Raw genomic sequence first — 144,179 nt, 5'->3', positions numbered from 1 at the left:
AAAGGAAAGGAAAGGAAAGGAAAGGAAAGGAACAAAAAAGTAGAATAGAATGGAATAAAATTTAACAAGATAAAACATTGAAATAAAATAAAATAAAATAAAATAAAATAAAATAAAATAAAATAAAATAAAATAAAATAAAATAAAATAAAATAAAATAAAATAAAATAAAATAAAATAAAATAAAATAAAATAAAATAAAATAAAATAAAATAAAATAAAATAAAATAAAATAAAATAAAATAAAATAGCCGATCCAAGCCGTTCCTGCCGTGCCGCTGCCCGGTGCGGCGGGCGCACGAAGCGGCGCGGGTGACACCGTGTGGCCGCCGCCGGGACTGTCCCCGCCGCTGCCGGCCCTGCCCGCGCCCGCCCGCGGGGCCGTGAGGCGGCGGCCGGGGAGCACGGCCTGGGCCGCCCCTGGGCCGCCCCTCTCGGCACAGCCACAGCCGGGCTCCCTCCGGCAGAGGAGCCCGCTCCTTCCTCTCGGGAGCTGAATGAGTGTGGAGACAGAACTTGCCTTGAACTAACTCTGTTGCCGCCGGGGAAGACATCCGCCTTTTCGTTCCATTTTGGGCGGCTGCGGGCAGGGCAGCCCGGGTGGAGATTTGCAGGAGTGCAGCTCTTCCCGGTGTCCGCAGGCCGGGGAGACGGGGGGTTCTCCTTCCTCAGGCCTGGCTCCTCACAGCAGCCTCTCTTGGACCCCGGTGCCAGAGGAAAGAGGCGAGCACAGCGCGCCCCAGCCCGTGCCCGCGCATTTCTGGGGCAGACATCCTCGCCGGGAAATGGCTTTATTTAGACAGAGTAGGTGGTGATGAGATATCGTGTGCTGGGCCAGCAGAATTACAATGCATGCGGTTTGGGCCTTTGTGAGTCTGTCCTCAATTATTTGTGTTTGTTTTGGTGCTTCCCCAAGTCTTTCAGATAGAGTGTCTTCACTCATGTTTTTGTTCTTCCAGGAACAGGCAGGAGAATCCAAACTCCAGGCCTCATCCGACAGCACATCCCGGTGCCAAAAAGGCCAAAGGAGTTGTAATTGCTGTCAGAACTGAGCTTTCAGCAGGCCCCTGAGAGGAGAGACAGTGAAGAAAAAAAACAATCCTCCGTTTCCTTGGCCCCCAAAATGCCTGTAAACTTTGACCTGCTGACAGAGAAAGGCCAGCGGTGGAAAGGGCGTGCTGTGGAGTCATGACCTCTGCTAATGGACCTCCTGCTTGGGAAGCTGTTCAGTACTGCCACCTGCTCTCCCCAGAGGCATTAAATAAAGTATTAAAAAGTTTTGTAATGTACCAGTTCTCACAGGTAGAAAAAGGGGACAAAATGCTTCATGCTCCTCAGGATGCTGAGGATATGAAATATAAGGTATATAAATGTTTCATGCATAATGGCAAATCTCCCATTAGCCTTTCCCCCTGTTAAACATCATGAGAAAGTCTGAGGTTACTGAACATAAATTTCTATTACTATTTTACATGCTGTGGGATTTCCAAAACATCTTCATGATCTGAAAGAGATTACATACGAGTTGCAGAAGATCCATATTTTTCCAGAGAAGTGGCTGACTGCCAGGTAGGTGGTCAAGAGCATAGGATCACTGGATGGTTTGGAATGTACCTTACAGATCATCTAGTTCCACCGCCAGTGCCATGGGCAGGGACATCTTCCATTAGACCAGGTTCCTCAGAGCCCCATCCAACCTGGCCTTGAATGCTTCCAGGGATGGAGTATTCACAGCTTCCCTGGGCAACCTGTTCCAGTGTCTCACCAGACTCAAAGAATTTCTTCCTAAACATCCCCTCTTTCAGTTTAAAGCCATGTCTGCTTGTCCTGTCACTACATGCCCCAGAGCCTAACATGACACTAGAAATGGATGTTTAGGCAACTTTATCACACCCACATACCTTTTTTCTCTTAGGTGTGGACAGTCAAGAAATCTGGGGTCTTTTAAACATCTCCACACACAACAGAAAAGAACACATGCAGAAGGTCGCCAAGAATCAGGTAGTATTTGAATTAGGACAAGTGAGGCCTCTTTGCTCATGCTCCAAGAGTTCAGCATAGATTTTTGTCTGCAATGGACAAGTCTTCTCCACTTGTTTATGTACTGTTGCCATAATCCCTAAACTGACTGGTTTGGTGTAAGGAGCATACACATTTCCTGGCCATCAAAACCCCATCTCAAGCTGTGGACACCAGATGACTGTCCACCTCCAGCTGTAACCAGGTCAAACAGAGCACTCACTGTCCATTCAAATCCTCTCTGTTGCCAGACTAACTTTAAAGAGAGAAAGGAAATTACTTGCACTCCAGCAAAATGTATTTTCTCTCCATCGAAATGGATGTTGAGATGATCACAAAATTGGAAACAAGCTCGCAAAATAGAAAAATAATGAAGAGTATTTATAGGTACGGCTTTTCAGAGCAGAGCTCTTCTCTTAGCATCCAGTGTCTAGGTGTATAATGGATAAACCAGTGATCTTGGGATGAATGTAGAGAAACTATCAAGGTATGTTCTTAAGAAACACTGAAGAATACTATATAATACAATATTATAATAAAAGAAGACTAATATTGATGCCTAGATTATTATAGTTTAGTTTAAACTGCCTTCCCTGACTGGTGATTGCTCTACTGACTGGCACAATAGCAAATTCCTTCAGTTTATGCCCTGTTATGAAAGAGAAGCAAGTATCAGCACCTCAAAGTACCACAGAGCCATTGTTTTTTCTTTGGTTCATGTGGATCCATCAGGAGCACATCTGCCTGTTCTGTGTGGTGTTTGGCAGCACTCTGGTAACTCAGGTGTTAGAATTCTTGCAGGAGGACTCTAATTCTGATGTTCAAGTACCTGGAGCTTTTCCTGGTGGCCTGGGTAACTGGTGATACCCCTGCCATGGGACTTCTTCACTCCCTTTCTTGACCCTACTGATGCTGACTCCATGCCAGACTGGTCTGCTTTGCTGAGCTCCTGGGTAGAGGGATGAGTGTGGCCAACTGGAGGAAAACAATAATACTGTCCATTCATCTTTATTCTCTCTGTCAAAGCAGAAATGTCACAGAGATATGATTGCCCTAGCTCTTTGGAGAGAGATTGATGAAGGCCAGGACAAAAAAAAAGCCCCAGAACTGCAAATACTGATATAATATCAGCACTCAACAGCCTTTGATACTGCAGACAGAATCATGATATCATGATGAATCGTGATATCAGTACCTCACCTCCTCCATGTTACTCTCCATTCCAATGGCTAAAGTGGGGCAAAAGGCCACTGATGCCTCAAGAGGCTACCTGGATCAGAGGCTATTTTGCTATCGGCCTATTAAAAAGGCCTTTAAAGGATTTACCTTGGGCAGTACAAGAGCCTGGCTGTTGCTCCTATCCAAAATGGATGATGGATCACACGTTTTCACACTTTTATAAGTTTTGGTTCATTTACATGTTGGGGTTAATTGTCCAATTACAGCTTCAGGTTATGAAGTTCCATCCTCCTAGACTGCTCTCATCAGGCTGGAAAAGGATTGTTTTGTCTAACTACCCTGTGAAGAGAACTTGCTAACACTTTATATGAAGTTCAGAGTTATATGCTAATGCAGTACAGACTCTAGAAAATATGAAAGCTAAAACTTAAGGCATCACACTCAAGTGGATTTTTTGGCTCACCTGCAAGGTCTCAAAGGAATCAGTTGAGAGCCTAGAGGTCAGTGCCTTCAGAGGGCTGGAGCAACCCTTTCACCTCAGTAAATAGTCTTCTCCTAACTCTTATCCTGCCTGAATTTATGTTCTGGGCTTGAAATAATGTCATTGCGCATGAGAGCTTTCAGGCAGTCTGAACTATGAAATCAGCCCCCTGTTGATAGATGTGTGGTGAAGGAACTTCTTGATATTTGCTCTTTCCTTCTGTGTCTCAAAGCAGACAGTTCATAATGTCCAGAGTTAAATGTAACTAGATAACTAAATGGCTTACACTGCTCTTCCAATCCCATTGCTAAGAAACATCTAGAAACCCATCAAAGGAGGTGGCTGCCTATCTAAGCATTGGAAGAGAGTTTCAGATTAGTAAAATCAGAACCTAGAAAGCCAAAGTGGAAAATCCATTACAGAAGAAGGACCCTTCCAGAAACCTTCCAAGTCTGGACTCGTGTCCCCTTCCCAAAGAGCTGTGGCACCTCCACTGCCAATCCCAAATGTACAGCATGGCTATCTTCACATAAGGAAAATGTTACTCCTTATTAAGGAGCTTACTTAGCTAAATGAGCCCCTCAGGTACTGAGATCTGCATCAGTAAAAACCAGAATAGTGACCCTAGCTGAAGACTGACTGGATCCCTGCTAAGGCAACAGGACTGTGAACACGTGGTTTAAGACCCCTAGCACTCTGCACTGATTTGAACTTTCTTTGCAAATTCAAATACCATGCATTCCAGAAGTGTCAAAAACATGAACAATTGTGCCATGTCAGGAAGGAAAAGTTATATGCACTGTATTTGCCAGATACAAATGAAACCATTATTCTTGATCACAGCCACCACCTTGTGAGTTAGATGCAGCCTGGAATTTAGCAGGGTGTTAAGGCAGCCCTAGATCTGAAGCTGAAAAAAGTTTTACCATTTCTTCTTCCTCATCTGAGCATTTGGTTTTATGTAATTAAATATGCCAACAGAAAAAATAGTCCTTTGTCAGATTGACAGCTAAGCACTAACTTAAAGCCATAACCTCAAGTGTGTTCAAAGCAGAAAATCCAATCTGGCTGACATTTTGTCCTTTAACACATGTTATCATAATCCCAAATTAAAGGCTGCCCTTATATTGTACCAAACTAAATCACACACATTTCAGAAACTTTGGCATGTAAAGGAAGCACAGTGCTACATAAAGATGGTGTCAGACCAAATTTTCAGCCTCCTTTGTTGGTGTTTTGGATTTTTCTCAGACCTTCAAGGTTATATACATTTCATGGTTTAATTTCTGTTACTCCCTAAGGCACTGGTGCATATTTACCCAGTAACAAAAATAATTCCTTTGAAACATAATAATTTATAATAGGCATATTATGATTCTTTCAGCTTTATTGTGATCTAATCACTAGGCACGTATTTAGGAAATATAAAATCCTTTCTAGACTTTTACCTTGAGACAGGCTAAGAATGCACAATGCACAAACACACATTTATAACCGTTCCCAGTTTGGTAAGATGATCTGTTCTCAAAAGTCATATATATAAAAAAAAAGTTAACCGAACATTAGCCATCTTTCAAACCTAAATTGCCCAACTTGCTTAAAATAGAATATTTTGCAGAAATGTTTTTGTAAATTAAAGTCATGTTCAAGCTGCAGACATAGAGAGAAATGGAAAAAGTCAATTTTGGCCAGACTGTCACTTTGGTATGATTTTGTCTTTACGGATTAATGTCAGAATCTAAATACAACTCAAATAATGGTGTTTTCTATCCACCGATGGCCAGACTTCAAGAGTTTTACCTCGAATTAAGAAGAATGCCCTATCACCATATCCTGTATCAAAACCTGTTTTTAGTGGTTTGGTTGTTTTTCCTGCAAGCGCAGTGAACTCTCAAGCAGCTCCCAACCCCTGTGCAGTGGAGCTGTATCAGCAGAACAAAGTCCTGGCACACCACACCATTTTTGCTGGCAGGAGACTTTCTATAGTTGTGTTACACCAGCCTGAATGTTCCCTGTTCCTGCTAAGGGATTGATGATGATAAATAACTAACTACAGTAGGGCAAGTAGGTGACAAGAGTTGGAAAATTTGGTAAAATGATAATATTCAGTTTGATATGATGGATGGCTTTATTTCACGTCATGGGATACAAACTTGATTCTTCAGTGGATGAATTTGAGCTGTGACTAGTGTGAGGCAGAGAAACTTTGTGACTGCAAAGAGCATGCTTATTACTGCTAATAAAATATGTGTTCCCAACATTTCCTTAGTGAAAGAACCTCTTCCACAAATATCTTATAATTAAGCAATACTCATATTGTGTCACTACCTTTTTTAAACTTCCAATTGCAAATATCTACCGGGATGTCTGGCAGACACGTTACTTTTTGAACATAAATTTCTAATTGTAATGTCTACAAGCTAAAGCTTGAAAGCATGAACACTTAAGATTATGATACCTGCAGATAAGTAAAATAAATCCAAATCTTTGCAATTTAAAAACCAGTTCTGTAATCTCTTCCTTATCATCCTAATTCAAATCCTTCTTTTAAAGATATTCTTCTCTGTAGACACACTTACACCGTCCATTATTTTTGGTACTTACCAGATACTTACCAGAGAAAAAACCCCTAACCTGACAGGCTACAAAGTAGGTATTTCTTATGAAACAAGACAATTCTTTTGCCCTTATGTAGTGAAGGTTAAACAAGAGGGATGGGTAAAGGTGGTTCTTTGACCAAAAAAATATATCCTATCCCACAGTTTGTTTTTCCAGGTATTTATACTTTTTTCCTATTTAATCCATTTAGAATAAAAATCCTGAAGCAAAATTCCATTCTGAAAATATCCCATCAATCTCACCATCTCATACTTCCTTATGGTTTGAGCTGTCCTTGGTGGGTTTATCCCATGCTCAGCAAGGGGAGTAAGGCAGTTTAGGGAGGGACTTAATAAGTTTTTGTGCAAACGGAAAGTTTCAGAGTTCTCCAGTGCTCTTTAGGGCTCTACTAACACTAAGTGTTGGGGGGTAGGAGAGCTGTGAACAAAACAGGGGAAGAAGAAAAGGCAGAGAACAACAAGCCACTGGATTAGGTGGGAAGAAAATTAGAGAGAGGACTGCTCTTCAACCCATAGCCATGGCTCCAGCTCAGGTTACCTAGATATCAGATGTAGATATGGTTGTGGATACCTCAGCTGTGTGCCTCCCTTTTGAGCTACCTCTTAGTGTCCTTATAAATATACTGTGGGTAAAAGCTCTTTCTGTAGTGGTATCATATTGTCAGCCTAAAGAAAATAATTACTCTTGGTGCCAGTGAGAGTTTTTCCTATTGTTTTGTTTGTTTGTTTGTTTGTTTGTTTGTTTGTTTGTTTGTTTTTTCTGTGGGCAGTAATAGGAACCTCATTAAACTTTAATCAAAATCCATGGAAACTTAGATGAACTTCAGATAAAAGCTTCGGTGACAAAAATAAAGATGGATAGATAGATAGATAGATAGATAGATAGATAGATAGATAGATAGATAGATAGATAGATAGATTAGATAGATAGACAGACAGCCGGACAGTTATAGACAAAACGGGGGTTTTATCTGTGTTTTGAACTTCCATTGTAGATGGGTACTTCCAGGTTAAACAAATGTCCTCCCCTCCTCCTTCTTCTGTGCAGCCCTGCGGGATAGGGCATAGCCTAACCTTACTCCAGTTTCTCTGTTTTCATCTGCTGAGGGACAGTGAACAGCTCAGGAAGACTGTTGTTCCAAATCTGAAATTCCAAGTGCATTACTTGTTCAAATTAAGCCATGTGATACTGTTTTAGTTCATTGATTTGACAACTGTGACATTTAAAACAATGTTTCTGATACAGAAACTGCTTGAAAAGCAAATGAAAAATGTCCCAGAAGCAAACTGTTGTGGAAAGTAAGCACAGCTGGACCCTAATTCTTTAATAAATTGGAATGAATATTCTCAGAACAAATTTTCAGTATTTTGCTGTGTTTTTAAATTGGAAGACTTCTGAACTTGCATGACGCCTGGAAAACATACCATCCTCCCTCTCTCCACAAACTGAGTATTACAGAAAATTTTCTTGTCTGTACAAGGAAAAGCCTCTAAGTTCAAGCATGATAATTTTTAGGCATAAAGTTTAAAGCTACAATACACTGAAGTTTGAAATAATTTAAGCATCTAATGGTACAAATACTTGTTTACTGAGATGTTCAAAACAACCAAAGCTGCTTAAAACACCCCAAAAGTATATGGATGTGTCACTTGGGGACATAGTTTAGCAGTGAACATGGTGATGATGGGTTAGATTTATCACACTGATCTTAGAGGTCTTTTCCAACTGCAGCAATTCCACTATTGTATGAAAGTGACTTTAAAAATGTTGTTATCTGCTTGTACCCCTGCTTTCTGCCTTTCCATCTCCTGTCTCCACTTGTGCCATTGTCTCCATGGCCAGCCTTTTTTCCCTTACTTTCCTCCAAATGCCAGACTAAAAATACTTCCCTTCTGCTTTCTCCAGCCAGGTCTCAGCATGCTGACCATACCTTTGCCTTGATTCCCAAGACCATTAAAAACAGTCTGTGAGGGATATTGCTGCACAGCTTGATCATGTAAGCAACAATGCTCTAGTGTACCTGTGAGATGCAAAGACACTGTAAAAATAGAGAGGGGATGAAAAAAAAAAAGGTGCTGTTCTCATTCTTCCCAAATGAAGTAAGAGGTTGTCATGGAAGCTGTTTCCACACTCTCTCCCTACCCAATTTTTTGGCCAGTCTGCTCTTCCTTCCCCACTCATCCATGAGGAGTTGAAAAGGGCAGAACCAAAAGCAGCATGAAATGGGAGTGAGACTTGTAAAGACAATGAAACAAAATGAATAGACATAAGTAAAATAATCCTAAAACAATGACAGGTCTCTTTATTGTAAAAACCGAGATGATAAAATGGATAGTAAAACTTTTAATCGCCTCTTTACCGCAGTGCAAGACTGCCGCTGTCAGAGTCCTGCAGTCAAGCCATGGTGAGACAGAGCAGGTTTTTTAGAGTTTCATTCTTCATCTGCAGATTTCAGGAATGAAAGGATTGTTCCTAAGAGAGGAAGTTAAAATTTAAATTGCCCAATTTCTTCCTCAGGCTGGCATATATCAAAGGTATCAATTGAGTTACGCTGGTTGGGGAGAGATGAAAATCTGGTCTGCAATCTTTAAAAGAAAATACATTTCTATTGCACATTATTAGAAAATTAATTTTTGTTGCCTCTATAAGACAGCAATAAGAAAGGGAGGGAAAATAAAATGTTTTAAGTACTGTACTATGTCCCATGGTCACTTTTTGGAGTATCAGTCAATCATCAGTCCCAAAATAAGGTTCTCCAAGGCTGCAAGGGATTCCAGGTATGCAGGAATCCAAAACTCATGGCCAGAAGCCCAGGGTCCCGACAACTGACCAGGAAAAAAAGGCAGACTTCCACCACAAATCTGTCAAACTTGAAACGTTTCCAGGAAGCATTTCAAGTTATACTAATCACACCTTTTTGAGTTTTGTCCTGGCTCTCCTCAGGGGGCCTATAGTTGTGCCAGATTTCTGTAAGAGAAGAACAGTAAAGCCTGAATCAAACCCATTCAATTTTAGATAACGGTGATCTGCAAAGCCCCGTTCTGAGTCTGGCCTGGGGGGTGTTCCAGCTCTTCCTTTACAGTTTATAATTTTCCCTCTGCATTTATTTCAAAACCACAATCTTCTGTTTTAGTCTTGGACTCATTTAATGAACTGAAGGCCATCTGCCACTCCTGATGACTGACTGATGAAGTCTGCTTCTATTTCTAAAATAAAGCCAGGAGCAGACTAAAGCATGCCTGAGCCAGGCTAGGATGAGAGGGATGCTTGAATGAGTGGATGGTTGGAGTAGAAAAGGGACAAGTCAAACATTTATGCTCTGTGTGTCTTCTTGGGCAGCTGATTTAGGACAGACAACTTTGCCCTTCACCAATAAAATAGGAACAAAACTACCACTCTCCCTGCTGTTCTGCTGCTTTATGGCACAGGAAGGGAGGAAAGAGAAGAATGTATTTGTTTGGAGCATCCATCCACCATTCAGATCCTGGAACCCACACCCCAGTGTTATGACCTGGCCGCACTGCTACATCCCAGGAACAGCCCTCTTGGGAGGACAGGGTGCTCCTGGTTGCTGCTGTATGTCTGACAGAGTTGGTAGGCAAACTAAGATGGATTTGAAGCTTCTCCTCCTAGCACAGGAGGGAAAAAATTTAAACAAATGGGCAACAGGATGTCTAATGGTGCTAGTACAATCAGTGGCAATAGCAGCTGTAATAGAGTCAGCCTTGAAGCGAGCTATTCTTTGTAATGATCGTTGTTAACTAATATTTGTCTGCTGAATGCCCACAGGTCTTTGTCAAGGATCAGGCCCCCACTATGGCTGGCCCTGAATACAACCTAATAAAAAGCTGCCGTCCTCCAGAGCCTGAAATTGAAGCACAAGTCAAAAGACAATAAGTGAATTCTGCAAAGAAACAGGTGGACCCCAGGGTAACAATGAGACAAATGTGTCATGACATGGCCTGAAAGTGGCCAAACAGTTACATGCAAGAGAATGAGAAATGCTGCTATTTCTGTTAATTTGAAGAGTCTCTCGGACAGTCTATCTAAGTTAAAGTTGCCAGGTCTTTTGATGCCTTTTCAGAGTTGAAGTCCCCCTCCTGGTAAGCAGCTGTCAGCAAGGCAGGGAAGAGGTAGCCTCTCTCTCAAGGTGACATGAAGTGAACGTGGGAGCAGCAATGTTGATACCTAAGGCTAATTCTCTGCACACAGTCCATTTGAACTGCATCTTCCAGAAGCCAAACTGGACTTCCCAGGCAGCTAATAAAAGGGATTTGTCTTCTGTACAAACTGCTGCTTCCAAACGGCCACTGCAGAGTGAGCAGCCAGTCCTTCCCCAGGCTCGCACTCTTCAGAAAATAATGATGGCTTTGCTGTCTCTGCTGACCAGCTCTGCACCAAAATGGGAAAGGTTCCATACGTGTAATAGGAGCTCAGAGACCATAGTAATGAGTATGGTGTAAAAAATGATAGATAGGTGGATGGACAGATACCTCTTTATCATTTTTCTGAGCCATCCAATTTCCCCAGGCACAGAGTACACCCCGGAGATTTGGGTTTAAGGCAGAGAAAGCTTTACACGATGGATTGAGTGTTGTGTAAATATGTAAATAAAGAATAGCTCTTTAATTTTTTATGAGGAGTGCATTTTAAAGCCCTGCTTTGGTCTTCTTACTCGGGAAAAATTGCCACCTAACAAAATGGCAGTCATACCTGAACAAACATAACTATGTTCTGCACATAAAACACCTCTATTAAAAATTAACTAATGAAAAAATATTTGGATAATATTAAGAAAAGCAAAAAGCTTGTGAATCAGACAAAAGCTTCCTGGGGTATGAAGTGCATTTGGCTATCAAGATGCTCTTTGTAGGCCACATGCTGCTTGCTGACATGCTTGAATCCTAAATAAACAGACTCTATACAGGGAAGCTAACAGGGTTCAGGGGCAAGTGGAATGTCACAGCCACCCTACTGCCGTGTGTGACGTGTCTGGAGGCAGTGTGTGCACAGCAGCGTGTAGTGGTGGCGCCGTGCAGGACTGAGCTGTTCAGCAGCAAGACTGGCACCTGAGCACCCAGAAGATGCCAGGCCCTCAATATGACTCCTGCAGGACTGTCAAGAAAGACTGCAATGGGGTTTAAGCGCACCAGCTCCCAGCCTGGAAGCTGGCAGAGGGAAGTGGAGGGCTAATCAGTGCCCTCTGCACCGTCTGAGCTGGCTGTAGGGTGCTGGGTCGCAGGCAGGCACGCCTGTGCCCCGTGTCTCAAACACAGAGCCTGTGCCTCAGCATGTCAGCTCAGGGGCCCCTGATGTGAGCCCAGTTTTGGGGGTTTTGTGGGTTCCTTTATCCCCACACAATCCCTCTGTTGGTGCTGCAGTAAGGAGACCTACATGGCTCAGTTCCATGTAGTTCCCAGCTGCACAGAGGAACTGGCCTGCTCCTGCCTGCCTTGCCCTGTCATGGTCTGCCCTTACACACTGAAACCAGCAAAAGGAGGGGAAGCAAACCCCCAAAGCAGGGCATTGCTAGTGGTTTACATGGAGAATGGCTAAGGCAAAGCAATGTGTGCATCTGGGAACAATCCTGAGCTGGTAACAGCACAGACAGCACAGTCCAGTCATAATTGCTCTGTTCCCCCTCCAGGATCTCCATCAAGATGAGTACGGTTTCAGCAATTGATCAACATCATTCAAAGGGAAAAATAATTTTCTGGTTCTGCTTGCACCTAAGAAAAAAATCTTAGAACTGTTTTACTGCTAGAAGTCCAAGTGTAAATATCATCTATGAGAACAGACTCTGCCATTAAAACCATCCTTGCTTTGTTCATACCACCAAAGACACAGTGTTCTGCCTAACTAAAGGTCACAAAACAGCAGAAATTTGAATGCTTCTATCAATGCTTCTAGCAATCCAGGAGATTTCACATAAAGCCTGTAATCCATCCAGTAAGCATATCTACATACATGCATACATACAGATATTTATATACACACACATACACACAATGAAGGAGGAAATACTCCCTTGAATAGCGTGACCTTGTTGTTTTGTACCACTGTTTAAGAAAGGGATTATTAATGAAGCCAGCAGAAGTGCAGCAGTGTTTGTTAAGGCATCAAAAACACCCATTCCTCCTTTTTTCAGCAGAACTGAAACCCTCACATACATCCAGACTCTTGCAGTGTTTAGGTGTAAATAACACCCGGTGTGTACAAAGCTCCCCCTTTCATATTCATTACTGTCATAGCTTTGAAAGGAAAAAAGCAGAGGTCATTTATTAGAGGTTACTTTTCATGCAAAACACCCTGTGGTTGCTGTCATTCAGAACTACTTAGTCTACGCCCTCAGTCATCTATTAGCAGGGCTTCAGGTCATAACCTTTAGTGGCATTTGGAATCCCAGAACCTCTGATTAGTGCAGGATTTACATATCCTTCAGTAAAAAATGCTCAGCTATAGAAATGCATGAAGTGTTGTAAATTTGTTTGGCCTTTTGTCTGGAATACATATGAACTCTGCATTCAAAGTAGGGTGCATTAAACTATATTTGTTTATCGTGTTGTAACTCCTCTGTTAATGTGGCGTCCATTAACCCATTAAAGACAAACTGTCCTTTCAAAATGGGCTCATAATTGAGCACAAAGAGGAGGTAGGTGCCAGTGCAATTAATAGGTTCAGATCCCACAAGCCAAATGTTGGTGCTTCTTTAGGCCTGCTCTGTTTTTCTCAGAGAAGTAGCCATGCCTGTACGAAGTTTGATTTAATGGTCTCTGCTGGGATCCGTATCATGAAATTTTACTGGAAGGTGTGAGAGTACTACCGAGTTGCTGCCTTGGCAGGTGGTAGCAAGGTGGAACCAATCACACATTTTTGAGTTTCAGTAGCATAGAAACATCGTTCATTTGCAATATAGGATCAATACATGTTGGGGCTTCGTGTTGCTAGAATTTAGAAATAGAGCCAAATTACACTGTTCTTCTAACAGAAATGCCATTAAAAAGCATTAGCATGACTAATTGACTGATTTAGCTCAGCAGAGAGGATTCGTCAAACAATACTAAAGCCAGTTTCCCAGATATTTTGGGTATATATAGAAGAGTACTTGGAGTGCTCTTCTACATTCTGATGTATTTCAAAGACCTTTTCAAAGGGTACAACATTCGCAGCACACAGCTGGAATCAGTCATCTGTGCATTTGAGAGGACCTCACCTGAAATGAAGTTCTCTAAGTCATACACAGTGAGAGACCATCTATGTTTTATTTAGGTTGGTTATGACTCTCTTTACCTGGATGTGAGTCCTAATGATGATAACAAAAGTGGTACCCTATGCAGTGGGGGCTTCTCTGTACCACCACAAAGGTTCACCTGGACATTCCAGCCTTTGAGTCAAATGAAATTCCTGCCAGAAGTTCGTTTAGCCTATGGTCTTCCTCCTTGGAAAGTTAATTCAGATGTCAGTGAGCTCCAGTGAGAGCACAGCAAACAGAATACTTGCCAGGAGTATTTTCAATATATGCATTAGGACTTTGTGTGGCTATATGTCCCCTCTAGGTAAACTTGGAGATATTTTCACCACAAATTTAACAAAATAAATATTATTTATAATTATTATTAATACTTCCTCACACCAAATTAATATATGATCTTGCATACAGGGTGGTGGACATCTCTGGCCCCCAGTTTCTTTCCATTTACAATCCAACTGAGAGGTGACACTCACAGTCTCAAAATTCTTTGTTGAAAGAGCAACCCCAGCTGCTTCTGCCAGATCCATCCTTATTTCTGCATGTCTTGGTGTTTTATACACTCAAATGTGAGAGGAACTGCTTCATGCCCTGCAACCAATATCAATGGGAGATACAGTCTGAGAGGATGCTCCCTGCATGGACGGAGTTTTGGCAAACGGATCTATGGTCAGCAAAGAGGATATCACCTTTGCATATCTATCTCATGTCAGCATCCAAATGACTGTCCCGTTCTGTAGCTACTCTTTGGTTTGCCTGCAAGTTGAGAATGTCAGAATGGCCTGGCCTCTGAGTATGAAACTTGACTTTTGAGGTCACATCTGTGCATTGCTTCATTCAAAGGCTGTGTCTCTGCAGGAGTGAGGTCAAGTATTTCAATGTATCTCCTGGTTTAGATTAAACTCAGTGATAAGAGGCAGAGGGACCCCACATTTGGGTGATTTGCTGCACTGGCTTGGAAGCAGCCCACTCCCCAGGGGAGCAGAAGGACACAAGCTCACCTTTAAATTGGCAGCAATGGGGAAAGACTGAACCTGTGAGCTGCATCTCAGGTGATTATAGCAAACTTGACTTTTTCAATTCAGGAAAGAATTTCAAGGCATACAGGCTGAAACCGAGAGCACAGATCTAGACACAGCCCAAGAAGAAAACCTGGCCCTTTGTCTCTTTTTTACCACAGAGAAGCAATACCTTTTCAATTATAAGAGACATCAAAAGGTCTATCTGTGACAGACAGAAGGCTAAAATACTTACCTAGAAAATGTCATTTTCCTGCAACATCAGGTTCTGGCATGGGTATCTTCACTGATCAGGCTTTCTAACTCAAGGTTACCAAACCCTTCAGGGTGGAATCATGCGTGCCCATCTTACTTTACCTTTCATATTTCCAGGCAGAACCAGATGAAAGGCAGAGTGCCATTTTCCATTCTGCAGGATCAGAAAAGAGAATGACACAGAGCCCAAAATTACGTGAACTTATGAGCAAAGCTGAGGACATTTCCTGTGGGAATGTGCAGTGGAGAATGATCAACCCCAAGACACACTGAAAATAATATCAGGAGTCCAGCCATGTCTTCCATTAATTTTTTTGAAAGCCTGAAATGCTACTGATTCTCCAGCAGTCAGAAGTTGTAAGAGGCAAGATACTGCAGGTGAACATGCCATCTGATACACCTTATCCACACAGAGAGAGCCTGAAATGCACAGGAAAACTCTCTGCCACTCTTACCTAGATGTGTGTTACTGCCCCAGTGCACATCAATACCTAGAGTAAACAGCACATCTAAAAAGTTCATTTGGTAGGTGTCAAGGTTGTTCTACAGGGACACATGTGAGGGATGGTTTTCTGAGCTTTCATGGGATTTCAGAAAAAACCTCATCAGTCAGCCCCTGATGACAAAAGGAGCTTCATGCATGGGACAGTGCTCACCACCCACAGAATAAGAGCCCTGGGGGACATATCAAGGGTAAGGAAGGATTAATAATGGGAAACAATGAAAAGTAACAGAGAATGGAAAGTAAGAAGCAGTAAAAGAGATGGAGGAATGGGATCAAAGCAGTAAAATCACTTTGAAAGCAAACTTTCTCACATGGTTGGTTGAAAAGAACAGATGGCACATGGACTTATTACAGCTGCTTGTCAGCACAAGTAAGAAGGCAAGTCTACAGATATCTCTAAGCCCAATGACTTCAGCCTGCCTGTGGCTTGCACATCTATTCAAAGTTAAAATGGTTACAGTAGCACTCTAAACCAGAGATTCTTCTGCTAATATGAAGAAAGAAAACTGGAAACCTGTGTTCCACGGTGATTAAAAAAGTGACCAGCTCCAGCAATTTGTAAGAGAATTTGCTTTCTTCTAATATTTAAGCAGTTAATTTTCATTCATCAAAGCTTTTACACCAACTTTTAGGCTGTTGAACAACAACAGGACTCTAGCACACCTTTAGTTAAGATGGAACACAAATATTTTGCTAAAATGACATGCAAGGAAAATGTTTACGTAGAAGTCAGGGAATGCTTTGTGCCTACCTTTAGTGAAAGATGACTTAATTCCATGTTGCATGGTTACAAATCGTTTTAAAATATGAGCTTAATTTAGAAATCATTTCATTAAGATAAATACCATCTTTCCTCAAATAAATCCTCTATCCTTTGCTTTCCTCAAAACCTGGTTATATGAAAGTACAGTATTCAGGAAAGTATTTGAAATACTGCTATTGTTTAAACTGAAGATGATAAATTCAAGCATTGATCTGTCCCTGCTACTGAATGGGAGGAGCTGCTCTTGAGGTCAGCACTGAGAAGACTTGTCAGCAGATCCCTGCCATGTCCCATCAGTTACTCATGCACTTTTGATGTACCAAAAGGTTTAGTTAAATTAGATGGGTTCCATTCTGTTGGACCTTGAATGTGAATCACATATTCTCAACTAAATAAGGCAATGAAATTAAATACAATTTTGGTCAACCCTCTACCACAAGTGAAAGTTTTGTGTTTGTATATACAAATGCTTAAATCTCCATACATGCAGACAATTTTTAGTGGATTATTCCAACTGTCTGCCTTACAGATGCATCACATTGGCTGTGTTTAAGAGCAATGTGACCTTCCCCTGCTCGGGAGGCTGTGACTGCAAGAGAAGACACATCCATATGTTCTCCCCTCTGCTTCTCTCTCCTCTGCTTCCGTGCTCCCCCACATCCTGACACTTGCTCAGACAGGAAGGTCTGATAATTTTCCCACTCTGCAGGTTAACTCATTTCATTACTCCACCATTCTTCCAAATTGTCCACCACTGACCATGTTCTCAGTGCCTGTGCACAGCAGCACCCCCAGACAAAACTCTCCTCTGTCTTAGGGGCTTGTGCACTGACCTTATCAACTCCTCTTGGAACAATAGCCATAACCAGCACTTTAAACACCAGATTTATTTAAAAGCAAAATGATCAGGAGAGCACAGCACAATCAGAGCTCAGGGAATGTGTTTTTTCCCTCTGGCTCTCCCACTGACTGGCTGTTAAGGCTTCATGCAAGTTACTGAGTTCCTCTGTGCTTAAGTTCAGTGCTCAGACATGTTTCTCTCAAAACTTCATGGTCTCAGAGACAAGGCCTGTCTTTTGCTCCAGATTTGTAAAATGACTGGCACAGTAAGGCCTTGTTAGTAGCTGGGATCTGTGGTTATCATGGCAATACCACAGGTGCTGTTAACATTTCATAAGCAAGTACTGCGCTGCAAGTGCATTTAGCACCCAACAGTCAAATAATGTAATAGGTCCCTGCCAACATCAAGGTTGAGTTTCACTTAAAACAATAACACTAAAGAAGTCATCTGAGTGTGGAAACTGCAGCAGACTTGAGATACAGCCTCTGTGACATTTCCCTGGCTTACACAAGCATTTTCTGCCCTCCATCTGAGCTGCCAAGGCCTGACTTGTTTGCTCTTATAAGAGAAGGAGCGGTGGGCTTAGGGTCACAGTGGCTACGGGGCTTTTTCTCAGCCAAGCATGTGGATGGGCAGTGTGGGTGCTTCTGCCTGAAAAAGGTGTTGTGTAGAAATGTCCTTACTCAGCAGACGGCTGAGTGAAGCTGCTCAGCAGAACACAAGGTGAACAAATGGAAATGGATGGGGGGAGAAAATCATCATCTCCTAAACGACCCTGCAACACCCTGAGCCCAGCCAGGACTCTGCTGTCCCCTCCTGCAAAGAGAAGGTTGCAGTAGCCATGCAAACATCTACTGACCTCACTGGAACACGTGGCAGAGATGAAGTAGGTGACAAACAGCAAAGGCATCATTTCCTAGACAGCCATATTTATAATTTGTAGGCATACACACACACACTGTAGAGCAAAACTGGGACCTAAACAATTTGTGTGCATTGATTTTTGTGCTAGACTCAAGCTGTTCAGTTCACCTCTGACATCTCTTAGCGGATTTTTTTTTAAACTAGCATGTGACACAAAGTGAAAAATCCCTGTTGAGCTGTCTCCATCACAAGTGTCTTCACCTCACTGAACTTTGCCAGTAAAGCATCCAGAAAACAGAATGATGCCACTTTTAGTCATTGTCTCATTTTCCAGCTGTTGGTAATGGACACACTGTGCCTTAGCCTGTAATGATAAAACTGAAACCACAACTCTGTGTTTTATAGGCCTCTGCTCTTTTGAATTTGTGACATCTATGCTAAAATACATCTTTTTTTGACTAAAACTGGAAAAAAGCACCAATAAGCTGAAACACATTTTATTGCAAAAAGGTGAGAAGGATTATTTTTAACAAATTTCATAAACAGAATGGTGTATTTTTTTGATTTTTAAATACTAAAGATTTAAAAAGAAAAACAAAATAACAGTTACCTATGGGTTTTGTCTTTCTGTACCATAGGGAAAAATCCTTTGAAATGTTTTAGACATAGATGCTGCTCAATGAAATGTCTCCTAAAGCGGTCAGGTTGAGGATTTTTTTTGGAGAGGAGAGGTGCAAAGCCAGCAAATCCAGCCAGAACAATGTATTTATGTACTGTGTGTGAGCAAACCACAGTGAGCTGAGACTGAGACTGTCTGGTGAAAAGTAAGGAAAAAGCTGTAGCCTGGAATAGGAAGGTTCCCTCTCTCTGTTCCTGGGAGTCTTGTGCATTGCCAAAAATGACCATCTGAAGGCTTTTCCAGAAAGACAAACAGACAGCCAAGGTAGTGGGTGGCATTTGAAAATCAGGCTGTGGCACAGTCCCAGCTTGAGGGACTCCAGAGAACCCCCTGGTGAGTGGGCCACACTTGTGACTACATTAAATTACAGCAGCAATGAACCCTCACAATGGGCTAAGAGGTGGGGAACGTCAAAAATACAACAAAGTGACCAGTGCTGTGCAGCCCCCTGCCCCAGGCTGCCGAATGGCCCTTGGGATGGAATTCCCCAGCCAGCCAGAATCGTTTTCAAGGTGTGCTCTGCACCAGAATTACCCCCCATAAACATGGTCCTACATTTATCCCTCCTTCTCCCACTACCCACAAGAGCAAGTGCAATGCATGCAAAGGAAAACTTCCAGCATCTATTCAACAGCTACCAGTGGTAATATCTAGGAATTACTCCTCTTGTTTTCCCATTATTATATGCGTCACGGGGGATAACCAGGAGGCGGGGAAGGGAGAAGAGAGACCACCAGCTGTTCCCAAAACTCCCAGCTGATCCATCTGGAAGATGTTTCACACCTGGGAGGGAAATTGCTGGTGTGTGAATGGTGGTGGTTACTTAATCCCTCGCAGAGAACTGGAGGAGGGCACAAAGGCTGAGGCAGTTCTGCTTGTTCCTATGGCCAGGCCCTGTTTTAGGAGCCCACACCATTTCCTCCTGACCTTGCCCCTCTCTCCCCTCTCTCACCCCCAGTTTAAACTGGAAACGAGTCAAATGTTTTCCTTAGGCCTGTAAGTCTAGTTCTTCATAGGTTTGAGTTGTTGGTTTGTCTTGGAGTTTTTTTTTAAATGAAAACGCCTTGTTATGTGTAACATATGGATTTTATAAAGGTGGCTATGTATTAAAGGTAAAACAGAAAAAGAAAGAACAAAGTTTATTATTTTACACAGTGGAGTAGACACCTCGTATGGCTAATTCTTGAGTTAAATGAGTTTTCCAAGAAAGTGTTTAGTCTTTCATTGAACAATTATTTTAAATACTCTGCCACCAAGAAGTAAAGCAGTGTAAGTTTTATGAACATATATTTTTTTTTTCCTTTCACGGAAACATTTGCTTGACTGATCCCTTATAGTTCCAGAAACAAATACGAGTGCATTTGCTTAAAATAACAAAACCACACACAATACTTAACTCATTAGGATGATTTAGCAGCGGTTCAGTATTTCTTTTGGCTGAGTGCTCTGGATGAAATCCCATGTACACAGCCTTGTATTTTACGCTAATACTTTTACTTCAGGTTACACAGTAATCTCTGTCAGGCGCTGTGCCCCAAGTACAGTATTAAAAGCTATCTGCTGGTGGAATGTCTCTGTCAAAAGGGCATGTGCAAAATAGATTCTAAAAATTAAACTTGTTTAATGCATTACACTTCATGGGTGTTAGAGCAGAGAATTAACTGAGATAGTAACCCATACTCCCCACCACTTAAAAGATAAACACAGTCACTGAGCAAGGGATATATTTGTAACTATAAGGAAAAAAATTGCCTCAGTTCTAGAAAAACTGTCTCAAACTGTCCTCTTTCCTTTTCATGCCTGACACAAGTAGAAATTAAACCTGTTAAGTTGTAAATTTAATTAAAAGAAACCTCATAAAATATATTAATACAATCTCTAGGAGCACTCCTCTGTACAAAACTTTTATTGGCTTCTCTTTTTATATGCCAGAATAATCCTTTGTGAAATTTCTCCTTAAATGTATTTAATTTATATCTCTCTGGCTGGTGACACTCACACTTAACATCCCTGCAGTATGGATGTACTCTACACACTGTTTTGAGTGTGTGGCACAAGCTTTTCCAGCTGAAACTTGCCAGATGCTGTCCTGTGACCCCACAATCCTCTGCCTGCTCCTCATGACCATTTTGGTACTAAAAAGTTACTTTGAGGAAGGGTGACAGAATCTTGACCTAAAGAAGGCCATGTATTTACAGGCACCATTCTGCCATCCTTCCACAGGGTTTTAATGTTTCTAGTTTCCTACTGCAGGGGAGTTTCTAATTTTTCTGGTCACACTTTATTATCTTCTGATTACTAATCATTAGCCTTCAACTTTCTCTAGGGCTTGGGTTTTTTGGATTTTTTTTTTGGGGGGGGTGGGAGGGTGGTGCTTTAGGGGTTCTTTGCTTTTTTAATTTATTTTTTTTTTAACGGCCAGGGATAAGATATATATTGAAAATCAATTTCCTCTTGTCAAAGTAATTGCAAGCTGGGCATGATAATTTCTTTGTTCAGAGCAGATACAGGACTATTGTCTTGGCCTCCTAAATTGGTACGCCGTACCCCATGCTGTCTGCAAGCCTGAGTGTGGAGCCATGCACAGGAGATGCTGAATATCCAATATAACGGTGGTGTCCCTGTCTAACAAAAACTAACTCCTTCTCCTTTTTTTTTTCCATTTTTTTTTTTAATGGAAGAGAAATAATGAGACAACTGCACAGCATTTTAGTCCACATTTCTCTATTTCCTTCTCATAAAAGGTCTCAAAGAAATGCAAAGCACCATTGAAGAGTTCAAAGACATACCTCAGAATGTGACTGCACATTCAAGGCACACTGACATATTCAAGACTGGATAGCTCTATTGGAGGGGAAAAAAAAAAAAGGAAAGAAAGAGAGAGGGAGAAAAGAAAGAAAAAGGCTCAGCCTACAAAACACAATACACAATATCTACTTCTACTGTGTGAAACTCACTGCATTCATTTTGCTCACTGAGCAAACTAGGTCCCAGAGTATAACACGCACAATAAATCGAGCCCTTTTTTTTTCCATAGGACCTGATTTCAAGAGAAGCTAAAAATTACCCAGTGTAAATGATGCAGAGGCTGATGCAGCTGAATTTATAAATTGGGTTGAAAAGTTTGACATGCTGAATTAGATTATACTATATAATGCATCACTAAGTAATTGATATGTACATTACGTGCAAAGAAAGCCCCGCTAACTCATGTGTAACTTTCTTTTTTTTTTCCCACATTATTGTGTAACTTGGCCGTTGGCTCATTGTCAGTTGAACAAATTTTAAAAAGGTGATTTAGTCCCTTATGAGCTGGATAAAAATTTTATTACATTCTGGTATTCTAAAAGTAGAATATAGGACAAAGATACATTTTTTAAAAGTAGAAAATAGATAGGAAAGCATCAGAGCATTTAAAGCCTCTTTTGTGGCCTGTTTTCCATTTTTAGGGAAGTTTTCCTTACGTTTGCTCAAGAAATGTAAAAGTCCAGATGAAAGATGTGCTGTACCAGCACCAACTGAAGAGGTCATCAGAAATTTAAGGGACTGGGGAATATACCATTTCCTCAGCTAAAACCAAACAATGTAACACAGATTTCTGTCTTCTGGGAGTACACTAGAAATCTTTTTTCAAATTATACCAGAAAAAAACTTTCAGTTTGATACTGGCTGTTCAGTATATTTACAGTCTTCTACTGATGATCTGCATTTATTTCAAGAAGATGAGAGCATTTCCCTCTGCAATTACTGGCATATCTGCTCTGATCCAATGCTGATTGCAGCACAGGGCCTTAAATCTCTGTAATCTGCCTGAAATGTTATTAAATATTAGATTTCACTGTGATTTGTTTTCTTATCATTTTACTTGTAACTTTACTGCCATTCACCGCCAAGAGACCTTGAACTGGAGGCTACGGCTTTAATCTCAATTTGTTATACTAAAATGCAAAATTAAAGAAGAATGAAAAAAGTTGAATATTACCAAGGAATATAATTGATAACACTGTGTCAGTTTTGAGTTTTAATATTATAAACTGAATTTTATTATACTGTACCCTAATAGCGACATATTTAACATTTTAAGACTGGATATAATAATTTTATGGGACAAAATGGGTATTGTTAGAAGGCTATATAGTAGTACTTTATCAAGTCCTTGTATATTAAATACCAAAACACTATGATAAAATAATAGCAAGTCTCACTTCTCCTTGGAGAAGAAAATCTGGTTTTAATGTCTCATCTCTGGTTCAAGACCTTCTGGAGGTCTCTGGTCAGGAAGCAGTGCGGTGCAGTACGTGCCACCAAAGCTCTGTGCACAGGGGCATGGACAGACAGCATTTACAGAGTTCTGGCACATTTCTTTTGCAAATACAAAGCAGGGACATTTTTATATCCTGACAAATCCTGCTTTGCTTCCAGGAACTCTTAGTTTGGTAGGTGCCCAAAGGACATGTACCAAAGGGAACAGGCATGAACATGCTTCCAAACAGTACAGGAGCAGCCAGAAATGGATGATTTTGTTTTTCCTCCCCTGTTAGACCACTTCCTGAAACAGAGGTTCTCTCTTCCATATCACCAGCTAGACTCAAACTTCCTTACATCCAAATCCTTCTAATGCACCTCTGGCATGCTGCTGATTATGATGGTTGTTGGTTTGCATTGCATTTTCCTTCCAGACATCTCTTCCCTTGACCTCCATCTACCTCCCTCCCAGCCCATCCTTAAATTGTGGAGAACTTGGGATATATTAAAAAAAAAAAAAGAACCATGCAGAAATCCAAATCCCCGTTTCAAGTGAACTACTTTGCCAGAATGTGGCAGGATGTAACACTGGTACACATCTGTCATGGTAAAGAAAGGAAATTTTCTGGACTGGGAAAAGGAAATAATTACCTGTTGCCAAGAGTCTGAAATTGTCTGAAATTCAGACAACGTCCAAATGCAAAATAAAACTAAAATAAAAAAATATTGGTAGAAATATTAGATGTAAAGGCTGCAGTATGGCAGCAGCTCTGGAGAGGAGTATAATATGTGAGGGTACAGATGTACAAAGAGGGAGGATAGCACAGGACTTTCAACCATGGAAATATCTGGATCAGGGTACTAGCCCTGCAGTTCCATCCTGCTTTGTCTGTCTGAATCACCCAAGCAATGTTCCTCCCTAACAGTCTATCCTTAAAGTGCATATAATAAAATGAGGCCACTGAGACTCATACAGGGCTGGCTCTCTCCACTGATTTTAATTCACTAACTAGAAATGCTGCACAAGGTCAGTGTATGTGCAAAAATCTGTATCAGCAGAGGCTCACATTGACCCTTCTTTCAGAGGAAAAGGATAGGACTTGAAATTTGGATTTTGTATAGATTGAGAAAAGTGTCCCCAGAAAAGAATGGTGACTGCAATTTTATACAGATACATATAAAAGTTTTGAAGAGCTTTTGTTAGTTATATAGGACTCTTTCATGATGCACAAAGATCAAAACAACTGAAAACTGTCAAATAAAAGAGGTTTGGGGGAAGGAAGGAAGGAAGTGTCGGAAGGAAGTGTCGGAAGGAAGTGTCGGAAGGAAGTGTCGGAAGGAAGTGTCGGAAGGAAGGAAGGAAGGAAGGAAGGAAGGAAGGAAGGAAGGAAGGAAGGAAGGAAGGAAGGAAGGAAGGAAGGAAGGAAGGAAGGAAGGAAGGAAGGAAGGAAGGAAGGAAGGAAGGAAGGAAGGAAGGAAGGAAGGAAGGAAGGAAGGAAGGAAGGAAGGAAGGAAGGAAGGAAGGAAGGAAGGAAGGAAGGAAGGAAGGAAGGAAGGAAGGAAGGAAGGAAGGAAGCTTATACTTTGGATATCACAAAATATGAAGACAGTCTAACCACATTTGATGTTCATGAATGGGTTAATATTAGAGTTGGCTGCTCTAGAAAGTTCTGTCCAACAAGCTTGGGTGTCCCTGATCTAGAGCACCAAGCATAATACTTTATTGCTTATATTTGTCACCTCTTACTGGGACTGTGATTTAGGGACAGATTTAGGTTGACATTTAGGGACAGAGTTCTTTTCCCAATTCATCCCCACAAAATACGGGTCACCAAAGGTCTTCTTAGCTGCCGTATTTTCATGGTTTTCTTTCAATTTCACATCACAGATGAATACCCTAACACTTGCACTGTCTTTGTCTCTCTCCTTCTTTGTGTGCATTTACACACAACATGAAACATTCTTCATTTTAGTCCATCAGAGATATATACTATTTTCAGTTTTACTTTTTAATTCTAGCATATCACAGGATTGGAAAATATTTAGAGTAAAATAGGGATGGCTATCTATAGCAAGAGAAAGCCTACTAAAACTTTCAAAACACAAAGGACAACATTCACCCAAAACAGGATCCAGCTAGATTCTGTCTCCAGCCATGGACAGTCCTGGAAGGAAAGGTCATGATCATCTTCCTCTTGGAAGAGGATCACAAAATAATTTCTGAGATGTTAGTTTCAAACAGACATCAATCACTCTGCCTGCAACATTATCCCAGGGCTCAGTGCAGAAGAGAAACATTTATTTAAACATGCCAGCTGTGTTCAAAGTGAAAGAAAATTCCCCTAAAAATACTTTCAAAACAGAAACGAACATCAATTTTAAAAAAAGATTAAAATCAGCCCATAATTATAAAACAAGAAGAGCACAAGAAGAGAAATAAAACCTTGTCTGATCACACTGCAGAAGTATGTGCACATTTTGTAGTACAAAGAAAGGAAGTGAAGCTATAGCTGATTTTCTCTGAGTTTTGTTTCTTTTTTTTTCTCAGAAAAGAAAGACACAAAAAAAGTAAATAAAAAGTGAGTTCAAAAATGCACAGGGAAAAGGAAACCCTCGTTCTCTCTAATTCCATCTTTGGAGATGTCAGCAAAAATAAAATGTCCCGCTGTGCCGGCAGCGGGACAAGTCATTAAAAATATGAGGAGCCTCATTTTGCACCAGGCTGAAGTGCCAGGGGAACTGTGGCACCCAGGCAGGAGCAGCTGGCAGCTCCCCCAAGGCTTTTGTGCCCGGAGCCAGGAGGGCAGAGCTGGCCCTGGAGGGGGCTGGATTGACTGCCCCAGCATCAGGGCACTGCAGCACAAGGAAGGGCACTCTGTGTGCTTGCACACTGCGGGGTGCTGGTCTAAAAGTGACTCTTCCTGACACATGATTGCTGCGATTTGGCTCACTGCTCTATCCGAGTAAAAAAACCAAAATAACCCTCCAAAACCCAATAAACAAGCAGACAAAACAAAAATTTTTAAAAAAAGTTTTATATCAATCTTCTAGAAAAATTCTGTTAATGTTCAACCTGGAGACAAAAGCCAAAACACCCAAGAGGCCAATCCCAGAGCCGCAGCGCCCCAGAAATAATTAAAGGGAACATTTTTGTTTTATGGCACAATATAGTCATGGTGTTTGGACTTGTCAAAACAAACAAACCATATTCAGGGAAATCTGTGGTACAAAAGAGCTAAACAAATTATGGGGTAGAGGCAAACATGGCCACACCATCAGCATTCAAGACCTGAAGAAAAGAGTGGAAACTTTCAGGGTCTGAAAGCGGGAGTGGAAAAGCTAATTGAGCACAAATGAAAGGATCTATTACGGCTGAAAGAATAAGTGAGAGTACAGGCAGGACAATACTCTCATTTATGATTCAAATATCCATGGATAGTGCAGTACAGCTTTAAATACAATTTACAGCCTTGATTACAAATGACTATGTGCATCAACTTGGAAGCAATGCAAAGACTGTGAGCGGGAGAAAGAGCCTGCCTTGTCAGAAAGGAAGGAGAAGGGGATAAGTGACGGCAGAGCGGGGCTGGACACTCAGAAGCAATTGGAATGTGCAGAATTATGAAATAGGGCTTTTAAAAACCTGAAGATGAACTGATTAGTGGGCAAGAAGGCTCACATTTAGAATAACCGAATTGCCCAGTGATAAGATTATAAAGGGAGATTTATGTTAGATAATCACAGTGAGATCAGGGGCAAAGGAGTATCATTCTGTCCTTGTGTCTTCCAAAAGCAAAATATAAATATATGAATGTGGTAAAAATAATAAGTACTGGAAATGAAGAGCAAGGACAGGCTCTTATTTTTATGGAAAGCAGCAGCAGCTTTTTTTTCTCAGCCTGCATGAGACCCAAAACTGACCTGAAACCACCCAAGTTGTGAACTGCTTTCTACCCAGAAACTGCCTGTATCCTCATTGTCTTTTTTTTTTAAGCTGTGTTATGTTTTATGAATCAAACATTACTCCTGTTAAATTTCCAAGAGTTGGAAAATTCTAAAAATTTTACAAAAAGCATAAAATTATTTGGGCTGTGTAGCAACAAAATTAGCACTTGATGGACATTAGCACCAAAGACAGTGCACCCTGAGGTTCCACAGGCTGTTAAGTTTTCTGTATATTTCTTCTATTCCTCATCCATTCTGAGTTCCAGTCATTGAGTACCACAGCAGCTAACAAAAGTCAGGATAATGCCATCAACCCTCCACAGATCCCACTTTCCCAATTCTCTCAGAGCCTCTCTGAAACCAGAAGGTCACTAAAAAGCCAGTGGTGGCAGCAGACCCCAGTGACAAGGAGACAAGCACAGAGGCAAAGAGCTGGATGAAGGTGTGGCCTTCACATCTGCAGGAGGACATCAGTACCTGAGATCTCAGCCCTGCCACGCTTTTCACTGGGATTGGCTAAACAACACAGGTAATTCCTTTGCATTTACCTCTTCCCAGAGACCTTGTTTTCTTCCAAGTGGAAATCACTCACTCGAAGTGATCTGTGCATCCAGGACTGTCAGTCTTAATCATAGGCAGTGCACCACGTTCTCAGGATTGAAACCCAAATTTAAAAATCCTCCAAGCCTTGTGCAATATGTAGCAGTCCCTTGACTAAAGCGAATCAAGGGGTGGCTAAATGAAATTAAGGAGAGTTGTACATATATCCCTGCAACATCCCAACCTGTTCCGACTGAACACTTGTCAGATTCAGTGTTCAAAATTTACAAGTAGTGAGAACAACCAAACATCAGGAATTACCCCTCCTCTCAGAACCAGAAGCGACAAACTCCGTAATTATGTGCACGGGAGACTGGAACTATGTAATGAGGAGGAAGAAAATGAGAGGCTTCTGGTGGTTGATTCAAGACAATGGAGCCCTCATCTCTGAGCCCAAAGAGTAACCACACAAAGGACAAACCCAAAGTCTCTTCTGTTTCCCCTGTCATAACCATTCACTGCAGAGCACAATAATGCTGGGGCAACTGTGTGTTATTTTGCTTCTTTTGTAAGAGGTTGGGTGGCACCTTTCTTTAGCAAGGCAGTTAGCAGGGGTAGCCCAACACAACACCCCTTCTCCACAGTTATTCCTTTTTTAAGGAAACTTTTTGAAAGAAAAAGAGAATGAAACTACATGGCATGCACTCCCAGTCTCAGATCAGGAGTGGAAGAAAATAGTGGCCACACACTGCTATACAATTAGGTCTGTCTTGGAAAGAAATTATACTGATGCTTTTCTAAGCAATGCCAGGTGGTTTATTCACCAAATAATGAGATCCACTAAATGGATCTAAAGATTCTTGGTGTCTGGTAAATGCTTACCTTGGACTCCCTATTCCTCTCTTCAAGAAATGGTTTGCTTTTCCCAATAGTTTTCTTAAGTAGCTCCTCAGCTGTGATTAAAAGTAATAACAGTGGTCTGAAGGTTGGTTAACTTACACTTGTTTAATGATACAGCTCAAGGAACTGCAAGTGCACCTCAAAAGCCTCATTGATTTAGTAAACAGCTTCAGCCACCAGAAGACCTTGTTTTTAAAGTCCATAATTCGCTTCCAGAAACTAAAAAAATCCCGAACTGTTGTAGTTTATTTTTCTCTACTTGATCACTGCTCAAAATCCTACTAGAAAAAAAAAAAAATTAAATCTTCTGAGCTTCATTGTTTGTAAGAGCAACAAAAACATGGAATCTTTTCCCTGACACTGCAGAAGGAGGGAGCACACGATCTGGGAGCAGGAGATGGCCATGTGTGGGCAGCAGCACAGCAAGGACTGGTGGTGCCCACAGCCCAGCACAGAGGACCAAAGGAGCCAGGCTGCCTCAGAGCTGAGCAAAAAAGGGGGACTGTATGTCAACAGGCTTGTGCAGCCTCTGGGCTCTGCATCTGCTGTGCAGCAAATCTGTGGACAAAGAAGGACCTGAGTGCACCCGGGTCCAACACTTGCCCAAGTAAAAGTGGGTGGGATGGCCAAGAACCTCAGAGCCAACACTGCAGTAACTCCCAGGGTCATCCCGTGCCCCTAGGGCCAGCTGAATGATCCCACTGGTCACTGGGAAACTCGGTGTTCCAGCAGAGCTCTGTCCTGTGATACAATCCCTGCCCTGTGCTGCTCCATCTTTGAGAACTAGACAGGGCTCCATCTCCAGACAAAACTGACCTGGGGACAGAACCCCTCCTGTACAGGTACAGAGCAATTTAAATGAAACTGGGGCTGCTAAGGGCAGGCTTAGATAAGGGCTGCTTGCTTTTCCCCCTGCTGCACTGGCAGGGGTGGACACAGCCTGGTGGGCTGGGGTGGACACCAAGGTGGGCAGAAGCACCAGCACCCAGCAGGTGACAGCCCTGGGATGTCACTCAGGAAAAAGGCTCTAAGGGAACAAGCCATTTCAGAACTATCAGCAGACAGCAAACAGAGCAGCCGATGGATTTTGCTTCCCTCTCTTTTTGTCAATTTAGGGAGAGAAGCACATTTTAAAAATATTAATAATGAAAAAAAAATGCTGTGAATAATTCTTCGCTTATGGTTTCTCCTCCAAATATTCAGAATTACTATTGCTTTGACCATCTTTGTCCGAAGATCGCTCCCATTTCAAAAGATGACTGTTCACAGCCAGAGATTCAGAATTTCGTTTATGTGAATACAAATTGATATTTATGAAAAATCCTACATCTAAAGTACATCTGCTAGAGTAATTTTCTAGAATATTCCACAAAACTCTAAGCATACCGAACATTGCAAGGCTTCCCAAGAAGAACTAATTACAATGCCAAAATTAATATTTGAAGAAAATCTTGAAGCAATGGCTCTGTTCTCATTTAAATATGTGACTACTCTCTTTATAATGTGCAAAGCATTATAATCATTTATATATGTTCCAAGTGATATATTACTGAGTTGAACCTAGATTTCCCTTCTTTTGTTCTGGGTTCATAACCTTGCTGTATTATCTTCCATAACTCTATAGCTTGCTAATGCATAATTCAAGCCTCTCTTATTGACAAAAGGCGGCAGAAAGAAAGAATATTTCAATGCCACTTTCCCACGTAGATAGTATTGCTTTCACTTCAGCTGGTATCATTTCCATACTAAAGCCAAATCTTTTAAAGTACATTAAGTATCATTTTCATAGTTTATTCGCAATTGATTCACTGGGACAACTACATCTGTTTACCTCCATCTTCTGAGACTACTTTATTGCAAGTTTTTTATTGGGTTGGGGTTTTTTTTTAAGTGGGTTTCTTGCCAAAAGAAGAAACTTCAGTTAAAATATTATGCACTAATGCATGACATCAGCTTCACATTAATCTCTTGATTTAACTAGAGCTTTGATTTAGGACTAGTGTCACAGCTTCCCCAAATACAAGTGTGGAGCAGAACCATTTTGCCATCATCCTGAAAACTCTGTTCTAATCCCTTCCCTGTGTAAAGTAACTGTAAACAGGCAAGTATCACGTTCCCATGCATCTCTGAGTGGAGATCAAATTTGCCTTACAGTCAGCCATCATGCATCTATGCAAAAATCCCATTGATGTTAGTGCAGTTTCTTCAAATACACACAGGTGGGAAGGAGAAGATAGTCCCTTTTTTTTTTTTTTCCCCATTTTCCATGTAGGTGATGGATACAGAGAACTCCAGTGGTTTTCAGTCTCCTCTGAGAAACAGACTGCCTTCCAATGGTACAAAAGGAATACAGGCCCACAGATAGACAGAATAATTGAAAACAATTAAAGGCTCCAAGAAACATCCAAGTATCAACCTTTCCCCATCACTACCTGGGCTGGTTAGGACTGTCAAGTTCTTGTGTTTCCACACTCAATGTCCTCTCATTAGAGCATTCTTTGGAAGCCTAAAAAAGGACACATCTTCCTTTACAGAGGGCTGTAGGGCAACGAGCAGGACTCTCCCAGCAAAGAGAGATTGTCACCACACCCTTCCCACAGTCCCTGCTCTCCCCTAACTTGCCCTGGGCTCAGTCTGCAGCTATACATGCAGCTACACACGCAGCATCCACCGCGATTTGTGCCATCTCTCGGCTGCAGTGAGAGCAGTTTCAGGCAGGTCGGAGAATCCGGGAGTGCCAGGGCTGTGCACTGCACCTCCCTTCTCCAAGCTGCGACTGGTTTGCCCCACAGGCAGCTTAAAGGCATTCAAGCAGGTAAGTGCCGTGGTCAGAGGGGGAATTTGCCCCCGGGGCTGGTGCAGCATCAATTCTGCGTGGCTGCCCATGGCAGCTTCAGCATCAGGAAATGTCTCTTACCATACAGCACCCAGCAGAGATGGACACCTACCTAACAGGCACTTTATATAATGAAGGAAGCTGTAATCTTACAAATTATTCTGCCAAAAGTGGCATGAACAATTATCAGAGGAGGCCCTGCAAGGCACCTGGACTCCCTGGAATCGTATTTACCAAACCAGTCTCAGGAATAACACCATCCAGCTAGGTCTGCAGCTCTGGTGCTTCTCTCTGTGCCATCTCAGCCCGTTTCTTGCAAGTTCAGCTTCCTGAAGCATTCTGGCTACAGTCAAGATGATTTCTCTAAATTTAGGAGCTTGTTTATTTTTTTCTAAAAACTCTCAAAGACTCATTTTCTGCAGAATACTCAGAAAACACAGCTTGAGAAGCAAAATTCAGGTGGGTTTAATGGTGCCTCCAGCTGTGCCTCATTTTAAAGTCACTGTTTATTCAACAGAATCAATGCAAAGCAGAATTAACTCTAGTTACCAAATACTTTAAATGTCATGGTCTGAAAAAGTTGCAGCTTAGGAGAGTAACACTGCTGCCACTTGGACTATTCCCCTTCTACTTGCCTCACCTTAAAAGCCATGGGATTTCTCATATCATATGCTGTCAGAGAAGACAAAATGAAAATAACTTATGTAACTTTGTAGGGAATTCTGTATGTTTCTAACCCTGAAAGCACTAGTACATTAGGGGGTAGTGTTGGAAATGGTGCTGTGACATAAATCAGCAGCCTTGCCAGCAGCAAGAAAAAGGCCCATATCATTTTGACACTTGCTCACCGCCTGTCCTTCCCCCTGGAATTTCGCTTGGGTTTGCCCGGATTTAACTCCAGCACTTGCACTCAGCCTAGCTCAGCAAGTTCCTGCAGTTCTCACTGAGATGTGAGAGAGCAGAGCAGAACAGAGCTTCCCCTTTTGTGGCTGTGAGCTGGGAGGCAGGCAGGTCAGGGGAGGGAGCCCAGGAAGAGCCGTGCACGTGTGTCACTGCTGGCACAAGTGACAGCAAGCACAGGTCCCCTTCAGCAACCCAGGGCCAGCCCAGGGCCAGTGGCTGCAGGCAGCCTTGTCCTCTCAGGGCACAGGGATGGCAGGCAACCAGAGACTGAGGACCTGAGCAAATATCCACATAATTCCGTAACTCTTGTTAGCAAATTTCCAAATATCTGTCTTTGTAAAGAGCCCCTAGAACGTACCACTAGACCTACAGTTCCTACAGATAAAAAATGTGCTTCATGTCACACCTGCACTAAGCTTTCTCCTGTACCTCTAACAAAGCAGTCCAACACTCCCTAACAATGACACTCTCTACTCTTGCCAATATTAAAAAAAAAAAAAAACATATTTGGAAAAGCCAATCGTTCCTATATCCATAGCAGGCTTTTGCCCATTATCAGAAGCATGGATGCACAACTGATTTGCCATTTGTCAGGACAAGCAGGTAGGAAACCCCAGCAGAGGGGACAGGACAAGGCAAGCTCCTGATGTGGATTTCTTGTAAACAGAAAACTCTTCCCAGCTTTGCAGCTTTGGAGATGTCAGCTCCTGTGTGGTGCAAAAAACCATCCACCCACATCTATGTTCTCTGAAGCAGGAGAGGAACACAAGGGAGGAAAATTTGGGAAAGCAGTAGCCAGTGACCTGGTTACCACTTTACATCCGTGGTCTTCTGTGGCTGAGGTGACTGCAGTGACCTCCCACTGCTGGCTCCCATGGGGAAGAACAGACCCAGTGTCCCTGCAGCAGCATGACTGTCATCAAAACTCATGGCAAAAACAAGAAATGGTTTGGTTTGTGACCTACCTTCACCAAGGAATGTCCCTCACAGAAGAACATGTTTATTGGAGCACTGCTCCAGCACTCTGTAACAACCTGCAGGCCTCAGAAACCACCACTGGCTTGTGAATTGTCCCAGGCAAAGCACAACACTGCCCTGTCCCAGAAAAATAAGCTGAATTCTGGGAGTAAGATGAACCAGAGGGTCAGTGTCCCTTTTATTTTATGTCATATCATAACAATGAATATTTAGAAGATAAATAAATCATTTTTTCTCTGCTTAGAAAAGCCTTCTGATGTTCCTGTGGTACTTTGGGTTGATGATGATGAGAGATGACATGCACAGCTTTTCACTTACAGAACGGGAACATGGGCAATTCACATTTTCTAAATTCCTCACAAGTAACTCACCTGATGACACAGGAACAAACAAATCAAGCCATCTGTACCAATCTCACCTGAACAACTTGAGTTTGAGATACAAAGGATTTCACAAAGGAAAGAGCCAAGTGTCTGAAGCCATTTTAGTGTTGGACATTTTAACAGCTTTAAGCATCTCCAGCTCTTTCATCCGACATACTACAAGGCATCTTTAAACATTCTGTATTTCAGAATGCTATCTGAACGTACCCTCTAGCATCCTCAAAGGATTGCTCCAGTTCAGCATCTGCTTAGAACACTGAGCCTTCTTGCCTGCCTTTTTTCCCCCCATTCCTGCTTGGGGCTAATCAGTCTACTTGTTTCTCTGGAAGAGCAATATGCTTCTCAGAATGCCTTAGGTACTGGAGGGACCCTTCAGTCCACCCTCAACTACTCATAATTATTCACCTCTGATTCATTCATCACTCAAGAAAGCAGAGATCAGAAAAGGCATTCCCTTATTTTCTCTCAGAACATCATTCAGCCTAAGAACATTTTTGCAGAATAAGATGATTCACTGAGATTAAATTATGTGCTTATTTTCAGAAGTTTCCAATCCATCTTCCCAGAAGCTGTCTGCACACTCCTCCTCTCTCATTTCAACAGAAGCCCTCTACAATAGGCACACAACTCTTCTGGTTAGGTTTCAGAGTTCCTGCTCCATCTCCAAATTCTTTTCATCTCTCAAACTGTTGATTTTGCCCTTTTTGGCAATATTTTCACTCAATGGTGATTCCCCTCTGAACTTCTCGCTCCACTTCTGGCCTCTCCTTGGTCCTGTTCTCAGCTTCAGCCTTCCTCAGAGACTGCTTTCCATCTACTTCAATTTCAGGTGGTCAAAACTTAGCTCCTTAGTGATCTTTCATGGGCTTTCTTTGTCTTTCTTATGGCCCTGTGAGCAACATCCACTGCAGTATTCCAGCCTACAGAGCTGGGAACCAAACAAACCCCTGCTCTGTGCCTGCTTCTCACTCACAACACACCCCTTCCTCTCTCGCTGGCAAAAGCATCCCTTACTCTGACCAGTGGCTGGTGGTCACTTTGGAAACACTTGCTTATACCCAACATACATAGATTTATTTTTTCCATGTACTATTTACTCTGTGACTAGCAGCCTCAAACAAAAGAGCATTATTTTCTAGTGTTTTAGGGTGGTTATGGTTTTCCTCCTCCCAAATGCAGTATTAATAAACCCATGAGGGAAAGTAAAAAAAACCAAACAAGCAACAGCTACTCTATACTTGGAGATAGCTAATGATGTCCTCACATGGGTACAGTCCCTCTTGAAAGTGAGAGCATTCCCAGAGTCCCATTGAAAACAGCTAATAGGGGACCATGTCTATGCTTTCAATTATCTTCAACTGCTTTACACCACTTGCTGCTATCCAGAAACAACAATTTCATAATAATTTGTAATAAAAAACTAAATTAGAAGTTTTTTTCATGTATCAACACACTCCATTTCATTTGTGTTACCCTCTAAGCACTGGGAGGGGCTGGTGTTCCTTACCTGTGAGCTCTCAGTGAATCCACCTGTGCTCTGTCTCTGAACACTGGACTGCCCTGAAGTGTGGGGTCCTCAAACACAGCAGAAGAGAAAGGAGAGAGCACACGTGGAGAAGACTCTGCAATTTGGTGCTTTGCACAGAACTGTTGGCTTAAAAATAGTGGCTTGCAGGGAGGCAGGGGAAATTTGACTTGTCATAAAATGCAACCTATCCCCCAGTAATACAACATATTTAAAGTATTAAGAATCTAATGAAGAAGTTACTTCTTGCTTTGTTCCAGGCCTTGTGACAGATCAGTTTTTCAAGGACAAATCCCCACCTACGTCAATGAATTCCAGCACTCCTGATGGAGCTGCTGAGATACACTTGAGGTAGCCCGGCATGGGAATATGGCAAGGAGGAACAAAACCAAGCACAGGCCTGGTCAGGAACTCCATAGGTGTGAGGAGGAGTGAACAGGAGGGATGCACTCCCACTAGAGTAACAGGATTTTGTTATTTTGCTGGCTCCAAACATCACGCATGCTCTGATGCCTCCAGCAGGGTAAACAACACCACAAAGTTTCCCAAAGCAACACATTTACAGGGATTACCACGAAACCTGCAGGATATCAGTGCCTGGAAATCCCCCAGTGAGAAATCTGTATCCTACAGTCAATAGCAAACCACTTTTTGCACCTGCCAGTATGTGCTGTTTTCTAAAGGCTCAGTCTTTGGTAGGAGAGAGGCAGCAATTTATGCTAAGGTTTATCACTAAGGGCTTTTAAGAGGTTTTAAAAAACAAACTTAAAAACTGTCTTGGCTTTCCAACTGGCTTAACTTTTTGTAGAATGCACCCATTTATACAGCGTTTCTGACAGGAAGGAATTTCAAGAATGCAGCATGGTGGCAATGTAGCTGATTAGCACTGTGGATAAAGTTTCTCCAAGCTGGACTTTTGGTCAGTGTACAACATTCAGGATACAAAAATACTCTGCTGGTCTTTCACTTCAGCCACAATAAAAGAGTCTCCTACACTTTAGCTAAAATAAACCACACACAAACCAGAGAGAGAGGGAGAGAGAGAAAGAGAGAGAGAGATGGCAGATACACTGAGAATCTGCAGTGTAGATAATCAAACCCTTTATTGTCTAAGTTACATTAGACTTGCAACACCATAAAAACCTGTTAAGAAGAAGAAACAGTAGATTGGTAGAGGTAGTAGAAAGTCCCTGTAACAGTCATAAAAGGGCTTTACAGGAGTGTGTCATGCCAAAAAAACTTATCACGTTGCTTAAAAGAGCTGATCAAAGCCCATTTGACTAAATAAATAAGAACACAACTCATTTTAAATACTATGGTCTAACTAAAATAACAAATCAATACAATACAATGATAAAGAAAAAAAACCCAGAAATCGTGGGATTCACTTTCAAAAACAGATGGTCCTTAAGGTTGGTTTTCCCCCACCCACTCTTATTTCTTGTTTAATTAAGTGAAAATCTCACTTCTGTGCCATACACAGCATATAATTATTTAAACTGATTTCCCCTACTGTTGTTCTTCATGAAGCTAAATTATGATTGTAAACTTTGCTGATTAGTACCCTGGCAATGGCAGTGACAGCACTAGCTTCTCTGGCAAGAATTCGGGAAGAAAATTCCAGAAAGAAGATTTTGGCTCTAAATATTAACTCAGATTTTCTAGTTCAGCTTGCCAAAAAAAAATACAATTTAAAAAAAGAGAGAATTTACAAATGTACACTACACTTTTGTGCCATTTTGGGTATAGAAGAGTTTTTAATAACTAAACCACAAACAAACAGGTTAAGCAACTAGCTTTTTTGCATTCCTGAACTGTCACCATTACTTTCTCTCATGGAAAATATGACTCAGAAAAGCAACAAAACAAAAGAAAAAAAAGTAATTAAAAAAAATCAAAACCAAAGAGAAAGCTAGTGCAAACCCAAAATGATAATCATTAAGTAACACAGCAAAATATTTAACTTTTTCTTTTCTTTTTTTTCTTTTTTTTTTGGTGTACAATGGAATGTGTCTATGCGAACTCCCTCAAAATAACCTCACAGAACAGTTAATTACAATCACTTTTAAGTACTTGCACAGACATTCCTAACTACACCGAGACTTACAGAGAACTCTGGTTCACATCTCGTGTAATAGCATAAGGAAAATCCAGTTTGAAAAAAATAAGTAAGAAAGTTAATTTGCATTGTTGCAAATGTTGCAAAGTGACAAAACCTGTCAAGTAATTCAAAACAAGTAACAAGTAGTATCCAGCCCAAATTGCTGACTAGATTTTCTTTAAAAAGCACCCTCCCACCCACCTGTTAGAACAGAACTGCTAGAACAGAAAGATCACGTTTTAAGGTTTTTTTCTGCCTTTTTTTTTTTAACAAATCTGTTGTCAGAAGCCCATTTCTACAAAAACAGCACTATCCCATTACTGTATTAAGTAAACTGTGGTCTCACCTGTATTAAAGGTTAGCATCATTTCTGTACATGTAAAATTATTGCTTTTTTGAAAAATATATTTAGCATGCTAGTAGTTTAATTCCATTTCCTGCCTTTACAAAATGTTACAATTTAAAAAAAACAAACAAACTAGTAAAGCTTTTGCAAAAATTTTCACAGAACATTTTCTTTCAAGGCAGCAGTAACTTTTGATAATGCATAAAATTATATGTGCAAAATCTGAAACTTTCAGAAATATTACCATCACACATAGTGTCACAGCAATAAGAAAAGAAAATATTTATATCTGTGGAATACATTTTTAATTGCTTACACTGCATGGTTTAACAACCTGTTATGTGCCACAACCCCACCTTGAAAACTTGCAGTTAAAGAGTTACTGTAGAAGAGGTATATAAAGCTTTTTTTTTCTTTTTTTTTTTTTCCTAACACCACCAGTGATCACCAAGTACAAGACATGACACATTTATATGAACATTAACCTGCCACCACAAAAGAAGTTCCTCCTCTTTCCAGAACATCAGTGGGCCCAAGGAGGAGGAGCAGCAGCTGGTCTGCTGAACCAAAGGCAGGAGCAGAGAGCACCTTATGACCCCAGGGCTGCCTGAATCCATTCAGTGACACCTTTTCTCTTCCAAACAGACAGATCAGCGGTGTTAGACAGCTGAATGTTTTATTTTCTCCTTTTTATTTTTTCATTAAGTGAAGACTTCCTTTGTGACCAGGTTGAAGAAAGTAGCCCTGTTACAACAAAAAAGGTCCTGAGAGTAAAACACAGAAGCCTGGTTTTTTCCTTAGTGTTCAACTAGCTTTTCTTTTCCAAAGCAGAATAGAAGCTTTTCTCGGGAAGTGTTTCAATTTCCATATTCACATACTATTAATGGTGCGCAGTCAAGAGCGAGAGCACTAGAAATGCAAGTGGTCCCCAAACTGTAATGAAACAAACCATTGCAGAATGACGGTCTTTCTCTTTAGTCCCTTTAATCCTTCATCAAGCATTGCTTTCTCAGCACCGAATGCCACCTTTTCCCTGCACCCCCCATTCTTCCTCTCACTGTTGTTGTGGTTTTTTTTTAATTTGCTTTTCAGCATGACAGGCAGTGGCAGTTTCATTAATTAATACTTCTCCAGCCCTCGAATCCACTGCTGTTTTTCAAATGTATCAAACAGTCATTGTGAGCATCAGGGAGGTTTTTGTTACAGTGCTTAACTTCTTCATGCTGTCCAAATCACATAAAGTTTAATTTTTCCAGTGTCTCAAACTTCTCTTGATTAATATAGACGCCTTGTGCCGCCACGGTGCTTGCCAACTCCACTGTTTATTATCAAGGAAATAAGGAACCATGGGACTGATTAGTATGTCAATTTATATATATCTTGTGTAGCATCTTCATTTGTTTTAGGATGATTAACAGCACAGGGGCACCCCGCTGCTGGCAGAGCCTGCTCCCAGCCCGGCGCAGCCGCTCCGGGTGTGGGCCTGGCTGGCAGGGGATGGATGCTCTGGAGCGCGGCGGCTGCCGGGGCTCCTCCGCCCGGGATCTAGGTTCCCTTCCGGAGGTGCAGCATGTGGCTGAGCTCCGCGCTGCCGTGGTCTCTGCCCTGCAAGAAGGACAACACGGGGAAAAGCTCATTCTCAGCCCTGCTCCCAGGCACGACCCTCCGGCAAGTTCTGCCGGCATTCGTTACCCTTTATTAGCATCATGCACATTCATCTCCACCCACCACGTGAGAACACTTTAGGGGTTTTGTTTTTTAATGCATCTCCACCAAGAGCAAAGCGTGTCAGGCCCATATGAAGTCCCACATAAAGATGGACTAGAAGAAGAAGTAACAGGACCTGGCAGAGCAGCTCAGAAAAGGCTGAGAACAAGAAGGGAAAAAAGTGGCCTCCAAAAAGTGGAAATTATGAGCTAGCCAAAAGGGATTCACAACTAGACCAGTGTTTTAAAAAGGCTGAAGTTTGAGGTCACAGAGGCAGCTGAATGAAGAAAAACTGAATTCTTGTGCAGGTCTGTCAAATGGTAAGGCGGCTTTTTTCCCCCCTTGTCATCTTCCTTTTATTTTCTTAGACAATTTTCATGAATAATTACCACTTTGAAAAAAAATAGCAGGGATATTCTAAAATCAAGTGAAATTAAAGATAACATCATGAATAAGTGGGAGCCTGCAGCTCCCAAGAAAAGCTTTAAAATGACATTTAGAACATCACTATCGGAACAATGCAGTTTACAATCCTGATCCTAAAACAACATGGCAAGATTAATCTTACATAAATGCATTATCCTTAAGCTAAAGTCTTGATGAAGTGAAACAGACCATTTTAAATTAATGCAACATAAAATACAGCACCCATGTAAAATCCAAGCAAGTTTCAAGCTGTGCCTATGGCAGCCCTCGAAATAGCTAAAGAAAGCCCAGCTCTGGTTGACATAATGTATTAAGTGCATCTCTTTTGTTAATAGATTTAGAAAATTCCTAATTAAACCTGGCCCGAGATTCATGACATTTACCAGTCAAAGTTTGGTTTTAAGTCGGAAAGATTTGCAACAAAATTAAAGAAAAAAAAAGCTGCTGTACAGACTGCAGTATATTTGAAATGTAGGAAACAGTAACTGAATGAGAGATGTGATAAAACTTCCTTAGTTGGATGCTGAATTTCCCGCAGTAAACTAAGAAAGATGCTTTACATTTTTGCGCGGCTGCATCATGCCTGAGAGACACAGCCACAATTCCAGGAGGAGGCATTCATCACTGGAACGCCTCGCATCGAACCGGCTCCACGTACACGGGGGAGCACGGCAGAGCTTCGCAGGGCTGGGGAGCAGGGAGGGAAGGGGAAGGGAGGGATGGCAGGCTCCTTGCCCCACTCTCCCTGGGCAGAAGCTGGAAAAGAGGTGAAACTGGAGGCCCTCTTCTGGGATGGATGGCCTGCGAGGTGGTGAAGGTGTGCCCTGCATGTCATGGACCACACAGCACAAGGGATCCAGGGGAAGGACAATCCATCCGCCCCACACGTGCAAGGACAGCGCAGAGGGGCTGGAGATGCTGTGTGGCTGGGCCCCTCTCAGGCACAGCTGTGCTCCCAGTTTCACTGGTGAACAGAACCTGAGCTTCATGTGTGCTAAAACCCACCCAGGGGCTCACCCGCCTGTACTCACACCACCCCAAGGTATGGACACATTTTGAACCAGCTGATACAGAGTTGGATTGACTTCTTCCTGAAATATTGTTTTTTCCCTTTTAAAAACTAGGTTTTCTTCACTTTCAGTGAAAAGCAGCAGATCTTTATGTGAAACCTACAGCTTCCATGCCAAAAGCTGCTCTCATAGCAACTTCCAGGGCTTTTCCCCAGTCAACAGGAAAAACCCAGTTTGTGTGCATGTTAATATGCTGGAGACAGATCACTGCATGACATTGGAGTAAACTGCAAGGAGCACAGACAGCACTGCAGTTTGCTAGCAAGGGACAATTGTTGGGACAAGAACCAGAGCTCCAAATCCTGTCTCTAAAGCTCATAAAGTAACAGACGTACAGCACATGCATATTACTCAGATGCCAGTACAGCAGCCTCCATGGTTCCTTGATTGTTTGCATTATAATCTCCATATGTATGAACGAGACAAATTAGGTTGCCATTTATTTGTTCATTATCTATTATTTTGATTAATGGAATTCTTGTTCTCAGAATAACTATTTAAAAATAACATTTGCAATAATGAGGACTGAACTATTAATCATGATCTTTGGAAGAAACTCTGCAAGGAACTGGAGCAAGACATTTCATATGAACAAATGTCATAAATAGGACTTCTAACAGACAGTACGAGAATTGCGAGTGCAAGAAAACCCAAATCAGCCAAACTCAGAAACCAATAGTTTAAATAACTTTTTAATCTGGGTTATGGTTTTTTGCCTCCTCCCTTTCTCTGTAAAGTTGCTTTAGGACAAGCAGAGCCATAGTGTTGCTGGACTATAAAAACATTACAGGTAACAGATGTCCCCAGCTTTTCCCCCAAGCTCCTTTACAACACACATACAGACATGTATATAGTGTTTTCTTGATGGCTCTTTCCAATCTTTCTATCCCCCTCAGGCTACTCCTAATTACGTGATTTCAAGTACTGAACGCTGCAAGAAATATTTTTAAATACTTATAGTGGAGAAAATAAAGGTTTATGGACCCCTTAATGAAGGGTCACAGAGTAGGTACAGGACCTACTGCACACCTGTCTTTTCAGTGAATGAGGCCCAAAAACTGGGGTGTCCAGAGCTGTTTCACAAAAAAGGCTGATCGGTTTTCTGGCATGGGGAAAGCTTCACCCAGAGAATTCAGGATATGAATAGTTTGGGTTTTTTCCCCTGAGCTGCAGCTTCTAATTGATTTTCTGTAAATAAAAACTGTTTTTCTGGAGAGGACAAAGGCTGGAGTTTTGGGGATTTTCCTAGTTTCACTCACACAGAAGAGGGAGAACTTGGTGTCTCTGCCTCCAGTGCTGCAAATATGGTTCACATACATATACACTCAATTAGAGAGAGCTCTCCCTAACTGCTAACCAGGAAATCAGGCCTTTAGAAAACCCGATTTCTTGTCCCTTAAAATTTTTAGAGAGTATTGATTGACACTCATGGAGCATAAACTGCATTCCTAAAGCGGGCCAGGTTTTTATAGGGCTTTAAAACAGCAGAAGGAGTCAAAACTCACGGCGTACGCGTTAGAAACTGCCACCACTGCTGTCACCACAGTGAAAAAGCAGGCTGCAGACTGACTCCTGAACCTCTGGGAATTGGGCTTCTGGCTGCAGCATCAGGCAGTGCCTCTGAAATGACCCCACGCTTTAGGAGAGCCTTGCTCTGAGACACACACACACACACACACGTGGTTGCAGGGCCCCTTCTGAAGGGGAGCCAGCTTTTGTCTTGCCATGTACGTGCAATTGGAGTGTACTCCCTGAATCCATGCCTGCTAAATCATGTCTCTGAATGTTGCTTAAGAGTATTCCAAATTAAGATACATATTCATTGTGGATAAGCAAGTTTAATTATGTATATACTGAGATATTAAGCATTTGTAAAAATATTCAGAATATTCAATATGTTTAATATGGCAGCTTTTCAAGAGAATCCGTGACTTAGCACAGATTGTATTGACTTGGGGTAGGTAATGAGCATTTTTTGTCCTTTAGAAAAAGAAGAGTAGGAAATATTCCAAAGTTCATGGGAAATTAATTTTATGTAAAAATGTCATTTGGTTGGGTTTTTTGTTTAAAGCATTCAGGTAGAAATAAGAAACCACAATAAATAATGTTATGAATGAACATCTTATTTCCTACATTTCATTTATATTTCATTGGTGCTGGTAACAAAGCATGAAACACAGCCCAGTGCTAATAGTAGCAAAACTTGTGTGTTGTTTGATCTTTTTTTACACACTCCTAGAGGTAACCTCCTTTTCACAGATGCTGAACACCTGCACCTCCTGTTGGTGGTTCACTACCCTAAAACAGGGTTCTTATTTAGACATCTAAATATAGATTTAGCTGGTTCATTTTTGAAAAAGCCTGGCAGTAGAAGCTATTTTTAACACACAGAATTAGAATTATTCTGTGATAAAACTACTATTCAACGTGGCAGTGCTGTAAGCTACCATGCTGGGGGATTTTAAAAGCCCTCCCTAACATTGTTTCCTGAAGGAAACCTTTAGAGATGATCAGGCTGCCTAGAGAAGGGAATGGTGAAACCGTGAAATACTAATGTTAATATTTTTACTTTTTAGCAGACTACTCAGAGGAAGCTATTTTACCTGTGAGGTGGAAACATTATGTAAAGTGAATCATTTCCACTTGACATCAAAAAACCCCCTCTTCCCTTCTCAAACTACCATATAGGTAACTATTGTTTCTTGCTCGAAGCATGTGCATGGCACTTTTGTAACTTGAACTGACTTTACACCCTAAACTCTCATGAATAGATCTGTCCCCAATTAAGAAATGAAATGAAGACATGGAGTGACAACGTCTAAAGTGGGAAATGGTAATGTTAAGGGAATGCTGCAGGCGCTGTTCTCACTGAGAGCTCATTTCTGTGCTTCTAAAGGCCCCCACAGCTGCCTGTGGAAATGAGAGCATTCCCTCCGTAGCGCCCAGGGACTGTGCAGGTGGAGGCTGCTGGGGCAGCATAATGCCTGCCTGCCACGAGAGCCAGCGAAACAGCAGACAACTGAACAATCCCCCGACACAGACACTGACAAACTGAGACAAAGGTTGGTATCGAGGAGCAAACACCACAAAAGAAAGGGAATGATATCCTGCAGGGGTGATCACACCGCATCTTCTGTGGAAGAAATACCAACTGGCACGAGATGAAGCCATTGAAGAAGGCAACCCCTACTCAGTGCTCTGCCGTACTGAGAGATGATGTGATTTCATCAAATGCTTCGAAGGCAGACTGGCAGATAGAGAGAGCAAGCTACCTTTGCCATGGAAGAAGCTAGTCAATAAATTCTGGCATGACAATAGTTTACAAAGGCAAGATTACAAGTCAATTGATTGTGTGGCAATATAACCCAAATTACAAAGAGAGCCCAGATGTGGTCTGAGTTGACACATTTCTATTTGGATATATATATGGCCATTCCAGAATATTTTAGAAATGTAGTTCCAAATTTGACCTTATATTGTCCTCTAGAAGAAAGCTCAGATGCCTTCAGAATGTGATCTCAACTACACATGAGGAGAGAAAACCATGAGCATGAAAAGATGAAAGAGCATCTTGCAAGATGCTTAGGTTTACTAAATCTGTTACTAAACTGATGAGAACCAAAGACTATCTGAGTGAGGTGGCAGAGTTGCAGTGTTTCACTCTGTTACATTGACTGTGTCTGTGTCCCTGTTACTCAGAGATGTGTCCCTGCACAGTTTTATCCAATAAGCATCATAAGGTGGACACTGCAATGTAACTTTGCAGCTACTGTCCCACAAAAGCATAGCAAATATTGCCCATAACAACAACTGAAGTGCTATGCCGTCTTGGAGACTTTATGAGAATTGCTGGCCACTTCCATGGCTTGGTGTCCATCCAGACACTCCTATGACAGTGGCTCACTTCTCCATGCAGCCTTTGGGCCAGAAAGATGCAAGGGCACAGAGGAGGTGCCAAGAGTCTTCATGAAGGGTGCAGCACATGAACTAGGCAGTGCAGTGGTGCCCAGTGAGAATGCTTACTGAGCAAGGAGAAACCAATTCCTGAACTTCATCAGGGTGGGAGTAGCATGGAGATGCATTTTCTAAGCATGGCTAAAAACATCTGCAACAGTTTAGTAACAGACAGGAGGACAGGGGCTACTATAGTGAAAATTCAACTAAGAATGAGGATGAAAGGAAAAGTGAGTTATGCTGGAAGTAGTTTCACAATGGAAGGGCGGTGCCCATGAGAAGGTGTGCTCTGAAACAAACCTGCCAAGCTGGAAACTGAATGGGAAGGTCCAGGTTTTGACACTATTCTCCAACGATGTAAGATACACAAAAAAATGTTGTGTTTCAGTTTAATGATTTTTCAGTTTAATGGTTTTCTATATAACAGCTTTGTCAGGTATAATTCAGAGCTCTGAGAAGTGTTTGTTAAACAGGAAGCTGTATACTACTAGAAACAGGAAAGCACACTAACAGAGTCTATGGAAACTGGTGGGTGAGAGCTTTTCAAGTCATATACTGGGTATCAGGGTGCAAATACTCTTCAGAAAAATAGAGACTAAACATTAGTTGTCTTGTTGCAGCAGAAAACGTGTTAATTGTAAAAGCAAATTTCCAGGAATTCTTTATGTGCTATCTCACTATTACACGTCAATGCACATTACAGAGTTACCCATCCCACCCAGTCCCCAAGTAAGCCAGTAACATGTTTATTTAAACACTAACTACCTGCTTTAAAATTAACTGACTGTCTATATATCAGATTCTGATAAAATGCTTTAAAAATTTAAGAGCTAAAAATTAAGCAATACCATTATTATTTATACACGTTATAAAACAGTCAGTGCCTTAGTGATGAGTATCACTGTGCAATATTTTCCCAGCTACCACATTAAAAACCAAACACCCAATTAATTGTAAAACATACTTGTTTTGGGGCATCTGCAGAGGTGGTGTGAACTTCAGTACCTCGGAGTCCATTAGACTCAAACACCACTGTGGGAACAAGGGGGCTTGTTAACAGATGAACATTCAAGCTTCGTTAGTGTGTGTACATTATTTGAGACCATTACAGATTAACCACGTTCAAAAAAAGACACCAGCTCCTAGCCTGTGGCCGGAAAATACCAATTTACCGTAACACTTACTGTAAGAGAGTGTGCTAATGGCAGCCTAGGGCCACTGCCCTTTTTAATTCAGACTTCAGCGCTGAAGAAAGCAATCACTGACAACATTAATTATCAGTGTATGTGTAAAGGGACCCTCTTCTTGCATTACTTACCATTTGGCTTCTGTCATTTTGCATCAGACTGGCTTATGTATGCATCATTCACACTTCTGAGGAGGAAACCTGCTACTCTCACTGTCTCATGCAATGCTCAGGAGGGCTCAGGACAATGGTAGCTTCAGCGTCCTCCAGCCTCAACCACAGACCGTGGCAGGTTAAAAAAGGCTGGCAGGGATTTCCCATTTTAGGGCTAACCAGTCTGAGGGAAAATCTCGTTTCCCACAAAAATGTTCCCGTCAACAGCAACGATGAGGCAAAACAAAGCCTTATGTTGTGCTGAAAGGGGTACTTTGATTTCAATTTGTGCTGGTGGCAACAGAATTCATTAGCATATTCATTTCTGAGTACCCTACTCTCTAATTAAAATAAAACATTTGCAAACAGACTTATCTTAAATGCATTGCAATTTTATGGAGTTCGGGCAAGGATCAGGTAAGCAATATTTGGAGAACAAGAGCAATAGTCATAAAAATAAAAAACATGTCTATTAGATTTAGGTACTGGAATTACTTAGGCTAACATGGTACGTGAAATGTAATTCTTGGCATTTTGTTAGCTGAATCTGAAAGCAGGCAAGTGAGAAATGGAAAAAGCAATAGCGAGTGTGAAAAGATACCTGTGTGGGACCTCTGATGAGTCCTGAGGTGGCTGGGTTGGGTAAAGCATTTTCCACATTCTCTGCAGACACAGTCTCCTTGGCGTGTTTGTGTCCTGAGCATCCCTGTAGTCAGGAGAGAGGGAGGAAAGGGGAGGGGGGGGAGTGGGGGGGGAGAGGAGAGAGGAAAGTTGAGAAGAAAACATTATGCCAGAAGAAAACATCATTAGTATGTCTAATGTGTCATTATGTGAGGCTACCTTCAGGCCCTGGATGACAACTGTCAGCCTTCATCTAGGCACTGGCTGACAGGCCAGGCACACACAGGACTGCAAGAATGCATAAATTACATTGAATTAAAAAATGCTCCCCGTGATGTGCCCGCACCAGGACTGGCATGTCAGGTGTGCGCTTTTCAGAGCAGCTGGATCCACTTCTCAGCCATCACCCAGCTTTGTCAAGCAGTACATCAGGCAAATCAAAGTGACTCCAGCGTGGCGGAGACAAGTCACATGGATAATAGGAAGTGAGTAGGACCAGAGCCCGACTGTCCCCCCCAGGCAGCAATACCTCAGAGACAAATGCAGAGCGAGTGCAGCCATCGCAGACTGATCAAACCTTTCGCCCCTGCCTACCTGCCTGCCGGTGCTGCTCTGACCCCGGACCTCTGAGGCACAGACGAAAGACATCTGTGAATGAAAGTGTCATTCCGGACATTTTGAGCTGGTAGCAGCACAGCAGCCTTCCCCCAGCCCTGGGTAAACATGTTTTCTAGGCCATTAGCATTTGTGGAAAACCACTCAAACCTCTCCTTTTTCTCCAAAGGTCAGTTTACAGCATCTGACTTAAAGGGCTGGTCTTTGTCTTTTTGCTGCTGATCAAAAAAGACACATTTGACTTTTATTGGGCTTTTTTATTATTTTAAAAAAATGTTTGAACATCATCTTTTCTATTTTGGCAAAACACCCTCTTTGGAAGAAAAGAGTTGATGTTTCCATTTGCCACTGGAATACTCTGGCTTTTAAAGAAATTCGAGAGGGATGTCAACAGAAGCAAAGTTTCAGCTTTTCTTTCATATTCCCCCCCCTCCTCCCAGTCACAGAATTTAAAAAGAGTAAAATTGAGACCAAAAAAGTGGCAACAAAAAACCTCCACACAACTGAAAAATCAACTGCAGGATGTCACAAGATTAATCCAAAATATGGATGCTGCACCTGAAATTGAATGGAGAAGAAGACAGCTGCCATTTACTCTGCCGGTATGACACCAAGCATCCTGGGACGGTTTTCACCAGACCATATACTGCAAAGAAATCTCTTGCTGCAAAAAAACCTCCAAACACCACACTCATAGATTGTTTTCTTCTTTTATAATAGCACCTCCTGCAGATGGCAGCACAGTCTGCATAATACACCTGAATACCCACAAAATTAAGTTTCTGACTGTCAAATACAAGATCATGATTTAGGGAAAAATCCAGATCTGGTACACACACACAAAAAAAACCCCAAACAAACAAACAAACAAAACCCTATGGAAAAAACAACCTATCAAAAAAAATTTAAAAAATCATGTAAGTGTTCTAAACATGAATGAGAACCTTACTGAACTGTAACAGGATGGGTTTGCCTTGTAAGGAAGGCAGGATTAGAGGTGGATTTCTGAGCTGTTAGGAGCATTTCTCCCCTCACTGCCCAGAACTGTAGCTGCAAGCTGGGAAGGGTGTGGAGGAACCAGCTGTGGCCTTTGCAGGAGTGCCATGCTGACTGTGGACAGGCAGGGACTGGCAGGGCAGCTTTGTGAGGCCCAGGAGAGCTGGGTTCCTCAGGTCATGGTTCTGACACCTCTGGAAAGACATTTAATCCCTCTGTAACCCACATTTCCTTCTGTTGAAGGGGAATACAGTTATCTCAGCAGCCATCACCAATCTGACCCACCAGCCTTCATGGAAGCACCTCTCTCACCCATGAGGGAAGGCAGAGCATGCTGTTTGTAAACCAATGTACAAACACCAAGGATGAGTGGGTTAAGACTTCCACCTAGCCCCTCCCTAGCACTCACTTTATGGGAGTTATTCAATAAGCAGGTGGATAAAATGGACTGCTTCCCGGTGTATTTGCCATTGTTGCATTTCCCAGGTAGCACCAGAAGGCTTTAGATAGTTCAGAGGTTTGAGCCATGGGGGTGAGTCATCACTCAGGTTTTCCTCTAGGTGAACAAAAGGGGGTGGATGACTGCAGGTGTTCGATAATTCATGTAAAGGAACACCACTGTGTGAATGGGAGCTCCTGTGAAACCCATGCTCAAAGCTGGTCTCAAAGGAGCCCCGAAGAAAGAGTGCATCTGCTGCCATACCCCATCCTTTCCTAATATATTAATGGCACGAATAAAATAAATAACCTCTATTAAATGTAACAGTAAGATTCTCTCCACAGGCATTTCGTAAGACTGGGAAGAGTGAAACAAACCTAGCCTAGCGCAGCAAGCTTCATGTTTGCAGCTGTATCACAGCAGTACACACAACTCTCTTCCAAGGACACACTGGAACAAACACAAACATCAAAGAAAGGATCCCAAAAACAAATGCAGCCACTCAAAAGGAAGTTGAATACTGCACTACCACACACTAAAATAATCTACTGTGATCCAAGATGACATCACATACCAAAAACCCCAAGGAAAGTCCATTGGGAATATTCAACTGAGGGGAAAAGAACATGACAAACAGTATACATAATCCAGATTTTCGGATGTCCTTTATGTCATAATTGCCATATTCACATTACAGTATTAAAGCTAAATGGGATGATGCATACTGACTCAGAGGACTCAGCCTATCTAGAGCCATATGTTATTTCAGATGAAGTTCAATTACCCTCCTCTGTTTGCAGTTGGTAGGATCTCGTTCCTTTTGCCCGAAGCAGCTTTTTATTTGAGTGCTATGAAAAACAGCCGTCATGCCAATTGGTTTGGAGAAACATCAGCAACCTGGAAGTTGTATATAAAACCAAGACAAGCTACATTAAAAAAAAAAGGGGGTTTCAAATTCTGAAAACTTGATTGCTGTAAAACACTTGGAATGAAAGAAGAGGTTTCAAAGCAGAGATGGGCACTAAATAACTTCCAGTTACAGCATCTCTAGAAATCACTGCCCAGCAAAAACATTTTGGCAATAAAATCCCTCTTTTAAAAGGCAGGTAAACAGAGACCTCTTTAAAAACCCTGCCCCTATTTTACTTTGTTCCGAAAGTCATCATGAATTTTCTGGTCCTTGCCTTCACTTAGTCATCTTCCATTTCCTAGCTTTTACTGTTTTTCTCTTATCCCTCCTAACGTGGCTGGGAGCTCACTGGATCAGTAAGATTTCTCTGAGCAGGCTGACACAATGTACTATTAAATAACATCAAGGAGGGCACCCACGCGAAGGTACCCCAAGTTGGGGGTGGTACAATTAACTGGTATTTGGAGCAGGAAGTGGGCAGGGAGAAACTTTAGACAACAATCCACTGGGATGGCGAAAGCAAAGCTGACTGGACCAAAAAAACCTTAAGGAACACTGGAAGTGTAGTTTCAGACATTAAGCATGTCTTCCTCTGCTTCCTTAACAAAACTCAGGAGCCTTGTGTTGGCTGCAATCATCATACAGGCCCTAAGTTCCTGTGAAATGATCTGCTCAATAAATAGCAGGATCCTTCACAGCATCACATTTGGATTGACTGAGCAGAACTGACAGTGAGGGTTGGCTGTAAGGCGCCACTCACTCATGGCCTATGTCAGGGAGATTCTGCCCTCCTGTCTCCTCCAAAAGGCCCTTCCACCAAAACCTGACTTAACAGTCTGGGCTCCTTCCTTGCCTCAACTTGCACACCTCTTCTGGGCACCAAACCACAGCTGTCCTTAATACTACCACCTTCCAAGGGTCCTGGATTTTGTACCACTTGCAAAAGATCCATTTCACACATGCTTCTGACAAAACAGAGTGTATTATGTCGAGGAAGGACACCAGAACACTGCGCCAGGACGTGTGGTATTTTCATGACAAGTTCATTTACATGACTTCTACAAAGAGGAGAAGGGTATAAAAAGTAGCACAGTTTACAAGTGGTAAGAGGTGAGACTATGACTCCAATTCTCCTCCCCTACAGACACACACACACATCTCATGTGTAAACAATCAGTGTGATTTTCAGTTTCTACTGAGACAAACTAATTCTGGCAGACCATCAGAAGAGTATGGTTTCAAATGCAAATACATAGGTGTATTTTTATTTATACGGCCGTTGAACTTTTTTAGTCCCCAAACTTTTAAACTGGCTATTTGCACAACTGATTTTTCGGCTTATGTGAATTACCATGCACGTGTTCAGCTCTACCTCTTTTTAATTATAATTATAAAAAAAAAAATCAAAAGACTAATTTGAAAAATACTTAGTAGCCTTTGATATGGACAAGGAAGATCTCAAGACTTTTGTCAAGAAAGACAAAGGACACTGACAAGCGATTATCCCTCTGTGTTGTTGGAAGACTTGTTTGCAGACAAAATTGAACAAAACCTCCAAAATAACATCACAGATAAGCCCCAGAGGATGTTTATTTTGCCTGAAGCAAAAAGATGATGATGTGTGCCAGCACCAGCATATCAGGGGGATCTTCCTGTGACAGCACATCTGTGTAACTCTAGCCTGCTTGAAGCAAGAGGACAAAGGAACAGCAGTACTCCAGGTGGAACCAGATACATTTAACCTGCGACAGAAATGTCACACAGAGCACAAGGGGGGATGCTGCAATGTGAAGAGAGCAGTAAACAAACCTATTCAAGCCTATCCAGCAATGATAAAAACAGTGAACTTGTAATCCTAACTGTTAAAGGCAGAGGGGGAAAAAACTGGGAAACAGCATGTCATGGTTCTGAACAAAGAAGGAACAAACAAGCTACGTCCCCAGCAATGCAAGGGCTTGTTAAAATCTTACCTGTGTGATCTAGGACAGGGCTGTTGGCACCACAGGTTTGGTACAGTGAAGCAAGGTCCTTTGGAATGTATGTTTTAAAGATATTTAAAATGTCCAAATGTTTCTCATGCCCATCTGATCCCAGATCCTGTTTGCTGGAGTGTAAAGCCGGAGGAACTCCCACGGCACCAGGCTGAGGCTGCAGCACTGGACTGGCTCGTGCAACTGCTGTGCAGTTTGCCAATGTCCTCATCTCATTCCCAGCCTTGACGTGAGGCTCCCTCTGAGGCACGGACGGCTCTTCGTGTTTAGGGTACTGCTCACTCTTACACAGGGCGTGGTACTGCAGCGGGGGGGTGTATTTGGCCTTCATGGAGTCGGATGCACAGTGCTTACCTGGAGAGGCAAAACCAGTACTTCCTTGGGGAACCACATACTTCTCCACCTGCTTACTGTTGGTGGGCTGCGTGCCAGGCCTGGATATGACTGTTTGAGCAGGTGTTACGCTTCTGCCATAGCTTCCCATTTGTGTGAGTTTGGAATTTGCTTCGTATTTGCTTTTTTGTTGTGCTGCTATGCTGTACTGCTCCTGGGAATGGTTTACCTTGGGCTGTCTGTACCCATCCAGGCCTGACACACGTGAGGCACAGTGGCCGAGCGCGTGACTGTCCTTTGATGGATGCGTACTCCCAGACTTTGCAGCCATCCCGACAGAAAGGGAGCTGGCTTTGGAACCTGGCAACGCACTTGGCACTTGAGTACGTGTAAATCTGGCAATGGGCAAAGGCTGGCATTCCTTCCCACCGAGAACAGGAGGGGGGCCAGTGCGCCCACTCCTCGCCAGAAAGACCAGGTTGGTTTTAATACTCTTGAATCCGTTTTGTTGAACCCACGGGGGTACCATCGAGTTACAGCTGATTTTGTGCAAAATTCTTTTGTGCATCCACAGGACTTCAGGGTAGTAGGTCTTGTGACTGCAGAAAGGACACGGGTAGACAATTAAAGCAGCCTGCAAGGATGTATTGAGATATTTATTGCATGAACTATCCCTTGATGATTTTTCACTCAAATCAAGTGGAGCTACCTCTAGAGCTTCAGCACCTTTTTCTATCAGAGGATGCTCCCTGTGCAAGTCTAGCAAATTTTCTCTAGCACGACTAGCCTGCACTTCAAGTGACGTTTTCAAGTCCATGACCATGTCTAAAGATGTCTGGCCCATGCCAGAAGCAAAGCCAGCAACGTGACTGGAGCAAGGAAGCCCTTGGCCATGATGAAATACTGGCATCTTTATGTCTGTAGAACCATGGTATTTTGAAAAGGGTTCCTTGATGACACTCTCCAGTGCTGAGACCAGAGCAGGAATCTCTGGTTTAGATTCCCTGGCTTCATTCTCTCTGGCGTTGTGGCCTCCCAGTTTTGGGAGTTCATCCAACTGAGATGTTATCATTGGGGTTTCCTCTTCGGGGAAGTTGCAGTGGTATGGCTTTCCATCTGAATGGGAGAAACAAAAAAACATCATTGTCATTTTACACAGAAAGGAGCCCAAAAGACAAAGAAGAACTCAAGATTAGAAGAGGACAAACTTTGGCATTACTATGGTAATGATGTGCTACAGACCAAATGTACCGTATGAGGAAGAAAATCTTAAAATAAGACACAACAGTTCAATTTACTTTTAAAGATTACTGTGTAGTCTGGATAAGCTCTCTAGTACTGGGTGTTCATGACATTTTGAAGAAAAAACAATTCAATAACAAAACCATGTTAAAATTCTGGGACTGCGAGAAAAATAAACAAATCTGCAACCATTTAATGCTTTAACAAAAGCAAAGATAATGGAGCCAGATAAAACTGACCTAGTTAAAGGTCTGTCAGCGCTTCCATTACAAGCCCCTATTTTCAAAGGGTTTATAACTCAGCAATAAAAATTGGCTCCACATGGAAACCAACCATATAAGCAGGTACAGCATACAGAATAAACTGCCCCACTTAAGGGAGACTTTTGCAGTGGCCAAGTATAAAAGATGAGTTGTAGAGGACGTAAACTTTGAATTTTCTGTCCTTTAGTTTAAAGCAGGTATTTTTCTTCTGGTTTCTTTAATATTTTTTTTCTCTATAACATACATTTATGTTTGAGTCAAACTTTAGGAAAACTTTATGACGGCTCAATCCACAGGAAGATAAGAACCCAACATTTCAGCCATTTAGATTACAGAATTCAAACCGCACTTTTAATTCTCCTCATTTTCTTTTTCGCTTCTCCAGAGTAAATTTATCCACCTAACATATGTCCTGGAAAGGGAGCATACTGGCCAGTAATTAAAACTGTTTAGGGTAAAAAAGTAGGAGTTGTTTTGCTGGGAGTGTGGCTACAGCTGCCTGCTCTCCCAATGCTGACCTCTGAGAGCCACTGATGAAGCCAATGAATCCCTTTAAATCAGTTCACAGATCAATTCCACAGAGATTTTCACCACAGCAGTAATGCTTACTGCACTGAATCCATTTAGCATGTAACTGAATTGAATCATCTGATAAACTTTCAGTTTCAATTAACACGCAGTTAATGAGCCACTGCCAGGCAAGTATAAGGAGACCGTGCTCCATCTAAAACGTCACCAGTCCAAAGTGATCACACATCCATAGGAGGGGTGAGAAGGGGAAAGGAGTGAACTGCTCCAGAGCTGCAGATCCTCTCACATCAGCTCAGGAAAGCCAGCCCTTCAGAGAAGCGAGCGCTGTTCGTTAGAGCAGGGCACTGCCACGGGCAATATTCCGCAATGGAAGAGCCACGCTGTTGGCTGGAGCTGCTCTGCACATGGAGTCTACTTATCCTCACCTTCAATTCAAGCAAAAACATTCTTAAGCTTTTGTTTAATTCGAGGTAATTAGGTTAAAAATAACCCATAGGTTTGCAGCCTCACAGGGCTGAATGCTCACTCTGCTAAGATCATTTTCCTTTCAAACTCTCCAAGGGAGTATAGCCAGGGGGAAAAAATCCCCCCAACCCAGAAATTTGTTTTTCCCGTGTTGCAGGCAACAAGGTTTTGGAAAAGCACATGCTCAGCACCACTAGCCAAATTTACAGTTTGAAACAAAGACACTGTATGCAGCAGTGAAATCTGATACTGCACATCTGTGTTGTTTTCCAAGTATATCTGTCAAAGCTCAAAATACTTGTGCTCTTAAATAAGATTTTAAGGCTTCTCTTTATGATCACAGGGAGTGGCTGCTTTGATCATTGTAGTAAATAATAAAGCAAAGCAAAAACAAATCCTTTGGTTGCAGCAGTACTCAGTGGAGAACCAACCTGCTGGGTGTACTGGGCAGAGGAGGGAGGTGGGAGACCACTGCCAGCCCCATTCCAGGGATTACACAAATGGGAGGCTCTTGGTCCACCTCTGCAGCTGTGATGAAGTTGGGCATCAGCAGTATGGTATCTGCAACTCCCAGGTTGCTCTGGGTACCACAGACATTGCTGCATACTTTCTTGCTTGGTCAAAATCTATGCACCAAGCTCTTTCAGCAAGGAGGACAAGTCAGACCATGGGAGGTGGCACATCTCAGATCTGGGCTTGGTCTTTAGGTCTGGACTGCTCAGTTTAGGTCTGTACCTGGGGAGGGGAGGAGGAGGAGAAAGCAGAGAGACAGCCCACAGTCCCATGTGCTCCCATAAAGCCTGGGACTGCAAATTTTGAGGTGGATGCAGACCTTTTTGCCCTATTTCCTAGTGCAGCCATCTATGAAAAAAAGATTTTTTCAGGTGGAAAATGTAACACAGAGCAGGAAAACGATGAAGACATTTCTGAGGTGTATAGGTCTGCAGTTGCCCCAATGCTGTCAGTGCATTAGATGAAAATTTGTAAGCTATTACAAAACACAACCGTAAGCTTCTAACATCTCCTCCTAGTGTCTTGCTAGACTCAATTCCTCTGATGTCTCACAAGAACCGTAATGAACGCCGTAATGAAAATACCAGGAACAATTTTACAGCTAAGATCAGGAGGCTCAATTGCAGTATTTGTGCTAACTGCTTTTTTTCAAGCTGTACTTAAAAAAAGAAAAAAAAGACAAACAAACCAACAACAACAAATGAACGAACAAACAAAACCCCAAACAAACAAAAACCCCACGTCCATAGCCTACTTCCCAAGATTTGGACAGAAAAAAATTTTCACCCGCAGGCTAACCCAGGCTTCCTTCTCAGTACAAACACAGCCTATGCTCTTCCCTAGTCCCATCCTGCCCTCCACCAGGGATCCAACACTACACATCTCAACACCCAGGCTGCCTCGTCCATCCTTCCCATCATGGCAGGGGGTCCAGGCTGGGCAGTGAGCAGGTAACAAGAGCCAGGTGGAAGAGGGGATGCAGGCAAGAGCATGGAAAGATGGTAAGCATAAGTCTTTTTAGAAAAATGGATTAAATTTATTTCTGCCTGCTCCCACCTACTTGCCCCACTGAAAAGGGGTACTAATAATCCTTTTAAATCACTGGTATAAAATATTGTTCAGTGCAGGCATTACTGTCACCAGAAACTTTTGAAATTTTATTATGGCCAGGTCAAAGCAAAAAGCCATGAATGAGATGCCTTCTGCTTGGTCTCCAGGGACTATAACTCACACTCCCCACTGAAAGAGTTCTTGGCTAAGCATGCTCTCGCTTTCATCCTACAATTTCCATCATCTCCTTACATTTTGTCACAATTCCTTTGTTTCTTACCCCAAACAGTTGTTTTTATCTGTTGTACTTTAGAGTGAGAAAGGTCCTTTTACTACAGGAGATGTGTTCCAGTCTTTCTGTATCACAGGTACCTGGGCAACAGCTAAAGCATAGGAATTTTCCAAGGTGCCTTGCTAGGAGGTGGCTGCTGATGCCAGCACCAGTTTCACTGCAGCTTCAAGTACCAACAGCATCACAGGCCACAGGGAAAGCAAAGCAGGAGAGTGCAAAACACTTACCTACACGAAACCCATAGTCTAGAAACACAAGAATATTCAGGGATTTGAGCAGTTCCTCAGAAATACACCTAATGCCCTCACCCATTTACTCACACACAGAGATAAAAGCAACTCCCCTTCTCCCCACACACATATATCCCTCTTCTCTCTTCTCCCCCTCACATGCATAAACTCCACTTGTTTTCTTCCCAGCACTGTTTCTCCACAAAACAGAACTTCAGAATGGGCTGCACAGCTGTTTTAATTCATGAGGCTTCCTATAAAGTAAACCAGGCTACAAGGCTGAGGACAATGAAATCGTGATTTCTATTCAGAAGAGCAGAACTGGCTAGAAATTGGCCCCTTTTCTGGCTAGTGTTACAGCACTAGGAGTCTGAGGAAAAGGAACAGATGTGGTGTGTTTGATTTTCAGTAAACATTTGATAGTGATTTGCACTTTGAGATGAATACTGTGGCTTGATTTGAAAACTGACTGCAAATAAATCATGATAAAAGCAAAGGGATAACATAGGAAGAAGGTGCAATATTGCAAAGACCTGTATTAGGTCCTATTTCACTTGGTATTTTCTTTAATGTTCCAGAAGAGATTCTAGACAGCATGCTAACTTAAATATCCAGGAAATATCACATTTGGAGGAGCTGCAAAAATAATGGGGACAAGGAAATAATGCACAGGGACTCAGAGAGAATAGAAATGCAGTCTGAAAATAATCAAATGGGATTCATTCGAGGGAAAAAAAGCAGGCTAAGACAAGTGAAGGGAAATGATCCAAAAAAATCCATGCAGCAGGAAGGCAAAATCGGGGAAGAAGCAATGTTGAAAATAACTGATGTTACAATAGACAGCAAGTTAAATATGAGTGTGCTAGATTAAGTTCTTCAGAGCTTAGTTTTCAGAGATAAAAGCACACATTATAAAAACAAAAATAAAACTATCTCTCTGAAGAAGACACAATGGCAATGCAGGTCACACTGGGTTTTGAATATAGAAAATGTATGAAAAACATATATAAAAAATCTATACAAATATATACAGACAATAATAATGGGCACTATGCAAAAGTCCACAGTAAGCACAATACAGTGGCACCCAGCAGGGGCAAAAAGGCAAAAAGCAGTTTTGCCACAGAAAATTCAGGTGATTTTTATTCTGTGAAAGGAAGGTTCAACAAAAACAGTCCATGCCCCTAGAATATCTGTGCAGATCTGCACATACAGGTAAGTCAGGAGGAGTTCAGAGAACTGCCACAGAAAAGTAACCCCCCCAGAAAATAAACACCAAGAGTTTCCCCACATGGCTGAGGGAAGACAGAAGGGTGACAGGCCAATGTCTGCAGCCTCCCCAGGAGCTCAAGCTCCAGAATTATGTCATCCTGAGCACTGGAGTCTATCAACAACAATCAGATACACTTGCACGCAGAAAAACTCATGATTAACAGAAATACAGAAATAAAAAAATGATTACATATTTGCAGCTTGAGGAATAAATGTCAAGGGAAGAGGCGAAACACCACTTGGACTGTAAAACTTGCATGGACAAAAACATGGACTATCAACACATTAAAATCCATCTTTTTCATAGGGAGGCAGAAAGCATGAGTTACTCCTCCCCTTTGCTCTCTCAACACAGCAAAGCAAAACCTTGCATTAGCCAGCACCCACACACTGTAACTGCTTCACAGAGATATGCCAAAAAACTGTATGCCTTCCTTTCATATTAATTCCAGACATACTTAGTCCTCCAAGAAGGGCCTCTTGGAGCATTCAACAGTGAGCCCATGACACTCCTTAGCAGCAGGTTTATCCTCTGAGCCTAGCTCAGCTGTTCAAAGAGACCCAGTGTCTGTTTTTCAGAGGGGGATTTGTCTTAGCTGAGCCACGCCCCCTGTTCTAGCTAGTTTTATACCCCACACACTGCCCACCATTTTCCCTGCTTCCTGATCCAGTTTTGCCACTCAGAGGATCCCACATGGTGGCGACGTGGGCATCAGGTGAGAGCCAACTCCTACAAACCCTCTCAGGTTTTCTTACAGCACAAGGCCACGTGCCACAACGGCACACTGGGAAAATAAAGTTATGCTGTTTTGATAGGAGATGCTTCTCATCTGCAAAGCTCCTCTTGCTTTACACACTGTTAGATGTTTTGAGGGGCTCCTACATGAGCTCCCCAACAATTCAGAGGAAGATCAAGGACTAGACTGGGGCACTCAGCACCACAATCAGCTAATATCCCTGCTTTCTCTCCAATGAATTTCAGAATTGGCGGTGAGGGCTTTTGGCTGAGGTATGAGGTTTTTAACAGGGCAGAAGCCCAGCACAGCTCTTGATGCTGGCTGACACATATGGTTTGTCAGTCAGACAGCACATCCTGTCCCACAGAGGTTTCCCTTCAGCTACACAGGGGGGGAAATGGAGTAATGCTGCCCCATACCACAGCCCAGGAGCACATGGAAAGCAAGTCCCAGGTGCCCCGAGAAGTCCCGCCTTCATCAATACTTCTGGTTTATATTACACTGCTTTTTCTTATTACTTTAGAGCATTTTTTCTCTTATTTTTGTTGTGGCTAGTTGTTGGGGAGTCAGCTATACATTTCTAGCAACCCTATACATAGGACAGGGTTAATATTTTGTAAAAACTGGAAGGGGCATGGCCAGGACCTTAATGTTATTCGATACCACCTCAGGTCACTGCTGGGTGGAGGGGAAAGGGACACTCTCTCTCACTGCTTAGGAGAAGGGAGAAAACTGGAGACCAGACAAGTGCTGTATTTGTTTGTTGCTGGTTTCTTTGTTTTTTTTTTAGTGTAAATAGTTTCTTTGTCTTATACCTCCTATCATTAATATTGTTTCTGTTTGGTTTTTTATCGCATTTCTGTTCCCAGCAAATTGCTCATCTCAATCTGTGATTTTTGCTTTTGCGTTTCCAATACGAGGGAGAGAAGGAAGTGACCAGCAGCATGATGTTAGTGGGAGTTCCAAACTGAAGAATAGTATTCCTAAAGCACAGCAGGCACCCTAGAGTAACAAAATTTCACATTTTTTACACCATTTACTTCCCAAACAGTACTACTGCTGTTGTCACAATGATTATATGACTAACAGTGTCTCTAATTCAATTTTTTTATGACCATGCTATTTTTCAGTTTATTTTTCTCCTTTTTTTTTTTTTTTCAGGATTCCCTTTATAGAACAACAATGTACTGATTTATTTCAAAATCCTTTTTCCTGCATTTCACTAACTTTACCCTCTGCAATTTCTCACTTTAGCTGCAAGTTACTTTTTACCCTCGCTGTCACATGCATCGTCCTTCCAAACTCAGAGAGTGCAAACAGCTGAAGGACCCCATTGCATTGTTCATTTCCTTTCCCCTGCAGAACTGGGGGACACTGCAGGGGACAAAAGCAGGACAGGCCAGCCGAGCCCACCACTTCCAGTGCTTCCCAGTCTCCATTTAACTAATCTCTCCAGCATTGTCCAGCAGGACACCTGCTGCTTATGAAAACAAAACCCACAGAGCGCTTACAATCCAGACAGCAAAAAACGTGAATAGGTGACCATCAGACTTAAAGTTTGTTCAGTTCTGGACTGCACATGTTGAGATTTCTGAATTATTTCAGATTATTAGTGTTATTAGCATCAGAAATACTGCATTGGTTTTGCATTTCAGAAAGAATCTGAAATGTCACCAAAGTGAGTGGAAAAAAGCACAAAAATTTTAGTTGATTACATTTGAAACTTAACCTTTTAAGATGAGTGAAATCTGACTCTGAGAACACTAACAGTACAGCACACAAAAGACCCCTCTCTACAAGGTATTCCCTAGCTCAGTAAAATTACAAATTCCTCCACACAGCAGGAATGCTTCAGAGTTATATCACACTTCAAGATCACTTTTTTTTTTTTCTCAAAAGAAAAGGGAGGTCTGAAAGCATCCGCACAGCTACAGATGCAAATGCCAGCAAGGTTATTGGAATTCCAAGCATAATCAAGAGACTAGGCACCAACAAAGTAACTAAGAAACTAGGCTGAAAAGGGTATCAGGTCCAAAATCTCTCAGACTGAAATACACATTGTTAGGTACTGGAAAAACAAGCCTGAAAGTTCACCATGAACTTTTTCTCTCCAGCTACAATGTTTTCTTTAAGACTATTTGGCTTAGTTGTTATCTAGGGGACTGATGCTACAAGGCTCCCAAACATCAAGTGGCTGAACCAGCAGCTCTATGTGCAAATTATTCCAATATCTTCTTGCACAGTACCTTTTCATCACCCTCAGCTTTGCACCAATGCACATCAGGCGCAAACACAAACCGTCCTCCAGGGCAGATGCTTTGGGATCTGTCTCCCAGGTATCAGCCCTTCCAGATGCAACACAAACATGGGGCTTATGGAAGGAAAGCATCCACAGCAGGGCACTTAATGAAGTGAAAGTGCAAATGTGGGCAAAATGGCTGCTGCTGGCAGTGTGCCACAGACAACATTTTCAGTGTTCATCACATTTCTCTGCACCTCCTCAGTGACATTTTTTGGTAAGTCATTCTATACATGGTACACAGAAATTCCATGCAGTGGCAGAGCTAGTCGTGACTTATCAGTCCTTTCACCCATGTATTTCTCACAGAGATCTGTGAGCATATTCTCTGCCCAGCAGCAGCCAAGAAGCCTCACAAAATAACACATACTGATCTGCAGGTGAAGCTGTAGCTCCTGTTATCTCAGCCTTTCTAAGTGCCTTTCTCGCCCTCCATCCATATTGTATCAACCCAAGGGTAGTGAAGACTTCACTGGGGCTTTCACTATTTGAGAATAAAGTTTGTCTTTTATCTAGAGCTGACAGCAGGTGACACTGGTCTGACCAGTTCTAAAAAGCAAGGCTGCACCTAATGCATCTGATCCCCATCCTGATGCCACATCCTGCTCTCATCCCCAGCAGAGCTCCTTCTGGGACTTGGGACCAGACTTCCCGCTCATGGCCCACAGCCCCTCTTTGCCCTCTGAGCTTCAAGAGCATCCTGATGTCTTCCTATCTCACAGAGAGCTGTTTCAGCCACAGTCTGAATCCTGGAAAAAGGTGAAGGAATGTTAAGTGCTTACCTAAAAACTGTGGGTAAAATAAAGGGCCAGAGGAATACATACACAAAACCAATACAAACACATTTGAAGGCACTGCTTGCCGAAACAGAACTGTACAATTTGGCATTGCCTTCAACATTGCTGCTCATAATATAGTTAAAGAAAATTATGGGGTATAAAACCCCTGGAATGCTCTGCAAAATTAGGAAGTGATTAGGCCAGATGATACCAATTTGACTCCTAACACAGCTTTGTTGTAATTTCAGAGTTAACAGCAATACAGTAGAATACAGATCCAAAACCCAGGCAGAATACCTCCAGTATGCTCTGTAGCTGCTGCACATTTCTCTGTGTGTTGCCCTGCCTGTGAAGTTTGGTTCAGGTAGAGGGGGAAAAAGAAAAGGTTTAAGACCATTAACACAGCAGGATACGTAATTAAATTTGAGAGTTGGGTTTGGGCAAGGGCTGTTGTGGGTTTTGTGGGTATTGGTTCTTTTCTTTTAATTTAAGGCATAGGAAGAGAAGCGCAATTGGCTTTGATGCATCAAAAATACTTGCAGAGGAGATGGAAAATCATGACTCAGATTTTTTTAAGCAAGTGGCAGCTTGCCTGTACAATCCCTCCAAACATAGATCCAAACAGTTGTAAATCTTCCTGGAGATTTTTCCTTTCATTCCAACAGTCAGATTTGCCACAATGTCTGCTCCACAGCATCTTCTTGACCACCACCTGTTCATCTTCCTTCAAGTGCATTAAGGAGGAAAGCTTTCCAGGCCAGGACTGTGGACTGGCAGCCGTCCCATACAGCTTAACATTCCTCATCCAATATTTCATTTCTCCCATCATTTGTTAAGCATGGCTAGCGTACTGCCATACATCATAAAGCCCTTTACTACAGCTACTCAATCTAAAAACAGAGGGTACAGCTGTGCTGTCAGCCAGCATTCTGCAGAAATGCCTCAGCCACAGCCGGCAAGCCCAGCGTGGTAACAGAGGCAGCAGTCACAGAAATCAGGAGCTCTGCATGACCTAATTTACCTTGTTTCTCCTGCTGAAGGCCACGCTACCATAGCTGGTGACTCTGCTAACAGACTTAAGGCAGTCAGGAATCTCTACTGTGCACAAAAAATACAGGAACACATGACAGAAAGGGGAACTTAGACTGTAAGCATTACACAGATTTAAAGATTTGGTAGTTATACAGTGCTTGGACAGAAAATACGCTTTCTTGGGCTTACTGTTTTTCTGGCTTTCAGAGGAAAGAGGACTTTGAAAAGAGAATGGAATGAAATAGGGTTGGAACAGGGCAAGAAATACATACTATCAAACCCAAGACATAGGCTGGACAGAACTATGATTCTTTGACCACCACTGGAAACTGGATGGAAATTGGATGCTCTTGGTGAGGTGTGACATTGCTGGATTGTAATTAGCACCATTATGTGGTGCTGCAAGCACATGGCAGGAGAGATGAGGAACCAAGCACTGCAGAGTTTCCTCAAGGTACAAGAAGAACCTATGCTACTGAAATATCAAGAATTGATTTGAAGAGCTCTGCTCTGGATGGACCACAGGGAACCAAGGTTCCCGAGGAGGATGTGACTGTAGGCACAAGGGCAGCCTTTGGCTTCTCAGCCAAGAGCACTGACTCAGTGCCCACTGCAGCTGAATTGCATCAAAGGCAAATGGTGTCCATGTGTGTCCACCAAAGGCACCGTCCATGTCACACAAGCTGCAGCCCCGAGCCAAAGGCCTCAAGAGAGGAGGCTGGAGGTGCCAGACCCAGCTCACCTGTACCCACCTCTGGCTTGGCATTGGCGGTGTTTGCCCCTTTGGACTGCACAGGACAGGGGTATTTGCAGGTTGGTTAATTGCTACAAAAGCACCTTCCCTTTCCCCTTCCTTCCATAGCCCTCCCTTGGGGTAGCAAGGACAATGGAAGGCACTGCCAGAAAAGTGAATGGTCTTTCAGACCTGGCCTGAAACAACTCCAGACAGCCTTATGCAGATCACTGAAGACATGAGCCATTTACTGGCAACTTCCATAATCCCCTTGAAGGGCTGACAGACAAAGCAGGAACCTAGCACCACCACACAGCAGCAGAAAGGGCAGCTGTCCGCACGCAAAATGCGCTCTACAAGGGATTTGGAGCTCTAGCGTTTTTCCTGACTCCATTCCTTTTATACTGAGGGGTAAATTTGAGAGCTCACGAGAACACCAGAGCTCTGGGTTCACTTACATTCTTCCTTTTAAAGTCTTACTATTCTGAAAAAACGAGTAAAGAGAAAAAAATAACAAATAAATACCAACATCTATTAAACTCTGGCGGAAGAGACAGAGGAAGTCCTCTGTTCGGGAAAGAAGTCAGATGAGAATCATCCCAGGGTGCATCATCTAACTCAAAAAGGTCAGGAGACAAGGGTCTCAAAGATGTCTTGAAAAAAAGAAGAACCAGCTGTAAACTTGTTTTAATCAATCTTTCAAATAGTAGAAACTTTGTTATGCTAAGGGATGATGGGGAAGACAAAGCAAATACATTTGAAAAGTGGCAATAGAAACACATCACTTAAAATAAGCTTCAGAGACAATGAAACAGTAATTCTGCACCTGTGAGCCATGATTATTTATATCACCACCTCATTTTAATAACAGCTGTGTGAAAATGCTAAAACATTATTAAATCTGAAACTAACTACTGCATCTAGCACATAGGAAGCTTCTCCACTTTCCAATTAGCACCAAGGCTTAAGCGTTAAAAGCAGCAGAAGCAAAAGAAATGCTGAAAAACACTGCCACAGGCTGGCTTAAATTGGAATTTCTCCTTTTCAAAAGGATTAAAAGCAGAAGACCAAACAGCCAAATACACACATCCAGAAGGGCAGGAAAGTACTTCAGATTAATTTCCTTCCCCCAGCACTCATTTTATTGCATTCCTTACAAGTGAGCAGGTAAGTGTATTTAAGGGCAACTTAAAAACTTGGTCAGATAAAAAAGAATTTCTACACGTGTACCTGCAGCATTCTGCAGCATCACTCTGGGTGAGAGGCTCCCTTAACCTCACTGGCATCTCGCACCTCCATACTGAGAGCAAGCCCCAGGAAAGATCCCTGGGCCTGCCATGGGATTAACAGAGGAAGATTTTAAAATGTCAATGATCAGTTATTTATGAGGTGTCCTTGAACAGAAAGATGTCTGACGTTTCAGTGCAAAGCTTGTCTGCTCAGACATGCAGACCTGGCAGGATGGAAGAGCATCTCACTGGGAACAAGGAATAAGCTGCACCAGCTCCTGGGCAAGGGCTGTGGCCTGGTGTATTTTTGTAGGAAGCAGTACTGACTCCTCTCCTCTTGAGGAGTTTAAGTGTTAATTATTCCCCGGGACCTGATTTTTTGGAAGCTCAGGAAGGCCATCTGCTTTCCCAGCAGTGCACAATAGGTGAGAACAACTCTAGTGGGGAGTGGATGCACTGGGGAGGGATGAGGGGAACTAAGGTAACCAAACCACCCTCACCCCACTGCCCCAGACGTGTATCAATTGCAGGGACTGTTTTTATGCACATAACACTCCACGGGGGAAAAAACAAACAAACAAACAAAAAAAAAAACCCAAAAAAACTGCTCAAAGATGAAGTTACTAATAAAGAGTGCCTCGGATCTCCGATATGACTTCCTTATCATTTACCCACAGCCTTCTGCTGTAAATGGCAGGACACCACCCATCCCAACCACAGCTGACCCCTTAAGACTGCTTCTAGACAGAAATAAAACTTGTCTACAGAAGAACGGGCTTAAGAAATTAATCTGGTTAATTCAGATTCTTAAATAGTAGAAAATCATACCGAAAAACAGATGTTTGCCCAGATATTTACCAACTGTGTGTGTGTGTGTGTGTGTGTGTGTGTGTGTGTGTGTGTGTCTTCCCAGGACCACCACATAAAGAAATACTTAGTACCACAACTGCCCTGAAAAAGATGCAGATTAAGCCAATGTCACAAAAATAAAAATGTTTTGAAAATCCTTCTCAAAGTCAGAGTAATTTAAAATCTATTCACTAAGAGGCATTTAATCTGCAATTTAATCCACCCGCACACCTGACTACACACGAGATCCAGGTGATAACTAGTCCTCATGTACAGACATCGATCACATCGAGCCAATTTCAGCTGTAGTTCCTCAATGAAAAGGAACACACAGCCTCTGGAGGGACTTCAGGCCGCTGTGAGGGATGTTCAAACATGGGTGCAGACACAGGACCCATTCCTGGAGCTCAGCCACATGCTCTGGGCACTGCGGAGATCACACTGGCACCTTCACCTGTGTACAGGTAACTGTGTTCGGCTGAACCTCCATCCCAGGGACTCACTGCCATGTGCAGCACGTCCTGCCTTCTCCTGCCACCAACGCCCCCACCACAGCTGCCCAAGAGACCAGGGACACCCATTTGTACAGGACATCGCCCTGCAGAGCTCTGGTATTTTCACTGTCACTGACGGCGCGGTCACTTTTGCTCGCCGATGTCAGTCCCTGGCGAGGAGGAGGAGGAGGAAGCAGGGGAGGTGCTGATGCGGGCCGTGGCCGCCAGGTGGCGCCGCCGCCCCGCGGATGCTGCCGGCGCCGCTTCCCAAAGGCAGCAGCGCCGCCGCCTCCGCGCCCTCCAGCCGGGACCTGCTCCGGATGCGGCCCGAGCGTCCCGCCCCAAACCCCACCCGCGGCCCTACAACCGCCACACAAATAAAAAGCAAACAAACAAGAACAGGGAAAAAAATAAGAAAATCTCCACCAAAAATTCCCTGCCGTCCATAACCAAATTCATACGTGTCATTCCACCTCTGTGTATTGGGGACACAAGTCCTTTAGGCTCCTGCCAGGGATGTGGGGCAAAGTGACGCTCCATCAAGTGGCAAACGCTCTCTGCAGGACCCAAGTGTGCTGACGTGGCTGATGATGACACCCAACTCACCCTAAGTCAAAGTCTGCCACTATCAAGAAAATATAGCTGTAATAACTGGGGAGTAATTACAAAAGGACCAAGAGTTTTCTATATAATGAACTGTACTATATAATTTTTTTTTAAAACCAAAATTCTCTTTATTTAAATAGTTCCTAACAGGTTAATATAGATGACTTTACAAAGAAGCACCATGTTTGCAGATGGTGGAAAGGCATCCATTTTAAGGGACACAAAACCTCTAGCAGAGCTGCTCTGACTTTTGTTCACTGCCCCTACTATGTAAAAAAAATCCCTGTCAAAACAGGCCAAAGTTTGGGTGGTCAGAAGCAGGATGAGGTAATGCCAACCTCTATCCTTCTTCCCAGAGTGTCCTCCTTGATGCACAGTGATCAGCCCACAAGTTCCTTTCCACAGGAAAGGATGGCTTGAACTTTCCTAGCAAAGCCACTGGGGAAAATACAGAAACACGGGTGAAGAGAATACAAAGACCTCACAAATGCAAAAACCTCTGCCTGCCAAGTGCTAATTGAGAGAACATTCTTGCCAATTAAAAAAGTGCTCTGCTAGTGGGAGAAGCTCCACTTAGAGCTAACAGGGAAGTAATCTAATAAGCAGTAACTTGCACAAGAAAACAGGTATCTGTAGAGATGGCAGATGACATATGCAACCAGGTCAGTTTTAAACTACTCCAGACTGTTGGTTTGTGGTTACAGGAGGGCAAATGAAGATGTTGCAACAACACATTATTAAATTCAAAATGCTCAGAGAGTGCACGTGAACAAAAACTTCAGATTTTGCCAAACGTAGCATGGAAGACAAAGAAGTACAATATTGTGTTCTGAATTCAACTTTAGACAAAGACCAGGAGAAGGATAAATGGAGCCAACCCTATTCTCAGGGGGAAAAAAAAATCACTTCTTTAGAGGAAAGAGTCCTGAAATAAAGGCCTAGGTTTTTTGAAGCAATGCAAGAGTTTGGGTACTCATATTTTATGACATTAAAACATACTTTGTATGCTGCCATTCACGAGGCATAGGTTCCAGAAGACAAGCACACTTCACCATGCTCTGCAGAATGTGCACGCTCTCTGCCACTGGGCACCCGAGTGCACTTGGCTTCTCTGGCATTTGTTTTCACCTCCAGCTTATGAAACAATTAGAGCAAACCACTGACTCTTCCCTGATGCCACACCTGATGCCTCACTTTTCTACTTCACTGTCTGGGAATGGAAAACAACAGCAGCCGAGTCAGAACACGCAGTTTAAGGATGTTTTGCAAAATTTTATAAAAAGCAGCACTTCTGAAGTCAATTCTCAAAAAAATTACTTGGTTTAAAGATTTAAGGTTAATTCACATCATTCCTTCACTATTTCAGAATGAAAGTTCTCTTAAAAATATAAGAGCATAAATAAGCACTGAGTTTACCAGGGACTTTCCAAGGTTCTGACATAATTTTGTGTATTTGTTGATGAAATACTGACTTTCCCAAGCTCATTGCTGACAATTCCTCCTTCCCCTTGTCTTTTGTTTTTTCTTCTTGAAGAGCCTTTTAAGTTTTCTTTTGTCTATAATTAAGAAATTTTGCACTATGAGGTACCTCCTTTCATCTTCTTTGGGCTGTGCAAGAAGACTTCCCATGAGAAGGGAATCCTTGGCATGGTTTCCAGATAAGCCAGGTCTGTATTTAGGGTCACAGGTGTGAAAGCCACCCTTTTCAGCAGCATACAGAGTTCAGCAGCAAGCACTTTCTGCCAACTATGAAGCTGAGTCAACTGTTCCATCTCCTCCACTAAAGGACTTTACCTCTAGGGTTTTTCTCCTTTGCCCTTCCTGTCTGAATCTTCATGGCTGTCTTTCTGTATTTTTTAGCCTCTGGAAAAGCTCATTGCTTAGGTATAATGCCTTTTACCTTTATCACAACCATAAAGATATCTTCTGGACCTCTTTTCCCCACACCCTTCCAGAATATTCTGAACACATCCTTCTTGCTAGCCTTTTATACTCTTTCTCTGTCCTTCTGTCCTGCTCCATTCTCTGCTTCTCAACAACAAAAAAAAACTTACAGAGTGGATGGTTTTGTAGTTAAAGACAACGAAAGACATTCCAAGCCACAGTTTTTGGGTTTACTACATACTTTAGTCCCATAAACGACCATGAGAAAGTTGTTCAATCCCTCTGAGATTACAGCTCTCTGTCCTCTGGAGGAGGAGCACTGCTGCTCAGAAGTGAGAGTGTCTCTCTGCTCCAACAGAGAAGATTTGTCCTCTACTTGACTCAGCTCTGCACATAGAAGCCTCTGTGTTAGTTAATTTCAGTTGTGGTTCCTTCATCACCGCCCTGGCTAGGACAGAGAACTTAATATCCAGTTCTGAAGATGTAACACTGTGAAAACAGCCTTGCTGATCCTAACTCCTCACCACATTTAGTCCTCATCATTCACTGCAACTGAGCATTCACATCACAGTTTGTAAACTTCTATTCCTTCTTTTGGTCTTTTCTTCTTTTGAATCTACTAGTTAACTAGTTGCAGTGAAGCTCAGAGTAACTATGTAAGGCAAGAAAAGTCAGTCATTATGAAAAAAGTATATTTAAAATAAACAAACAGCCCTTTACATTGCCCTTGCCTTTTTCCTTGTCCCAATGTTCTGAACCCCATTCTTTAGCTCTTCTCAGTTTTCATTATACTTTCAGTGCACTGTATTTGCACTCAGGCAAAGTTGAAAAACTTCCTTTAGGCAGAAACTCTTACCTGAGAAATTCATGCTCCCTTAACCTAAACATAAAATTCAGACTTCAATTAAACTACTGTGAATTTCATAAAACTGAGTATTACTGGCACTTGCACTGTGCTAAATGTTTTCTTGCTGCTTAGTAGCTGGACTTCAAAGTGATGTACAGTTTTACCCTGGAAATCCTCTCAACAGACAAAACATAAAACTTTTAAGACTGTGGAGTACTTTCAATATTGTGGTAAAGTACAATCCTCATTTTCAAACAAATCAAAAGTGTAAGTGCTACAGCAGCTCTTCTAAAAATCTCTTAATTTGGTTTACCTAAAAAATGTTATTGCAGTGTCATACTCCTGCATTTATAATGAGAAGTGCCTTTAAATGGAGCTGCATTTTTTATGCATATCCTATTATGGCTAAAAATTGATCTACTGCTACTGATAGTAAATTAAGGCTGTAATGTTAAGAACATAAACCTATATTTTTAATAGAGATTGTTTCTATGTAACCTAATTATCCAGGTTACTATCTGAGTCATCTTGTTACTAGGCTGAAAAAAACCTCGGAAAAACAAAGCAATACTTTGTCTAATATTACTGAATCTCAAGAAATGAATTATTTTCTGTGGAAAGCAGTGGTTTTAGTATTATAGTATCACACTGTTACAAAGAATACTTTCAAAATAAGCATATTTAGATCTCAGACTCATTTTAAGTAGCTTTCATAATTTTTTTCTAACCTTCATTTTAAAATAAAGTATGAGAAATTTAATGAATGAGCTCAGTTAAAGATGCCTCCAAATTCTGGGCTGACGGGTTCTACAATCCAAGTTGAAAGGCACAAGGAGGGGTAGTGAGGGGTTTCTCTATCCCTCTGCCAGTCTTATTAAACTCAAATCCTTGCCAATTTAGTCTTCGCCGTTCCAGACACTCTGTGGAAGAGATGGCTGCAGCCTCAAAATGGAGAGTCACCACTGAACAAGTCTCACCTTTTATTTGAAACTCCCTCTGAGGAGGTTTTCCATTCCCCCACAGCTGGAAAGAGACAAACAACAGCCCCTTTTTTACCACAGTTGTCTTGCTGCAGGTGGGTGCCATCCTACCTCTTCTAACCAAGCTCCTTCCTGCATCTAAGAGGATCTAAAAAATCCCTCACTTGATGTGGCCTGTCCTCTAAGACACGAAGACTCGGGGTGATAATGGGTCAGTACAGTCTAAAGATAGATCAGCTTGCTCTAACAGCTTAATAGCTCGTTACAGGCAGCTGTAGCACTTAATGAGGCAAAGAACAACAAACTCTGCTCCTTCGAGGTTCTGCTCACAACTGCTGGGAGCGGCACTGGCCAACTTGGCAAAAAAAAAAATTAGGACTACAAAACAAAAACAAAACAAAAGAAACAAAACAAAAAAAAAAAAAAAAAAAAAACAGACAGAAAGCAAGAAAGAGAAAAATCATCCTTTTACTACTCACCACTAAGTTAATCTCAGAGCTGATGACAGTATCTGCATATCCCAGATGCAAAGCCTGTGTCTATGAGCGATACTGGCCAGAGATAGCATAAATCAAGTCTGCCTACTCACTCACTGAACTGGTACCAGGACAGGCTCTCCAGCAAACTGCTGGAAATGGATGCCACCTCCACCACATTTGATGCTCAGTTTAAAGGGAAAACAGGAAAGCTGTCGGACTGGCAGTTCTTTTCCTTTCCCTTTGCTGAACTCCAACACCAGATTAGCAGCCTGGCAGACGGTTACAGGTCTTCACCCATTCTCAACCTACGTGTTCCATCAAGCACTGCCAAGAAAGAGCCCTGACACTACACTGCAGCCTCGGGATACACGGTTTGGAAGAACGCAGAAGCTCGACCTTCTTAATTAGTTAATTCCCCAGAAGGAGTTCATTCCACGAACATCTGCTCTTCCAGGGAATGTCAAGCTTTGCTGGAAGAAGCAAAACCAGTAACAGATCCACAGTATTCATAGGGCTGACATTTTAAAATAAAACTTGCATGGCAGTTACTTTAAGGGCCTTTTTCTTTAAGCAACCTTGTCACGACTCATCAGTTTGGGACTCCAGAGGAGAACCACCTACATTGCTGAGACATCATTACTCTTCATACAGCCCATTTTCAGATTTGAAAAATCTGCTGGTTTGTATTCTGCAGGGAAGTAGTAAAGGAGAGGCTACTGCAGTCATATCTAAGAAAAAAAATATATAAATGCTAACACTGTCGGATCATTGCAGTCACTGGGTTCAAACATCTTTCCATATTGAAAAGTATGATGATATTTTGGACCTGACAGGAAATCACCAAAATTTCTTCAGTGCTTCCCCTGTGAACCGAACAAGTCAGAAACAGAAATGTATGAGCCAGTGCCCCAAGTGCTCCAATGGTACTCTGAGGCTCATCAGACTGTGCTGAGCAGTGAGGCATCCCTGAAGCACTATAAAACTTCAGTTAGAACTTGCAATTCAGAAATCTCCCAGTGACCCCATTATCAGCGTAGCATAGAGAAAACAGGGCTGGTCTTGGTATATGAAGGCAATGACTATTCAGGGAGCTTTAATCAGAAGGAATTTAACTGAACAAACAGCCGTGGCTCCCAGAGAAAGGACGAGTACTTTCAATTTTTAAAAGTAGCTGAGCGTATGCTCTAGAACAATAAGATAGAATTATTATACTAAAACCCTTTAATTAATGCATGCGACAGAAGCTGTGATTTTTAAACCCTAATCTCCCTGTCATTTCAGTTTTTAAGAAATAGTAAGAAGCACCCATCTGCTCAAGCTGCCACACGAGGCCCAAAGTTCTGTTCTCACACCAGTTTCATGCCGGATGTCTCAATAAATTTACTGCTTATTTACATCAGCCAAAATGGAGAAGAAAGCCGCTAATCTCCCAAGTTTGGCCTTGTGCTGAAACAAAATATATTTTGCTGTTTCACACAGCATTCTTCACCCTAAAAGCAGGGGTTTGTCTCCCCCTCCCCCCAAAAAAGAAAACCCATAGGGCATTTCTAAAAGCCTGACAGATGTTTAATTACAGAGGCACTAGCAGGCATTATTTTGAGAAGCTCAAACACAGAACGACTGTATCTGACGACCAAATGGCTAAAGTGTCTGCAGTACCACTAGCGAAGCAAAAAACTCTGCTAATCCACGTTTTGCTAATTCAAACACCTCATAATTCATATGCAAGCAAAAAGCTGCGGGTAGCACAACACATCTGAATAACCATTTAATAGGAGGAATCTGTGGTGCAATCTCATGTTACCAGGGGTGTATTAGGAAATACAGCAAACAGCAGTCAGAGCTATGTTGTGAAATATCAAACCCAATTCTTACTCTCAGCATCTAAGAACAAAGTACCTTTTGTAATGCAGGTTTCTCCCCCGTTCTGCATTTATTAATTCATTAACTTCATTCATTTAAATAGGTCCTTTAGTCACTGATGTAAATGAACAGGGAACTACAGTACGCCTGTGGCTGTGTGGCAGGAAGAGAATAGAGATGGCACTGCCTTCTCCACTGTTATTTCCAGCTGTTTCTTACAAATTTCTCACTGATTCCCTGGAAGTTCTCACACTAGGTTCCAATTAAAAAACTGCTTTATTCAGACAGAAAATCCTAGTTAGGACTATTAAAAAAATAAACAAAACCCAAAAATCCAGTCACACAGACCTTTAACTAAAATTTCTTGGCTATGCCTCTGAATGGAGAGGAACCTGCACCTTCTTTGCTGAGTCAAATTCAGTAGTGAATAATTTTCATCCTTTATCCACCCTCGGAGCTGAGCAAGGCGTACGCGCCTCGCTGTATTGTAGAATTGTGCGCTGAGCACGCAGCAACATGAAATATTGTCCTAACAGATTTAAGCATGCCTCAAAGCACATTGTTCTGACAGCGCCTGGGTCTCCGTCATCACTCTCGTAACTATCAATGATTCTGGTTAATTTTACAATCACAAGAGGTACAAGCCTCCATCTGGTTAGTCTACATATTGCTGCGGAGTTGGAATCACACTGATCAACAAAATATGTTGGCTAGTAAAGCTCTGTTAAGGTGGACTGGTGAGTGGAGAACAGTCCTGCTTTCAGCTACACTGAGGACCCACAGGAAATACAAGGGAGAAGAGCAGGGGATTGGTGCTCCCTGGGGAAAGGTGCCTGACACTCTAGGGCTGCTGGGGGAGGCCAGACACACAGATCACGATTCAGATGTGCCAGCAGGTCTGCTTGGTAACCTAACACACCAGGTGCAGTCTCCTGAGTGCCTGCAATGCATAAAGCAATAGCCTGCCACGGCTCTTTCCCTGGAATGAAGCTGAAGGGAAGAGAGTTTCTGGTTTAATGCCTGTGACTGAAGCAAACTTGCGAGCACAAGTGGCAGAGTTTGCAAGCACTTCTTGTTCCTCCCCTTGCTCAAACCCCAAGTACAAGAGCACCCTCACCTGCAAGGAAATCGTGGTGTATGTAGCTGCCACTACAGAGCAAGTCGCCACCACTCCTGTCATCCCTCACTAAGCAGCCCTGGCTCACAGATCTTAGGGGCGGTCAATGCAGGGATCCTGACACCAAGAGTACCAAGGTTACATCCGTGCCAGCAGCCAAAACCAGACATCCACAGGACTGTCAGCATGGATGGAGACACTGTGGCAAGACTGCTATTTGTGTTGTTATAGCCCTTTCTCTACACAAAGACAGCTGGAAGTGTCACTTGGCTGGTATTGCTGCATCTGCGTCTGAGGTCCCCTTTCACCAGACCCACAGGGCTCAGGGGGCAACACTGCTCTAAGCCTAACACATCTAACACAGACAACTCTGCTGGCAGAACCTGAAACACAGAGTGCATCTAAGCCTCCTGTGAAACAGGTATTTCTTGCTTGTCTTCCAGTTCTGGGTTACTTCTGGATGCTGTCACAAACCAGGAGTCCTCTCCATCCCCTTCTGTCTTCCAGCACAGGAGATAGTGTTGATTTCTCCCAAATCTCACTCAACTGTGTTCTTACCTTCTAATCAGGCCCTTTCTCTGAACTCCTGGTAAGCAGCATATTTAAATGCAGAACTGTTTTTACAGATCTTTACCTACAGCTCTTCTCAAACAAATCTGCAAAAACACAAATTACTGTGCTCATATGCAATGTACTCCATAAGCAAAAGAAATTACAAATTCAGGAGCCTTTTCTCATTCTGGAGTTCAGAAAACACTTCTCCAGTAAGACTCTGAGTAAACTGATTTAAATGCTCTTGAAACTTCAGCTTATTCTCAATGCTAAATTTGCATCTGAGGCTCATCACAGCACAGTATGTGTAATGTAGGATTATACAATGGAACTCCCTTATGCAGCAGTTAAGAAGCAAAACACCTCAACCCTTATACTGTTTTGACCTTCTTTTTGCACTAACCTACAAGGCAAACAGAAGCAGTCCACGAGCAAAGGGCAAGTGACATTTCTTTCTCTGCTCTTGCTGACAACTCCCCTTCCCACAGCTCTACTCACTTCTACTCACCATCAGGCACAGCACAGAATCCCCCAACCATGTTTTATTTCATTCATCTAATATTATTCTAAATATGTACAAGAAGCCTGCTGTGATCCCACTGAAATCCTCGATGCTACAACTGGTAACCTCTAAAGAAAGAGAACTAGTCCGAAGAACATAAATATAAAAACCAGTTAATTCAGAGCCTCTCCTAGAGCTCTGGCCAGCTGGAGTTTTAAAAAACACAGTAGCTCCATATCTTAAGCAATGAAAAACAGGTTACAGAACTGAGCAACAGGAATTAATAAAAATGACCAAGGGTCATCTGTAGTCTATCAATCACTGTATCGTTTACAGTTCATATTACAGTAGAAAGGTATGAATGTTGTCAGTGTTATACAATGGCTACTCAGATCTATCATGAATAATTGATAGAGGTCATCCATCTGAGTCCCAGCCTATTAGTCAAAACTCTAAACCTGCTGTTCACCAACAGTAGAGCACTGCAGATGAAGGATAGAGGGGCACTTACAGGGAACTATTTTCAATGATGCAAGCAGTTATAAGGGAATGCAAAAGATCTGAAAAGCAAAAGCTGAATTTTTCTGAGACCTAAAACACTATTCTGTGAATCAGCAAAACAGCATTTCATATATACACCTATATACCTATTTTGTACAATTTATTGCCAAGAATAAAATCCATAAGGCAAATCTGAACTTGAGGTTTCAATCTTAAATCTCTTAAAAAGTTGAGAAGCTTTAAGAGTGTTTGAGTTCAAGACTGAAAAGTGCATTTGCCTCACACTCCCTTAGGTTGTTTGCACTGAGCACCCATTATGTCTCATCCTGACAAAGTGACTCTGAACTAAAATCAGAGTAAAAAACCTTTGTTAATAGAACAAAGTTTTGATGTTACTTTTAAAATGAGTAAATAATAAACCAGGAATAGCTATATTTCTGAATACACTGGGTGTTTGAGGAACTAAGAGTTGCAACATGACCTACACCCTGACACAGACATTACCCAAGTAACTTACTCCATGACTGTATCAATTCCAATGGTAGCAAATGGCAGCACACCTTGGAAATTTGGAGCAAGGTTAATATACCAAATAAGCATCTACTAACTACAAACAGTCCTACTAACTAGTGCCTTGTTTGTTTACTTGCAATTCACCATGACTGAACTGAAGAATCACCATCCTGACTCTCCCAGTCCATCCTGCAGGGTGCAGAACAGATCATAATTTCATTTTAGCTTTAAGGTCAAGCTCACTGAGCTGCCTTTGTATGGTTTGTAAGGGCAGAATAATCCTTTACAACAATGACACCTGAGATATGGAATAGGATTGTCAGCAGCCCCACTTTTTAATCTTTACAACAGCAGTTCAGCAGTGGCATTTGAAACAGCCATGATATAGTTACATCCTGACAAGCAACACCTGAAATGCCTTCCCTAGCTTTGCACATCCTAGGAATCAACAAAAAATTAACATTTTTTCCAATAAATTAAGAGGCAGGTAGCCAAAGTACAATTTTCTCTGCAAATGGACGAATATCAGAGCCTACTTTTAATTCCCTTTGCTGAAATGCAAGGCTCTGTCTAGACACCAGCCTTAAGGCACACTTTGCATATAAGGCAGGTCAGGGTATACTGGAAGCATAAGGATTGTCAAAAAACCTGTTTGGGCTTTGGCAAAGTAGTAGTACATATTCTGTAGACAGCACAGTTCTTAGGCTTCTGTCTGACAGAAGCAAAAAGATGCTACAGTATTTTTGACAAACTCAAGCTTTCCTTGCCAAAAGCCATCCTCTCCCCAACTCAGCCTGTTAGGAAACCAGCCTGAAGAAGGCAAACCTCCACCTTTTCTTACCCAGAGATAAATTTTGTTTATTTTGACTGACTCTTGGAGGCTGCGTGCTTCGGACTTGCAGACTCAAAGATCAGTGATACTGGTTTTGTACTGGACTTTTTACAACCTGCCACTCATCCTTTGCACCAACTCAGTGGAGCCATATTTCAACCAGAAACAAACATCCTTGCCTGAACACACCAGGAGTGCCTCCTCTCCCATGCTTCCTGTAAATGGCAAAACCCAGTCCCACTCCCATCTTCACTCCAAAATATTTTTCTCACACCAAGCTCTTGTTCAACAGCTTGTGTGTAGTGGTCAGGCTGTAGAGACCTTTCACACATACAGTCAGTGGTTGCTTTTGATGGGTCAGACTCTCAGCTATTCCACTCCCAAGGCTTATGAATACAGACTTCCAGGCAAGTCTGGAATTTGGTTTGAAACACTGGTTTGGAAACAGGGCACTTGAGGAGACTGCATAGTTTCCACTGAGAAATTTACAGCTGAATTGGCTGAGCGGTTGTATGGAGGCAGGGTGAGGTGAAAACAAGACAGAGGGAAACAGATTTGATAGCAAACAACTAATTCATCACTCACTTAACTCTTTGCTTCCCCATAATTTCTCAGCTAGTTAAAATGCCCATGCAATACTTGATATGGACAGGCAAATACAAACAGCAGCATTTAGCAAATCAGTTATTAAGATTAGTTTTGCCTTACAACAGCTGAGCAAACTACAAGATATTAACAAACTTCATAATGTAGGAAAATAACTAACTGCACTTTAAAGAAAGCCTAGTAAAATTACTACACCATCAGAAGGGAGTAATTTATTAATTATGTGATGATCATGTATTTCTGTTCTTTTTAGCTAGGCCTGGAGATGAAATATGAGCCTTATATGGAAAGAAGCTTTGATGACAATAATTTATTTGGGAAAGCTTTTCCAGCCTTTTTGTTTCACACAAATTATTTGAATGTTTAAAGTATTGAAATAGTTTCATATCTAGGTATTAATAAAGAGAGGCTGTCTTTACCATCTTTCATATTTTATTAAGCTTTTAGTGAAAATGTGGCTGCTGGCTTATAAGCAATTAAAAATAATATATATACAAGCAGGCAGCCATTTTCACAGTCTGGCAAGTAACAGATTTCCATAAATAACAAAGAATCCAGGGTCATGATATCAGCTGTTCAGAAATTTTAAAAAGTCAGATTGCTTCTATTTTTGCAGTAACTATTTGCTGGATTATTTTTATTTATGGCTTGAAACAGAATCTAGAAATGTTTTCCCTGAACTTTAGATACTATGCTCCTGACTGACTGGCTTTCTCTTTGCTCTTTTTCACTTGCCTTCCATGCATCTGTGTCCAGTCTGAGGGCAGGAAATGGCACTGGCTCAGGAGCTGGGCCTGCAAAGGTCTGTGAACATCTGAATATGCTCCTCGTGCTTTTATATGCCCATATTGCACAGATATTGGGTTATTTGTTCCCATAGATGGTCGGCTGCCCTGTTACCTGGCTCCTCAGATGCAGCATTAATTGCACTGAGCATCAGTTTTAGGTAATTAGACACAGCTGTATGCTTGAAAATGCTAATACACAGTGGGAAATCCTTCTGGAAGATTTTGGTCATTAACACTTTCACAGTTCTCATATATACCATTATCTACTCCTTAATTCTCTGTTTTGATCCCTGTTTTAAGTTCTCTTTTACTTTTCCCCTGGGGACTTTGCCAAGCTTTCCACTTGAAAATGATTCTGCGACATTGTGACTCTGCCTCTTTCTAACAGAAAAAACCCCATATATATAATTCTGTGAAACTGGAAGCCATGTCCTAAAAAGATACAAGAAAAAATTAAATTTAAAACCAAGTATTTTTGACCAGCAGAAGTTGATAAACAAGATGAGGTCGCTGTGTTTTTTTTGGTTTAAATGACATATGAAATAATGCATTTCACATACTTCTTCCTCCCTAGAAAAGCTGACCATTTTTCTCGAAAGAGACAGGAAGTTCCTCTTCTGGGAAAAAAAACCCTAAAAACAACAAACACCAAAATTGTCTCGGATCTGCTCAATTAATTTGCTTCCACAAACATAGGTCACAAGCCATGTTAGTTTAGAACCAGATTTTGACAATCACATTAGCTCGTGATTCAGGTAACTAAAAATAACAATAATAAAAATAATAAAAAAATCTATGCAACAGTTATTGATCAAAATTATGAGACTATTATTGTTATTGCTTATCTAATATAAAGAAGTTGGGTTTCAGACATATTGAAAAAATGGCTTGTTTCATTTTGCTGTATTGGGGGGTGCAAATAAAGAGGGAAGAGATTACACTGGTGATTGTGAAAGCATGAAAACTCAACGGGCAAAAAGGCACTCACAGAAATAAATACAGCACAAAAAAGTACAGCAGAATAAAATTAAATGGGTTCATCCAGTCTGACTGCCTATCTGGCACCCCAGAACCAGAGTACACTATTAGTTAAAGAAAATGATCAAGCAGTTTCTTCTTTGTTTTCAGGAGTCCAGAGAGAAGAATGCTGTCAGAAGAGCAGTGATAACGTGGTAACCCCAGAAATTAGAGAAGTGCATATTGCTTTAATTTTGATTCATGAGCAAGGATTTATTTTCTTCCTTTTTTTCCCCTAACTGCCACTAACTGTATTTCTGGTGTTCTGCTTCAAGGGAGCACCAGGCTACTAGGGGATTTCCTAAGTGGGATTACCCGTGTTTCCTCAGTTCCTGCTGCCTGCTTACAGTTGCACCTGTGACAACTTAACCAAGTTGGCTGTCAACAACCTGCAACCAAACGTGAAGATTTAGGCTCTCTCAGAAACAAAGCCCATGGATGAAACGTAACCTCAGGGTGGGATTTCCTCCTTTGGCTGAAATCAGTAAGGACTTCTAAGTCCTAAGGAAGAAGGGAAAATCTAAGCTCGCCTAAAAACTTCCGCCTTTTTGTCAAGAGTCTTGTTTCTCCATTCAGCTTTTGCTGAGGTGTAGTCACAGTGCAGAATACAATTAACTCTTGAGTAAGAGAGGAATGGGAAAACAGTTTCCCTTCTCTTCTCAGGAAAAGCCTTTTGGGGTGGGAGGGTGGGCGCCAAAACAGAGAAGCGCCAAAGCCTAAAGTAAAGAGAGGCACAAAAATTAAGCTTTCATACAACATCTGTATCACATTTACACATGCACTCACTTCCAGGGAAGTGACAGACATCAAAACTAATGGAGAACATCCCGACTCTCCAAATGCAGGAAGAACACTGCAGCTTTCCCAGCTGTGCTCTTGGGACTGTAAAACAAGAGACTGGCAAAGGAGGCTATTTTTTATTGCTTTGACTATTGGTTTTGGCCAGGTAGTACAACAAAGTTCTTAAACAGAGTTATCCTATTGCACTGCAAGAATTAGGTACACCAGGACTACTGGAAAACAATAGCTGCAGAGTAAGCTTCATCATCCTCTGAATGTTATGCACACTAATTGGTTCCAAGGTCAACACTGTGATGCTACAACAAAGGGCTGTAGCTTAAGGGTAAAGAATAAACAGCAGGAGTTAATGGAAATTCTGTTAATATATAAATGCCCCCCAAATTGAAAGAAATACAGAAAATAAAATATTCTGCATAAACAAAACTGATTATGAATCCAACATGCAACCTTAGCTCTCAACAAGCTGTTAATTTCATTAAAGAAACAAAGCAAGTATTTCAAGTCACTGTAACAAGAAAGCAACACATTAAGATTTTGAAGCTACTTTGACAAACACTGCGCTTGCCATGGGTGCCAATTTATTAATGTAAAGAATACAGACAAAGAAAGGTGTCTGAAATTACAGTATTATTCACAAAATACCATTATGAGGATATAGGCAACTTTGTTCAAAACACCACGTGCGATTGCTCCACTGAATCTAAACATCTGGGGCAAGTTATCCATCTGGCTTTAGTGCCTTTGAAATGACATGCTACATTTAAGCTAAGAGGTCTGGTCACACCAGTTTTAAGTAATCATGTTTTCATAGTCCAGCACTTCATCTTTTTGAATCTTTCATTCCATAACATTTTTGATAAAAATACTTTTAATCCTTTTCCCCACACAGCAGGAAAGTGAAATAGATATAGAGGTACAAATGTTTCCTTTCTAAGTTTTTCTCCAAATATAACAATTATCTCCTGCCACTCAAGCACTCAGATGAATAAGTGCAAGGGAACATCATTATCCTTATGATTTGCCGGGTGAAACACTAAGATGCAACATATCAAAATGGAATCCCTCATTGTAGGTTTCCCTATCACTTCTTCCCTTTTCCATTTCCATTGTTTTCAGGACCCTGAAAGAAACTTTTATCTGCTTTTCTTTCACCTGCTCTGCTGCTGTGCACACCTTCAGGTGCTGGGACTGATTTTGCGGGGTTGTAGCACTGTGTGTCCTCCTTCCCCAATTCACTCCAAACATGAGCAGGATGACACTGAGTTACGACACCTCCCTCTTTGATGCTCCACTTTTTCTCCATGGTCACTCATTTCCTTCCTTCAAACAATACTCTGTTCCCAAATGCCAGCTGTGCCCACACAGGATGAGTTCCCACAGCGTGCCAACCTCCCTGGCACGTGCTGCTCCAGGCCTTGGCTATCCTTATGGACCTCCTCCCACTAGGAAGCCAGCACTGTGACACCATTTATGCAAACACAGCATGCTTTTACCTCCAGCTTACTTCCTTGTGCCATTGATTCAGCTCTTTTCCAAGGCTGCTCCTCGGGCTCCCCACTCCTACATGAACTGCCTATGGTTTGCAGCTGACAAGCGCCTGAAATCCAGACCCTTCAATACAAACTCCTCTATCACTTCCTCCAGGTCACAAACACATCAGAGGAAAATACAAAGGAAAATATCCCCAGCCAGGTCCCATCCATCACCCAGCTCTTGGCAGCACCAGCCTGAGTGCCTGGTTTGCCCACAGCAACACCGGGATACATCATAAAATGGCACTTTGGCTCCCAGCTGGGACCCTCAACAGAAGAAATATGGATTGGTAATCCTACAGTGTATATGACATGAGATAACCTTGATATCATGCATCAGATCAAACATGTGCATGTCAGAAAGCAAATTCACAGACAGGGCAGTTACTGCAGAAAACCACATTTCTGGCTTGTGCTTTAGCATGGCTCTCACTCCCCACAACAACAGGGATCTCAGGAGAGCTGTCAGCAACAGAGACCTGCTTGGAACTATCAATGAGCTTCCAGAAGAAGCTGTTTACATCATCTGGATGCAGCTCTAATAGTAACACATCATACCTTTACCATGTAGATCTATTTATCTATACTTGTTACATAAACCCATACACCTTCAGAATTTTGTGTCTTTCTCAAACCTTTTTCTGCTTGATGGACTTCTTAATTACATTACGGTTTTGGCCCTTTCCAACCTTTCTTTCTTCCCTAGGCATCAGGTTTCTTTCCTTTTGGCTTTTATAGGCCTCAAAGAAAGTTGCAGAACTGGAATTTGAGTAAATACTTTATGAAGAGTACTTTCCATGATGCCCTGGTTGAGTGAAGTCAGTATTTCAACTTACTGAATATATGCTAAGATACATTTTTTTTTTTAAACACAATCTTGCTCTAATATAATTGACCAAGAAATGTCAGTATAGCAGAAAATTCTTCTTGGCACATAAAAACTTCATTATGAATTAATAGCATTTCATTTCCAATATAAGCCTTACTATTAGACATTTGCATATTGATAACACCTAAGATAAAAAATCCTAATAACTTGCAAAATTATATTATTATGTTTGAATTGTAACTAATGTGTCATGTCTGTGTGCATTAAACTAAAAAAAGTACAACACTCCCTACTTCCACAAAAATAACAGCATTGAGGCTTCCTTGTCTAATATATTTAGCATTACAGTAGCAAGTAAGTGATCCTCACTTATGCGTACCCATTTTGTTGTCCCAGAACAAACCAAGTAAAGATTAATTTTTTCCTGTTACAACTTTACTTGTCATTCTGTGTTTGGGTACTTTTTAAGCCTTCTCCAGGCATCAACAGTACTTAAGGTTAAGACATTTCTGGGAAATTGCTGTGCATGTGGATACAGATATGTGCAAGGACAAGAAACTTCTGCAAAGTATTATAAGGGGTTTAGGATTAATATGTTCCATGTGCAGTGTAAGCTGTACTTCCTGAATTCTCTTTTAAGGGAAGAGACAGATCTGTTTGCTTCCTTATCTAGCAAAAAAAAAAAAAAAAGGCTTTACTACCTACTGAATAAAGGCTAAATCACAGAAAACTGATCAGACCCTTGGTTCAGTAGTGCTACACACCTACCAAAACATGCAAAAGGCAACAAGGAAACACAGCATCTGCTCCACTACCTTGGGGTACAGCAGGCACAGGAAGAGATGAAGTCTTTTATAGTCCATTATCATCCTGAGTCACTGCATTCAGTCCTTCACCACCATGACACTGGTGAAAGATCTCTACTGTCAAAACACCTAGAAAATGCTTCACAGGATAGAGGGAAGAGAAAAAAAAAAAAAAAAAAAAAAGAAAGAAAAAAGCCCTTTAGCCCTTTAGACCTGAGGTTCACACTTCCCAAAGAACCCATATATTTCCCTTGTGGTTATGCTTTTTTCTCCCCCCGACAAATATTTAGGTTTTGCTGACAACAGCTTGCCTCAAATGCTATTTAAGCAGTAAGACATCACAAGACATATGCTATCCTAAGATAACACACACCTCTGAAGTGCTGTTAGGTGTAGCTGATGCCTTCAACTGCCTGATGAATTTGTTATCTCAAAGAAACACAAGGTTTGGGAGTGCCTTACATTACAAGCTAACCCTAAATTTAGTCTTTAAATAAATAAATAAATAAAATCTGTGATTTTGCATCCTGTATTAAAAAAAAAAAAAAAAAAGAGAAGAGATCTGACTTGGAGTAAATCCTAACTTCTTGCTCCCAAATAAAACTAAACTTTTTAGCTTTATACTTGTGATGTGACAGAAACAATAATTTTAATGGCTAATTCCTTTTTAGTTATTTGAAGTAACAGAGATAATGAAGTCATAACTGAGGTTTGAGATTACTAACCTGGAAAACAAATTTCTGAAAGCAGGAGGGCAAATCTTTCCCCCTGGGTCCTGTACAAGGATGAGTATCTCAGTGCTCTAATTCCATGTTAAGTAAGCACCCCTATCAAAGTCACAATAATCATCACTTGAGCGAGTACTTTTGCCTTTCACATGGACACTTTCTCAATAGAGATCCTACTTTAAAAGGATGAAGGGTTGGATTTTTGCCCTCAGCATTACAAGAGCATAACCAAGCCATCAACAGAGTATCCACAAAAGACAATTCTGAGACTTGCTCCTCCCCTAGACTTATCCCCTGTGAAGTTTGCATGCTACGACGCATTTCAGGATATGCAATTTACACTGGCATTGATTAGAGAAAAGAAAGATTTCCCTATTCTTCTCTAATCTTAGGCCATTAGGTGCCAAGTGGTTCAACAAAGCAGTTTACAATGATTCCAATCTCACTGCTCTGTGCTTAAAATCAAGCCAGCAGTTATAACTATTGCTGTATCAGGGCCAAAGTATTCTGCAATTTTCCAGTCCAAATCCATGCTGTCTATAAACAAGAAAAACAAATTCACCATGAAAGTAAGTTCCCTACACATTTACAAATCCATTCACGGCACTGAAAATAATGCCTACCTGTCACTTAGAAGATATGGGACAGTAGCAATCACACACCAAGCACAAGGATCCAAAAGTCTCCTTCAAGGCCCAAGGCACTGAAAATTGTAACACTAAACTCAATGCTTTCCTCCACAGTTTCAATAAAATTCACTATATGCTTTTCATGTCCCTAAAAACTACAGGCTTGCTGATGATAAATCTTGTAGACAATGAAAAGAAAACTGAGAATAAGAAAAGCTATCAATGCTCCCATCACAAAGGGTTCCCTTAACTGCAGGCAAAGTTGCTCTTGACTTTTACTGGTACAACTGGTACCACAGTCAGGCCTTTTCACAGTAAAGTAATCCAGTGCCTCAACGAGACTACTGGGTTAGAAAGTAATAAAGTGAAGTCAAGTGAGACCTAGTAAAACTTGTATTTGTAAAACACACCTGCAGAAAACAAATTATCTACCAAGGCTAGGCCCAACCACACATTACTTTTATATCCTGTGCAGCCCTGGGACTCCCCAGCATTTCAGCTCCTGCAGAATTCAGCCCATCCCATCCACTGAGAGTACCTACTGCCAAACTTAATGCACTAAAAAAGAAAATCTGACTCTGGATCGAGGGCAAACTGTGAACCATAACGTTAAGAACCACAAAAAGATTTAACAATAAAGACATTTATACAAGCCCCTCGTTAGCAGTCATTTACAGATCAGCAGAATCCCACTAAGCACAGTCATGGAGCTACCAAAGTATTTGGGAATCAGATTAAAACCATCACAATTTTCATCATCTGAATCTTGTTTTACTAGCTGGGGGATGGCACTCCTCACTCACTGACCAGAAACTGCCTCTGCTTGAAAATAAAAGCACTACACAATGTGATCTTTTGACTGTAAATGTCACAAAGCAGTATTTCACACACTACAGTTTGATGTAATAGAAACATCCAGTACAAAGAGTTACCAGAGATGCTAAACTGACGTTTACAAGGCAGCAAGGTCAGAGCAGGTGTCAAGAAGTGAGGGATTTGTTAAAACTGAGGTTCTGTGCAGCAGGATTTCCAAGTGCACATCCCTATATGAAGACATTTATCACAGTTACTGAAGAAGAGCTAAAAGCCCAGTATCAACACTGGAATCCCTGTGCAACTGACTTCAACATAAAGGAGTATTTTTGAATGCACAGACTGAAACCAAGATGGCCAATACCTTTCCACACCCTTGGAAATATTTTTTTTAATGCTACTCTGTGGTAAGTGTGGAATGGTGACCGACAGCTCAGGAAGGAATAAACAGAGACATAAGCAATCCTTTGAGGCAGCTCTTGGGACAGCATTTCTAAAAACTGTGAAAGTAGTAGCATGAAGAAATAATCTTGGGCATTTTCTATAAGCTTCAGGGCAAAGCTTATCCTACTATGACCTACCTTTAAGAAACCACATTTCCTTGCTTCCTAAGAGATAAAATAAAGGTTGGGTAAACCTATCTCCCTCTTAGCAGCTTGTACAATTTTTCTTCCAAGCTGAGCTGTGTTTTTGCTTATATCACAGAAGCACAGCTACAATAAACTGCCTAAATAATACTTCTATCTCACTGTGTCACTTGGAATTGCATATGGTAACCTGCAAAAAGGAACACTAACAATTAAAGCTAAATACAGCAGAAGTATCTTTGACATGCACAAAGTTCTTCAGCACTTAACACCCTCACAGAAATGTTTACAAGGAATAAAAGTAGTGCTACAGCTGGTCTAATAACTTCAAAACACTGCATAAGAAATTGTCTCTGAGCAGCAATAAAGGCAATCTCTGTCATGACAAGCCATCAGTCCACTGAAGTATCCCAAGCTCAGCCAACAATCCTTAGTTCTGACTTGAGCTGACTGTGGGTTTTCTGTTCCTCATCACCATGCCCCATTTCAAGAGGAACTTGAATTGCTGTTTAACACCCTTGCTGGCCACCCACATTACATAGGACTGGGTAAAACAGGCCTGGTAATGCAGAGCAAAGTGTGGTCATTAGGAACACAGTGGAATTTACCTAAGATTCCTACAGGGCAATCTTTGCATGTTCCTTAGTCAGTATGGTGTCAGGTTAATGGACAGCATTAAAGGGTACAGACTGCTTTATGCCAAACACTGCTGCCCTATTCCAACCAAACACTTCCTGCATGGATTTGATGAAGCATAGCTCCCACCATCAGCCTAAAATACAGAATGAGCAAGCAACTTCATGTGTGTGAGGTGCACCTGGCAAGAGAGGGTTTCAACCACTTCCTAGATGTCCCATGGCTTTTCTCTCCTCCTCTCCTCTCAGTACACACTGCATTGATCCTAGCTGTCAGAATTTTTCTTGCTATCCATTTTCTTGGGACAATCAGCATAATTTCTATTTTGTTCTCTTTCCTGGGCAGGTATTCCCATTAAGATCAACCCACAGTCAAAGACAAATAGAATAAAAAAATACTGCTGAGGGCAACACCACAGGAATGTGTATACTCACACAGGAGATACCATCTGCAGTCTGGAGGAGAGTACAAGAGTCCAAAGAGGAGGAAAAAGCAACAAGTGCTGCTGTGGTGATATACAGAGGAGATATGACCTGTACTGGTCAAAAATGATGGTTCAACCTGCAGTGTTTTGCAGAGAAACCTCAGATCATGAGAAAGTACCACACTGCACACGACTTTGCTAACAAGCATCACGACTGGACTATCACTACAGTCCATTACATTGCATTACAACAAGGCAGATAGGAAAGAGACATTTCTAAACAGTATTATTAGATGTGTTCAAACTAGGTAACAAACTAGGTAATGGATCTAGTCCAAATCTGCTTTAAGGAACAGCTGAACTCTGCTAAGCCCCAACCAACATCTAATGGATCTCTTACTGCTAGCACAGGTTTTTGCTTCTGCCCAACTTCCTCTATGATTTGAAGCATCAATTTGCTTGTAATTCCAAGTCCCAGAGTTTCATTGATCTCACTGGAATTAAGAATCCCAACAACTAGTTTGAGTTGTAAAGCTGAAAGGGTTTTATATTCCAACAAGCACCCCTCAGCAATGCCCAAATTAACTGGTGAATCACAGCATAAGACTGTTATCTTCACAGTTCTGAGACACTGTTCCTCCTTGAAACTGCCTTATTTCTTGGAAGCCTGGGGCAATAGCTACCAATTGTCCAGCACTGAAACATTTTCCAGTTTGTTATATGCTCCTTCAGGAAACTAAATATGTTAAATAACTTAAACATACTTAAGACTGTACATATAGAACAAGATCTCATTTGGTGTAAAAAGCCCCAAGAGCACTGCCCTTAGCAGCACGATACTGTGGGATTTACACTGAGAGTCTGGCATGAGAAGCATATGAAGTGCAATTAACCAAGATATGTAATAAAAATGTTTGATTTTTACATAGTGGAGAGACCTCCCCTTGCACACAGAGAAACACTTTTTCATGTAAGAACAATGAAGTCCTGGTACTGGATACTGGCAGCTGTTCCATACACTCGTGCTAGCAACAGAAAACATTTACTAGAACTAGCTCTGTTCTCTGGAATTACTATACATTTTTATTTTTCTAATTTCATTTGCTTAGCTGCCTTATTCTTATTGTTGCTTTCCTCCCAAAAATTACAGCCTTGCTGCTTTACTAAAATATTAAAGCAACTCTAAACAACTTTTACTTTTGAATTATTTTACATGAAAAGATTTCTGAAAAGATGCATTTTTCAATAAACTTCCAGCTCCTGGACTTGTTATAATTCATATGTGAGCAAAACAAAGTCCAAATTTATGCTTCATAAATCTCTCCTATACTTCTTTCTCAGAACTTGCCAATGTTATGTTTCTATTCAAGCATTCCAGTTTATATATAGGATTTTCATGTAACAGGCCTGGGATAAATGGTATGTGTTACATCCCCAAGACTGTATAACCTGTAAGCAATTCATAGGCAGCTGTCTCTTCAGTTTACTAAAAAAAAGATACTAAATCAGTCTCTGGCCATGCTCTTCTAAGAGTTTTTGAAATGTAACAAACCTGGTTTTCACATGGAAATCCTCATGGAGTGACCCACCTGAGCACAGCACATCATAAGCCTTTAGAGCTTCAGTGCAAGCCATCAATGCTGGCACTGCCTTGGAGGGTCTAAACTCCAATGCTACTGCACACCTCTCTTGAGCCCCTCAGTTCTCCTGAAACCTCATCACCGGCTCAGCTTCCTTCACCAAAGCCGTGCTTCTCTCCACCTTCCCCCACTCTCGTTTCTCTCCACCTGCACCTTACTCCCATCTCATCCCACTCCTCCACGGTGCTCATGTTCTAAGCAGGTCCCACCACACGGCCAGTGATGCCTGATGTAAACCAAGCACAGCCACACACCGCTGGTTTTTATTCACTGTTTGAGTTTTTTCACATTCTGCAGAGTCCTGTGCCCACCTCAGTCAGGTCACGAGCTCCTCGGGCTGAAAGCAGCATTGATTCGGGGCCCAGCACAACAGCCCTCACTCGCAGCCATGTGCGCAATACGGGTGAATCAGTCTCTCCTTAAAACACTTCAAAAAATCAGAGCAGTCCAACAGAAGGGGAAAAAAAGACAAAGAGAAGGGAGAGTAGAGGCAGGAGATAAAGGAAATAGAATACACAGGATGGTTTTTACTGGAAGCAGCATTCCAAGCTGATACATCCTCTCCTTTCCCTGATGTCCTTCCTTGACACGGCCACGCTAGAAACATCATTCCTCTCCTTTATTCCTATATAATAGTCCTTCTCTTTTCTTCTTTTCTTTTATTTTCTTTGTTTTCCCCTCCTAGATAAATTTTAACATTTACTTCCAGCCCAGACTGACAATGACATACCAGAAGAAGCACCACCTGTATGGCACTTCCTCACTGGCTGGGCTACCTCAGGTCTGTGCTTTTACTCCATGCTTGCCAAGAACCAAGAGGTATTTAAATTATTTTCACTTCTTTTACTCATCTTTCCACCAGCCAACAGCAGTCACAGCCGCAAAAATTCTTCTTCCTTCTTCATTTCAGGACTGACATATAGCCCAATGTAACAAACCCAAACACCTTTGCTGCTAAAACCACCATGGCAATGAAGGGGCTCAATGCCTTAAAAACACTAACTACCAAATTACTTTCATATATCTAAAACTACATTTTAGGTGAGAAGATGAAAGATTATAAAAACAGTGTTTTCCTTTCACTTTTATCAACACATATATAATCCCTCACTACTCTCTCAGTCATATCTCTGGGGCTCTTCTCAGGGAAAATGAAAATCATTAAAAAGACCCAGCCAAAAACCTCAATTTGGGAAAGAGGGGCGCAACAATCTACAGATGGTTCACACAGCTTTGGATGCAACTCAGCAAACATTCAGGTACAGTTTTGCAAGTGGCTTGAATGATAAATAAAAATGAAGAATCATCTGGGGCAGGAATACCTCAAAAACACCCAAAGTCTGGTCTCAAGGAAACAGCGCTCTGAGCCACCTCTTCCCACATGGCTGTCACACAAAGACTTCACGTGTGATCTCTGCATGACGGGTATCACACAGTACACTATGTGTAACCCTACAAAACTCAGTTACCCTCCCTCCAACCAGATAAAGCACACTTTGTAGTCAGCCCAGCAGCTGATAAACTGGGTTTGCAACACTACAGCCCAGTGCCTGAGAAATCATGATGTTACTCAACAAAGGCAGCAGGGGCAAATTCCTGTTAAAAGGAGTGCCTGCCCTGGAGCCTCTCAAGCCCAATTCTTGCTCTTCTCCCAGTGAGCCCTGTCAATAATCCCGGCTCCTGCCACCCTCAGCCCTAAGTGACCACAGAGGTGCCCCACCAGCTTCCCTGCTGCAAGACCCTGTGCGTCAACAGCACTCCTCAGATTATTAAGAATTAAATGCACAAAGAAATACTTTCAGCTGAGTCAAGGCCACAGCATTCTACACTTGGCAGTCCCAAGGCCCTTTTCTGACACAGGATAACACAGTAATGTATGAAAGGGGGAAACAGAGAGTAAAGATAGGAAAGTAAAAAAAAAACAAAAAAAACCCAACAGATATGGTAAAACCTTCTGAGTAGCACAAGATTTTCCTGATTACAGCCCAAGTAAAAATAATGCTGTAGAAATAATTTCTGGAGCACGAACTGAGAGCCCTGCTTGTCAGCCTCCACTGGGGAGGAAGCCTGTCCATGGGGCTGGAGCTCTATTCCTGATGGAAAATCTTCACCTGGAAGAGTAACTAAAAAAAGCTGCAGCAAAGGATAGCAAACTACAGCAGTTCTAGGACAAAACGTGCTTCAAGGCCACACCAGAACACCTCATTTTTGCAGGTACATACACCAGGGCAGAATCTGGCCTATATTCCATACACCTTAAGTCATTGTTCATAGGGGAGGGGAAAAAAAACCATCTTGAGTTACAGCAGAATCTGCAAAAGAATAAAATTAATCTTACAGCTTGCTGGACAGAAGGACTACAGTTCCTTAGAACACAATACCAGGGCAGTGCTAATAAACCTCCATACCAACATGATAAAATTGGGAAACTTTAGTCCTGAACATTTGCCTATGAAAACTCCTTTTATACATAACAAAACAAATAAGCAAAAAAACCTTAAACTTTCTTTCAAATTAAAAAACCCTATAATTTGTTAAAAAAATATTCCCTTCATTAAGACAGTGATTTGAATTAAATAACCTCTAGTAATAGGCAGCATTTCTCTTGCACTGAAACATTTCTCATTAGCCAATTAAATACTTGATTAGCTCTTCAGCTGTGATATTAGCAAATATAAAATGCCGCAGCCACCCTCCCAGCCCATCATTGCAAATACATCCCTTTTCCAAAATGTGCCTTTATTCAGACCCATCAGTTTGCTGCTTCTTTACAGTTAAAGCAAACGAGGATCAATTTGATACCCAAGGAAGTGAGTTTCCAGTTGCTGGCATCAGTTAAGCCAGTAACTTTAGTTCCTATGAGAGCAAAGTGCTGTGTGACTAGCTCTCCCCTTTCAGTCCTGCAGCAAGGGCTCAAAGCCTGAGCTGAGGCAAGAAGCAAAAGAGGCAAAGATATGAGAAAACTCCTCTTGTTGGAAATAAAATATGGAGAACATATAAGAACAGTTTTCCTCTTTGAACATCATACAAAGAGGTGTTGCAGTATTTTTAGCCCATGTCCAGAGAAATGGTTTTCCATCCCAGCAGTTCTGATTGCAGCACTGTACATTTCACTGGTGCAACATGGCAGCCTCATTTAACTCTAGACAAAGCTGCAGTTTTAGCACCACACCTTGTGTCAGCTGAACCAAAGTATCTCAGGTGGCAGCTGATGGACTTGCACACAAAGTAGGCATGCACCCAAATAGAATAGTTCAAGAATCCAACAGCACATAGGAAAGCCAAATTCTGAGTCTTTTAAACTTGCAAGTAATCATACTGCAAATATTTAAGAATCTGTAGGAATCTAGCTTGTCACTGGACTTTCTGGAGAGGTTTTTTTATGAAAAGGTGAAAAAACAAAAGCAAAAATTGATGTTCTTGGATTAATTTGAATATATTCACCATTGCTTCAAAAAATTACGAAAAGTGTGTAACAATTCACAATTCTGGTAAATGTCTCTCTGTTGCTGTGGGGTCTGAAGCCAGGAGAAAAGGCAACATTATATAATATCCTGAAAAAGCAAGGTAATTGAATAAACCCACTCTCTTCCACAATACTGCAGATTACTTCATCCACGATGGTCTTGAAAATGAGTTTAACTCTATAGTTAACTATGTTCTTCGCAACAAAAGGAATGAAAATGAGAGGAAACCGTTTTTGTTCACCAAACAGAAAACAAACAAAAACCAGCAGAAGGGCTAGTAAGGAAAGAATGGTTAATCTCACATTTCTAAAAGGGTATTATAAACAAAGCATGGTGAACAACAAAAATAAAGGATTAAAAAAAAAGATACGAAAGTGCTTAATGGTGTTCTTTTAAATATTTACTTTGCTGCTATTTGGAGAATAATTTGTTCCATTTAGTAGCATTGGGCTCAAAGGACCGCTTTAATCCAGAGAGATTAATTATAGCCTTTGGAGTTATAAACACAATTTGGGAAGTGAAGCGGAGAAGAGGAGAGAGACTCCTCTCACGCTGGCGTTTTAACAAGTTTATGTGCTTTGGGGCTACGCTACGCAGGCCACACCTGTACACTGCAGGCAGAACAGGACAGCCATGAATTGTGGAAAAGCAGCCCCCAGGACATCCAGGGGGCTATCCTGAATATCCTACAGTGTTGCTGTAGGCAACTAAAATACTTCTCAGGTGCCCTTCATCAAAATACAAGCTCACCGGCACATTACAAAAACATCATCTCGCTTTTATCACCTGCACCAGAGAGGAGCTGCCGCACTGAGACATGCGGCGCACACAGGGTCTCTGAGACCTCTCACATGCTTTCACCTGTTTCTCCCTGTGGTCATCGCTGTGTCCCAGACCAGGAGACACAGGGACCAGCAACAATTACTGGGGCAAAGCTGGGAGCGGTCTTACCTAGCAAGGGATTGGCCGCTCCCTCCTCCGAGCTCTCCTCAGCGCCCTCCTCTCCCAAGCCAGAGGTGGCCGAGTCCTCCGGGGCGGATGCAGAGCCGGGGGTGCTGGGCCCGCTGACGGAGCCCGAGTCCCCTTCCTCGCTGCTGGAGCCGTAGCGGTCGGGCTGGGCGGCCGTCCCGCCCTCGCTGCAGCTCCTGCGCTCCTTGCGGTGCACCCGCGAGTGCAGCACCATTTGGTGGTAGGTGCGGAAGATCTTCCCGCACTCAAAGCACTCCGTGGACTTGTTCTGGGCGCCCCGGCGGCTCTGCCGCGAGGCAGGGCGATAGTCCAGATCCCCGGGGGCAGGCGGGCAGCTCTCCCCCGCTGGGACACTGCTGGCTTTCTCCGGGCGCCCACCGGTGCAGCTCTTCTTCTTGGGGTTGCTGGGTGAGTCCTGGTCTCGCTTGCGCTTCTCCTGGTTGACAAGGATATACTCCCTCTTATCCTTGTCGTAAGTCACGTCTGCATCTGCCAGGGCCTCATCCCATCCCACATACTTCACATACTCTGAGGGCTCTACTACTTTTCCTTTGGTGGCCAGCTGCCAAGCTTGGTAGCTACTGACCGGATCCAGCTCAGCTACTCTTTTCCCAGGCTGTCCTCTCGTAACTCTATCCAGCCCTACAGATGGCCGTAGATTGAGACACTGCAAGAAAAACTGCTTGGTTACCGAGGAGCCAAGGCTCCCATCAGTCAAGCCTTCAGCTTTATCCCCGGTGCTGCCCGGCTGCACACGGTAGTGAACAGCATTATGCACTTTCAGGCTTTCCATATTTGTAAACAGATTTCCACACTTGGTGCAAACTTCATACAGAGACAGGCCGGTCACAATTGTCTCCTCTTGTATCACATCATTGATAGTGGCAATCAGCTCCAAATCATTTTTTGGTTTGTTTTTGCTCCCAGACCTGGGGCCATGCGACTTCATGTGGTTTTTGAGAAACCAGGGCTCCTTGAATCTCCTGCCACAAATATGGCACCCGTGATCAAATGACCCCCTATGCTTTTTCATGTGAGCTTTCAGGAACCAGGTTTGACTAAAGGTCTGACCACAGACTTCGCATGGGAACTCGCCCACATTCAGCTCGCTCTTGCAGTTCTCGGTGTAGGTCTCCCCATTGGGGACCTGAGCTGTTATATGGTCTTTCTCTATGTGGTTTAACAGCGTCTCCTCCCTCAGGGTCATGTAGCTGCACAGCCTGCACTTGAATGGTTTGTGGACTTGGTGCAGGTGCTGCTCCAGGTCCTTCTTCCCTTCAAATTTGTTTTTGCAGAAGGTGCACTGGTAAGAGGTCAGCTTGTCATCCTCCTCAGCTGGTGCCATCTCTGTGACCTCCTTCTTGCTGCTTCTCAACAAGATCTTGCTGCTATCAACCTGAGTGGTACCGTTCAAGATCTTGTTGCAGGCAGACGTACTTTTAGTGGGGCTGGTGCACCCGCCAAGGCCCTCAGAAACGCCCATCTCCCCCAGCTGTGCCTCTCCCATCTCTGCCTCGTGCCCCTGACTTAAAGTGCCTGTCCTGTGACTGCGGATGTGAATCTTCAGGTTGCCCTTTTGGGAAGCTCTGTGATCACAGTAAGGGCATTTGTAGGGCTTCTCACCTGTGTGCTTCCTCATGTGCTGCGACAGGGAGCTCTGAAAAGGGAAACTTTTACCGCAGATGCAGCAGCTGTGGCACATGGTCTTGTCAGCATCCACGTCGTTCTTGCTTAGCTTGCCAGGGCTGGAGGATCTCCGTAACTCCATTTCTGCCTCTCTGCCACGATCCATCTGTATCACTGCAGCAGGGGGTAAGCGGGGCAGGAGGACAGAAGCATGTCCGGCAGCAGAGCAGGGCTGGACCGCGTTCTCAATCATGCGGTTCTGCAGAGAGGGGCTCTATTGCTTCATCCTCGGGGTAATGCTTCCTTCAGCCGCTCCACAGAGTCCACAGCACCAATTTATTTCTGCGTGCTTTGTAAGCACAAGGCACAGATCACCTGAAACAAGAACAAAATCACACAAATGTACAGATTCTTAAATATATTCAAACCTGTTCATGCTTTGAATTCAACAGCCCCACCACTCACTCGGCACTCAGAAGCGCACCATATGACAATCTATTGCACCAAAAGGCACTAGTTTCTCTTTCTGCTGATATTCTAGACTTCAATGACAAGCATAATTACTAAATAAGTAAAATCCATAAAAGAGCAAATACTCATTTCCATACGCTGACATCAGTGTCTTGAACGAAGTGCAAACTTTAAAAATATTTTTTGTTTTAAAACCAGGCAGAAGTGGCTAAAAATACACCTTAAATGAGGAAAACATTTCTTGTGGGGGTTATTACACTTTAAATCTGTGGCTTTACCATCATGTGTAATTTCATGTAAAATACTTACTTGCCAAAGATAAAAGGCTTTCCTAGAGACTTTAGTAAGTATCATATTCCTGCTGGCAACTGCATTACTTTGTGTCTCAGACAGCTCGGCTGTGCTTGAAGTGGCAGGCACAGAAAGGCGCAAAGGCTGAGCACGCTCAGTACTTTGATTACAGAGCAAACAAAAAAGCAGAGCCTGACAAAGCACTCATGAAAACTAAAAGTTATTTCCTGCCGGACAGTGAACTAAAAAGACCCTCCAAGTATAAATTTCAGTCTCAAACTAACAAAGCAAAGTGATAATGTAGCTATCAAATTACCTCAAATGTGAGTGATTTATGTCAACATGACACACAGGAAATGACACCACCACCCACCTCAATGAAACAGAATTTTAACTATAAACAAAACAAGAAAAAAAACTCTGATTAACATAGCAGATTAATAGAAGTTTAAATATTTTTGTATCTCTTCATGAATAAATGCAAAGGTCATTATCTTAGTGCAAGATGAAACACACCAGCACCTTGTATACAGCAAAAAACAATGATCAAAATCCACATAGGCTGTTTCTTTTCCAATTACTACACTGTAAAACAAAATCTGCCCCCTCTGCTACCCTCATTAAGGACTACAAACACCACATGACTAAGATCAAAGAACACAGCATTCTCTAATGAAGAGAACTGATCTAGTGCCACATTAAGAAAACATCAGCTTCTTAAAATGTAGCTAAAAATATGCAGAGCACTAATGAGACCATATATTCCCACATCCATCACTTGACATCTATGACTCAGGAAAGAGCTACAGATCTACAGCTGCAAATTTTAAGATTTCTCACTGTATTCACCTCTGAGTCTCTCCAATACGTCAATAAGCAGTCTAACCACATCACGAGCAGGAGCTAAACAAAAAGCAAGACTGTCGCAATGCTCATTTCAGTTACGGGCTACAGAAGAATTTATCACATTTAATTTGATCTAGCCCTCTTATTTGCTACAAGGCATTCATTTTTGGGCTGGATTTTCTGCATATCTAGTATCTATTCAGCATGTTAGGGAGTTCTCAAACAGCATCAAACCCAAACTACCTTTTCCTCAGAGAGCTGGCAATAACATTTAAGGGATGAGTTACAAAAGCAATTTCATTTCTTGAATGAAACATTTTTTTTTATTCAAAAAAAAAAAATAGGTATCTCAAATTTAGCAGTCCATATGAGCAGGAAGTTTACAAACTACAGAATCTAAACTAATCTTTGAAATTAGTCATTTAAAATCAAACAGAGACAGCCTCAGAAGAAACTTCCTGGGTGAATAAAGGATGTCAGCCACTGAAATTGTGGCTGCACCAGAAGGAACAAACACACCACACAGAAAATACAAGTTTATATTGCCCATCGGTGGAAGAAACAACTTTGAGTAACATCTTATTTATCTGACCCACAACCTAAAACTGCCAAGTGACAACCTATATTGTCTTACAACCAAAGATTTAACCTAAAAGTCATTAAATCATAAAAAGAAACACCAGGTTCAAGTATACTATGCTAAATGCAAGTAAACAGCTTCTTCTGAAATGTTCCACACCAGTTCAGAAAAAAAAAATATAAAGCTTTGGGAACAAATTTTTTCCATGTATTTTATATATTTTTTCTACATTCTTAATTTTCTACAGTTTACATCAGTGAGGATATTGCTTCTATTGGCAGGCTGATTTTTAGACTAACAACTTTTTTTTAATTTTAAAATGTAGGGCCCATTTTAACTCAACTTTCTGCAGTGTTTCCTGTCTGAAAGTTCAAAAGAGCTTTAAGAGCCAAGCTTAGACAAGAATGCTGTACGCAGCAGTCCAAGCACATGTAGATCCAAAGCTTCGGAGTCCCTTTGTTTACTTGGCCACAAATTCCCTGGGCTTAGTCTTGACATATTTCACTTTAATTATTTATAGCATTTTCATTAATGAAACTTAGTTATGAAAATGAGGCTATGAAGAAAGCATTACTTATAAGAAGGGTATTAGCCGCTCACAGGAGATCCCCCTAGTCCTGTATTAAATTAGGCCTGAGGGGGAAAAATGTCAGACTTAAAAACTACTGAATAATTTCATTAATCTAAAATACTTAATGGAAGTGTTACTGTCTTCACAAAAATATTCTGAGAATTTTTTTCATCTTTATTAGTTAATCTTGCCCAATGCACTGTAATCTGTGACTTAGAAGTTGAAATAAAGTATCCCTAGACTTGAATTGTTCCAATTCATGCACATGTAAGACTCCCAACATTTCAAGTCTGATATTCCACAGACAAAATTCTAGGGGGATGAAGGGTGTTCACCCAATCTGAGCTTGCTTTACACAGCACATGGAGGTTATAAACAACTCACTTCTCCCTCTTCATATAATTTGAGTGGCTACTTAGAAGTAATTCTTCCAGAGGGGTCTGTCTGCAGAACAGCAAAGCTGGTTCATTGGAAAGCGGTAAATAAATTACAACTTTGAAAAAAAGCTTCAATTTAGAAGACTGAACATACAAAATAAGGGAAAGATCACCTGTAAAAAATTCTAACAATAGAAAATAACATTGTCTTAATAATTTTTACTTTAAAGATTAAAGTAAATGTTTTATTTTAAACAATTAAGATGGCACAATGGATAGAAGACAACTGGTAAATCAAACAACACCAGTTACTGTTTCATGAGAAGTAAAATTTTGCCATCATTATCTTTGCTTCTTTCAGCTGATGTGATGCTAAAAAATGTTGTATTTTGAAATAATTCCAAATTTTAAAGTATTCTGAAATAATTCTCTATCAGCACACATGGAATGCAGCCACCTCCAGCTACCCTCAGGTTACTGAAAGTGTTTCAGGTGATAAGCAGCAGCCCTCCGCTGCTTTGGTCCAAGCTCACCCTGCAGTTCCACAGCACTGGCTCATCACACAGAATCCACAGCACAGTCACACCCAGCCTGCAGATTCCTCCCAGACTGTCACAGCACAGAAACCCCCACCAGCAGAGAGGCAAGCCATAAGAAAACACAAGTGAATGTAAACCAAAAATTAATATACAGTCTTCAAAAATATTTTGTGGCACTGCAGTCTACACCAAATGCCATCCAGCTACCTGGGGGAGCTGTGATACTCTAAGGGGCAGAGGAACTAGATTCAGTTTATTTTGTTGAACTAGGAATCAGCAGCTCAGTTCATGTAGGAAGCAGCTAGCCAGTATCCATGAGGCATTTTCAGCCCCTTTAAATACACTTATCATCACTGTTTACACACAAGTTTGGTATATAAAGCAAGATGGAAAAGAAAAATGAACAAAGACTGAAAACTATGAGGGGTGGTGTGCTGAGAAATAAATGCCTTTGCACAGCCAAATATTTTAGTAATAAGGTTTCTTCTTGCACCATTGCCTCACCAGATTCTTTGCCTTGACACACATGGGAACAAATAAAAACAAACTTTGTCATATTCCCCTGGTGCCCCCGAAGGGAAAACAAGCTTTCCCACACATTTAAAGCAAGTACTTGTCAGAATCTACTCTATTTCGAACATTTAGGCGTCAAAACTCCTTTGGTTTCTAAAACTAACTTGGACAGAGTTGTTTCCTCTCAGAAAGCACATTTGACCAAAGTGACCTGCTCTCAGCACAGAGCCCCAGCATCTCTCCCACCACCACCCATGGCTTTCCCAGTGAGGCTGTGGTAGCCTGTCCCTGCTGGCAGCTCAGCAGGTACCCCGGTGCACGGCTGCATCACCCTCACAACTCCTGCAAGACCCTCATTTAGCCTAGCAATGAGCAGAAATACAGGCAAAGAGCACTTTGTACAACACAGGAACACTCTGAAATACACATTACTCTTCTCTTCATCCCACCTCCATACTCTGGAAGAGGATCAGGTATTGAGGACTGCCCACAGGTCCTCAAAGGAAAGACACAGCCTCCTAAGGACCTTCTGTGCCTCTTGGAAAACAATAAATAAAAAGAGAAATCAAAAATAAACAACACAGGAAAACTAGGGGGGGGGAAATAAATTAAGACAAAAAGAATTCAAAAGATACTACATCAGAAAAGTAATTACAAATTAATTTCTTACATACAAATATGCTGTGCAGTGCAGACAGAGAAAAACACAGAAAATTATTCGTGTTCCAACACAGAACAAGCAAAGTATGTATTTCTTTTAAATTTCTCCTCAATTAAATATGATTTTTAAAATCATATTGCATGATATATAGTGGTAAGAAGGCAAAACTCTTCAGTAAATAATAAAGAAGAAAATACAATTTGGGAAGCCACACAGACCTACTGAAATAGCAGAGTGTATCTTTTAAAACAAACTGCTTTCAGTCTGGGTGTATTTCAAGTCCCATCTGAGAGATAAATGCACCAGAGAAATAATCGCTCTTCTAATCTCCAAGAGGTTTGAACACACACTGCAATCACACCACCATGTTCCTCTGCCAAGAGCAGCAAGGACTTTAAAAAAAAAAAACAAAAACAAAAAAAAAAAAATTTTGGGAGACATGATCATGTTGAAAAATATCTTACTGAAATTCCTTCTAGATGATGAAATGATAGGACACAGGATGTGAATATGTAAGTGAATTTGAGGAAGCTGTGTTTTTGAAGAACAGCGACCTGGAGCAGAGAGAGGCTCTCTGCTCATTTGAGAAGGCTCAGCTCGCTCAGAGCCAAACAGGCTCTGCCATTCAGGGCAAAGACGCCAGACGAGAGCGAAGTGCAGGAGAGAGGGGACAAAAGGCACAACATTGTGCAGCTGCCCCACCAGCCCTGGAGCTCACTGAACCACAGAGACCTTTCCCTGCTCCATGTCTTCTCCCTGGGCTACAGACTCTGTCCTCCACACACACCACCTTGCTCTTCCTCCTCACTTTGTGAGGGGACATGGCTTCTTGTGAACAGCCACATCCCATGGGCTCATCAGTCCATCGCCCTGACTCACGGCTCAATCCTGCCATCCTTATCTACACACCAGTCCTACCCAAATGCCTCTCATAACCATATCACCAGACTATGGACCATAGACTACATCAGAGCACAGAAGAACATGCTTATCTTTAAACAGTAAGCCTATACCTGAATTTGCAGGAAATTCTGGCACTGCACAGACTACAAAGGTAAAGGCAGCATAGTTCTAAATGGATTTTTTGAGAGTAACCCAAACTAACCCAGTAAAAACCTATCAAAAAATCCCAAGCCAGTTGCAGAAGACTGGCAAATTTTCCAAATGCATTCAGTTATCAGAAGTAGCAATCTGGACAACAGACCTCCTGAAGTCTGTTGAAGCCTGCCAAAATTGACACAGCACTAAAAAAGAAAAATAAAAAGCTTCTGGAAAAACAAACAAGAAATTTCTATTAATCTATTTCCACTCGGGCTTTTAAAATCTTTGGGCAGCATTTTGAAAAATGTTTTTTGTTTAATTATTTTCAACCAGCCTTCCCCTGCAGCTGGTGAAGCTCTTCCCATTTGCAAAGTTTGCTGTCTGAACCCTGAGATATTATTTTGAGCTTCTCCAAATACATCGTGTTTTTGTGCCTTTCTCCCTCCATGAGCTAATGACATTTTGCAGCGGGCTTCCAAGCAGCAGCCAGGAAAGCAGTCAGGCCTTTCCCAACTGGTGCCGCACCCTTCGCAGAGGAAGGGATCCATAAAATAAAGGTAAAAACACTAACGCTGAAAAAGCTGGAGGTACGAATTTGCAACGAGGTGACTGCTCTCAAAATGAAGTCAACAAAAACTCTGTAACCCAGATTTTATGTGGGTCCTCAGGAATCAGCTCAGGAGCAAGGCTGGGTGGGGGCAGGGGGGAGTTTGTTTTCACACTGCTACAGGGTATGTTGAGAAACACAGAGCTGTCACCCACTCAGTACATACTTTGTGTTTTAGTGTACTGTGCGTGTTTGTCTTCTGAGAGACAAAGAAATGTACTTTACTAGTTACACTGTAGTATTCTAAGCGATGAATTGAAATGTATCATTAACATCCAGGACAAGCTTTATCTTGCTACCAAAACAAAGGGACCATTCTTTGAACAAATTGAGGGGGAAAATCCCATAATGACAATGAAGAGTTCCTCTCCCTAAAAACTGTGCTGCACAAGAGTAACAATTACTGGCTTATATTCTGCAGACCGAGGTTGCGAATGGCTGCATGAAGCGATGCATTCACTATTGGGAGAGTAAGTACCATTGATGACAAGGCCTTGGGGCTTCTGCTGTTCGCAGACCAATCAATAATCCATTATGAACAAACTACATTTCCCCCTAATATGAAGAAATGAATAAAAGGGAACCACTAACACTAGTACTTTCATGGAAAAAAAACCAACAATGCAGAAATCACAAAATGCCATCACAAGACTTAAAACTATTGGTGATGTCTAACAGTGACAGAACTACCCACAATAATCCTTTATTTTACAGCAGTTGCTGGAGACCATTACATTATATTTTTTTAAAAAGGAAGAAAAAAAAAAAAAGAAAAAAAAGGCTTATTTTAACAGCAAGATTTTTTTCAAGGCTACTTATTCTGGCTGCAGGACAAAACAAAAAGCAACATTAATCTTTCAAGGCAAAGAGGAGAAAATGAACTAACTTCACCCAAACATCTACCAGCTTGCTTCAAACTATTTTCTAATGCAACGTAAATAAGAACTTCTAATTAGAAATAACTGTCCAAATGTGACTGGTCAACCATAACAAGACTTTATTGCAGCAGCTGCGTTACCATCCAGACACGAGGCCCTGAAACTGTTGTTCTCCCATTGTCATTGTCAGATGCTACAATACAATCAAGAGAGGATCCATTTAAATAGCACAACCACAGCAAACCTTAGCATCCTGAGCCCAGTTTCTACCCAGACCTCTCAGCACAGCACCAGAAGGCAGAAGAGAAAAGCCCTCCGGAAAAACTACAGATAAATAAATTTAAAAAACCAAAAAGTTGCTGATTCTTTAGATGGGTAACAGTAAATTAGACCCAAAGGAAACACTGAGACTGATACTAGTAAAGCAAAGGCAGTCTATGTCCTTTTTCTGAAATGTAAAGACTTAGTAGTTAAAGTTGACCCTGCAGGGTGGGGGGCTAGCGGGAATGAATGCACAATGTGATTATTGATCAGCCCTAGAAAAGCCAAGAACTGCACCAGTGCAGAAGTGATTTTTCTTTTCCTAGGGTCATTACTGATATATATTGGCAAGTCAAAAGCTCTTATTTTGACATGCTGTAACAGTATCATTAATTCTGAAAATAAGCACCAACTTAGGTTAAAAAAAAGAAAAAAAAACTAAAAAATTCCAATGACAACAACAAATAACCCCTCCATTTTACTTCAGTGCAACAGTAATGTTTTCCTATTTGGCCACACCCACCAAGGGAATTACTTTAGCGGCTTATTATTCCCAAAATCTAAGATTTAGAAGTTGAAGAAACATTTAAAGTTCTGATAATTTCAAATAAAAAAGTAAGTCAGTTACAAGCAAAGTCACCTCAATCCTGTGTGTTACCTCCTTATTCAAATCGATGGCATTGATGCTGTCTATTCATGCATGTCTATGGAGATGCATATATATATGGGCAGCTCAGTATTTTCCCAGCATCCAATAGTGCTTTTATATTTAATGATCTTGTTAGGGTTTCCACTGCAGACCAATTTACACGGACTTGTAACATGGCCATTTTAATCTTCAGTGGGGGGGGCTGATTTCAAACTGTATGGGCAGGGTAATTTTCCTGTTAATATCCTCTGTTCCAAGCTCAGCTTCTATCTTACAACAGCAAAATAATTTAGAAGTATCTTTTTTTATTTGCACTGTCATGACAAGGACATACTTAGGTATTTTGCAATTATTACATTATCTGTATAGAAGAACAGGGACTGGATCATCAGCTGGCAGAAAACACAGGAGTGCAGTACATGGCACACACAGACACATACCCACCCACTGCTTCTTGCTGCCTCTTTCCTTTGCCCCATCAATTCAAGCTACACACAAACCACATCCTCAGCTGCCAGAAGTGCACACCGTGCCATGAAATCAGTTTGTATCAATTCAGAAGCACCACTAACTAAAACTGGAATGCCTTTGTGCTGTGTACATCAAGACTTGAATGCAAGAAAAACATGAGCATAATTGAAGGTAAACGTTTTGAATTGTTGATTTCCTATCCCAGCAAAAGTTACACGAAGCAACTTTGCCCTAAATGTCCACCCAAATTCCACTCTGTCACAACTACCAATTCCACCAGTAAGGACCAAACTTCAGTGCTTTGGTAGACTCACACAGCACTGTAACTTGCCCATAGCAGACCTCAAACACGAAAAGCTGTATGTTTAATACCAAACAAGTTTTCTAGCTACAGACATGTGTTCACCAGGTCAATGGAAGGTAAATATTATATCTATGGGCCATTGCTGCAAGATAAGCTGTGTGAAGAATTAAGAAATTCAAGGCAATAAATTAATTTCACTTATACCTAATATATCTTACTGCTCAAACTGCAACAGTAAAATCATTACCTTATAAATAGAAGCGTTGCCAAGCGTTAACCTCTTAACAGACTGAGAATTGCAGCACTGGGCTCTGATTAACTACTAATGCCTTACTGTAACAAAAATTATGTCTGAAGTAACACCACCAATTTGTTTGCTCGTTTCTTCCCCCTCCACAGTATTATAAAGGAATTATAAAGCAATGAAACAAAAACAAAAAGAGTACAATTAAAAAAAAAACCAAAAAAAAAATTATTTGGGGGAATGAAGAAGGAGTGGGACAGAAAGGGCAGAGGGGAAAGGGAGAGGAACTGTGCCCTGAAATACAAAGAGGAATAATCATATGCAATAAACCATAAAAGTATTCGTTAAACATTAACTTCTGAGATAGCACTGAGAAGCAACACAAAATTCACAAAACATACAGCTGGCAAAACCTCAATTGCAGATGTTGGGCTACTTTTTTTTTTCTCTGTGTGTGTAGAGATATGTATGTGTATGTGTGTGTATATATAAAGTATTTCACTGTAAGCTCTTGTAAAGCACAAACAGCATGGACAAGCTCTATTTTAGGAAGCTTTTTTAAACTTCTTAAGAACTTAAGCAGGTAATTCATTAAGACTTTCAATCACAGTTTTTCCATTCTCTGCACTTCTGAATGTCAAGCATGCAGAAGAAGACACTGCACTTCAGAGATCCCTCACCACCCAAGCTGAAGGCTGCTCTACACCCACTGAGACTCAGGCCCTACCATGCTGCTTAAATCACACACAGCTTTGGCTCCACGACACCACCAGTCCCAAACTGGCAGAGGACAGTTTGTGGTTAGCCAGTGCCTTAGAAATGCCTTCATTTCACATTCTTTACACTGAAGTACACAGTACCCCTGAAGATCAGTGCATCCACAAGTGTAATTTGGGATGATGAGTTTATCTTACACTTCGCAGTAAGATGAATGACTGCTAGTAGTTTAAAAGAAGGATCAAAAGTTCCTAAGTTCACCAGCAGTTTTAAAGATGAGATGTCAGCTGTTGCTTCATTACTCCAACAGTTCATTTTAGAGTTTTCTGCAGTTATCATCATTAAAAGCCACTTCCATTACATATGTGATAAATCCAACTTCGAAATACACTGACTCTTGTACTAGCCTGTCCCTGCCAGCACAGAAAAGCAAACACGCGTAGCCAGTACAATAAAAGTGGCATAACCATAAAACATGAGTTGATTTGCTCAGTGAAGCAACTACTTTTCTCCTCTTTTCATTCATTTACTTCTTTAAACACGAAGGGAAGGAAAGAATAGTCTGGTATGTCAAAGCACAAGATAAGTTTTTCTGGATTTCAAATCTTCCAGTCAGGAGAAAAGAAACTAAACCTGAAATCAAATATTTCAGCTCTCTGTTGGTCTGACTTATTTTGGTATGAAGTGCTGAACTATCTCTGCGGAACATCGCTGCAGTGTATCACCTAAAAGAGACAAACATCCCATCCACTCCTTATAAATACAATTTCAAAGTCTATTTTACCAGCTCTGTCAACTTTGCTCTCATAACGGCACAATGAAAAGCATGCTTCAGAATTTGGCAGGTCAGGACACTGTGGAATCACAAGACGAACCCCGATAACTCTGTTCAGAACTACTCCGTACATGTACTTCTCCTCTCCTTGCAATTTAATCAAAGGCTTGGAACCTTTGGGCCAGTCCTTCACCTGCAGTGTACAAGGCACTTTGCTAGAACTCCAAAGATAGACAGAAAGTTACCCAAATGCAGAAAACTATTCTGAGTTAGACTGTCTGTGAAAAAGAAGGGCCTGGAGGGACATCTCCAAAACCATTCCTGAGCTCACTGCTCACCTTTAGTACAGGAAGGTAGAGTTAAGAGCATTAAAAAAAGTAAAGGAACAAACCTCACCCCTACTCAGATACTCTGGTAACAGCCTCAACATTCAAATGCTGAGCAACTACTTCAAAGCAAACCAAAACCTCTGAAATTATCACTCACAGGACAGCAAGCAAGAAAGAAAGGTCTGATGTCACAGGCTGTTGCTGGTTTATTTATTTTTCCATACACAACTATAACTTGCAAGACAAATCTCTCGACTGGTAAGAAAAACATGAATTACATACACCAAGGACACCAACCTGTTTGCATGATAAAATATTAGTTAGACTTTATCACTGCTTTCAAAAAATGAGTGTGTGTACCACATGCACAGACCAGCACCCTCTCCTCTCACCACTCTTCACAACAGAGACCCCAACACTCCACTACTGCCACACATGTCACTGCACCTTCCACCAGAGCCCATGTCCCTGCCCATCCCACACCACTTCTGTGGCACTGCCACCCTCTGACCTGGCTCCCCCCCACAGCTGTCACCACCATGCCTCCCACCCCAGCTATCCACACATGCTGCTGCCTGTCAGATTCCTCCTGGACCACCTGGGGCCAGCTGCCAGGCTCACACTCCCTTCTGGCCACTGCCATTCCACAGATGTACTTTAAAGGCCATGTCTTCTCCCCACTCTTCCCTGTCTGCCTGCCCTCCAGCCCTTTCTCAGTTGTCCCCAACACTTCTGCTTCTTCCAGGAGCACTTTCACTTCCTTGTGTCTCCCAAACCTGTTTGGGCCCTTCATGACTAATTCTTCCATTCGGGCTCTCCCTCATTAGCCCAGCCTCAACAAGCTCACTGGCTTGTTGTTTGCCAGGACATTCCAGCACACACTCACATGCCTCCTGCTTGCCCCTTCTGCCCTCTTGCCCAGAAGATGCCCACTCTTCAGGCTTTTATACCCACAGTAACACCAGAACCATCTCCAGCCTCCAAGCCTGTAACTTGTCCCCCTCTGTCTGTTCAGTAACTGCTGCTGTCCCAAAAATCAAAGGATGCCAACACCCGAATGCCTTGCGTGTGAGGTTCAAGTGCCATTCTTCTTCAAGGACCTACACAGTTCCACCCTACTCCCTTTTGTGTGGGCAGTGACTCACCCTCCCTAACACAGCTTTTATATTGGTTTCCCACTTACAACCTTGTGTTCTGACACTGCATTTAGAACGGGTTTTTCATTATATTTTCATTCATTCTTAAATTATATTTTCAACAAATGACTCAAAATTATTTTCTAAAATTAAATCCATCACTCCATTTTGTATAGTTTTTTTCCCCTAATGCATAATACGTGTACTACCTATTGCTATGTTCTAATTGGTATGTATATTCCTCAAGGCAGGAACTTGAGATCTTTTGTATGTGCTCTTTTATGTACTTTTAAACAGTGCCAAATGTTCAAACTTCAAATAATTTCTAAGAGAAAATTATCATTATAAAGTCAAGATTCACCTTTTCAAAGAGTCAAAGTCCCTCTTTTCATCAGAGGTACAGAGAGAAGTTGAGAAATAGCTTCTTTCCCATGAGTTCCAAAAGTAAACTAACCCCTTCTCCTGCCTACGCAGAGTTCATCTCTTAAGTTAACCAAAAGGACCATCAAATAAATGGTAAAGGTCAGCTAGTAAAGAACTAACAAGGCATAAATCACATGTCACTAACCCCTAGCCTGTCTGCCTATTTGAAACATACATTTCCAGCCAATGTTATGTATTTACATTTAGTAACAAACAAGAAGCATAATGACAAAAAGAATTCAAGTGCTGCACTTCTCTCCCTTTCTTCATAAGCAACTGGAGAAGAAGCAGGCTATGCAGAACATCAAATTAAAGGGTAGGATCCTTAGAGGTGATGCTCACTGCAGTGACGTATTCTTCTTACAGGAGTTAGTCTCTTTCCACACCTGGGACTGTAAGGATGATTTTAAAGCTTTTCAAACTCCCTTTCCTCCAGCATGAGCATGCTGCTTTATATCACACACTTTCCCATTCTGCAAATAGAAATATACTCCTTCATCCCTCAGGGCAATGCTGAAGCAAGTAGATTTTCCACCAGAGAAGCACAACATCACTGTGACTCTTTAACTCCAAGAGCAGAATTTGAGCCACACTGCTAAATCCTTAAACCTGTTACACAACAAATAAGCATGGATTACAGCGTGGCTGGTTCATTATGGGATGTTTTGTGATGCTATTCCTAACACACAAATACCATTTGTCTTGGCCACATACATAAAGACCGTTCTCCTATTTTAGGTTATCCATCTTTACCATCGCTTTCACTTCTCCGCATCTCCCCCATTTATTACTCATTTACTCCCTATTTAATATATTTCTACACCATAAGCAGTGTTAAATAATCATGATGTAACAGCACAGTATTATATTTGCTCTATATATAAATAACTGCTACAATACACTTACCTGACACTTCTTACCAAAACAAACCATTTATAACTATATATTACCTTTAGTACTCCATGGCTACTCTACTTGCAGCCCTAAACAAAGAGCGTACAAATAAAAAGAAGCGATCTACACCAGAGTGGTTTATATTTCAGCAGAAATAGCAAGCATGTTGTAGAAAATGCCTGACTAAAAGCACATTTTTAGGCAGGTGTAATCTAATTTTGGCAGGTTTACAAGAGTCAGCTACAATATTTGCTAATACATTGGAGGATTTGGGTTTTTATTTTTTTAACAGTTTTAGATAAGCACACCTGTATTCCCTTCCTTTAGTAACGGGTACATTTACCAAAGCTACTGTTTATAATCTGAAGAGATATTTTCTCACAAGTAAAAACTTGCCATATATGGAAGAAACAAACAGCCTCAATTTGACCAACAGTAAAAAACCACAATCTTGACAGAAAAATACATGCATTATTACTGCTGTGTATGGGGTCAAAAGTACACCACCTTATCTATAAGCAAGTATTTTGTAAAAATAAGGAAACTTTTTCCTTAAACCCTTGTATCAGGGTTGTATTCAAACAGATCACAACTCTAAAAATACAGGTTTACAATTAAAAGTATTGACCTTCCTTCTGTCACACTTCTTTTTTCACAGGCTTTCAAGTATCTCCTGAACTTGATTAATTCAAGCATGATTCATTCAACTAACATTTAAAATCAAAGAGTTAATTAAATACAATATCCAAAACCAGATATGGATAAAACTTGCAGAGAAAGCACAATAAAAATGGGTATTATAGTACTGTCAACTCAGAGCACTAAACCTCATGGGTCAAGCACTCAAATACCAAGGTACATCCATCAGATTAAAAGAGGTTTTTGACCAAAACTTGGCTGTGGATTCTCTTATTTGTCTTTTGAGCTTTTAGAGTACACTCAGTAATATCTCAAGCTTCTTCCAATAACCACAAAGTCAAGGAACTTTCTGCTCTCACAGGCTTATATCTTCTCTTTTGGAAGCACTGGACTGCAGAAAAAGGGGCTTTGGGCTACCTTCTCCACTGACAGGACTGTAAGTGGGAAAGCCATAACTGAAGCAAACAGATGTGGTATTCTTTTGCTCTGCTGGTTCAATCATAAAATACTCCTCAGAAGGTTACAACAGTCTTACCTAAAAATATCTAATACAAGGGGCCAGAACAATCCCATCCAAATTCAGTGGACAGATGGTCAAATGTACAGATCATGCACACTCTTCACTTACTCCATGGGATTTAGAGGTAATCAAAAAATTAGGCAAAGAAAGATCTTCTGCCAGAATGATTTTAGTATAACCTTGAATATAAGTAGAATAGATGGTGACAACACCATTTTAAGACAAGAGAGCTCTGAAGGAGGTGACAAACCCCTCTGCGTCTCACTGGGTTTGCCATTTGAAAAACTGTGTCTGTCTTGGGTACAGCTAAAGGCAGTAACAGCACCTGCTAACACCAAAACCAGTAAGAGGCTGTTTCAGCCCAAATTGTTAGGTATCCCATAAAGGAGAAGTCAACAGACCAACCCTCTGAGACACAGCAATAATGCTGGAAAATGAAGTCCAGAATAGCCTGTTTCATCACTTATTCTCTAGCATATTATCAACTTGGAACTTGCGAAAAGAACGTTCCTTCATCTGCTTCAGATAACAAACCAAAGGTGCAAAGGGTGGTCTCATGCTGTTACCAAGCTGACTGGATCAAGAGAAGCTGGTCCAGCCTCTGAAGTGGTGTTTGGCCATCAATGGGCCCTGTCTGGTCAACATGGTACGTCTTGCTCAAGGCAGCTGCTCTTTGGGAACCCCATTATGGCAGCTGGATACAGCTCATTTAATCAAGAAGTTTTTCTCATCTAGAGGCTTGCAGAAAGACTGCCAGCATACAAGAGGTTTACAACAACTCAAGGGCTTGGTTGCAAACTGAGGGTAACATTCGAGCCTGAGTCAGACAAGGATCTCTCCTGATGTACTGCAATGACTTGAGACTCACTGCACACTTACACCATCCACGAAGAGAGACATCAGCCCTTCAGTTTTTGTTTTGAAGTCCAAGGCTGACATTTACCTTCCCTATACATTTAGAATTACTTCCTTTTGCACTGGAATTCTTTTTAAATCCTGCCTGAGCCTACGAGGTGCACATCAGCTGGAAACCAAGACACCCAAAATTTAAGTTCCCAGTTTGCCTAGCACACCTCACCACTATCTAATCAATTCACATAAGGCTTAATATTTGCAAATGGACAAACTCCAGAAAGAAAAGCCCAACCAGGCTAAGAAACCAAAAATACTCAGATATGACCTCAGCTTAGTCACTGAACTGCAAACTGGTCAAACTGGGAGAGTACCCCAGAGAGTACCCAAGAGGCTTCTGATGCTCCAAGCACTATCAGAGGAAAGACTGGGGAAGGAGCACATGAATCTTCAGCCTAATCCAATTCAGACCCTCATACATTCCCATGACTATTAGGAACAAATCCAAAGCCATCTGCTGCTGTATCAGAAAAGGGCAAAGGCCTCCCCACATCGAGATATTACAGCCCAGCCACCTCCAGTCAAAGGGTGGGGAGTCACTTTTATGTGGCCACACAATTTCAGGGCAAGGCTAATCTTTCATGGCAAGCTGCAAAACAGCTGGCACTACAGCCACCCAGAGCACAGACACCATCTTAGGCACAGCAGCAGGAATACTCCTTGGCAAGTCAAAGAGAACTCCCTTCCCTGCCTTTTTATGAACATATGCATGAGGTCAACAGTGCCCAAAAAAGCTGACAACACAAGTTTCGAACTGGGAAGCCAAATAGTGCTGATTCCCTGGAACAAAACAAAAAAAAAACCAACAAAGCTCTGAAAACACACACATCTCCCATTCTGCTACCTGCTCTGTTTGTGTGTCACTACTTCCATCCCCACAGGCCAGCAGGAACACAGACACCTCCCTTACTGCAAACCAGACACTGCCATGGCTGCCTACAAGATGCTTCTGAGACATCCTCCTTGTGCCTCCATCAAACGAACTTGAGAGACCAACCCACAGCAATTATCTTGCAACCAAAGGGAAGGAACAAAAATCAAGTTAATAAACTTTGGTAACTAATGACAGGGATTTTTCAAATCTTAAACAATGACATATAAAAAAGATGTCAGTTAGATTTAAAGGGCCTTCAGTACACAGATTTTTTGAGTAAAGGGCATGCTACTATGAAGAGACGACATTATCAGGGTATTTGCACACACACCAAACTTCTCAACTCTCACTGCAAAACCAGTAGTTTCTGTGTTTGAAACAGTAAAGCTCATCTGTAGAAATTTTGCAGCTGACTAGCATTAGATTTCACTTTCCAGCAACAATACTGCCATCATATTACAAATACCATCAAACAAAATTTTAATTATTTTCTAAGAGTCAGTTGGCAGCTATTAATAAAGGTAAACTGTTAGGGAAATCCAGCCAAAAGAAAGTAATGACCAGATGTGTACCAGTGCAGCAAGGTCTAACTTAACTGAGTAACTACTTTAAAACCTTAAAAAGAGTTGGACTCACCTATTAACACCTTCATTCCAACATTTATTTTAAAGTATTTTTCCTAACCCAGAATCTTGATCAAAGTAGTTTAGGAATCATTAAATATATGTTAATATCTAAATAAGAGAAAGACAAGTAATTTTACAGGCTTTCACATTTAAATCTCAAATTCTTTTGAGTAACTTCCATTAATCTCCTTTTACAGCTTTTTCAGAGTTCATAATGCTTCCTGCAGCCTGAAATACAACAAACTGCAGAGATGTCAGAAAGCTATAGATGCACTCTTTAATTACCCTATATTAATAATGTTTGTCATCTACACTAACATGGTAAATGAAAACAACACATGCAGATCCAGAGATGTGCTTGCAAGAGTCTGTACCCCGGGCCACCACGCCTGTGCGGCAGCAGCTAATTACGGGGGTGAGCTATGCCAATATGGAGCTTGTGCTCGTACTGCAAAAAAGAGCAATTCCTAGCCCAGCTTAGGTTTGACTGCACAGCGTGGGGCCTGGGGAAAAGAGACACATTTTGTACTGATATTATTAGAGTGCTCTTTTTGACAAAACTGAAGAGAACTATGTTTCCATTTACATCAAATAAACCAAAAGTGCAACTGAACCAACATCTCTTGAATCATGCTGCATTTCCTTATAAGGGATCTACAATCCAAAATATTTAAACTACTCTGATAACCCCCTGACATACTAAACTCCATGGCATAAAAACACAACAGATCTTTATCACAGCATAGAAATATCAAATTTAAAAGCTATTTCATTTGTAAATGCATCCTTATTAGAAGAATGCTTATTGCTTCACTGGTTCATATTCCCAAGTCTCTGGCCTATTGAGCAAGTAAGTGAAACAACATCTATGCATTTTATAATTAAGTTATCTCCACGTTATTGTTCTTGTTCTGCACTGATAAAAGCACTACAGGAAGAAATGCAGCTGCTGAGCACCAAAGGTACTCCTCATTTAAAGTACTTTACAGAACAAAAGCTGAAGTCAGAAGTTGGTCTCATTCATTCAGCACAATAAAACCTTTCCAGAGTTGTCACAATTATCAATAATCAATCATAAAATGTGAAAAAAAATTAGTTTTTCACCCTTCAATTCCAGCATCCATAGGTAGGTTTTCTACTAGTGTTACAGTTACTTTTAGCTATGATTATTTGAATCAATTCTCTAAAGAAACACAACCAGCACCTGAAAATCTACATGTACGGTTTTAATTATTCTCTTCATGTCTTGCCATGAAGTTTGCTCCAACATTTTTCCAGCTGGCCAAGAAAAGGAAATGTGTCAAGGTCAGAGAGAAATAGCTGGTTCTTGCTTCATTTGAATTCCAGTTCTGGGCAACAAAAAAATTCAGCAATTTAAACAGGAAACTGGCTTAATAGTTCTGAATTCATCTTTTCCATGAATGGAGAAGCAACATGCAGCAAGCCTGTCTGCTTCTGCTTGTTTCATCAATGAGAAAATGAAAAAAAACTTTAAAAGCCTCAGATTTGGTCTTGCTGAAGCAGATCTGGAAGCAGCGGCTGATTTAATAAAGCTAATCTTCAGCGAAGCACATGATATGTAAATTGCAGACCACAGTAGTGTGTAGCTTTCCTAGAACTACTGGAACTACTACTGGAACTACCAACTACTGTTGGTTTCTAACATGAATGTTCTGGAACCTCTTGTACAAAACTTCTGAGGATGATCAAGTTCAAGTGCTGCTATGTCACCATTTTTTGTCATACAATTTAGTGTCATTTCAGAGACATTGCAAGCACTCTGCAGCTTTACTATGGCTGACTTTGAGCTTAACTGCTGCAATGTCACTTGGTTTGCTTTTTAATCATTTTTATGGTAATAGATTCCCCTTTCTGACAGACACTGTTCATATTTGGTATCAACATAACAGAGCCTGCATAATCATGAGGACATTTCCTTAAAATCTAAGTCACTGTAGCAGTGATTCAGATGAAAAAAATACTTTTTCTAAAACCAGCGCCATCCTTCATCTTAAGAAAAGCAGTAAGAGATGAGACCAGTACTCCAACTTCAGAGGGTGCAAAGTGATTTAGAAGCAGGTAAGAGCATCCTTCTTTGAAAACATGTCTTCTTGACCTCATGCTTTGAGTAGCCCTCTTATGGCAAAAGTCATATGTCATAACCTCTCCATTAGTTAGCCTGAGCTGTAATGTTTTACTCTGATAATATCTTGGTATAGTGAGTTCCACAGGTCAGATGTCTTTGAGAGGTCAGCTCATTTTGGCACCCAACCACTTGAAGAAGTTTCTTTTCACTCAAGCCTCGCTCCAACTCCACAGACTGTGACCAGGCAATACTGGGTTTGAATAGAAGTTCAGTGTAGAATACTGGTGAAATAACCTGAGCCTAAAGCAATCTCTCCTCAATGACTACATTTGTTTTGAAACAGATATTTAGCCAGTTTTACCACAGAGTACATTTTCTATACTTACATATTAACAGATGCACAATACAGGCACACAATGAAAGAAGCATAAACTGAAATTTTCAAAGTAGCTGAAGAGTTAGAAATGGTGTTATGGAGGTTCCTTTGAAAACTTCAGCTATGCTTTTTTTAAGTCTCTTCACTGGCTTTTTTATGCAAGAGCCAATCAGATAACCTAATGATAAGTACTCAAGAATGCATAGCTAGAAAGAAAAAAAAAAGTCTCTAGCATACAGAAGGAAGTGGGGAAAAACAGAGGGAGGGAGGTTATAGTGTTTTTGAGGGAAGTGCTTTTTGGTCTACCCTTTAGTGCATGGGAGTTGAGCAGGCTTTAACTGCTACTTTGAAAATGCCCCAATTTGTCTGCAGAGCAAACTAAGAGATGTCTGAAACCATTAAACTTCCAGGTATCACCCAGAACAACTACATAAAAGGACACAGTGAATCCTGCTTAAAATTTAATAACAAGAAGTATTTTATATATTGCCTGAGGAAATGTAGGATGTCCTGAGCTTCACAGCATGTCCATACTGTATGGAACTATTTCAGGATGTATTTAGAACTGCTCATTCAGGAATACTTTCTTAAAATATGTAGTCTTATCATTTCTATGCTTTGTTGTATATTACTAGAACAGAATTATCTGTTGCACATTATTCACAGTGTCCTAAAAAGGCCTGCATTTGAGAAAGCCTCATCCGTCTTCTCATTCCACATAAAACCATTAAACTGCTCCGAATGGTAAAGTCATCATTTTGTAATTATAACCCTAAATTAAGGCTTTTGTGTTGTTAATTCCCCAGGAAAACTTGTACCTGTGTTTTACAATGAAAGGAAAAATATCAAAATACATCTTACTAAAGGTTTATGAATGAATCCATTGTATCACTGATGAAACACGCACAAAGCCAAAATCCGTTCTATTTCCACATCCATTTCTTTCCTTCTACATGAACAGAAGCTGACCTAAAATGATTTTCCTTTCTGAAACCAAACGCAGAGAGTGAGCTGTGCTGTAAATACAGGCATTTCAGACATCTTAAAAATAAAGTTATTAAGAATGGAAGAAAAAGAAATTAAAAAAAAAAAGAAAAAGAAAAAGCCATTAACTGAAACTTCACAGAACGCCTAGTTCTGCAAACACTTATACAATTAACTTCACACATATAAATAATCTGCTTAAGTGCAGGGAGGCTACTATAATTTTCAAAACCCCTCACACTTTTTGAATGTGAGTAGAATCATGACACAATACATTTAACAAAAAACAAAATCAGAGATTTCACTGTGAAACTTAAAAATTTTTTAAAAAAACAGTACTTAAAATACATAATCAAATTCTACTCATCTGCTCCAAGCAAAAATACCTACAAGATTCAGAATTATTTAAAATTAAACCTGAAATTTTGCAAATGATGTGCAAACATTTTTCAAACACTTCATCGGCTCTGGAGATACTAACTAGGTTACTAATTTAGGTAAAGAATTTTCATGTCTCGGGTATCTCTACAAACCATCATGTTTAAGTGCTTAACAAGGAAAGCTCGCTTTTCAAAGTGCTTATTATAGCATTTCCCGTTGACTGCAATGGGATTTCCAAGTACTGAGCTTTTCTGAGTTAGGGAATACTTAACAACAGGACACAGGAGTGCAAATTAAGAAATCTATAATTAGGTCATCCAGATTTTACAGTTTTTACCTGAATAACTAATTTGTACATTGTACTAGAGATGACAAACTACCACACGCACAAAAACAAGAAAAGAAAAACTAAACAAACAAAAACAAACCCCCAGAAATTGTGACACAGTAAAATACAAAGCACACGCCCTTGCTATGAGAGAATGCTAATAAAAGACTAGAGCCTTGATCTTATTTTCAACAGTCACTTATACAATGGCAGAAATATCCTTAATCCTCCAAAATATATTCAGCCAAGACTACAAGAAGCCAGTGCTTTCTCCATAAGCACTAAATAGAGGATGACTTCACCTGAGAAGTCCTTTAATCCTTCCCGTATTACTTTGTTGTCTAAGCACACAGCAAAAACCCCTCCTGTCGTACCTCTCCTGGACCCACGGAGAGCATTCTCTGCAACTCAGATGCACTAAACTGCAGTTCATTTTTCAAGTGTGGAATCAATACTGTTAAGTGGGAATCTGGGTGGGTTTTCCTTCCCTTGTATGAATGCTTGAAACCATTATTGAATCATTTCTCATCTGCTATCTTGCATAACATCAGCATTTATTCTTTCACCTTTGTTTCTGCTGCATCTCCACTTTCAGAACCTGCTTCCAGACTCATTTTGGAGGCACTTAGTCATAGCAGGGTTGGTGAGATCATTTCTTTGGGATGTTCACTTCATGCTATGTTAACAAACAAACAAACAAAAAGCACACTAAACATACTAAAAAAAAAAAAATCACTCCCTGAGTGAGACTTTCATTGGTTTTTCTCCTCCTAAACTTTAGGGTGTTAGTGACTCAGCTTCCAAATGAAACTGATGCTGGAAAGCTGTCAGGAAATTATATTTATCTGGCAAGTTATTAGGTGTTGCAAATGTTTATGTTGTAATTTAGAGAAATTATCTGTTACCAATACTTCAACCGTCTCAATCACTGATTTCCTAACATCACACACCCATAACCGAAAGCCGGATCAATAGGCATCTGATAATCACCAAACACAAAGTGCCCCTTCACAGTATTGATCAGCAGCTTTTCCTACACGTGCAGTAGTTCGAGGCAGTAACAGGCACTTGGCAGTATCAACACTGCGCTGACAGAAAGAGAAACTGGCTGGCACTCGTGCAACATCGTGTCAGTAGATACCACGTCCATCAAACGCTGACAGTTTGGCAGATCAGACGCTCTCTGCCATAATGTCATAATGACTTCAATTTACTTCTCCGCAGCACCCAAAGGCTGCGATTTTATGAGCTATCCAAGTCTCTTCTCTTCAAGAACGAGACTCTCTTGCTTCTGCTGCCTTGACAGCTTCATATATTTCCTTGAAGTTTTCTAGCAGGCAGAACCAGAACAGTAAGAAACACAAAGCTGTTAACTGAGTCCCTCATTATTTATACAAATAACTAAAGTTTTATTTAGCAATTAGAATTTCACTCTCAGAATTCAAACAGCGGCAAGTTTTAATTACTGAAAAACAAACAGAAGCAGAAAAAGGAAACCCCTATAAAACCCACTAGGACAGTGACTTTCTCAAGCCCAAGGTCAACAGGGCTGCCTTCACTCCTAAGTGAAGAGCAAGATGCCAGGGTTCAACATTCAGGAATGTGTTTCCAGGCACCAAGAGGAGGCAACAACTGTTTCAATCAAGAATAGGCACAGAGACAAAGCCTAGTGCTCGCTTCTGTCCACTGTGGATGGAAGAAAGCCTTGGCAGCAATGCGTGTTCAGGCACCAGTGGGAGAAAACACACATCAGTGCATGAGGTCACCAGGACACCACCAGCAACCAGGAGATACTGAGGTATTTCCTCACAGTTACTCAGATGCTGCAACAGGGGCAATGATTGTGTCAGTCAACAGTTGAACTGAAACTGCTGCTTGAGTTTTGGCAGAAAAATGCTACACCTTCCTTAATCTGCACTGGCACTTCTAATTGAACAGGTACTTTTGTTTTCTCTGCCTTTCTACATCCCAGCTCCCCAGGGTCTCCTCTGCCGGCCAAGACAATGACTTAAATATTTTAAATTGTCTTGAATAGCACAATTTGAATCTTTTCCTTTAAAACTTAGGTTGAACAAAAAAATGCAGCAAAACCATTCTTTTGTAAGAACAGAGAGACTCAGAATTGAGAAATCAAACCTGGGTTTCTGCACGCAATTTCTGTTTGTCACAGGAAACATTATGTTCTTGTAAAGCACAGACAGCTAAACCTACACTTCTGGTAAAATGTAGATAGAAAACCTACCCACCTGAAAGAGAAGACAGGGGCGAGGAGGCAGACTTTCCACCAGAGGACTTCAAAGCACTCCTCAACTCAAACAAAAATGTTTCAACGATGCCATGGAGGTAAGCCAACACCTCCAGGCTGTATCCCTGCCCTCCTGTCTCCACCTCTTCCACCCCTACCCCTTCACCAGGGCTCTGCCCTCCACTGCACAGCCACTATCACAAAGCTAAACACCATGACACAAGAGACAGGAGCTCCTTCTTATGGCATTCAGGTGCTCAAGAAGTCTGGTGCATTGGCCTTGAAAGAAGAAGGGACCCACACAGCACAAGGCAGAACTTCCACGTTGTTGAATTTACATAAAGTAACAACACCTTTGCTGCAATTTGCACCGCTGTAGTGGTTACACCCTATGTGCAGGGGGAAAAAATAGCCTGATCTTACTTTCAAATTTATTTAAAAGAAAAATAAACCAACTTTTCATTCACAGTAACAAAAACAATGCTAAAGAAAAGTTTATATAAGCTACCTCACTTACACCACAACAAGTGATTGTTGTATAAATACAGAGTAATTGCATCTTAAGCCCCCTGCTTTAAGAGACAGATCTCATTAATCTGAAGTAGGATGTAAACTCTTTTTGTTATGCTGTGCAACCACCCCAGATTATTACATCTGTAAGATCGGGTATTGTATGACCTAGCTCAAACATGCAGATGCCTGCTACACTGCAGGATGTTACCTGTCAGTAACTACAGGAAGAGTAACTAAGCACAGGACAATCAAACCTGACTGCACCCTGGTGACTGCATCCCCTTGGTCTTACCACACTTCAGCACACTTGCCAATTGCTACATCCCAACCAAATCCTTTCCTCCTCACCCTGGCAAAGTTACACAGGACATCTAGTGTGTTAATCTAGGTTTCTCAGCAGACCTGGTTTTCACCTATGTCAGTGTCAAAACCACCAAAAAAAATCCAAACAAGAAAAAAAAAAGGCACATGGATGAAATCCAAAGAGAAACACAAAGAACCACACCTCTCAATACTGAATCAGCCACTCCATACCAAACCTTTCCTCTGAAGGAAGGGGTAAGGCTGAGGAACCCACTCAGGCCAGTATTTCTTATTAAGGTCACCTCTCCACAAGCAGTAACAAGGAAGGGTAATCTCTGTCCCCAGGTGCATATATATATATATATATATATATATATATATATATATATATATATATATATATGCACTGATGTGCTTAAAATAGTTTTTAAAAAAATTAAAAACATTAAAAACCAAAAAAGGTTTTTACCCGAAACCTTTTACACTTGCAATACCACGTCCTTGATCTTGATTGTTCTAAATCCAATGTTTCATATCAAAACTAATGAACCCCGCCCAAATATATCATATGTTGATATACATTTTTGTTAAATTCATGCAATTTTAATGAGGAAGAGTTAGGGTTTGGTTTTTTTCAAAGAAGATTAAGTAATTCTCGCTGACTTCTTTGCCTTGCAACCTTTCAACCACACACGAGAGAAGAGTTGTCTTTGCACTGACACCTGCAGTGACTCCCTGTAAGCACATATGCAAGCAGGCAGTGTCAAAACATGCTTCCTAAAGTGATGGCTGAGAGAAGTTTTTGGCCAGAAGACATCCATATAGGAGTTGCAACATGAAAACTTGCAGAGGGGAGCGGATACGTGCTCCCCGCTCAACCGCCCCAGCTGTCACAACAGGGCATGTGGAGCAACCGGGCAACAAGATCTCACCTATGCCATGTCAGCACTGCATTTATTAAGCTGTTTTCCATTTATGCAAGTTGGTATTTTAGCCTTCCTAAACCTTCTTTCATATTCTTCTCACTGCTTAGAGAAAAATCCACAGGAACAACCGTTCCTGCCTGCTCCTTCTGTTTCTGAGCTTGCACCTGTGGCTCTGCCATCCTTCAGGTACCTGGGCAGGAGCATCAGCTGGGGCCAGAGCCCTCGACCTGCAGCAGGGCTATCCTGCACACTGATATTGCATCATATGCCCAACGAGGCTTTTTAATCATCCTGATGATGACAGCTTCCCTTAGGGTAACTTCAATGGGCTGCCTCAGTCCTCTCTGACTGAGCATAAATCACAGCTGACTTGGGAAGAGTACCAAGCTCCTTCAATGTCTTGAAAAACACAGCCAGTGGGGAGCTGTAAAGGATGAAGACACTTTATAGATCTAAAAGCTACATCTGAGCATCAAATGCTAAATCTAGTGCTCAGGGGCACTGTGGATCTCTGACACTTCCAGGAGGACACTGAATGCATTAACTTGTGGATGGATTACAGGCATTACTGATACATAAACAGGGTGGTTTCATGCAAACTGTTTTTCCTGCCATTTAACATAAACTACCTGCTTTTACACCCTAATTAGGAACACTTCCAAAAGAAGCACTGATAGCAAAGCAATTATTTGAGCTCCAAAATTAGGCAATAGTGAATCATTGTCTCTGAAACTAAACCCCACATTGTACAGACTGACCCACATGACCAAATCTTTGCAGTCAGTTCAATAGACTTCCAAGTGGCCACTAGCATCTGCCTACAGGGATCAGCTTGCCAGACCAAGGAGGAGTGTTAAATTACAAGCTTTGTACTCATGGCAAGCATGTTGATTAAATAAGTAAATAAATAAAGATCCATTTTATTAATGGCAGCATGGCAGCCCCATGCAAAAACTTGAAAACCTCTTTTCATTCTGAGCTCACTCTAATATTAGCTTAAAAAAATATCAAATCATCAGCATCTTTTAATGTTTAACCAAACAGCTACACTCGTCCCTGGTTAAACTCTGCCACACTGGAAAAGAACCAGAGATTAATTTAATTGAATGAATTTGGCTTTTAACCTAGACAATAAAATTTACTAGTATAAAAGCTTAAATCCCAACTGGCACTGGTAAGGATGCCTTAGGGTACACTGTGCTTCTTGCCAACACCACATATCCACCTATAAAGTTTTAAAATAAATCTCTGACTTTTGTTTCCACATGTACAGGCATATACCATGCTTATACTACAAAAAATCAACACTGACTTGCAAGGGTTAATAACGCGATGCTTGCTAATATATAAACTCCAAACTACAGCAAACTACAGATAACCTCCTTCTGCAAAACTGGAAGTAGGAGAAGGTAAAAAAAAAAAACCTGCTCTTTACCAAGACAAAAGAATCAGAAATACTGAATGCCAACAGGATTCTGAAGTCACTCTATTGAACTCCATTGTTATCTTTGCCATTAAGTTCATCATACACTTACGATTATTTGAGCAAGCATCTTTTTAAACAATACTTAGCTAGGTCTCTTCTGTCATACTTGAGAAACTACAGGAAACAATCTCAATTTCTACAGCCATCATGATGACAATATTGCCTTTATTTTCCCATTAACCAGCAAGGCATGTACCATTTTCTGTTAACAGCTGACCTGTTGTTTAAACAAACACATTCAGAGCATGCAGGTCTGTGTCCTATATAAACAGAGAACCAAATCAGCCCGGCCTACACTCCTGAACTCTCCACATCAGTGGGTGGAGATGGCAAAGAGTTGAGGAGAATCCAGCCCACAGTGTCACAACGGAGGCAGGAGGACAGAAGCACATCACGTTGCACTGCCATAGACACAAAATGTTCCACATCACTATGTGCAGCCAAGGAGGCACTTGTACCTACAGGGCTGCAGGCAATTCTGTTTGTTTGATTTAAACACCATCAACAACACACATGAAACCAACAATTCCTTTTTTTTTTTTTTTTCAAATCCTGGCCAGGTAACACCAACACCCTTTTCTTCCCCTTTTTTGGTGTTTTTCTTTGTGCATGTGTGTGTATATGCCCAAGCCTAGGCAATGCCAAACTTTGGGTAACTGAATCATACCATCACCCTCTAGGGCCAGGCTGGGCCACCATTGCTAATACTGGCAAACTCCTACTCACAAGAAAGCGCCTCTCAAGTCAGCGAGGCTCCTCAGATGAGTAAGAAGTGCTCACTGATGTCAGTGAAGATTACCTAGTGAGGGCTTTGAAGTTGCTATTCTGCAGTGGGGGGGTGTGTATGCACATATGCACAGGAGCAGACATGACTCCCTAAAAGCCATGAATTCATCATCAACCTACAAGGCAGTATGGCTTACAGTCAGAAAGTGAGATAATGACCCTATGCCATGACCTCAAGGTAGAAATAAACTGGGCGTAGGCAGCACCTACCGATACCAGGATTAACATGACTCAGGGAATACGGGGCTGAAATAAAGCATTCAAGAGGCACAAAACAGATGCCATAAGCACATCTCCTTCTGCCAGCCCAGTTCCCTGTCATCCTGCTCTTTCTATGCCACAACACATATTCAGCACACCTAATACCAGGCTCTAGTCTAACATGTGCTGATGTAAATTTAAACTAATGTGACCAAAGCAACTGGACAAACATTACCAAAACGCACAGTAACTGAACAAGGTTTAACCTCTGGGGTCAAGTTGATGGAATGTCCTAAAGTGATGGAATATGCATCATTTTCTGACCACTGTCTAGAAGAAATTACAATGCCATTTACACATGCAGGGGATGTGGCACCACTTCACTTCCAGTTGCTCTGCTCAGGAGGTACACCAAAGTAAGCTTCTTAGCTGTGCATATTTACTATGCCACACAGCTCTTACTAACAAGGCTCAATTACCAAAAACAGAAAGTTGCTGCTGCTGCTGCTGCTTGCAAAAGGTAAGTATCTTTGCAATGAAAGATAATTCCATACTCAATACTCTTTCTCAGGGAAGAGAGCTGTACTCACATGAGTATACCCATGCTCTACAGCATGCTGAACCTTTTCCTCCTTGGTCACTGATCTCCTATGCGACCTTTACTACCCCTCTGAAATGGACACAAAGAGAGAGGGCTAATGAACCATCCTAATATTTTTCAGGCAGCTGACAGGTTACTTTCTTGAATGACCCAAGGACCCTGGCATTGACCACATTTCTAGGCACCTATGACATTTCTAGGCACCTATGGTGTCGTACAGAACTACAGCCCCAAGGTGCAGCTTTCCTGCAAACCTGGGACCGGTTTCTGCACAGAAACCAGCTGAGTCTGGAGGAGAGCAGAGGACATTTCTACCCCATCACAACACAGGCAGCCTTCAGTACCAGGAAGACTGTGGCCAAATTTTTGCCTTGCATTATGCATACACATTCAAATGCCAGATGAGGATCAAGCACCAACGTTGGCTTCCCCCCACTGTAGTAAAATGCACAGTTAATTCAATTCTAATAACTTATTATTGTGAAGAGGACTGTGGTAATTAACAGACATTTATTAGCATTTAATTTGACAGCAGATATGCTTTGGAGAACTTTAATGACCCCTTAATGGATCCATACAACCACATGTACACAGAGGAGATACAATCAAGTCCTGGAACTTACTCTTACTGTGTGTTTGTACACATCCCAGAACAGCAGCAATAGATCATCATTGCTACTGGGTGCCACCATATGACAACAGCTTATAATTATACTCTCTTGATAAATCATAATCTTCTGTAAGCCTAAACCGCTGACTCTGTGTCAGATAAAAACAGATGCCTGCTGTGTTCCCACGCACCTTTACCTGACCATCATGTTGTGGTTTGATGCAGAGGATGATTGTTACCATAAGGAACTGATCAGAGCTACAGAAGGCTGCAAAAGTGAACTGCTGCAAGTCCTCATTTTATCTCCTTTATAATGCTAAAAACATAAAGCTACTACTTCTTTTTAAGAGAGCAGAAACATTATACCCAGCACATTCTTTGCAAAAGTCATCAGAGTTAAGGCTGTAGCAGTAAAAGTCACGTCTAGAAAATGTGCTTTCAGGACAGACTCATGAGAGTATTCACAGAAAAGACAGAGGATGAACAACAGACTTCCCAAGTGCTTTTATTTTTCATGGCTATTTTTGCTGACATGCATCTTTTACAAACCCAGCTATTCTGAACAAATTCTATTCATTAATAGCAATTTCTTTTTTCAGGAAGTTTGCTACCAGTGCTAAAAATTAATCAATATTAGGTGGCTGTTTGCATTGTGCCAGACACCCTCCCAACCTTTCTGTGCCAACAGCCTGGTTTCTCAGCATAGCTCAATCCTTCTCACGGGCCCCTTGCAACACCTGGATCACTCCTGTTTTCATTCTGAACACAAACCTGCTCCACTTCATATTCCTCCTCCAAAAACTCTCATGCTCAGCATGCCACATCCACCTACTCATCCCAAGTCTCTGCCACCTTCAAGTTCTGAGTGCTGACACCAGCTCAAGTTCAGAAGTGCCCAATAGCCAGGAAAAAGGGACTGCAGAGCAAAGTACACCTGGGGGACAAGAGACAGGAAAGGAGCCTACAATAATGGGTGATTTGTGCAGTAGAACCAAATCTTAAGTCCCTTCTAGAAACCACACAGAAGAAAAATTCAGTTACCTCACACACATACACATGCAAACACATGTGTTCAGCCAACCTCCTCTTCTTCTGTTTAACATCTCTCTATAACCATCACCACTCTAATTTCTCCCAGGGCTCCTTGTGATGAAACAGGACTGCACAAGCTAGGCACCAGACAGAACACCAGGCATCTCCCATATCCTGTTCCTACACAGCTCTGCACACACTCCATCTCATTCTGGTGCTGCTGCAGGATGGCAGAGACCACCCAGCAGACCAGTGCCACAGGAAATAATGCAAATCTCAGTCAGACCCCATTAACACATCCCAGGCAGCAACATCCAGCAACACTGTACAGGCACATGATGACCAGGGGAGCTCCGGCCACCACCGCAACCTCAGCACTCACGAAGAAAAGCATCACCAAAGGGCAATGATTCTTTAACTACCTTAACGCAGATAACTACAGATTCCTGCCGTGGTGATTTCTGATGAAAGACAGACACCCACCTACAGAAACTCAGCATTCCCAGGTACAGGGGAAAGTAGTTCTCCACATTCAACAGTCTTCCTGGACACCCACAGCTCCTCCAAACACCCATTTCCTCCTCCTTTTTTCTGTATGATCTTGTTACAGTCCTTTTACCTTTAAGGCTGTGTTCAGCTCAACACACCCTATTTTCTTCTCCTACAGCTTTTGCTGTGCCTGCTGCTTGCGCCAGCTCTTCATCACTTCTGAGCAAAGAGACGGGCACTGATGCCAGACGTGAAACAGCTGAGAGATCTTTACAAGTGAACCAGCTCACACTGGCATAGCTCCGCTGATGCCCAACACAAGGTGTAATTACCTCACTTGTGGGTGGAATTACACAAGGAGTAATTCTGGTTACCTGGTCTTCAATAAACTTCACAGAGCTGCTGTAAGATTCCACAAGAACTGAGTTATGATAGGCAAAATCCATTAGACCCTAACAGCATGGGAGGAAAACAGGGAGGACTGTGTGGTAAGCATTTTTATTATTCATCTGCAAAATTATTTTCCTACATTCACATACTGCTATACCTACATATATATTTTCTTTTTAAATTAAGATTCAAATTCAAAACTTCATTTTGCATATTAGAATGAGAAACTGAGACTTTCGCCCTTCAAAGACTGTTATCTTCTTCAAAGTGTAAAATACAATGAATAAAGCAGAAAAAACTGTGTGTATAAGAAAACAAAAATCTGTCTCATGTCTAGCATCTTCTTAGCTGACAGACTCTCAACTCTCATCATCTTGTCCTTTTTCTTACATGTTGAAGAGAGTTTAGTTTAAGAGATAGTGTTCTTCCACGGGGATCACAGATGACAGACTGTACCAAGTGATGAGGTTTTTTTTCCTGTTCAGAGGAAGGACCAACTCAGAGGGCAGCATTCCCAATCCCACTGAGCCAGCAGGACAGCTTTAGGCTCCCTACACACTCCAGAGTAACCTGCGCCGATGTGCAAACTGAACTGCAGGAGAAAATACTTAAGCCAAACTTCAGACAAATTTCTTGATCTTGTCACTGCTCTGGGCTGCTGATCCTTCATCAAGTCTATTATGCTCTCTCTCCCATCCTCCAGGAGCACAAAAGTCACAGGAGAGCCACATTAAGCAGGTAACTATCTGTCTTTCTCTCCAGTCTGGTGATACAAGTCTTGATCCTTGGATATGAGTCTTAGAACCTGCAGGAAGCTTGGACAAGCCTTATGGAAGGACAGAAGAAAATCTAGTTTTTATAAGGGTAAGGAATTACTTGATCTTTTACATCTCAAGGTTCCCATTTTCTTCCCTTTTGCCAGCCTGCCAGATCAGCCAGTCCCCAGAGGATTCTTTTTAAGCTTGTATCTTCCACTCCTCTAAGTCAGCATTTCTCTTCTTGAACTTCTTGTTCTCTCCCTTATCTTCTGTCAGAGCCAAGGACACAAAAACAATTACAGGTCTCTCCACCAATCTTGTGCAGTGCTCCACATCTAGCTAAAATTTGCAGAAATGTTTACCTGCTATTTCACTGCATTTGACTTAGCAAGTATTGAAAAGCCAAATAAATGTCACTATGTTATCTTAAGTTGTACGTCAGGACAAGGTAGCAAAGAGCGCTAAAGTCACAGCATCTCCTGAACTAGACAGAGGAAGATAAGAGTAATGTCTAAATGGTTCCATCATGGGTGCCATCTTTTTATCCCTCAGAGGGGATGCCCTGGTTTGCAACTCTATCCCTAGCTGAGAGGTGTATGTGTGATCTGCAATAAACAGGGGGCAGTTAAAGGATTTTGTTATGCAGAGGTACACACAGTTTGTCTGCAGGTTAGAACAGGACACACAAAAGTCATCAGTCTATTGCACAGACTGCACATCATAAACATTGTTGTAAGAAAGCCCTGGGTTCTGCACTGAAACAGGGAACACAACAGTAGGCAATTCAGCAGCAGGCATTTAAAATTTTCTCAGTGGCCTGCAGATTACTGTTTTGTACCATTTTGCAAACTTTTAACAATCAAAACCATACAACACCCAGGCTCCTTTTACATCTACTTCAGGATATAAAAATCTGAGGGGAAGGGCTGCCCACAATCTAGAAACCACTTCCGAGCTCCAGACACCCTCTTTCTAAGTGCATGAAACTTTGAAGCAAAATATTAGCAATCCTCGCATTTGCACTGCTTACTTTTGTGATGGCAACCTATAATCCCTAATCAACCTAGAAAATAAATGACCGATAAACCAATCTGCTTGTAACCCCATTAACAGATTCTGGCTTCAGTATCAACAGGGTAATTTGCTGAGACTATTTTTAATCCCAACTGCTAAACCATTAATCCCACAATTTCCACAAAGTATTTCCACCACCCCCCAAATTTACTCAAGGTTACCAACAATTTTGCAACTCATTAAAAAGCAGATAAATAAATAAATAACATTTGCAAATATACACCTCCTGGCACGGGAGAACTGACAGACTCCGATTACTTGGTTGATCCCGTTAAAGCCATTACTTTCTAATTGGAAAGAGTCATTCAGAAGCAAAGCTGTGTGTCTGGCATGTCACTTGACACCTGGTATGTACTGCTCGTGATAAGATGAACTCTCCAATATGCTTGCCACAACGAAAAGAAGTGGGTTATTTCATCACACCACTGATAGTCACAGCTCTCTACTAAAATCTGTTCTAATTTAATGGGACCAAGGTTACCAACATAAATTGTCATGTTTTCTCAAACTGGCATTAAAATATTCCCCAACTATCATTATTAATGTCAATATAAATTATGCATTGAAGATCACAGCATTCATTACTGAGGTAAAATTTATCTGGAGGGAAAGAACAAAAAAGAGACAAACAGAGCAAATCTAATTAAAGTAAGTATTTATAGATTTCATACAGCTTTTCTCTTTAGTGATGAAAACACTCCTTTAAAAAAGGTCCTAAAATAAGGATTCACAGAGCCATCAAAAACAGTACCAAGAAAGCATTGTGTTAATCAGCTAAAGGTACAGTTACACACAGGATGTTGCAAAGGGACTGATGTGAAAATACACAAACTTGGTATTTTATCCAAGGATGTATCAATGTGCTAGCACAACAATCTGGAAGACAGACCCTTGGTTTCACATAAGCAGCTACAAACAGGAGGAAAAGCTGTATTTAGTGTTGGAAGAGTGGTGTTTAATGCCCCTTTCAACTTCTATAAATTACAACGTCAGCCATTCCTAATTGGTATAATTAGTATTCAAACACCACGCTGAAATTAGAAGCTTAGCAGTTTTTCGGTACACTTACATACTCTTCACACAAACACATGAATAACCTTGTTGAAATATTTTTGAGTCCCAAGGTTAAAAGAAATTACTTTAAGAGACAGATGGTGAGCAACTGGTACCTCAGTGAGGAGTGCCACCAACTTTTGAAAGTTCTCACGCAACGCACCGTATGGGGCTAACCCCTATTTACTGCACACTTCAGGACTTTGCAGGAGAGCCTCAGCTCCTGAAACTCCCAAGATGTGCATAGACAGGATGGCACAGGGGAAAGAAAGCCTAAAAATACAACTCCCAGGGAAATCCAAATCCAAAAGGAAAATAAGCTATCTTATTTCCCTAACTGCATAGTTTAAGTCAGTCCTTAAGCTGCCTGATTCATAGCTTTATCATACTTGTGGTTGCCAATACTGCTACCAGCTCACCAATGCAGGTGCCTCACAGTCTGCCACAAAGGAAGCCAGAATGCATCCATTAAAACAGACAACTAAGCAGCCCCTGTGTAAAGACTGGTGGACAAAGGGGGGGAGAGAGAGACTTTGCAAGCACATACTCAACCATCAAAAGAGGAGCTCTAGTTTCAGCCAGCAGAGACTGTAACACCTCGCCCCGCAATCCTTCACAACACACCGTGTCACTGGCTATTGTTCATAACTCTTCCTGCAAACCATTTCAACATTCAGAGAATGACTATTTCTTAAGGAAATTATTTCAGAAGGGGAAAATATTGCTTACTCATGAACCTGGTATCATTTCAGCAATGAGGCAAAACAGCTACAGACAATTACATTGCATAACCCTAAATACATCTTTTATTGTACTAGATTTCAGAAAAAGAACATTCTGAAACACTGAAATAAATCAGAGAATAAATGTGACTTGTTGTCAGCTAATACAATATGGGTTAAATGCTACCATATGGTGAGTGCACACACGTTACCCTTTTAAAAACAAAGAACATGGCTAATTTCATTCCCAAATCTATTTTTAAATAAGTAAACGTGACCATTTTAAAATTAGGCTACAATTGTGTCCAAAACACCTCAATTTCTACCAGCTTCTCTCCCTCTTTCTTTAGTGAAAACTAACACCACTTCCCTGTTCACCATCTTCTTAAAAAAGACAAGGAAAAATTACTATTCAGTCAGCTTTATCCCCGTAATAAGCCAACACAAGCATTTCTATGCAGTGTAAAAATAGTGACAAGCCAACTCACCGTTCTTCCTTTATTATACCTGCCAGAAAAGCAAGGCGTGCATGCATGTGTGTATGTGTGTGCGGGTGTGCGTGCAGTACATTGAAACTCACTGACACACGATCCGCTTTTCAGCAAGCACTCACAACAGGACCTGCCCGACAGACAGAGCTCTCGTTTTCCCTGCACCCCCCAGCATGGACTGAGACATACAGTTTCAGTACACTCCCAGCCAAAAAAAAACAACAACAAAAAAAAAAAAAAAAAAGAACCAAAGGAAACACGTATGAAATACATACAGGGTAGCTGAAGTGGATGCTGTTGGTTTGAAAATTGTCTGTCTAGGCGCTGTGCTATTTGTTTTTATCACTATACTATAAATGAAACATGCCAGGAGTCCAAAAATAGCTACAAATTGTAATTACATAGCTTTGTAGTTTTTATTTTACTTTGAAAAGAAGATTAAAAGCTAGATCATTTTAGAAACAGGCCTTAAAGATTTAGGGAGCCACAAAATTCTTCTACTTTGCAATTTGAAGTACACTGCTGGAAAGCATTTCCTTTGGGACATAAATACGACAGCCCAACATGGAGAAGCAAGCTCCCAACACCACACAGTGAGGTGGCAAGAAAGAAAAGGGAGAAGAACAGACAAAGGAAAAAGTAATTTCGTAGAGATTCTAGGAGTGCCCTGATTACGGATGTAATACTATAAGCTTTAATTAGGTGCTAAGTGCTGTGTGCTAAATTCATCCTCACATCCAGTGCTGTAAATTCAGAGCCACCCTACTAAAGTTACCTTGGGTTTACCACAACAGTACAATAGTAATGCCAGGCCTACAGCTTCTGCAACAGCCCATAATGAAATGTGGATTTTGTTGAACAAGCATTAAGCAACACAATATCCTGCTGATAAAAATTTAATTCTTTTCCACAAGCAATCACTTAAATGAAAGATTAGCAAAAATGAATTTTAAATAGTCCTCAGAAGGTAAGCAGTCTTGAATCCACAGAAAAGAGCCTCTGTTCTTACATGACTTGAAACAGTTTAGAGACCAGTCTTCAGCAGCCCTGCCATGGACACCCATGTGCAGTGTTAGCTCACAACTTGGGGGTGGTAAATAAACAACTTGTCTTAGAGCAGATATGTGCCACTGCTATGAGACCTGCTACAACTTATAAGGCAATAAACAGTTTGGTAGCAACTTGAGAGATGCAAGTTCTGTCCATCCGCACATGAATTTAATCTCGGAACACACGCTTAATGCCCCACATTCCTTTGCACAAGCGCTGCTGCGGTTTCAGGAACGCAAGGAGAAACTGCTAACACCAAGTGTGCAACAACAGTGATGGGCCTCTGCAGATAACCAAGATGTAAACAACATCAAAAAATGAACAACCAGATTTGAGTAATCATCACACCAAAAAAAAGAGAGCTCGCTAGCTTCAAATGGCAAAGCAGGTTCAGCAGATCAAGAGACTAAACATTTGCTGACTAACAGTTAGGTAATGAAAGTAAACATTTGTAATGAAGTCATCATCCTAATGAAAGCCTAAGTGGCAGCGTTAACTACCTGGACCATAATCCACTCGCAAGTTTTAACGCGGGCTCGCCAACATAACATTTACTAGGATTGTTCCTGCTGGAAAAGACGAGGAAGTTCCACTTAATTTTAACATTAATAACAGAAGTGACAACCAGGAAATATTGCTATCTGTTAAGTCATTCTAACTCCCAAGTACTCTACAGTTTCTGTGCAGTTACAGTGGGTAACTGAAAAACAGAATTTTGCCTTCAGTGTCTGAGTCAGAACAGCTTTATCCTAGCACTGAAGTGTATAAATATTTGCAGCATGTAAGATGTCTGCTTTGAAAAAGCAACATTGCACCAAGTTTCAAATATTTATATTGCAGATATCTAATCAAATAAATGTGACTTTTTTTTCCCTGGGTTTTTTTTTTTTTTTTTTGGCCAGGCTTTGATTAGGTATCTGGATTAAGCTTATGGCTAGAGGAAAAAAAATGACCATAACAAGTTTTAGTTGATTAACTGCCAATATAATTAAGGATTTCAGATATGCATAAAGAAACTGTAATTCAACCCAGAATCACGCTCATGCAAATCCCAGTAGTCAATGGGAGTGGAAAGGGTGCTTATTATGGGTCAGCAGTGGATTCACAAGCAACAAGTCAATTTTTAGGATGGTTGGACATGCTCTTATCCAACTAAAGAACATCACATGGTTGTGAAAAACAGCAGTACGTCCATTTCTCCTTTCCGTGCAGAAATCCAATGCCTATTCAGTCTCAAAAGGTATGTATCTACAAATTCATACTTGTGTCTCAAAAACTCAAACAGGCACTTTTCTTGTGAAATTTGCAAGCTTGGACAAGTTGCTTCCTGAAAAATGCAATCACTTTGCATTTCAGCTTTCTATTCTGATGACTTTATGAAACAGTATAGCCAAACCCAGATTTCCAGTTTAAGCACACATATACAGCTTTTGCATTTTGCACTGGATCATTCTGCATACTGCATGTAATCCCAAAGAAGTCCTGGAAGTTCTTGGCACAAATTGAAGTCTTCACAGAAGTTAGGCCTTTCAAAGCTGACAGAGTTTGGATCTTACTAAATATAGGTACCTTTCATTAGATGGGACCTCAGAACAAAACTCATCAGATCTCAATCACAGAGAAATACAGATAGGTAGCTATAGATAACTACAAATATAGACATCTATAGACAGGTAATATTTATTGGTAATTATAACTATATATATATATAAGACAATAGTTAGAGGTAACTAAAGGTAACTGTTGAAGTCACCTGCTCACAAAGACCCTAGCAAAAAAATCCAAATAAACAGACTGCCCAAAGATCTCAAAAGTTGGTGAGTACTCCATTTCTATGAGGATACTCTTCCAGGCTGCCCCCTCTGGTGTAAGCACCCACAGCAGGGTGCATTTTAAAAGTTATGCATTTTTCAGTCAACTGAAGCCAACAGCCCAGCTTCTGAAGGTGATCTGTAAGATGTTAAGACATAAACATGCTCCTTTGCTAAAAGGACGATCAATTCAACAGGGAGAGTTCCAGAACAATGGCCCAATCGTTTCCAACTCCTTCAATGAACGTTTCTGTACTGATAATTGCTATTATTAAATCTTGGTGACAGCATGATACTATGACCAATTATCAAATCATACAATGAACCTATTTTTTAAAGTAAATACATTAGTCACTGCCGCAGGAAAACTTTAATCTACAAAATGTTGCTCCATTCTAGGCAGATAGAGTTATTGAGGACACTTGCAAGTAACAGTAGGTAGATTTCACCCTAGTGATGTAAACTCTCTTCTGTGAGGCACAGAGAAATAGTAACTCCCATTCATGGAGGGACGAATACATAGTTTGTCTGGTACAGGAGTTTAGAAGGTCGTGCTAAGCTTAGACAGGTGCTGTGCTAACAAAGACCACTCCTTTCTTTAAACATATTTTAGATCATTCATTAAGACAATGTTATTTTCACTGATGCTTTATTTTTTCTCTCTTTTCTGTAAGCGTTATCTTTGCATATTAATCTAACAGTTCAGAGGGACGGCTGTAATGCCCTTTTGTTCACACAGACTGCACAGTACTTATCACTAACTAGATGTCACTTCAACACCACTCAGCTTCATAGGAACTAAAGGCTTGAAAACAAACCCCAGGCAAGAATTTCTAGAGATAGTTAAAAACCACTTTACACCAGGAGCTAGTAAAGGTGTGCTTGTGCCAGTAACACAGAGCCCCACGGAAATGACTTTATTATACAGAGTTCACTCAAGATGGCTATGGCATCTGCTCTTGTGAAACTGAAGACGTCTCCTGGAATATCTGCACCTTGATACTAATTACACCACAGGTGCTCCTATGCAACTTCAGCTTCCAGTTTCAACAGAGGAAAGCTCAAAACACCACTGTGCCCACCCTGGTGGGACAAGGCTGAGGTGCACAGAGTAGCAGATGACCAAGCTGATGATGGTGCATTTGCTGTGACAGAAGTGAAAGACACTTTGGCAGAGAAGCAACATTCACTGACAGACAACTCCTCCGGCCAGCTGCCACAGCCAAAACTACTGGAGCAAAACTGCCAACATACTTCCCCAACCGAGATGAAACTTTTGCTCTCATTAGCAACGCCCCTCCCTGGCACTGCTCCCCCCTAAAACAGCCAACACCTCTCACAACGCTGTTATTTTCAGCCCACTGGCAGCAGCCACCCGGGGAGAAGCACATGGGGACCTCACTGGAGAAGCCCAGCCTGCACTCCTTCCCACACCTGCCCACAGGACACTGCCACAAACACGGGGAACAAGAGCACACACAGGCACCTGCGTCAGTGAAGCATTCCCCCACCCCGCAGCCACGCCAGCCTCATTCTGCCGTGCACACACATCCCCAGCAGCACCTACAGGACACACATCTGGCTCCCATGCAGCAACGCAACACACCGCATCCCTGCCCTGCCCCTGTGCGCACACTCCAGTGCACCTGCTGCAACACATTCCCGGCCCGGCACGCACCTGCCTGGCACGCAGCACCCAGCTGCCCAGCGTGCACACTGACACACTTGTACACCCCAGCATGTACACCTGCACACCCCAGCATGTACACTGACACACCTGTACACCTGTACACCCCAGCATGTACACTGACACACCTGCACACCCCAGCATGTACACCTGCACACCCCAGCATGCACACTGACACACCTGTACACCTGTACACCCCAGCATGCACACTGACACACCAGTACACCCCAGCATGTACACCTGCACACCCCAGCATGCACACTGACACACCTGTACACGCCAGCATGTACACCTGTACACCCCAGCATGCACACTGACACACATGTACAGCCCAGCATGTAAACCCACACGCCTGTACACCCCAGCATGTACACCTACACACTTGTACACCTGTACAACCCAGCATGCACACCTACACACCTGTACACCCCAGCATGTAAACCCACACACCTGTACACCCCAGCATGCACACTATACACCTGTACACCCCAGCATGTACACCTACACACTTGTACACCTGTACAACCCAGCATGCACACCTACACACCTGTACACCTCAGCATGCACACTACACACCTGTATACCCCAGCACGCACACCTACACACCTGTACATCCCAGCATATACACTACACACCTGTACACCCCAGCATGCACACCTACCCACCTGTACACCCCAGGATGCACACCTAAACACCTGTACATCCCAACATATACACTACACACCTGTACACCCCAGGCTGCACACCTACACACTCCCCCCAGCCCCATCCACACATCCCTCGCAGGGCTCAGGGGGGGCAGCTGCCACAGGGTCAGCATCCTCCTACTTGGTCTGGCACACACAGGGCCTTAAAACATCACTGGAAAGCAATGGTCAAAATCAAGACACACATTACATCTCACAAAATAAAACTCTCAGCTATCATCCCACACACACACACCATGCCCAGGTACAAGGGAAATCTGACAGAAGCTTTTGAAAAAGACTCCCCCTCCCAAATCAAAACCAACCCATGTTATGTCACTCAGGTTTTGCTTAAAATTTCGCTTTCTTTTCTTTTTTTTTGCGGGGGGGAGGGGGGACGTTGGTGGTGGGAGAAGCCGACGAAATACACGGTTGCCAAGTCGAGTTAATGAAAAACCCTTTGGCTGTTAACTCATTTAGTGCAGCAAGCATGAAATAAAGTCCGTGGCATGGGGCCAAAGCGCAGCGGCCCTTTGCCGGCCGGGCTTCTGGGACCTCGCCCCGGCCGCCCAGGAGCCGGCCCTGAGCACGGCGCCCGCCCAGCCACCACTTTTGGGGAGACACTCTCCAGAAACCGGTGAATCCGCCTCAGAATAATACAAATATTAAAATGAACGCCACAAAAAAAATCCAAATATCGATGGCCCCGCCGGGCCCGACGAGCTTTTTCATAAGGGCACTTTTGCACCCACTTCCAAAAAGAAGCCGGATCCCAGCGCTGCGGGGGGAACGGCGCGGGGACGGCAGGAACGAGGCCGGGCCCGGGGCGCGCTGAGGGCAGGGCAGGGCAGCGGGAAGGCCGCGGGAAGGCGGCGGCACGGCGGCTCCCCGTCCCACCTCGCCGCGCCCCGACACCCCGGGGCCGAGCGGAGCGGGGCTGGGCCGGGCCGGGCCGGGCCGGGCGGTGGCGGGGGGCGGGCCCGAGCGATAGGGCCGCCCCAGCGAGGCGGGGCCGCCGGCGGGCGGGGGCTCGGCTCGGCGTCCGTCCGGCCCCGTTCCCCAACCCCCCATTACCGCGGCACCCCCGCGTCCCTCCCCGCCGAGGAAACTTCTCTGCTCGCCGGGAGAGTTCGGCTCCTCAGCCGGGGGAGACGCTGGGTGCGAGCGGGGAGCGCCCGGCGATGGGGAGCGAGGGGAGGAGGAAGAGGAGGAGGCGGCGAGACAGTTGCGCCTCTCCCCAAAAAGGGACTTTGACCCCGCACCGCTCTCCGGCGGACCGCGAATTACATATTTTTGTCACAGGTCGGATCCTAACGAACGTCGACACAGCGTCTAATTTATGAACTCATCAGCCTAATTTCATTATTTAATCATGCGCCCAGCAATCGTGTTTCCTTAAGAAAGGACTGACCTATTTTTGGCTGGAGATAAACGATCATGTTAACAGATGTTAATCTTGTAATCTGTTTTTCCTGTAAGCACTTCGCATACCCGCGTTTCAGACATTTAAAAAAAATTTAAAATCTTACCCAAACGACTTGACGTCACGATTCAGTTCTTATTAAAAAAAAAAAAATCTCGCAGTGGTTTCAAAGACATTAAATCTTTTTCACTTTATAAATGCTGATTTGTTCTGCCTCAACTCCCACAGGCTTTTATTTGCATTTCAAATTCCACAGGTTACACCAGTCGCCTTTTCAGAAAATGTACACCCAACAATAAGGCAGCAAATGCGGGGGGGGGTTGGGGGGAGGGGAACCCTGCATCTGGATTAAATAAAGAAGAGAATTAATGTTTCGAAAATAGTCCGAGCAAAATTATATTTGCACGTCCAGTGCCCGAGCGCCTCCGTATCTATAGGGGTAATGGATAAGCTGTGGGCACACACAATGCGCATTCCCCAGAAGATCCCTGTCTGCTGATGGGAGCTTATTAACGCTCCTAATAAATGGTGCTGACTCCAAACCGACACTTTTCGGCTTAAAACACAGGGTTTGTCTCCAGCAGCTAATTGCAGAGGTTAGCTGGTTTGAGGGGAAAAACAACGGCCGGCTGTCATGCTCCACACGCCTCCCCACACGTACTGCCAGTTTTAGCACCCCACCTTCTTCCCTCATAGCAAAGTTTACCCATCCAAACTTTCCTCAACTTGCCCAAGTGCTTAATTCGCATTAGGATCGCGACTCGGCGCTATGCTAATGATCACCGAAGATAGTAATGGGGGGAGGGAGGGAGGGACGAGGAGGAGGAAAGCTTTTATAGCACAAAATGTCTGGAACTGCATTATTTCTATTCTTCTTTTCTCTCCCTCCCTATCTCTCTCTCCTTCCTTCCCTCCTCTCGACCCCCCTCCTTTTTTTTTCTTTAACATGTACATTAAACTCCCTGCCGCCCTCCCCCACCCCACCCGCATCAAACGGGCTATTTTTCCTCTTCTGGAAATAATCGCTACGGAGACATTGTCCTCCGAGTCCTCCTCGCTGTCTATATGTGAATAATTGTTTTCTCCGCCCGCCCACCCCCAACTTCCTTTGATAAACTGTGTACTTCTCTAACGGGGATCACGCAGCGACCGACTCGCCACGGAACCGAGAGCCACTCGCAAACAAGGGGGGACACACACGGGCACAGCCCCACATCGGGCATTTCACGCACACGCTGGATCAATATCAGCGGGGCTGGGGGGAGAAAGAGGGGGAAACAACCCACTGTTAATAATTGAAGTGGCTACTCGGGGCTCGACGACCCATCACCCACCTTCTTCAGCCGAAGCTTTTTACTTTAAAGTGCGGCAATTTGTTCTTTGTCTCTTAATGGATTAATATCGCAATCCGCCTCCCCTCACCGCCCCTGACGGAGCGTACAAAGCCAAAAGGCTGCCGGAGCCCGCAGGGCTCCCCCACCCCCCGGCACCACCACTGCAGCAAACCCGATCTCCTCGCGGAACAGCGCAAAGTTACCATTTTGGAGCTGCTCCGATGACCGGGGGGGACAGTCCCCGTACCCGGGGCGAGGCGCGAAGTTGAGGGGTTTTTTTCCCCCCCAGGGGCACAGCCCGAGGACCCCCCGCCCCCCGGGCCATTCCCCCGCCCCGCCGCCCCTCACCTCCTGCGCGGCCGGCGGCGGCAGCGTTCGGGGAAGGGCGCGCCGAGCCGCTCTGAAGGTGAAACCACGCGCCGCATGCGAGCGGCGCCGCGCTGCACATGATCCGCCGAGCGGCTCCACTGGCGCGGGCGGGGGCGGCCCCGCCGGCCCCCGCCGCGCCCCGCGCCCGCGCACCGCCCCCGCCGCGCCCGCGCCCCGCCCGCCCCGCCGCCGCCGCCGCGCGTCCCCCGGCGGCCGCGCTGGTGTGGCCGGTGCCGAGCCCGCACGCACACGGCGGGCACCATTGTCTGTCTGCGCGGGGCAAAGTTGGGGCGCGGGTGCCGCCGCCACCCACTCCCGGGCGCTGCGGGAGAGCGGGGGGAGGAAGGCGGGCGCCGCGCTGTGCGGGCGCGGAGTGGCGCTTCTGCCCACCGCCGGCCCGGTTCCCACGTACCTCCTCCGCTGCGAAAGGTGCGGGCTGGAGTTGCCCCAGATGCATTTCTATGAGAAACTTTATATTTTTTTTTCTTTTTTCTTTTTTTTTTTTTTTTTTGGGCGAATTCCACTGGTAAAATATTTATGGATCTATTGAAATGCGCAGAAACAACAACATTAAAGTCCTCAATCAAGATCAAAGAGGAATACTGTTCAACAGCCACGCTGGGGAAGTTGAAAGACCTCCCAACAAATCAATCTGCCATATGGCTTTAGAAAGAAAAAAAAAAATAAGCAACCAAAAAGCCCCCCTGGTCCCCCCCCCCCCCCTTCGTATGGCTGAAAAGTTCAATTCTTGTTTTCCTGCCTGTTTGCGAAGCCCTGTTTAATCACGCCAAATCTGTGTGTGCCACAGGCGAGGGGAGTGTGTTTAGTCTATGGCTGGGAAGCCTAATTTAACGCTCGGTACTAGACATCAAGGGTGTGGAGGATGGAGCCTTTTTTTTTTTTTTTTTTTTTTGCCTTTTTTTTTTTTTTCTTTCTTTCTTTGTCTCATAATGTGCGATGACGTACAGTTGACACGGAGCGCTTCGGACGCAGGGACGGTGTTCTCCTGACGCCCCGGGCCGGGAGAACCCCGTGGTCCCCGGGCACCCCGGCTCTGAGCTCCCCGCCGGAGCCGCCCCCGCCGCCGGCCCGGCCCTTCCTGGGCGCACCGGCCCCGCGCCCTCCCTCTCTCCCTCCGTCTTGCGCTTGGGACGCGAACTGCTCTGCCAACGAGAGGAAAACAAAATTGGGGCGGGGGGAGGCTTTAAATCCTGCCCTTTCCAGTGCTTATTACAAGACCCCTCGGAATAAAGGGAAGCGGTGGGGGTAGGGGGCAGCGAGCGAGAGGGGAAAGTTGGTAATGAAGGATACACGAATCATAAAATGTAAGCTATGTGTGATTAATGATCTGCACTAATTTGTATAGCAGGCGTGTTAAAGGTCATTGACAATTGTTGCTGCTTTCAGCATGAATGCCTGAGTGGGATGTATTTGGGACAATCAAATTTAATTATAATTTACAGGAAAAAAAAAAACCTAGACGTGCATAGCAGCTGGTCAAAATATAGAGAGGACGCACTTTAAAAAATGCACGTTGCCTTTTCTTCAAAAGCAGCTTCATTACATTAATGTGGTGTCTTTAAGTGCCTCAATAGCGAATAACACATCTGGAATGTCTGGATTTTGTCCCTTATGCATCAGCATCTTTCCTGCACACTTTTTCAATTGCTGGCCAAATTGGGTTCCCAGTTACTCCAGAAGTGCAGCGTTTTGTGGGAATTCCGAGTTTACTGGTGCCAGATTTACCTGTGAGTGGAACAGGGCAGATGTCACCTCTGTTCGCCTGAAGAATCCACCCCAGGCACACGCCTATAACACAAGTGTGTAGATTCTCTAATCACAGTTTATATAGTACTTTAGCATTTCTTTACACAAAGAGTAAGAAATCCATTATAAATCAGCATTCCTGGGCAGTATTTAGAACTACAGTATTAAGCTAACAATTTCCATATGGCGAAAATTGACAAGTCAGAGCAATGAAAGGTGCATGAGACTTCTCAACTCCTCTACCTAAAAATGTGATTTTTATGACCTACTCCTTTTCTGTCGGAGTCTGTACAGATTCTTTTCCTTAGACAGTAAAACATGAGAGTACAGAACACAGTGCTTGCTCTATTACTTGACAGAGTAATGCTTAAAATGCTTAATATTTTCCATCTTTGCTTCCATAGGGCCCAGTCTTACACTCCTTGTTCCCGTAAGAAAATAGGAGGCTACAGGAGTGAAAGGACTGGAGAACCCATCTCAAGCTTAGTACACGAGGGGTATTCCACTTTAATGGAAAGGCAATTAAAAATTCAGAAGATGCAGAGACCTTAAAAACAATCAAGCGGTATATTAATTTCACGGAAAGTCACCAGCAGAGTTCCTCTGTCCATGTAATTTTAAATAGGAGATTTTCTCACATTTCTTCTGCTGAGCCCAGCACTTCTGGATTTTAAAAGCAAAAGTGAAACGGTGTAAGAATTTATAGACTCAAAAGATATGCAGGATATATTTGCATAATATCATCAATGTCATTAGAAATTTCAGGTAGAGATGATGTTCTTAATGTTTAATTCGTTAGTAGTGTACCATTTCCACGGGTGACTAATTTGTTTGCAGACAATTTGCTCATTTTATCTTTGCCAGAATCTTCCAGGAGATGTCCTCCAGTTTCAAATTCTTTAAATTACAGTATTTTGTATGAGAATGTCAGCGATATTAATGGCTCAATACGTGTTTTACTATTTATAGACTTGCATGTATAATAATTCTGGCTAATGAAATATTTGGAGCAGGAAAGCATTTATTTACTTTTGCTATGGTCTAATAAATTATTTGTTCAGCGTTTGGGACCAGGCTTTCTCAAGTTAGGGAAAATGGCAGTTTGATGAAATTCTGTGCGATGACTTGTCTGCATAACTTAGCCTTAGGAGTGATTGGTGGAAGTTTAGATAAGAAAAGGTTCCCAAGAAACACTGTGGTGGAGTAGTGAAGAAAAAGGCCATCTCTGTAAAAGCAAGGCTGAAAGCATAGATAAATACTTCAAGACAGGCAAACAAGCCAAGTTTGGATTACATTTCATATATATGTGTGTGCATATGTGTGTGTGTACATGTCACATACACAAATACAGTCTGTGAAATGTAATCTAGGGAAGTGAGTCTCTTTTTCTGTGTGCTTGCTCAGACTTACTCAGGTTTTGTGCCAATTAATATTTTCAGTTATTACAAATCTGTCTGAAATTCTGTTTAAATGTAAGACAGAGATTTTGCTCTCAAACTGTGCTTGGTCACAAAAAAATAGTACAAAAACTGATGACAAATCATCTTCACATTCTAAACCTGAATTTTCTTGGTGTATCTGGAGATACAAAACACATGTGCAGAAGATACAAACTGGAAGGCACAGGCAGCTCTAATACCCATCTATGTCTGCAGATCACCCCACAGAAGCATTCCCACTAATGCTTTTAAAAAAGAATCTCACATTTCTGGTTCCAGTGGAAATGGACCATTCTAACACTGGTGTGCTTCCAGAGTTTCTGTGGGTGGCACAAATTCCACTCCGAATCAAAATGGTTTCAATTAATAACAAGCTCATACACTTGGATTAAATACATTGACTTCTCATGTGCACCACAACAATCTTTCTTTCCTCTCTAATCATGCCTCAGTAGCTGTGTGGTGTGAGGCTGCTTCCAGAGTCAGTACTATGAAAACGCACCCCCACCCACCAAAGTTCTGCACACCAGTGTACCCCGGGGTTTGCATGGATTGAGGTCAAGCTCTTGCACCCTGTTAATTTAGTCAGACATAAATCTAGTGAAAGGATTTGAAAATATTTTTCCATTTGGAGAGGTGCACATATTTCATGATCTGACATGTCTATTAATGTGTAACAGCAATAAGCAACTTGGTCATATCTGTTGACAAATTGTATCAGGTGTCAGGATGTGGTCATAACCTCTTTACTTTCTACTCATACAAGTTGTCCCATTGCTATCAATGTAATTGCATCAATGATAAAGGATGGCTGGTGTTTGTTTCTATCATCTTGTGTACAGCATGTAATGGGCTTTTCCTTATGGCAGAAATAATCTGGAGACCTTTCTTGAAGAATCAACATTTTTAACTCTAATGTCTTTCATATTTGCCCCTACTGCCAACACAGTTTCTAGGATATAGCCTGATTTTGATTTTTTTGTGCTTTGATCCTCTCAAACCCACATTTTTTTTTAAAACCAAATTATCCAATATTGCTTTTACAATGACACTGAGGAAGAGAGAAGAAAAAGTTAATATTGCAAATAAGTACGGCTTCAGTGTACATGGCTATTTTAGGTTCATGCTAATGTACCAACTTTTCCAGCCCTGGCAGTCAGATTTTCTCACCCATATGTAATTTTATAAACTACATCACGGCTTCACAGCAGGTAGGGAGCCCACAAACCTGTTCTTAATTTCAGCTTAACTGAAAGAATCTCAGCAGCAGCTGGTTTCAGAATAGTTGATCAGACTTCCACAGATGTGGCCCATAATGGGTTCAGAAATATAAAAGAACTAGGCCATAAAGTAGAATTAATTTCAAGGAAGACAAATTCAATAATGATGCAACTTTTAAGATTTTTATTTTTTGCTTTGAGACAGAGATCATTGGGAGGGCATATTTCTGTGGCTCGAGTTTTTCCATTCTGACTACCGATAGGGGTACTGCAGTACACTGATTTTCTAGCAGGCTGGAGCTGGCTGTTAGCGGGCTGTGCTCTCCCAAAGCAGGAAAATGGGGTATTTCTGAGTTTGTGTCTCCTCCTCTCCCCTCCCCCTCGCCCTTCTTATGTTCCTCCAAGCATAACTGATAGTACTGGAGTGCTTGTGCGCTTTTCTGACTGGACCAGACAAAGACGTACAATAGCTAAAAATGACCTGTGATGTTGCAGCGAATGCGATGCCTGCTAAAACTGGGGAAATTGGTTGCCAGCTCTAAACAATGTCTTATCTGGGAGTGTTCCACCAATTTTAAATAAAGGACTACAGAAAAAAAAAAATAGTTTCACAAATGTTCATTTCTGGAGTTTAGCAAGAAGAATTTAATTGATTTATGGAACGGCGTGGCAAATACATCATTGTACTATCTTCTGCTGTGTGAAAAATACCTCCAAAGTAAAAGTGGAACAAAACAGTCACTTGTCCTTGCTAACAAAATTTCCCTTGACATTCTGTGCAGTGGTCTAAAGTGGTTGAATAATCTTAGTTTATATGGTCTTTCAGCTCAGGCATGCGAGGAAAAAGGAACTTCAAAAAGAGAATGTTTTACCTGATGTGTACTATTTTAAGGCTTCAGTAATTAGAGAACTGCAAAGGTCAAAACAGCCATCAATATCACAAGCAACAGAGTAGAAGTAACATGTTTGAGAGGAAGTTAGTTGGTTGGCTGTAACATAATATGCCATAAGCACTCGGATGTGGATCTGCAATGATGAGCAGCAGAAGGAACAGTAAAAGTTAACCAGCATCAGATATTTACTTGGCTGAAAGCACACAGGAACTTGCAGATGAGAAATAGAGATGCTTTAGAGTCTAAATCCCAGAGTTTATTGCCTCACTGCAGAGATGCTGCAACTTACACCTAAGTCCATCCACACAGATCCATTCACAGGCTGGAGTAAAAGTTTGCCAGAGCTTTCTAACCTTTCAGTGAGCCAGACAAAAACATTCAGAAGCTCCCAAACCTTTTTTCTACCTTCTGAATCTCATTCAAATCAGAAATGTGTGTCATTAGCCTAGTTTTAGCATACTACTGCCCACATCCTAAAGTAAAATCAGGAAATACTAGATTGGGGTGGGTAGATAAGATGTTGCTGTGTGTCTGCTACTCCTGAAACTGTGTGTGTCAGCCTGTATGTCTGAATTGGCATAATTTAAAAATTAGTAAAAGTACAATGATTACATCTGAAGCTGCAGTAGTTTGCAACAGTATAAGTCATAATAAATATGCAGAATTTTGGGGAAAATTATTTTGAGAACAGGAACTCTTCCAAAAACTTTCCCCTTTTTCTTTCATTGCTGATAGACCATTTTTCTTCCCTGCACAATTTTATGCCAAATTGGCTACTTTTCTAATTTCCCCATAAATCACACAAAATTCATGATTCCTTTTTTCCCATTTGGATCCACGAATCAACCAACAGAATTCGTTCTAGTGAGACAAAGAGGCTGAAACAAACACTCAGGATCATTAGCATAAAATTATCAGCATAAAATTATCCTCACTTATAACAACAAGTTGCAGGCGGCGTCTCATTTGTTGCTTTCATAGGGTTTGAAAGACAGAAGTGAGTTAGGGAAGTTGGTCCACTGCAGATTTTGTGATGCATTTGCTTTTTTTCCCTCGTTAAACTCCAAAGCTAATAAACCCAGAGCATTCAGTAACAAGCAAGGCACTCATGTCAACAAAGACCTTACTCAGAGACGGCAAGGTTTTGAGAAGCTTCTGTAGGAAGGATTTGAAGATATTTTAGTCATATGCAGTGCACTTTTGCTTCTCTGCTTCCTACAGTATAATCCCCCTTGCTTTCCCCCCTCTGTGTTTTAAAACGAGCACAGAAAAGGCTGAGTGTTAAACTACACTATTCAATTGTCTGGTAAGTACACAAATTCTGTTCAAATCAGAACAAACTTTCAAGTAGACAGA

At 42.0% G+C, this 144,179-nt stretch overlaps 1 protein-coding gene and 1 long non-coding RNA gene across 3 annotated transcripts; one reads left to right on the top strand and one right to left on the bottom strand.

The window, feature by feature from the left end:
• The first annotated feature begins 448 nt into the window (after window positions 1-448).
• Window positions 449-1,285, top strand: LOC134430111 (uncharacterized). The gene is made up of 2 exons (XR_010030738.1): window positions 449-804; window positions 960-1,285. It is a non-coding gene; the product is annotated as an uncharacterized LOC134430111 (long non-coding RNA).
• A 34,522-nt stretch (window positions 1,286-35,807) lies between these two features.
• On the bottom strand, window positions 35,808-137,560 carry ZNF516 (zinc finger protein 516). Of its 2 annotated transcripts, XM_063165124.1 has the most exons (6): window positions 137,484-137,560; window positions 92,517-94,535; window positions 51,223-52,692; window positions 46,273-46,377; window positions 45,297-45,364; window positions 38,636-38,780 (listed from the first exon to the last, which is right to left on the bottom strand). In XM_063165124.1, exons 2-6 carry the CDS (start codon window positions 94,411-94,413, stop codon window positions 38,721-38,723), a joined length of 3,600 nt encoding a protein of 1,199 aa, XP_063021194.1. In that variant the 5' UTR covers window positions 94,414-94,535; window positions 137,484-137,560; the 3' UTR covers window positions 38,636-38,720. The 2 variants fall into 2 exon arrangements, with proteins under 2 accessions (XP_063021190.1, XP_063021194.1); XM_063165120.1 differs by lacking the exon at window positions 45,297-45,364 and having other exon boundaries at window positions 35,808-38,780.
• Between the last annotated feature and the right edge of the window lie 6,619 nt (window positions 137,561-144,179).

The sequence above is a fragment of the Melospiza melodia genome, chromosome 1, assembly GCF_035770615.1.
Source record: "Melospiza melodia melodia isolate bMelMel2 chromosome 1, bMelMel2.pri, whole genome shotgun sequence".
In the NCBI taxonomy this organism is placed as follows: Eukaryota; Metazoa; Chordata; class Aves; order Passeriformes; family Passerellidae; genus Melospiza; species Melospiza melodia.
This window is presented reverse-complemented; position numbering and strand designations above follow the sequence as displayed.

What these genes read in the sequence shown, in the direction of transcription:
- ZNF516 (XM_063165120.1), bottom strand. Translation starts at nt 94,413, where the DNA reads ATGATTGAGAACGCGGTCCAGCCCTGCTCTGCTGCCGGACATGCTTCT. An exon ending in CCCTGTCCTAGATCACACAG is followed by an intron (nt 46,378 to 51,222) that starts GTAAGATTTTAA and finishes TCCTGACTACAG; the next exon opens with GGATGCTCAGGACACAAACA. An exon ending in TCATCAGAGGTCCCACACAG is followed by an intron (nt 38,781 to 46,272) that starts GTATCTTTTCAC and finishes TCCTTCTTGCAG; the next exon opens with GGCAGAGACCACGGCAGCGC.